Source organism: Strongylocentrotus purpuratus, unplaced genomic scaffold, assembly GCF_000002235.5.
Source record: "Strongylocentrotus purpuratus isolate Spur 01 unplaced genomic scaffold, Spur_5.0 spur5_scaffold_6, whole genome shotgun sequence".
Classification (NCBI taxonomy): Eukaryota; Metazoa; Echinodermata; class Echinoidea; order Camarodonta; family Strongylocentrotidae; genus Strongylocentrotus; species Strongylocentrotus purpuratus.
Genome location: NW_022145612.1, coordinates 6865898 through 7010076, shown reverse-complemented (window position 1 = coordinate 7010076; position 144179 = coordinate 6865898). Strand labels below are relative to the sequence as shown.

General features: G+C 37.5%; 7 protein-coding genes and 1 long non-coding RNA gene across 11 annotated transcripts in view; 2 read left to right on the top strand and 6 right to left on the bottom strand.

The window, feature by feature from the left end:
* The window catches only part of LOC100891882, an 8093-nt gene extending 6276 nt beyond the window's left edge, over positions 1–1817 (bottom strand). For all 3 annotated transcript variants that reach the window (XM_030973377.1, XM_030973376.1, XM_030973378.1), the window contains exon 1: positions 1637–1817. The gene's annotated coding sequence lies outside the window, so the exon portion shown is untranslated. The remainder of the gene's footprint in view (positions 1–1636) is intronic.
* A 12144-nt stretch (positions 1818–13961) lies between these two features.
* LOC100890449 lies at positions 13962–19099 on the top strand. Its single transcript, XM_030972800.1, has 5 exons — positions 13962–14252; positions 15715–15871; positions 16448–16589; positions 16866–17014; positions 17390–19099. Exons 1-5 carry the CDS (start codon positions 14079–14081, stop codon positions 17734–17736), a joined length of 969 nt encoding a protein of 322 aa, XP_030828660.1. The 5' UTR covers positions 13962–14078; the 3' UTR covers positions 17737–19099.
* Positions 19100–25801: 6702 nt separating this feature from the next.
* On the bottom strand, positions 25802–35528 carry LOC105444399. Its single transcript, XM_031000220.1, has 7 exons — positions 34596–35528; positions 30984–31123; positions 30135–30275; positions 28035–28191; positions 27007–27148; positions 26574–26722; positions 25802–26263 (listed from the first exon to the last, which is right to left on the bottom strand). The coding sequence occupies exons 1-7, from the start codon at positions 35356–35358 to the stop codon at positions 25929–25931; spliced, it is 1827 nt and encodes a 608-aa protein (XP_030856080.1). The 5' UTR covers positions 35359–35528; the 3' UTR covers positions 25802–25928.
* A 4468-nt stretch (positions 35529–39996) lies between these two features.
* On the bottom strand, positions 39997–41792 carry LOC115919316. Its single transcript, XM_030972797.1, has 3 exons — positions 41511–41792; positions 40994–41028; positions 39997–40009 (listed from the first exon to the last, which is right to left on the bottom strand). Exons 1-3 carry the CDS (start codon positions 41781–41783, stop codon positions 39997–39999), a joined length of 321 nt encoding a protein of 106 aa, XP_030828657.1. The 5' UTR covers positions 41784–41792.
* An 11890-nt stretch (positions 41793–53682) lies between these two features.
* On the bottom strand, positions 53683–63768 carry LOC105438425. Its single transcript, XM_030973490.1, has 6 exons — positions 63573–63768; positions 62709–62849; positions 61749–61905; positions 59121–59262; positions 55917–56065; positions 53683–55531 (listed from the first exon to the last, which is right to left on the bottom strand). The coding sequence occupies exons 1-6, from the start codon at positions 63747–63749 to the stop codon at positions 55182–55184; spliced, it is 1116 nt and encodes a 371-aa protein (XP_030829350.1). The 5' UTR covers positions 63750–63768; the 3' UTR covers positions 53683–55181.
* Positions 63769–75096: 11328 nt separating this feature from the next.
* Positions 75097–83529, bottom strand: LOC100894026. Of its 2 annotated transcripts, XM_003724930.3 has the most exons (7): positions 83177–83529; positions 80137–80435; positions 79347–79654; positions 78706–78851; positions 77318–77481; positions 76230–76320; positions 75097–75728 (listed from the first exon to the last, which is right to left on the bottom strand). In XM_003724930.3, exons 2-7 carry the CDS (start codon positions 80407–80409, stop codon positions 75355–75357), a joined length of 1356 nt encoding a protein of 451 aa, XP_003724978.2. In that variant the 5' UTR covers positions 80410–80435; positions 83177–83529; the 3' UTR covers positions 75097–75354. The 2 variants fall into 2 exon arrangements, with proteins under 2 accessions (XP_003724978.2, XP_030829314.1); XM_030973454.1 differs by lacking the exon at positions 83177–83529 and having other exon boundaries at positions 80137–80592.
* A 3770-nt stretch (positions 83530–87299) lies between these two features.
* On the bottom strand, positions 87300–97108 carry LOC591081 (TELO2-interacting protein 2). Its single transcript, XM_790661.5, has 11 exons — positions 96705–97108; positions 95576–95777; positions 94004–94597; positions 93141–93370; positions 90838–90906; positions 90258–90311; positions 89686–89853; positions 89085–89225; positions 88569–88681; positions 88051–88139; positions 87300–87621 (listed from the first exon to the last, which is right to left on the bottom strand). Exons 1-11 carry the CDS (start codon positions 96798–96800, stop codon positions 87467–87469), a joined length of 1911 nt encoding a protein of 636 aa, XP_795754.3. The 5' UTR covers positions 96801–97108; the 3' UTR covers positions 87300–87466.
* Positions 97109–138116: 41008 nt separating this feature from the next.
* On the top strand, positions 138117–139147 carry LOC105438419. The gene is made up of 2 exons (XR_970959.2): positions 138117–138412; positions 139039–139147. It is a non-coding gene; the product is annotated as an uncharacterized LOC105438419 (long non-coding RNA).
* Positions 139148–144179: the final 5032 nt, after the last annotated feature.

Below are 144179 nucleotides of genomic sequence, written 5' to 3'. Positions count from 1 at the left end.
AAACCATCCTGACTTGTTTTTTACCAAGGAACCCAAATAAAAAAAATTAAAATATAATCCAGGACCGGCGCGTACGCAGGGGGGGGGGGGGGTTAAACACCCCCCTCCATTTTTTTTTATGTGTGTTTTGAAGGAACCCCCCCCTTCCTTTTTTTTTTTTTTACTGAATAAAAGCTTATCGATGACCTAAACAAAATTTCCTCTTACCCCACCCCCCCCCTTATTCAGCGGCTGGTTGAGGCGTTGTGAAATTTTCAACTCGATTTGAAATTGTTAACCCCCCCCCCCCCCCCCCCCCCCCCTGCGTACGCACCTGATCCAGTTACCAATACTTCCCATTTCTACATTTCATTTTACAAATTTCAAGGCTAAGGGCCAATTATTATCATGGATGATAAAAAATGATATGAATAATCAATAACTATGGCCATGATAGCATTATACTATCTAAGTATGATTACAGACTAGGGTCTAGGCTTTATTTACTAGGCTCAGGACTTTAAATTTGTCAATGATGTTGAAACGACACAATTACAAGTTTAAATAGGGCAAACTAAAATATGCCTGCAAGATATAAGGTAATCAGTCAAGAAACAGAACTAGATCTAGATCTATTTAGACTCTACAGGAATATAACGTACATATAGATCATGTCTAATACATGAGTAATTGGAGCTGGAGTGAATGTACTAGATTGAACAGGCCTAGGCCTATAGAAAAAAGGTCTTCCCTATAATCTAGATCTAGATTCTAGACTAGATCTAGACTATAGCCTATTCACTTTATGAAAAGATATCTCATCAGACAGAGAATAAATACTTTACACTACTCTACAGCACGCTTCTCCTTGATAAAAGTATATGAGATGTAACTGTTGGCCTAATCCAATCATATTATACAAAAGTAGAACGAGGTGTGAACTAGTGCTGTAACATCACGGATATCTCCAATTCCGTTTAACCGCCAGTCAAAACCGGACGGTTTTCGGTTAAACGATTTAAAAAAAAAAAAAAAAAAAAAAAAAAAAAAAAAAAAAAAAAAAAAAAAAAAAAAAAAAAAAAAAAATCGTTTTTTTTTTTTTTTTTTTTTTTTTTTTTTTTTACCGACTCTGTCGGCAACTTTCATTTTACTGCGAGGTGCATTTAAAGGGGCCGATTTGTGCTTGTGAACTTGTCACAAATAATAGTAACAATGTTGTTTTTAGAAGAATGTGTAAGATCATTAATATAAATTAAAAACAGTAGAGGACCTAGGACAGAACCTTGTGTAAAAGTTGGATGAATTATTATTATAAACTACATATTGAGATGATGAGATCTATTACAAAGATTACTTTCAAACCAAGATGACAGACAAATTGGAGTGTTGTTCTAGTTTTAGAGTGGTGAGTCAACACACAGATTACTGAGCTAGGAGACATTGCCAGGCATAGTGCCAGGTGGAGGGGCATATTAAAATCAAAACTTTAAAAAAAAAAAAAAAAAAAAAAAATATTAAAAAAAAAAAAAAAAAAAAAAAAAAAATCGGGAAAACGAAACCGTCCAATTGAAAACGGAATCCGCCATGGGCGGTCGGATACCGGACGGTTAAACGTTTGACTACAGCACTAGTGTGAACAATTAGTTTTTTCTCTTACCTAAAACCGGGGAGGTGGGACTGTAGCTGCTAGCTGTACAAATGAGCTAGAGCAGAACCATACAAACCCACGTTTGCTCTCCACAGCGGCAAGATAGATGAGATGCAGACCATATAAATCAACATTCTTATCAGGAGGGCTGCTGAGTGCAGTGGTCATTCCAAGAGAGAGAGAGAGAGAGAGAGAGGGGGGGGGGGGGGGGGCCGGGGGAGGAGACAAGAGAGTGAGAGAGGGGAAAAGAGAGGAACAAGAATTTGTGTGTTATGCTATGGTCACATTACCCAAAAGTAGCCTGCTCGGCGGCCGAGCGGCGAGTTTTTAACCAATTCTGCCCGGCGGCTGCCCGGCCACCGAGCGGCGACCGGCCAGTCACCGCTCGTTGTTAGGGCATCGCTCGGTCGCCGCTGAAGTTTTAGCGCGGAGTTAAAATTTGGGCGGCGCCTGCCCACTTTTCATCCGCCGCCCAAAATACGCTCGGTGCCTGGGCGGTCGCCGCCCGGGCACCGAACTAATCGCTGGGCGATGCCTAATTCCAGCAGCGACCGAGCAGGCTACTGATCGGTCGGTCGCTGCTCTAATTTGTGACCATAGCTTAAGCAGGGGAAATCCGACGTAGACTACGTATAAGGAAAGTGCAAGATATAAACAGGAAGAGAGGAGAGAACTCTCAAGTAGAGTTTGAAACTACGGACCTACGAAAACACTCGAGGTGTGCTCTTATGTAACAGTAATACCTGTTAGAAACTTTGAAATTGTATCCTGTTCTGCATTGGATTCAGACAGATATATCATAACATGTCAATAGACTTATACATGGCACTCGGTCTCAACATCTATAATATGTTTTTTTAATAATTTTTAACAGCCTGTGTGAAAAATTGATTTGTCCCGATGTTTCTTGAGAACGTGACATAGACTCTATATGCTTCCATATAAAAGTATTCAACAAAGGCCTAATTTAACCAGTCCATCTTTTTTTCTTGAGTTACAAAAACACACTCTAAAAGTCATCAAATTCCCAAGGAGATGAAAAATTTAGTTGTTAAAAAGTTCCCAAAGAGGCCGTTTGTACCAAGTTCTATCTACATTTGAATCCAACCTGCAAAGTAGAAGAGACGAAAGCATACAATCCATCGACTGAGAGTCGGTAAGTGCCTTTTGAACGAAACTCTTTTCAAACTAGGCAAACATCCAAAATAATGGTCTTTGTTTATATTGTAACAAAATAGAACATTTACACCATTATATTATTGACTGTAGGCCTAAACAGTTCGACAGAGAAAGAATAAAATTTCGACATAGAATGAAGAATTAATACATCACTAAGCCTGGAAAATGTACTCTCTCCAAAGAACCAAGTATGATGTACGATAATTAAACAAAGAAAATATCCTCTAACACACCAATACCGGACTTAGGGGGGGGGGGGGTGCTTTCAAAGGGAGGGAACAGGGCGGGGCGTATTTTGACTGAATGCCATAAATACAAGCAACAACAACCTGTGAAACCCACAACATAAATGAACATTGTTATAACCGGCTCATGACAAAAAGATAATCTTTAACATGAATGTCAATTGCCCCTCCTATAGATTACCATCCTCTACATTTAGCAAATCAGTTCAATAATACCGAATAGAGTTAAAGATAAACTTGCACCCAATTGGTCTGTAGAAGATTTACTGGCATTCTCCGTTTTCTCCTTCTAGCTGCTGTTTTGAAAATCATTAGTAGAGCATTTCGCAAAAATTGTCCCCGTTACTGGCAAAAGAACGTGAACTCAGGTGTATTTTCATCGACACCTGTTTGTTCTTCTTGATAAGTTTGTTTCCTCCCTCGACTACTGCTTCACGTTCTCCAGGTTGAACCATTGGGCGACCTGATATGAGATCTTGATATACCATCTCTGCTCGGCAAAACACAGCCATCATCATCATTACTCTCGTATTCATCACTGTATTTTTGTTCATGTCCACTTCCTCGTTCAGCGACGGTTAATTTTATGGTGGCCCTGAAGGGACATCGCGAATAGACTAAACCGTGAAAAATATGCGATAAAATTCACGATAAGTCAATTTTATCGCATATTTTTCACGAAGAAATTCACGAAATTGACGATATCGTGAACTTTATCGTGAACTTTTCACGATGAAATTGACGATATCGTGAATTTTATCGTGAAAAGTTCACGATATAAAGTTCACGATATTGTCAATTTTATCGTGTACTCTATCGTGTACTCTATCATGTACTCTCCTGACGGGCGCTTCGTAAACAAAACCAGCCCTAGCTGGGGGAGACAGAGAGAAGGAAAAAAGGGAAAGGGAAAGAGAAGATAAAAGGAAAGAAAGAATAATAAGAAGAAAAGAGGGAAACGGGGGGGGGGGGGCGAAGGGCTCTTGCCTCCTCCTCACTCCCCCCCCCCCGCCAAAAAATAAATAAGGAGAGAGAGAAGGGAAAGGGAAAGGGAAAGAAAATATAAAAGGAAAGAAAGAAGAGGAAGAAGGAAAGAGGGAAACGGGGGAAGGGCGAAAGGCTCTTACCTCCCCCCCCCCCCCCCCCGCCAAAAAAATAAATAAGAGAGAGAGAGAGAGAGAGAGAAGGGAAAGGGAAAGAAAGAAGAGGAGTAAGAGGGAAACAGGGGAAGGGCGAAGGGCTCTTGCCTCCTCCCCCCCCCCCCCCCCGCCAAAAATAAATAAGAGAGAGAAGGGAAAGGGAAAGAAAATATAAAAGGAAAGAAAGAAGAGGAATAAGAAGGAAAGAGGGAAACGGGGGAAGGGCGAAGGGCTCTTGCCTCCTCCCTCCCCACCCCCCGCCAAAAAAATAAGTAAGAGAGAGAGAGAGAGAGAGAGAGAGAAGGGAAAGGGAAAGAAAGAAGAGGAGTAAGAGGGAAACAGGGGAAGGGCGAAGGGCTCTTGCCTCCTCCCCCCCCCCCCCGCCAAAAATAAATAAGAGAGAGAAGGGAAAGGGAAAGAAAATATAAAAGGAAAGAAAGAAGAGGAATAAGAAGGAAAGAGGGAAACGGGGGAAGGGCGAAGGGCTCTTGCCTCCTCCCTCCCCACCCCCCGCCAAAAAAATAAATAAGAGAGAGAAAGAGAGAAGGGAAAGGGAAAGAGAATAAAAAAGGAAAGGAAGAAGAAAAGAGGGGCTCTTGCCTCCTCCCCCCTCCCGCGCCAACAAATAAATAGGAGAGAGAGAGAGAGAGATAGAGAGAAGGGAAAGGGAAAGGGAAAGAAAATATAAAAGGAAAGAAAGAAGAAGAAGACGGAAAGAGGGAAACGGGGGAAGGGCGAAAGGCTCTTACCTCCCCCTCCCCCTCCCGCCATAAAGGGAAAGAGAAGGGAGAGGGAAAGAAAATATAAAAGGAAAGAAAGAAGAGGAAAAAGAATAAGAAAAGAGGGAAACAGGGGCGAAGGGCTCTTGCCTCCTTTCTTTTCTTTCTTTTCCTTTCTTTCCTATTCTCCCTCTTTTTCGTTTTTCTCTTTCTTTCTTCTCTTTCCCTTTCCTTCTCTCTCTCTCTCTTATTTATTTTTTGGCGGGGGGCGGGGGGACGAGGCAAAAGCCCTTTGCCCCCGTTTCCCTCTTTTCTTCTTCTTCCTCTTCTTTCTTTCCTTTTATCTTCTCTTTCCCTTTCCCTTTCCCTTCTCTCTCTCTCTCTGATTTATTTTTTGGCGGAGGGGGGGGGGGAGGGGGGGGGGCAAGAGTCCTTCGCCCTTCCCCCGTTTTCCTCTTTTCTTCTTCTTCCTCTTCTTTCTTTCCTTTTATCTTCTCTTTCCCTTTCCCTTTCCCTTCTCTCTCTCTCTCTGATTTATTTTTTGGCGGGGAGGGGGGGGGGAGTGAGGAGGAGGCAAGAGCCCTTCGCCCCCCCCCCGTTTCCCTCTTTTCTTCTTATTATTCTTTCTTTCCTTTTATCTTCTCTTTCCCTTTCCCTTTTTTCCTTCTCTCTGTCTCCCCCAGCTAGGGCTGGTTTTGTTTACGAAGCGCCCGTCAGGAGAGTACACGATAGAGTACACGATAGAGTACACGATAAAATTGACGATATCGTGAACTTTATATCGTGAACTTTTCACGATAAAATTCACGATATCGTCAATTTCATCGTGAAAAGTTCACGATAAAGTTCACGATATCGTCAATTTCGTGAATTTCTTCGTGAAAAATATGCGATAAAATTGACGATATCGTGAATTTTATCGCATATTTTTCACGATTTAGTCTATTCGCGATGTCCCTTCAGGGCCACCATATAATTTCCACCTCCACCCCACCAACCCAATTATTGGTCTGGAATTCCGTGCGCTAAGCTACAAAATTTTGAGAACGATCTCTGGTCGGCACACCCCAGCCACCACCACTGTCTTTCTTTCCCCGCCCAACACTTTCTCCTTGACGGTTTCCACCTTTTCCACCACTAAATCGTCCTCTTCGCCTTCGACTTCCCGCTTCTCCGTTTCCTACACCAATTCCAGAATCTTTTCTTTGGTAAAGATTGTCAGTATCATCCGAGTCAGAAATTTCCACAACCTGATTCAAAATTTGAACCGATTCTGCCCTGAATCCCTTTGGAGTTGTAAACAAATCATATCAAAGTTGTATGGATTTAAAAGCAAGACGTACACTCTGTTTTGCTCTTATTCAATGTTTATTTGACTATGCTAACCCTGCATGGTATAGTAACATAAACAAGTCAGATCAAAAGAAGTTGAAGATTATACAGAACAAAATGGTGAGATTTATCAACTGTTCTGGTCCAAGAACTCATGTTGGCTACAGCGAACTTTCTAAAGCTGGTTTTCTTGAAGTCGACCAAAGATCAAAACAACTCGTATTGCATCATGTGCATAAAATATATCATACTAGGTCGAATCATTATATTCGATCCAACTTCGATCTTGTTACTGACGTACATGATTATAATACAAGAAATAGACGATTCAACTTTAACTTACCAGAAAGAGTAGGTAGTATTGGAAATTCGTTTTATTACAATGCCATAAAACATTGGAATTCCCTTCCCAATGGTGTAAAAGAAATAGGAAACTATGATCATTTTAAGAGGAAATTAAAGGAATACCTAATACTTGACAGTCAGACAAGAGAAATGAATGACATGTTATATGATTGAAATTTTTATTCTTCTGTCGGTTCATACTTTTTCATGTTGTATATACCTATGTTTTCGTACGTTATAGAAATTCTACAAATTCATCATTATTTTCCTCTTCTTCCTTCTCCTCTTTTTCTTCTTCTCCTTCTTCTTTTTCTTCTTGTACTTAATATCATTTCTATCATCAGTTTAATGTTGTTATTATTATTATTATCTTTAATAAGTAGTTCTTTTAATTTTCTTATCTGTCTGTAAATATTACTATTTTAACTTATTAATTTTATACATGTCTGTAAGGGACCCCACTGGAAATAAGCTCTCGAGCTTTCGTGGGTTATCCTGTTCAAGCTGACTTTTTTTGATCTGTTATTATTGTATATTGTTGTATGTTGGAAGCTTGTCGAATAAAAATCAATCAATCAATCAGTCATCACCTCATCTCTAATTCATATTGGGTCACTCCGTCGCCACCTAGGCTTTGAAACGACAGACTTGTGGAAAAATACATCCCTATAAAAAATTATGTAACATTCTCCGTTATGAACCCATAACAGCCCGTGTCAATATACCGCTTTACTACGCCAGTGACATCCGATTTTATGATTCTTTTAGAATCACGATTACTCTTCTTTCGGCCTTGTGACATGGTGATGTTTCTGCTTCAAGATAAATCTATTCGATTACTGTTTTCCCCAACCTACATAATAATTATACTACACAGCTTAAAGGCCGGTCGTATTTTATTGAAATGATGAATGCAATGTAAAAGATATAGACAAACGAGTAGATGTCTTCCTTATCGTTGCAGAAGATAATATAGCTCTGAACAATCTTTGCAAAAAAGAAATATACAAACATGACTTAGTATAAATATATTATTGTCCACTGGGTAGGGACAGTGGGCAACAGTGGGTTTTCCCCCGAGTCGGTCCTTCACTAGTTTGCAGATACAGACCCTTGTTTAGGATTTTCCGGCCAAATTCGCGAGTTTGTCATTCAAATTAATTTGTCTTGCGTTCAAATTCGACGGTTTTAGTGCAGTCAGGTATATCTCGGGTTCATATTCCTTTTTCTAGTTTTTAAATCTATGGAATTTTCGTTAGAATCTAGTTTCATTCAAATTAATGAACAATGTGCTTCTTTCGCTATGTTGTCATTCGATTTTGCGCAACACGATTTTTTGACAACGCGACGATGTACTTCTAGCATTCAAATTAGCACTTTGTGCACTTAAATTGATGGTCAATATACATTTCTCGTTTATTACACACTTTTTATAGCTCATTCTTTTTCTTTCAAGATTGTTTTTTCATGTGTATTTCATCATATTTCATTTTCTTGCATTTATACACTTATACTTATTAGATTTATCTGATATTCATCAGCATTTAAGTTTGATTGTTAAGAAGAAAAAACGACTTGAATCTACGGACCTGATGGTCTCAATATATTTGTAAATGTTCATGTAAGGAAGTTGTTTGTTTTATGTTTCATCATAAAGTTATCATAATTTCATTATGGAAGGAGGGTACAATATTGTGACTAGTGTAGGGACTAGAGTCAACAATTTGAACATGAGTCATTATTTAGCCAAGTCTTTAGCCATCGATCTGCTGGCGGGCAAGTAAACTATGAAACTCTTTAAGAAAACAGAGGGGTGTGCTGGGTATAAGAGACGATGTGAATTATATACTTTTGTAAAATTCCGAGTCTGTAGTAAAAAGGGGCGATTGAGGGTACCCCCACACTCTTATTTCCACGGAGTCAAATTTCACTCTAAATGGCGTCAGCTGGGAGTCAACTCTATTCCTAGTTAAAGTGACACGGATTCCGAATCAATTTGACTCGGATTGTGTGGCATCAGCTGAGAATTGACTCAATTCAGAGTCAACATGACTCCTTTTCCGTGTCACTTTAACTAGGAATAGAGTTGACTCCCAGCTGACGCCATTCAGAGTGAAATTTGACTCCGTGGAAATAAGAGTGCACCTTTCCCTGAAATATGAACATGTCCGTGCAGAAATGCCATATCCCTTGATTTCGCCCCTTATTTACTTTAGGTCTGACTACACCGATCTGCATTGTCCTGAAAATGAATAAATGGAATAACAGCTTAGACCCCAATGGCAAATCATGCATTTTAACTGCATTATTTAAAAACTGTAAACGTTTGTTGCAATTCTTTCCCCTAACATTCCTAACTTGAATAAAAACTATTACGAATACGAATGACAGGTGTTAATTTGAATGATAAAAATTACGCTTCGACAAGTGAATATTAATTTGAATGCTAGTTGAGCAGTTTCTAAATTGAATGACAGATCTATGAAACCCTTCGACCAAAATCCTAAATTAAATACAAAAACTGGAAAATTGAATGATAATTGGCATGATGGCAAAGCCGATCTGCGCTAACTTAAATGCAAAGTAAATGAATTCGAATGACAAACACGCGAATTTGGCCTGGAAATCCTATATTAATGTCGTATAGGGTTTTAACTATTTGAGTTGTAGACTACTCACAGCAAGGGCGCCTATTAGTTCTTGATGACATGTGTGTACAGACAGATATCGAGATGTGATTGATCCAGAGCTCATCACGTGATATCGATTGCGAGGATCATAATTGTTATATTTTCCTGGCCGGTCACTTTCGATATATTATCCAGCTGGTGAAATGAATATATTTTTAATCAATGCATTTCGCCCTCTAGAGGACTGTTTGTCACCAATTACACCAATTACACCAATACCGAGTGTCATTTTTTTAGGCAATATTTTTTTTCTCAATTTTTTTCCTTGTTTCCTTGTAAATATTTTTTATAAGAATTTGTTTAAAGAATTTATTTTTCTTCTCGAATTATCTCAAAATTGTTATTTGTTATATTTTTTTCTTCACACTTTTTTCTATTTTTCGTTTGTCCTCGAGAAAAAAATGTCCCCCCCCCCCTTAATTTTTAAACCAAGGCTATCTAATATAATTACATACATTGACTGGCAGGGGGTCTATAACATTCTTCGGACGTGAAGGATGTTATATTTTCCCTTGGGAAGATATAGCCACTTGGGAAATATAACTCCCTTCAGCGGTCCAAAGAATGTTATATTACACCTCATGCCAGTCAATATCTGTATAGTGTTTGACTGTTTGTAATTAGGTTTTTACATAATATGCGTATCAATCAAAAATGATTATTTACGTCTGGGGATCGGGACCGACCTTTTAATGTTATAACGTTACCATGCGAAAACCGTTACTCAGTTTCGAATTGGGGTCCGCCGGATTTCTGTAGGCGAAGACAGAGAGCGGACCATTGACGTGACCATCAAGCTGGATTAGACTTCGCTCAAGACATCACGTATTTCACTGAAATTTCTCTTCCCCCCCCCTTTTTTTTTCCTTTCCCCCTTTTCTTTCTTTTCTCTCTTTTCCTTTATTTTCTTTTATTTTCCTTTTTTTCCCTCTCCTTTCTCTTTTTCTTTTTTCTCTTTCTTTTTTCTTTCCTTTCTTTTATTTCTTTTCCTTTCCTCACACGAAGAATCAAAAGTATTTTGAATTGATGCAAAACTCATATCATTGCGAAGGGGAAGCCTTACTGATCAAATACAACAACTCTCCTCTTCAAAATGTGTTTGGGGCCCGCAGTAATCAACTCTAAAAAATGTTAGTTTCGAGATCCAGATTTTATGCCTTCAGCGGTCCTTTGTAAAGCGTCAATATTTGTGACGTCACACACGGGACATGGCTGGCTAGCTGCAGACTCCGGTAGGCGGCCGGTACTGAGCTGTTTGTCCAGTGTGTGACGTCACTATTCAGAGCTCGCTACGCTCGTGTGTTTGACTTACGTTCAGGGGCGTTCGGGGGTCGCAGAAGGGTCTTGAAAAATTGCATTTTACGCCTTTCTATGATATCTAGCGCTTAGAGACTTCGGTGGTAAGCGCTTTATAAGCAACGTTTTCTTTTATTATTATTATTATTATTATCTATATGATTTCTCAGCAAATTATTCGTGTTTTTCTAATTGTCAGTTGTAGTGAATTTTTCTTTGTGTAGCTCCTTTAATTTTTCTTTCCCTCTCATTTTCCCCTCTCCCTTTTCTCATTTTGCCCGACGGCAGCGCAATTTTACCGACAAAATCTTGATAGGTGGGGGTGTCGCATATATATATTTAAACCGTCTTTGGTTGCACCCTCAACATACTCACACACACGCGAGCGCGCGCGCAAACACACACAACAGTCTACTAGGTTCCCTTGCTGGGAGTAGTCTACAACTCAAACAGTTCCGACTCTATGTACTTGCGACTTACAAGGGTCTGTAGCTGCAAACTAGTGAAGGACTTTGGGGAAAACCCGCTGTCCATATCAGAGCATAGTCTATTGATATGGACAATGGCGGGTTTTCCCAAAGTCCTTCTGCGCAATACGTGAAGCAAATGCTCTATAAAGTCATGTGTGCATATTCTTTTTTGGAAACACATTCAGATCTATTATATTCTGCTACGACAAGAAAGAGATCTATACTTTGTGTCGCTCTTTTAAATTGTATTCCTCATTTCGATTAAATACGACCGCCCTTCAAGTTTCATTTTATAGTGTAATTATTCTTGTACCTGTAAGTTGAGGAAAACAGTGATCGATTAGATTTATCACGAAGCAGAAGCATCACCATGTCACAAGGCAGAAAGAAGAATAATCGTAAAACTAAAAAATTCATAGAATCGGAAGTCACTGGAGTAGTAAAGCGGTACATTGACACAGGCGGCTATGGGTTCATAACGGAGGATAATAGATATAGGGATGTATTTTTTCACATCTCTGCTGTTTCAAAGAATATTCGACGACGGGGTGACCCAATACGAGTTGGAGATGAGGTGATATATGATTTGTATCAGGGTCCGAAGGGAAACAGGGCAGAATCGGTTCGCATCTTGAATCAGGATGTGGACTCGGATGATACTGACTCTCTTTACCGTAGAAAAGAATCTGGAATTGGTGTAGGAAACGGCGGAGGAAAAGCGGACAGTCGAAGGCAACGAGGACGAGGACGAGGACAACGTAGTGGTGGAAGAGGTGGCCACCGTCGAGGAGGAAGTGTTGGGCGTGGACATGAACGAAGAGACAGTGATGATTACGAGAGTGATGATTCATCAAGTTCGCATATCAGATCGTCCAATGGTGCACCCTGGAGAACGCGAAGCAGCAGTCGAGGGAGGAAGCAAACATATCAAGAAGGACAAACAGGTGTCAAAGAAAATAGTCCTGAGTTCAAATTCTTTTGCAAGTCATGTCATGATTACAGCAGCAAGAAGGAGAACGAACCAGCGAATGTAAACGTGAAAACAGAGAGTGCCAGTCAATCTTTTCCAGATTTTGACACTAAGCGGACGGCATTCCAGACCAATTGGAATGGATCTGAATTCACAGATCCGCAGTCTAGTTTCTCGTTTCAAAGGACACAGCGGGGTAGCACTGGTAAGGAGTCAAATCCACAAACAACTACAGGTGCAACCGGAAAACCTTATACTTTTTTCGATCACTCAAAAACTTCAAGTGATCCTAAGAAAGGAGCTGATATCAACAAGAATCCCCTTTACACTGGAGCTTCATTCCCGCGAAATGGTGCGTCGTCTCAGGGAGGTAGCAGGGGAACTGCTACCAACACCAATAAGTCGGATACTGAGGGAAAAAATCCTGACGCGATACCGAAACCAAAACCTGCTCCACGTACATATTTCCCTTTTGATACCAAGAAAGGAGATGATATCCGCAAGAATCCTTCCAACGGTGACTCCTCTTATCGCACAGGTGTCTCGTCGGAAGGAAGTAGCAAGGGGACACAGAACACCACCTACACCACCTATAATACCGGTGCGAACAAAACTGACACTGATCCAAACCTGCAGCGAGATCAACGCTCAACGACGTACAGCTATTCATACGCTGATGGATCGAACCGATTCGGTGTTCCGGTGAAGAACACAAGCAGGGAGTCTTTCGGCTCTGGGGCCAGTAAGCAGCAGGTGCCCACCAGAAGTGCTCCAGGTGATGGTTGGAGTGCCAAACCTGCTGGCGATTCGAAAGAGGAAACAAAAGGCGGCGGAACCGAGGATGACCACGTCAAATCAACGAAAGGAACCACTGCCGATGAGCTACTCAATAATTATGCCAAGCAACAGAGGAAAGGAACTACTGCGTCCAAGGAGAGCCAATCTACAGGTGAGCATTCGAAATACCAAGGAAGGAAATTCCGAATTCCTGACCCTTGATTTATAATGTTAGATGCTTTTGGTCGCATTCACATTTTACATACTTTCTTAACTAGAACTTTATCTCCACAAGTTATGTATCGAGTTTTAGGGACAGCCCTTGATATTCTTCACAGTGACATGAACAGAATGAGGTAACTCACATGTTATGTTCAGTTCTATCAGAACTCGACCTTCTCTTTAAATGCATCTCCTTTCCTGTAACTTTTATGGAATAAGATGACTTTTACTTTTCCCTTATTGTTGCTTGTTGCTAGGTTCTGGTAATATGTCTAAGGCAGACACTCAGAAGAACCCTTCAACAACTCTCTCACGTTTTAGCAGGGCGAGAGGCAACACGTTTTTCAGGTTGGCTCGAAATTCAAGATTTGACAGAGTTAAATCTATATGTTACAAGGTATTTGTTAACTTCTATATCATTTTGTCTCATCTTTTTTATAACAAACATGTTCGGGTGCATTAATGTAACATTTACAATTTTATACATTTACATTGATACACTCTTTCGATACAGTATATAAAAGAAAACGGAAAAAAGAAAACAAAACGAAAGTTAGATGTTTAAAGCATAATAAATGTGAATTAAATTAACATGATGTAGAAGGGCTACAGCATTAGCATATTACGTTCAATGTGCTTGCAGCCCTCAGATTAACTAAAATACAAATAGAAAGGGGAATGAGTAACTTGCTATTAAGGAAGATAGAAAAGGGGAAAGAACGCTGGTTTTTAGATACAAAAATTGTAACACCTGTCGATTTAATCATTTAGTTAATAATGTCACAGTATAAAACTAATTTAGTTAGCACATAAAAGCCCATTTTCATTGCAAACCATTTTGATAGTTTAAATGTCATAGATAATAAGATATAGTAGGACTTTCCTACGTTTTCTTAATGAAATAATTCATATTTTCAAAGATAAGGTGTTCAAAATGATCCTTACAGTGATACAGTTCGAAGGACCATAACACTTGACATCAATAACGAACGACTACCTCAGATCTATGACGGATATCTTGTATTAAAAATTCTGCAAGGGTTCATCAGTTCTTTCAATAATTCCATATGATTTTTTTTTTCTTGTTTTTTTTTCTCCAGAGTGCCCTTGGATGTTACAAGAAGGCCCACAACTGGGCGTCTAGGGACGAGGATTTGGTATCAGCGGCGAAAAACATGGCAACAACGTCTTCGAGACTAGCTACGCTTAAGATGGCAACCGGATGTGTTTCTGACCAAAAGGTAAATAAATTTGACTTTGTTACATAATCTGTAATATTGTACCCCTTTGATTTTTCATTTTTCATTTTACATACAACGTATTCATTCGTGGCCTCATGTTCTGCTATTCAATTAAAGACCTTCACCACTACTGGGCCAGAAGGGATTAGACCACACAGAGAGCCATCGAGGTCACTGTGACAGGTGGCTACTTCATTAACTCAGCTCTCATTTATCATAAGAAAAAGAGGATCATGGGGGACCAACAGGCACCGATTGGGGAAGTTTTCTATATAGAGGGAGCAAGTAGCTACAAGTATGGCACTGTGCCTTTAAACACCAGAAATTCAAAAATGTGTAATTCATTCAATCATAGGGGGTCATAAACCCACATGTCAGGGAAAATTTTAGTTTGAGGACATTGCGAAATTCATTTTTTTTTTCTTTATCAACAAGCAATGAAAAACGCCATTCCTTTATTCCGTGGTCTGCCAATGTATACTCCAAGCGGAATGAAAACTTGGCCATTTCAGACAAGACATTTGTTTTCTTTTTGATGTTGTTGTTGTCTAGGAGTCGGTCTCGTCAGTGAGACTGGGATATATATATATATATATATATATATATAAATTATATAGGCGTGAAGCTTTCGGCTTGTGAGGCCTTCTTTAGGTTCTGATAAAATTGTAAAGTACAGCTACGTCTCACGTTCCTAGACCGTTTTCTTCACGCCTAAATTTTCTGGAACACCCGTTGTCATGTCAGAGTTGAGAATTCTCGCACTTATATATATATATATATATATATATATATATATACGTGTATTATGTTTCTTACACATCAGTTACATGTATTGTTTCTAAATTCTATATCCATCTCACATTTGTGTAAAATCTTCTGTTTAGAGCCACAATGGCATTGATCCACAATGACTTTGACATACAGACGACGTACATTATGTAACCCTTATTCCGTCATAATCATTGGGACGTATTAACCCTGCAATGTTGATAAAAAAAACTTTTATATACCTTTTTTGAGTATTATCTACTATTTCCTTTGTTATTGATTACGATTGTTAATTAAGTGATATTGAAACAATAATGTATTTCTCCTCTATGAAACTCGTAAAAACTAGGGTTTTTACGTAAGTCCTAAGGATACCGCTGCAAAATACATGCATACGTGGGTCCAGACATTGAAAGGGGCAATGGCGTTCTTGGAAGGCACCAATATTTACTAGGTCGAAGAAATGATAAATGAGAATCAACATATAGGTGGAGAGTGTAGAAAGGGTTTCTTTCATCTTCTTTTCAAGTTACATCTCTCGCCTTCCATTTCTTTACCTCTCGCGTTTTCTTTTGTTCACCATTCGCTAGAGGAGGTTGGGAGAGGGGGGGGGGGTGGTTTCAATGCTCCATGTATCTCCAGCACAGACTAAAACCAATGCGTTCTCTTTACCCTCTTTCAATGTTTGAGACAGGTGATTCACGAATACTTCAAAGATGCTCTGCAGTACTTCGGCAAAGCTTTTCCCAAAAGAAACTGCAAAGGACAAGCCTGGGCCAAACATCTGGAGAAGTCAATTCAGGATTGCCTACATGAAATCAGAACTTGGATCGAACCTAAGGATGAAGCCGGTATTATATACATTATTGATATTTTTCAGTATACATATTGTATTGAATCAAAATTTACAATATCAACAGAAAGGAGGTAAATAAGGATAACGGAAAACAAAGATCAGTGGCGTGTTTAGGAATTAATAAGTAATGGCTCGTTCAGATATATATAAATCAATAAAAAGCCGAATCATTTCTGAACGAGGTCCAAGGGGTTCGGAAATTTACTCACTGCATACATGCGCTTAATGAGGGCCTAAGTTCCCGGGGCATATGCTCTCCCGGATAGTCATCTATAATTTGTTTTCCTTCTTCAGTACGAGGTGTGATTTGTGAAAAAGTATCTTTGAAACTGCCCCATAGGTTATCTATTCATCTCTTTTTTTAATTGCCATGGTTTTCGTTAATTATATTGTTCATACTTCGTGTTACTTCCCCTTCTTTGTTGTCATAATGTACTTTATGTGATGAATGTATGTAATATTAATATTTCTGATATACTCAGGTGTTTTAGACACCAGAATGAAGATGTGAGATAGTCTTACAACTAAATGTATGACTTGGTAAGAATGTTTTGTCCCGTTCTCCTCTCAGATCGGATAGTTGCTCTGACTGAATACTTGGAATACCTACCTTCATGTGGCGCCAAAGTTGAGGGGTATCTTTACATTGCAACCATCTATTTCAAGAAAGGCAAAGAAGTCTTGAAGTTTGACGAATATGAAAACTGCCAAGGGTAATTAGAAATAACGTCTTTTGTTTCCAATATTCCGCAAAATTTCTTTCTCTTACAGGGAATGTTTACTTGTAATTTCATTCTTTAACAAATGGTTGTTGTCAATTTAATGAAATGTTATTATAGAAACCTTGACTAATTGCCATAAGTTTATGCATTTTTTATTGAATGAAGTAATTTTTGATGTAATTTATTTTGATTCATCAGGATAACTAAGAAGAATAGATAGAATATTGCTTCAAAACTGTCTCTTAAAATTTCATCATGATCATTCAGGTACTTGAAGGATTGTCGCGTTCCTTTGGGGGAGGCAGAGAGGATGTGTGATAATGTAGACCCAATCATTCGTTTGGATGTCACTGCGTTGAAGAAGAATGTAGAGTACCACGAAGGCCTTGTCAGGAGGTCAATAGCCAGAGCAAGAGGTGATTATGACGGCGACGACGACGATGATGATGATGATGATAAAAATGATAATTATAACAATCACAACAATGTTATGAAGCGCATTTTCCTTGTACAGCTGCTCCTGTTATTACTACTATTTCTAGATAGTAGGCCGCATTTTAATTCGTGAGTATTAGGCCCATACTAAATAAAATAAGGCATGTATAATTAGAACATATTCAGAGCAACTGGAAACAGTTACGAAAGATAATAAAGCAAATAAATGAATTTAAAAAATGAAATTGAAACAACAAAAGCGGTGATAAAATAGTTTACATCAATGAATGTGTAGAGTAAAATCATATAATAATTATGTCTCTCTCTCTCTCTCTCTCGCATGTTTATGTTTGAAGATGCAGAAGCGCGTCAACAACGGGAACTAGCGGAGGCTAAGGAGAAGGAGATTGCGATAGACCAACTGAAGGCTGATATAAAAACACTAGACCTTCTCTTGAAGTTATCCATCGGAGACTTCGTCAAGCAAGTCTATCAATTGTGGCCTCCTAAGGGTACTAAGGAAACGAAGCCTTCCTTGACGTCATCAACATCGTCGTCGTCGTCGCAGAAGAAGCTACTGATCCGAGCCATCAGCGATTATCACCCGGACAAGGTTGATAAGAGCGTCCATGGTATCAAATGGCAGTTACTCTCATGTGAAATTACCAAATGCCTGAGCATGCGATTAGCCAAAATTAAGTAACAGAGCAACGGCGGCATGATCTTCGAGAAATCAACTATATATAGGCCTACAAGCTTTGCTTCTTAAATAGGTTCTCGATATTTCACATTATTTTTCTGTTATTGTCTATCATTGTTTTTTTTTTTATTATGCAGTCTCTTTTTAAATCTTATGTATGAACGACCAATAAAACAAAACAAACAAGTTCATTGCCTGTTTGTTTGTCCTATAGAAATCATGTTCAGATTATGTAAAACGTCATTATAATGTTCTTATATGTTAATAGGTGATGGACAAGGCTGGATTTGGGGGGGGGGGGGGCTGAGGTTAATTTTTCGAAATTCCTTGCTATCGTGTTTCATACATTATATCTTCCTTGACAGGGCAGAATATCAAATTAGACTCCACTATCAGATATATCCAAATTACACGAAACTTTGTTCCTGTCACCTACTTTTCGTTCCGTGTTCCTTTCAACATATTATTATTTCTTTTGTTTTGTTAGAATAGAATATTGACTGTGACATGTTATCGTTCGTTTTACGCCCATGCTTACATACGAGCATGGAACGCCCTCGACCAGCAGTCTGTATTAGCCCCATCTGTTAAGAACTTTGGAAACACGCTTTAGCATGTACCACCTGCCATACATGTTACCGACATGCGAAATACCGCCCTGCTGACTCCAATTTCAGAAGATTCAGAAGAATGATATATATTTATAAAACACCAACATTTGAGGTATAGAGGAATTAGATTTCCATGATTTATCGGGGCTTAACTTCAAGGAACCATATTAACGAAATTCTGTATTATTGTACTGATTTGCCAAAAGGATGTAGAGGATGGTGATCTAGGAGGAGCAATTGACATTCAGCTAAAAGATGATCTTTTTTTTTTTGTCATGGGCCGGTTATAACAATGTTCATTTTCTGTTGTGGGATGGACAGGGGCTGTCCTTATAGATCATATACTCTAATCTTAACAACTGAATCATTCATACTCCTTGTAAATTTGATCTCTTATACTCAAGAATGAAAGGTGGGCTGGTTGAATTAGGGCCTTTGTTAAATACTTATAGATTCAAGCTTTAAATATGTGACATTCTCAACAAACATAAATCGGGGCAAATCAATTTTTTACATACTGTTAAAAAATTGCAAAACTTAGTAAGGGTATGATGTATGACAGAAAAGTACTTGTGTGTAATTCTGTATACATGTACACTGTATGAGAATAATGCAATGTGTGAATAAAATTATTTTGTATTCACGTGGTGCACTTTCTAATAACTACTTTTTTTGCAATTGGCCTTAAAATAGAAGGTATACAAGATGATATAAACATTTAATGAAAATTGAAGTATCCAGTATTGTGATTTCAATATAACTATCCGAACTATTCTGTTGGAAAAGTGCAGGAGACCGCAATCATAAGCAAAGCTTGACAAGGATGGCGGCCTCAAAAAAAAAAAATCTTAAGGTAAAACTTAAAATGAAAAAGTGTTTAAACGATGTTTGTGTATGAGTTGGTGAGTGTGTTGTGCAAGTGTATATATATATTGATGATTAATCGCTTCTTGACTTGTAAAGGTAAAGGAATGAAATTAATTCATGATCATATGTGACATTGTAAACGGATTAGCACCAAACTATTTACAAAACCTTGTTATGCCTTATACACCAGCTCGTGGTCTAAGATCATCACACCAGCATCTTCTTAAGAGCCTTTGGTAAAAGGGTTTTTTCATCTGCGGCACCTTGTCTTGTAATAATTTACCATTTAATTTGAGAATCATAACTTCCTTGATCCTGTTTACAGTTAGCAAAAAGGCCGGGCCAGGCCGGGCCGAGCGGCCGCGGCCCGGTCTAGCACTGTAAACGCGCAAAAGGCCAAATGCGAGGCCAAACTGGCCGCGCATTTGGCCCTGCTCTGGAGGTAATCTCGGCCCATAGAGATATATAACTACTTTTATCTCTATGTCTCGGCCGCGGCTCGGCCCGGCCTTTTCTCATTGTAAACGCACGCAGGGCCAAATGCGCGGCCAACTGTTACCCCGGAAGTGAAAGTTCGCCGTGAATAGGAAATTGGGGGAAAGATTCACTGCAAATCGCGCGCGACCGGATCTGCACCACTGATTCTGCACTGTGACCCCCCGGCGCCCCCCCCAAATAATCGTTTGTTTACATGCAGAGCGCCACTCTGACAAAATATTGAAAGGTTACAATTTAGGCCGCGGCCGAGCCTGCCACTGTAAACGCACAAAATTGCGGGACCGAGTAGGCATGGCTCGTCCCTGGCCCTTTTCGCACTGTATAAAGGGGGTCTAAGAGACCTGAAACTTTCTTATTTTTTCTATTTTTCTTGTGCGCCTCGGAATAGCATTGTCTAGATAGACGGCGCTATACAAATGCCTATTATTATTATTTATCATGCCTGCTAGAGTCACTTCTGGAATATAAAACTCGTGCTGTTGCAATAAAAATTAACTTACAATGTGATATTGTAAAACAATAGCGGATCCAGAATCATCGGGAATTGAGGGTGAAGGGGCCAAAGATTTTCATGTTTTGCCCCGACGTACTTGTTTTTGATTGTTTGTTTTACTGGTTACTTTTTTTAAATTGTAAAATCCGGAACCTCTAACTACCTGACTCGCTTGGCCGGAAGGAAGAGGATGAGCGGCCTTTTCGACCCCTGGATCCCCAAGGATTCGACTATGTGGTCGAACATTACCAATATTGTAACAATGTTTACGGTAGTAGTGAGGGATATTACAATAACTACTCTTTCTTCGTTTGTGGATCTCTTTGGAAGATTGACATTGCATCTTGCATTCTTGCTAGTATAACAACAAAGGATTCCGTTAATTAAGAATGGCAGCTATAGATTGTCGGTCAATACCATCACGTGAAATCAGGCGCGCCGGAAGCAGTTTGTGATTGGGGGGGGGGGCAAACATGCCAGGGGGCTCACCTTCCAGGGGCAGTGGCGTAATGAGCAAAAACGTTTGGAAGGGGGAGAAGAGAAGAAAAATCTGCATCACCACCACTCTTACATGTTACATGTAGGCCCCGCGGAACGTTTTTCAAAGTGGAGTATTAACGATCAGGTAGAGCGTAGCGAGCGTAAATTGGCAGTGGGATCCAGGGCCTGAGCCCCGGCAGGGGATCAAGGGGCTGAGCCCCCGGAAGCTCAGGGTTTTTAGGCATTAAATTACGGTCAGATAAGCATATTTAGATACCTTATTTGTGACACTGGCAGGTCACTAATTGGCGGGGGGGGGGGGGGGAGGTCCAAGGTGCAGAGCCCCCGGAATCTCAGGGTTTTAGGTATTAAATTACGGTCAGATGAGCATCCAGGCCTCCCTCCCCCTTAGGGCCCTTGGTGGGGTCCTGGGGGTAGAGCCCCCGGAAGCTCAGGTATTTTAGGTATTTAATAACGGTCAGATAAGCATCCAGGGGACCGCCTTAGGGCCCTTGGTGGGGTCCAGGGGTGGAGCCCCATAAGCTCAGGGGTTTAAATTATTTAATTACGGTTAGATGAGCATATTTTGATACCTCATTAATTTTGTGGCATTAGCAGGTCACTTATTTTTTCTCTCTCTCTTTCTTTCTTTTTCTCTGTAACATACTTTTTTCAAAAAGTGAGGGGGGCTTGAGCCCCTGACAGGAAGGCTTCTAATTATGCATATTTTTCGCCTGACTGTAAATTTGGAAATTTCTACTTTTCCAACAATTATAAACGCATACAAATTTACAAAAAAATTGAGAAAAATATATCAGAAAATCATGTCATTTAAGCAACATTTGTTAATCACTGGTATCGAATTAGAAATACCCCTCCCCCATCAGTACGCCAGCATTCATGGATTCATGTCTTCTCACCCCCATAATAGAAAAAAAAACATACACGCTTTCTCACAATATTTTCACTACCCTAATAATATATGAAGACTAAGAATGTGGTAGGGTATTCTGCAAATAAGCCGAATTTGTTGCTTTGTAACAAAGTGAATTCGGTAAAAATCATTTTGTAACAAAATGAATTCGGTACAAATTTTGTAACAAAATGAGTTCGGCACAAATCATTTTGTTACACAAGTTTGTAACAAAATATAATTTTATTACAAAATAGTTGTTTTTAGTTCATTTTGTTACAAAATAATATAGTAATAATGACTGCTTTGACGCTCACGGGGAGGTTACAATCGAGCTATTGCCCGAGGATTGTCGAGGGCAATAGCTTGATTGTAACCTCCCCGAGAGCGTATAAAATGTCTCGAAAATTAAAGCAGTCATTATTACTTTTATAATACTGAAAAAGAGTCAACTTATGACACCACCTTGGCTTTTCTCTAGTTTATCTGCACGGTTTCTTTTTGTGAGTGTATCTTTGAGAGTTAGACTAGATCTAGATCTAGACTCTAAGTATGTAGCATTTCCGCCCCTAATTCCTCACAAGTTTCTTGTTTAAGCATTGCTGAAAAACACTTAAAAAGCTCTCGTCGAATTGGAAAATTTTTCATGCTTAATTTATGATGTCGACATTGTTAGAATTGGGGAAATGACGCTGAAGTCCGAATCTAATAGTAAACATTGGCCTAGATCTATGTTGTCCAGCTCCGAATTTGGAAGTTTGTTTACGCTATCGAGGTCTCTAGTTGCAGGTAGCCTACTTCTAGACCTAAATAATCTCCATATTTTTATGGAGAATTTCACGTACCCTTTTGGTGTTCTTGCTGTCAGCAGAATTAATAATGTCTTGCAATTGATCATCATCAAGACGTTGAAATCTAGAAAGAGTTTCTTCAGCTATTTTTGTCTTGTTTGGGAACTATAAGTAGAATCTAGGCCGGATTCGCAGGTACGGTCATCTTAGGCAAAAAAACCCACAAGTGAACGCAAAGCGTAGCATCCCCTAGCAAGGTACTAATGGCCTATATACATCAGAGCAAGTTACCTCCATTGGACTATACTATTATATCACTAGGCAAGGAAGTTAACCACATTTTCACATATATAATTGGGTGTTTTTGCATATTTAATGAGCTATGACCTTTCACCTTTGACCTACATACTCAGAAATCGAACTTAGGCTGTACATGTATTTTGATACCATTTACCTTCATATTAAATTACATTAAAATTCGTCAAAAAAAATTACGTAAGTTATCGAATGGAAACCAGGTTCGCATATTTAATGAGCTATGACCTTTGACCTATATACTCCGAAATTGAACTTAGGCTGTGTTTTGATACCATGAACCTTTATATTAAATTTCATTAAAATCTGTCAAACAATACTAAAGTTATCGATCGGAAACCAGATGTGTATTTTTCGCATATTTAATGAGCTATGACCTTTGACCTTTGACCTACATATTCCAAAATCGAACTTAGCCTGTTTTTTTATATCGTGTACCTTCATATTAAATTTCATTAAAATCCGTCAAACATTAATGAAGTCAGTATCGATCGGAACCAGAGTATTTTTCGCATATTTAATGAGCTATGACCTTTGACCTTTGACCTACATATTCCAAAATCGAACTTAGCCTGTTTTTTGATATCATGTACCTTCATATTAAATTTCATTAAAATCCGTCAAACATTACTGAAGTTATCGATCGGAAACCAAATTTGTTACGGACGCACGGACGGAAGGACGGAAGGAAGGACGGACGGCAGCGTTACTATATCCCCTCGCCGACGAAGTCGGCGAGGGGATACAAAATCATTTGGTTGTCTTCGACCGCCCGCTCGTCATTTTCGGGCCGCTCGTATGTTTTTTTTTTGGTTTTGTTTTTGTTTTTTTTCTTTTTTTTTCTTCATTTTTTGTTGTTGTAATAACGTTTTTGGGGCGAGCAATACCATTTTATGCATTTGCAAGGATAAAAATGTCAAAATGCCGTTCATTAAAATCAAATTGAGTGTGCCAATTGCTAAGATTTTGAGCCAATCTTTTATACAAGGAAAAGTTCCAACTCAATGGAAAACTGCAGATATATGTCCGATTCCAAAATCTCAACCTCCTCATATTAATAATCTACGCCCATTTGCCTTGACTTCATATTTTTCAAAAGTAGCCGAATCCTTCATAGCTAAATGGTTATTAGAAGATATTGATAAATATATTGACCCTCACCAATTTGGCAATAGACCTGGTCTGTCTACTACACATTATATTGTCAGTCTTTTACATAGTACATATACAAATGTAGAAAACAGAAAATCTGTGTCCATAGTTATTTGTACAGATTTAAGAAAGGTTTTTCTGATTAGAAAAATGATTCACATGGATATAAGACTTTGAATAATGCCAGTTTTTTTAGAATCTCGTAAACAAAATTAAAAATATAAGTGTTTTATCAAATGTTGAAATATACATGTCTTGGGCCAATTCTCTTTTTAATTATAGGTAACGATTTATGTGAGCAACTTCCTATACCGTAATTCAAATATGTCGACGACCTCTCGTTAGTACAATGTCGGAAATCAACAGATGTCTCGCATTTACAATCAGTACTTAATTCTGTGCAAGCTTGGTCTATTGTGAATACTATGTCACTAAGTCCTTCAAAGTATTTACTCTCCAAGTTAGTTTCATGAAAAATCCACCAGACTCATAAGTTCTCTTTATTAGCAACGACGAGGTTGATTTTATTTTTTTTTATTCTGAATTCATATAAGAACAAAGTTTTTTCGATAACAATAGTAATATATAATACAATTAGTATTTTTCTGACAAAGAATAATGAATAAGCAAATATATATAACAATAGTTACTTTCAAAAACGAAATGATGAAATGTCATAAATACTAAATTTCATCAAATATTATTAAAACATTTGCGGAAGAGGAACTGGCATTTTAAGCAGATTGCTTGAAATAAGACGGCCCAGACAAAACTCATGAAATAGATTAACATATTTATTAAGCAGAATGGATAGGTAATTGAAAAAACAAATTATATGGATGATGTTATTGACAACGCAGATGAGGATGATGGTGAGGATGATGATGAGGATGATGATGATGATGATGATGATGACGATGATGATGATGATGATGATGATGATGATTCGAAATAAACATAAACAGTATTAATCTACAAAGGTTATATACGACCCAAATTAGAATATTGCACCCCAGTTCATAGTGGTCTTACATCTGAACAAAAGGACAGTCTCGAACAAATACAACGGAGAGTTCGCAAAATTATTTTAGGTTCTAATTTTATGTCATATTCACATGCATGTCAATATGCAATTTAAGTACGCTTAAGGAAAAAAGACTAGTACTGTGTAGAAAATTTGCAAAATCTTTAGCAATTCACCCGGCATGCCAGAACTGGCGACCCTCCAAAAAAGAAATTAGAATATCATTACGTCAGGTTTTTACATATAATTTTAAATGCAAAAACAAACGCTTCAAGAACAGCCCTTAACCATATTTGATAAATCGAATGAACTATATAACTACACGTTAAATTCAACCACAGTACTGGTCTACTCCTCATTTAGCCGAGTTGTATTAGCGAGGCCATAACTCGCTAATACAACTCGACTAAGTGGGAGCCCTGCTCTACATTTTGCCACTCTTAATGTTTTTAATGTAATTTAAAATATGTATTATTAACAATCTTTTTTACGTGTCAATATTTTAAAATGCGATTTGTATATGCATTGACCACCATAACGTGTCAACATGTAAACATGAATAATGCAGCTTTGAAATTGCATAATAAACCATTTTTGAATTGAATTGAAGACAATGGCTGTTGACGATATCGATTTTGGCCGCTTTCAACTCGTAAATTCCGAGCTGAATAAAACATTGTCGCAGACTTTCTTGTACGATTTCACGATCATCCTCAGGAATCCCATAGAAGAGTAGGTTAGAACGCCTGTATAAATCTCGATGAGAGTTATCAAGTCATTGAGGTAAATGATCTGGGCTTGGAGATCGTGCTTGAGTTCCGGTATTTTTTTCTCTCTAGATCAGCCACCTTTTCGGAGTTAAATGTCACTGAAGCTTCTAGGTCATTAATCTTAAAAGGACGTGACACGTAGCAGTCCACTATGTCGAAGTGCTAATCTAAATGCTTGCGCCGGGCCAGGCCTGGCGTCAGTGTTTAGGGTCCAAGACCTATTAAGAATCACAGCTTGTATATTGAATTGATTTCATGAAAGTCTAGCCGCCATTGTCCTGTTACTTTATTATATCATGTCGTTTGTTCAGGCATTTGGTAATTTCACTTGAGAGTAACTGCCACTTGATATCATGGACGTTCTTGTCCGGGTGATAGTGCCTGATGGCTCGGACCAAAAGCTTCTTCAACGACGACGACGATGTTGACGACGACAATGAAGGCTGTGTTTCCTTAGTACCCTGAGGAGGCCATAATTGATAGACTTGCTTGACGAAATCTCCGATGGATAATTTCGAGAGAAGATCCAGTTGTTTTTTATCAGTCTTCAGTTGGTCCATCGCAATCTCCTTCTCCTTAGCCTCCGCTAGTTCCCGTTGTTGACGCGCTTGTGCATCTTTAAACATAAACATGAGAGAGAGGCATACATGTATGATAAGATTTTACTTCATATTCCTTGATGTAAACTTTTTCATCACCGTTTTTATTGTTTCAGTTTTAAGTTTTTTATTTGTTTTTATTTGCTGTACTTTCTTTCGTATGCATGCCTTATTTTATTTAGTATTCGATTAATACTCACCGACTACTCTTTAGAAATAGTAGTAATAACAGTAGCAGCAGCACATGAAAATGCGTTATAACATTGTTGTTATTGTTATTATTACTATTATTATTATTGTTATTATTGTCATCATCACCATTATCACCTCTTGCTCTGGCTATAGACTTCTTGACAAGGCCTCCATGGTACTCTACATTCTTCTTCAACGCAGTGACATCCAAACGAATGATTGAGTCTACATTATCACACATCTTCTCTGCCTCCCCCAAAGGAACGCGACAGTCCTTCAAGTACCTGAATGATCATGATGAAATTTTGATGGACATGTTTGGAGCAATATTCTATCTATTCTTCTTAGTTAACCTGATGAATCAAAATAATATTACATTCAACATTGCGTCATTCATTAAAAAATTAAATACACCCATGCCAATTAGTCAATGTTGCTATAATTACATTTTATTGAATTGAAAACAAACATTTGTTAAAGAATTAAATTTATCAGTAATCTTACAGTCTCTGCAGGAGAAAAAATATCCTGGAATATTATAAACAAAAGACATGATATTTTTAATTACTCTTGGCAGTTTTCATATTCGTCAAACTTCAAGGCTTCTTTGCCTTTCTTGAAATAGATGGTTGCAATATAAATATATCCCTCAACTTTGGCGCCACAGGAAGGTAGGTATCCCAAGTATTCAGTCAGAGCATCTATCCGATCTGAGAGGAGAACGGAAAAGAAATAATTCTTATCAAGTCATTTATTTATTTACTTATTTAGGTTAACCAGATCAGTTGTAAGACTGTCTTACATCTTGATTCTGGTGTCTAAAGTATACTAAAACACCTGAGTATATATCAGAAATGTTAATATTACATACATTCATCACATAAAGTACATTTTGATAACAAACAAGAGGAAGCGTGGTAAAACTTAGTATGACTATGAAAAATATAATGGATAACAATGATGGCAATTGAAGAAAAAAAAAGATGAATAAATTACCTATGGAGCAGTTCCAGTGAGACAGTAAGGACTTTTAGATTTGCACAACGACAACGTGGATTGCTACGATCGACGTCCTTTTAATGCACTGCCTTGAATGGACCTCGCACGTGTCAGTCCACTCAAATCTAAAAGTCCCTTTTATCACAAATCTATACCTCATACCTCATACTGAAACAAATGATTATCATTATTCTGGGAGAGCATATGCCCCGGGAACTCAGGCCCTAACGTGCTTGTATGGAGTGAGTACATTCCAATCGCCTTTGACCTCGTTCAGATATATGACTGACGCGTCAAAACCGGGGCAGCTTTTTATGATGACGTGGTGTATGTGCATCACAGTTCTGTATCTTATAACACAGAGCTCAACGAATACAAGAAAGTCCTTGCGCGCAGGTGCCATTTATTTTCGCATTAAAAATAAACTGCCGCATTTTTGTGCGTCATATCTGAACGAGCCATTACTTATCAATTCCTAACACGCCACTGATCTTTGTTTTCCCTTATCCTTATTTCCCTCCTTTCTGTTTATATTGTAAATTTTGATTTAATATTATATGTAATTTAATACAAAATATAAACAAATGTATATAATACCATCTTCATCCTTAAGTTCGATCCAAGTTCTGATTTCATGTAGGCACTCCTGAATTGACTTCTCCAGATGTTTGGCCCATTTTTCTCCTTTGCAGTTTCTTTTGGGGTAAGCTTTGCCGAAGTACTGCAGAGCATCTTTGAAGTATTCGTGAATCACCTGTTTCAAACATTGAAAGAGGGTAAAGAGAACGCATTGGTGTTAGTCTGTGCTGGAGCTACATGGAGCATGGGAACCATCCCCCATCCCACCCTCCTCTAGCGAATGGTGAACAAAGGAAAACGAGAGAGTGAAAGCAATGGAAGGGGAGAGATGTAACTTGAAAAGAAGATGAAAGAAATCCTTCCTATACACCCTCCACCTCATTATGACTGTTGATTATCATTTCTTCGATCTAGAAAATATTGGTGCTTTCTAAGAATGGCATTGCCCCTTCAATGTGCATGTATTTTGCAGCAGTATCGTTAAAGGTAATGCAAAGGTTGGGAAAATTTTGAATAATGGATGGATAGTGATATATTTGGATGCCCCCGTGGATGTATTAAAAAGCACTAGAAAATTAGCCCCTAAAACACTTCTGCTTTCGAGAAATTGACTAATCAAAATTTACCGGTGCACCCGGTAAATTTCAAATATTTCTAAACAAGGCCATTCCATGGTAGCTGCGACCATGAAAATCTCAGAATATGCAGTTCTGATATACAAATTCCAAACTGGAATAGCAAATCGGTCGATTGTAGTCAAGAAACATTGTTTTACAGCTAAAGTAATATCAGCTTCGAGAGGGAGCTATACAACATAAAGAGTTTATTATTTATAATTTCATCACTTTAGACTCGATTTCAACCGCGACAACGATCAATGAATATTGTAAAATCGCATATGCTTCCAATATGTTCATTTAAAGCAAATTCATGACCCCATACCAAAACTTTGTATTACGTATTTATACATAGGATTTTCACGAGTTTAATTTTTCACGAGTTTAATAGCGGAGAAATAAATTTATGTTGGTATATTATTTCAATATCAATTTATTAACACATGACTATTGACAAAGGAAGTAATAGTATAATCAAATGTAAGATACTACCAATAGAAATCATGTTCCATTACTAACAATGCAGGGCTGCAGGCGCGAATCTACGGGGGGGTTAGGGGGTTTAAACCCCCCCCCCCCCCCCCTGGGCGGCCCCACAAAAAAAACCAAAAAAAAAAAGAACGCACGCTGGAGAGAAACCCTTTCAAGTGCAAATATTGTGAGAAGATATTCAACTCATCTGGTAACTTAACCAAACACATGATAACTCTGGATATAACTGTGTATTAAACTGTTACTTGATTTAAAAAGACGTTATCATGCACTGCTTTTTATGGTCTCCATTGTGTTAATAGATGCCAGGAAAACATCAATTACGGGGTTCAAATAAACACCAAAAAAAAAATCGGGTCGCAGCTTCGCGGCTCGTGGACGATGCTCCGCATCGTCATTATTTTGGTCAACCCCCCCCCCCCCTTAGCAAAAAGCTAGATCTGCCCCTGGGGCTAATACGTCACATTATTTATGATGAAATACGTGATACACAATGTACAACGATTGTTAACGAACAAGTTTAACATATCGTCTGTTGAAGTCACAAGGGTGTTAACTCTATGTCAAAGTAATATGGATCAATGCCATTTTAGATCAAAACAGACGATGTGAAATCAATGGGAGATGGATCATGGATATATAGAATTTAGAACATAGTACATGTGACTGATGTGTAAGAAACATAATATATATATATTTATATTCCAGTCTCACTGACGAGACCGACTCATAGACAACAACAACATAAAAACCGAGGAATAAGGGACTGGCCCTTTTTTTTTTTTTGACAAAGAAAAGAGTGCATTTCGCAAAGACCTCTAACTGATATATTCCCTGACGTGTCGGTTTTTTGTCCCTCTATGATGAAATCAATCACACATTTTTTAATTGTGGTGATTAATTGAAAAGCTGAACAAGAGGACGGCATGAAAACGTTGTATGTAAAATGGAAAATAAAATCAGAGGGGTACATTATTATGGATTATGTAACAGAATCAGATTTATATACCTTTTGGTAAGAAGCACATTCAGTTGCCATCTTAAGCGTTGCTAGTCTCCAACACGTTGTTGCCGCGTTTTCTGCCGCTGATACCAAATCCTCGTCCCTAGACGCCCAGTTGTAGGCCTTCTTGTAACATGCAAGGGCACTCTGGAAGAAAAAAAAACACAAGGAAAAAAAAATAATGTAGAATTATTAAAAGAACTGATGAACTCGTTGCATATTTTCGACTTCAAAAACATCCGTCATAGATCTGAGGTAGTCGTTCGTTATTGATGTCGAGTGTTATGGTCCTTCAAACTTTACCAACGTAAGGATCATTTTGAATTCCGGGGTTTTTCCTTTGATAAATGCTGAGCAAAAGCATGATATACTGATTCGTAACTCAACACCTTATCTTTGAAAATATGAATTCATTGTAATAGGTCCTTCTATATCTTAGTATCTATCACATTTAAATTATCAAAATGGGTTGCAATGAGAATGAAATTAAAGAGCTTTTATGCTGTGACGTCATTAACTAAATGATTATATCGACAGGTTTTACTATTTTCATTTATTTTCCTCAATAGCAAATTACTCATTTCTATTCTATTTCTATTTTAGTTAATCTGAGGGCTGCAAGCACATTGAACGTTATGCTAATGATGTAGCCCTGCTACATTATGTTAATTTAATTCACATTGATTATGCTTAAAGCATCTAACTTTTTTTTTTTTTTTTTTAATTTTCTTTAATGTACTGTATATTGGAAAAGGGTATTCATGTAAATGTTTACAAATGTAAATGTCACATTAATGCACCTGAATATGTATGTTCGAAAAAAGATAGACAACTGATATAGATATCAATAAATACCTTGTAACTTATAGATTTGACCATGTCAAATCTTTGGCCTCGAGCCAACCTGAAAAACGCGTTGCCTCTCGCCCTGCTAAAACTTGAGAGAGTGGTTGAAGGGTTCTTCTCAGTGTCTGCTTTAAACATATTACCAGAACCTAGCAAATGAATGAAAAGGAAAACCATCTTATTCTTTAATAGTTACAGGAAAGGAGAAGCATTCAAAGAGAAGGTCGAGTTCTGAATAGAACTGAATAACATGTGAGTTATCTCAATCTATTCGTGTCACTGTGAAGAATATCAAGGACTGTTCCTAAAACTTGGTACAAAACTTATGGAGATAAGAGTTAATAAAGTTCTAGTCAAGAAAGTATGCACAATGTGAATGTAACCAAAAGCATCTAACATTAGAATCGCCAGCAGGTTTGGCATTCCCACCATCACCACGAACACTTCTGGTGGGCATCTGCTGCTTACGGACACCAGAGCCGAAAGCAGGCGCGGATCCAGGATTTCTTAGGGGAGGGGGCCCAACTTTTTTTTTTTTTTGCTCCCGAAAATTTGAAAATCGCGCCGGCCGAAAAGTCGCTCAGTGGGGGGGGGGGGGGGTACAGAGCCCATTTTTTTTTTTTTTTTTTTTTTTTTTTTTTTTTTTTTTTTTGCTCTCGAAAATTTGAAAAACGCGCCGGCCAAAAATTCGCTCAGTGGGGGGGGGGGGGGGGGGGGGGGGGGGGGGGGGGGGGGGGGGGGGGGGGGGGGGGGGACTTTTTTTTTTTTTTGGTCCTCAAAAAAATTTCAATTTGCACCCCCCCCTTGAGCGCCAGGGGGGGGGCCCAACCCCCAAAAATCGTAAAAATCACGTGATTTTACATGATTTTTTTCTCAAGGGGGGGGGCCCGGGCCCCCCGGGCCCCCCCCCTGGATCCGCCACTGGCCGAAAGACTCCCTGCTGGTGTTCTTCATCGGAACACCGAAACGGTTCGATCCATCAGCGTATGAATAGCTATACGTCGTTGATCGTCGATCTGACTGCAGGTTTGGATAAGTGTCAGAGTTGTTCGCACCGGTATTACATTTGGTGTAGGTGGTGTTCTGTGTCCCCTTGCTACTTCCTTCCGACAAAACACCTGTGCGATAAGGGGAGTCAACGTGGAAAGGATTCTTGCGGATATCATCTCCTTTCTTGGTATCAAAAGGGGAATATGTACGTGGAGCAGGTTTTGGTTTGGGTATCGCGTCAGGATTTTTTCCCTCAGTATCTGACTTATTGGTGTTGGTATCAGTTCCCCTACTACCTCCCTGAGACGACGCACCATTTCGCGGGAATGAAGCTCCAGTGCCAAAGGGATTCTTGTTGATATCAGCTCCTTTCTTAGGATCACTTGAAGTTTTTGATTGATCGAAAAAAGAATAAGGTTTTCCGGTTGCGCCTGTAGTTGTTTGTGGATTTGACTCCGTACCAGTGCTTCCCCGTTGTGTTCTTTGAACGAGAAACTAGACTGCGGATATGTGAATTCAGATCCATTCCGATTGGTCTGGAATGCCGTCCGCTTATTAGTGTTAAAAACTGGAACAAATTTACTGGCACTCTGCGTTTTCACGTTTACATTTGCTGTATCGTTCTCCTCCTTGCTGCTGTAATCATGACATGACTTGCAAAAGAATTTGAACTCAGGACTATTTTCTTTGACACCTGTTCAGTTGTCCTTGTTGATATGTTTGCTTCCTCCCTCGACTGCTGCTTCGTGTTCTCCAGGTTGAACCATTGGACGATCTGATATGCGATCTTGATAAATCATCACTCTCGTAATCATCACTGTCAGTATCATCCGAGTCAGAAATGTCCACATCCTGATTCAAAATGCGAACCGATTCTGCCCTGTATCCTTTCGGGGCTAGATACAAATTATATATCACCTCATCTCCAACTCGTATTGGGTCACTCCGTCGTCGACAGAGATGTGGAAAAATACATCCCTATATATCAAGCAACTATCATATAGCGTGAACACTCAGCAAGTGATACAGTAAAATGGGAAATGTATGTTGACAGCACAGTGCTTTAAAGGCCCGGTCACACATAGACGACGCACGGTGGACGCACGGCCCGCGCATTGGAAATTTGCAACTTTGGCCAGTGCGTTGTCGTTCGCTAGGCGTGCGTCATCATTCGTTACTTGTTCGTCGAGCGCGCTAGACCAACGCTATGCATCCGACGTCATTCGCTGTGTGCGTCGGGATTTTTTGAGCATGCTCAAAAATGTGCGCGGAGCTCGACGCATGCATGAAAACGCGAAAAGGACGCCAGACATACGCAGAGCACACGCTGTGTATTCATTGTGAGTTCGGCGGCCGACGTCTAGTTAACGCCTAGTGCACACCTAGCGCATACCTAGCGCTTTTCAAACGCATGTCTAGCGAACATGCAGCGAATACGAGCGTGCTGAACGCGTGCTGACCGTGTCTCTAGCGCACCCAACGTTCTTCTTGCGTGTCCCTAGCGTATACCTGGCGTGTACGTAGTGCAGTGGCGTTTGGGGATGTCGGGTTAATTTTCTTGGGGAGCCATCTTAAAGAACTTAGATGCACACTCGTCGTTGCGCTATTAAGGAAGATTTGCACGACGAGAACGTAAACTGCTATTTGTGTGACGTCCTTTCAAGGCAATGTTACGTCCTTTTCAGGCACTACCAGGCAGTGCCAGTGCCTTGAAAGGACGTCGCATTGCCTTAAAAGAATGTCACACGTGGTAGTCCACGTTCTCGTCGTGCAAATCTAAAAGTCCCTAGAGTTTGAGCTGATATTAAAGATAAACTTGAGTTCTGGTAAAAAAAAAGAAAATGAATTCTCACAGAATCTAACGAAACTTACACTGAATGTTCAAGATTACAAATAAAATCATGTGCCAAACAATTTTGGAAGAAAATGTATACTGGCTGAGTAATGAGCATAGAAAGATAAGGAAATCAGGGTAGTACTAGCCCGACACCATGTGTGTTGTCCCATGTACATCTTTCTGTGTAAGTGATTGTTACTTTACCAAGACTCTGCCAAATTTATGATGATTTTGATGACTCCAGAACCTTGATCAACTATGATCAACTTTTCTGATCCATTCTACACCTTTTCTTTCACAATGCAATCGCATTACCAGAACTCAAGTTTATCTTTAACATCTTTCTTTTTAACTGCTAAATAGCCAATGTAAATAGGTTAGCAATTGTTTTTTTTCGGGAATAAGATAACACACACATATTGGCTTTTGACTCACATTCATTATTTCAGCCAGAAATTGGTACAAGAGGATTTATACAATATCTTTAAAAAAAATCTGCTGCTCAGTTGTCGGGGGGGTGGGGTGGGTAAGCGGACACTTTTTTTTTTTTTTTTGTCTCGAAATTTGAAAATTTGACATTTTGTTCCGTTAGGGGGGGGGGTAAGGTAACCTTTTTTACGTCAGCCATTGGCATATATTTTTTTTTTTTTTTTTTAATTAAAAAAAATATATATATCAAAAGGGGGGGGTTTCACAAAAAACATACACATAACATACACATAAAAAAAACTCAAGTGGGGGGTTTAAACCCAACCCCCCCCCCCCCCCCCCCCCTGCGTACGCGCCTGACTCACCTGTAGATTGGCTCTCCTTGGACGCAGTAGTTCCTTTCCTCTGTTGCTTGGCATAATTGGGTAGCTCATCTGCAGTAGTTTCTTTCGTTGACTTGACGTGGTCATCATTGGTTCCGCCGCCTTTCGTTCGCTCTTTCGAATCGCCAGCAAGTTTGGCACCCCCGCCATCACCAGAAGAACTTCTGGTGGGCATCTGCTGCTTACGGACCCCAGAGCCGAAAGACTCCCTACTGGTGTTCTTCATCGGAGCACTGAAAATATTCGATCCTTTAGGATATGAATAGTTGTACATGGTTGAGCGTCGATCTGGTTGCAGGTTTGGATTAGTGTCAGAGTTGTTCGCACCGGTATTACTTTTGGTGTGGGTGGTGTTCGGATTTTTCCCCTCAGTATCTGACTTATTATTTTTCGCGTTTACATTAGTTGTAACGTTTTCCCTCTTGGGGCTGTTTTCATTTTCATTGGTATCATCCGAGTCAGAACCTTCCACATCCTGACTAAAAATCTGAACCGATTCTGCCCTGAATCCCTCCGTAGCTCGATACAAATCATATATCACCTCATCTCCAACTCGTATTGGGTCACCCCGTCGCAGACTATCTTTTGAAACGGCAGATATGAGGAATAATACATCTCTACGTGTAATATCCTCCGTTATAATCCCAAAGCCGCCTGTGTCATTATACAGGTTTACTACTCCAGAGACAGCCGATTCTATGAATTTTTCAGAATCGCGATTACTCTTCTTTCTGCCTTGTGACATGGTGATGTTTCTGCTTCAAGATAAATCTAATAAATCCCTGTTTTCCTCAACCTATGCAGATAAAGAATAATATCACTATACAGCTTGAAGACCGCCGGGCCGTATTTCATCAAAATGAGGAATACAATGTAAAAGATTGACAAACAAGTATAGATCTCTTTCTTGTCGTAGCAGAATTGATCTGAATGCGTTTCCAAAAAAGAAATATACAAAAATGACTTATAGAGCATTTGCTTCACATAGTGCGCAAAACCCGCTATTGTCCATATCAAATTACTGTAGACTATGTTATGTACTCTGATATATAAGGACAGCGGGTTTTCCCAAAGTCAACCACTAGTTTGCAGCTACAGACTCTTGTAAGTCGTAACTACATATTCGAGTTGTAGACTACTCAAAGCAAGGTCACCTAACTTTGGCACCTACCTACTAGAAGGCTGTTGTGCGTGCGCACACCTACTTAAGTTTGTTTTTAAATATAAGTGAATAACATGTACAATTGACTTATAAATTATGTTTATGTACTTAAAAGGTATAGACCAGTTTTGGAAACGCCCCCCTCTCGAAAAATGAAATGGAAGCTCTTATTACCAATCATGTGAAAGAATAGGTCTTGACTGATACGTGATGATACAAATTTTGCAGGGAATCTGCCTAACAATGGATATATTTGGTAAATTATCATATCGATCCGACCTGGACAGATATCGCGAATGTATTTCAACATCGAACAATTGGGCATATATTTCTGCTTTTTTGTTGTTGCGAATTTAGGTTGAAGTATTGCCATCTAAACCTCTGAAGTCAATATTTAAACAATATCGAATGGATATTTTGCACCCAAAACCCTTCAAACCGCAATTTTACCACTACCGGTCTATACCTTTAAGTTTGATTTTGTTGCTCAGTTATGTATACTGCAAATGAGGTTTTGTTTAATTATGTTTATGTAAAAGCAATTGATATTGAAAACGATTATTTATTTTTATGTTTTTGTTTGTATAACACATTTGGAGGAATAAAACAAAGTTACAAAAAAATATGTAAAAAGTGTATGTGAGTGCGTAATTGGGTTTTCTCGCTATTGAAATATTGGCAACAGTAGTGAGGAATGATGAGGTCATTAAAGGTGTTACTTGAGGAATTGAAGTCAAACGAGTTGTATATGCAGATGATATGACAATTTGTTGGAAAAAAGAATCTGTAGAAAGAGTAAAGGAGATTTTGATGTTGTTTAAGAAAATACGTGGTTTACGGGTTAATGCGGAAAAAAATAATATAAAATTGGGGAAAAACAGAAATCAATCAAAAAGACTTCCCTTTGGGAAATTGGTTAAAGAAATTAAGATTTTGGGAGTGTATTTTGCGTTAGAGGTCATAATAAGAGGATAGTTGAATTATAAGGAGGTTTTAAGCAAGATTAAAAGACTTCTCGGATGGTGGAAACAGAGGGACCACACGGTGTTTTCTTTTTTTAAATAAAAAATATATGCATTATGTAAATTGAATTACGTTTTTGCTTCACTAGTGGTTCCAAAGTGGGTCATATCGGAAATACAGAAAATATGTTTTGAATTTATTTGGAATGGGAAAGATCGATGTTGTATCAAGGTTATGATGACGGGGGGTTACGAATTACTAATTTTGACTCGTTTGTAAAAACTCAATGTGTAATGTGGGTAAAAAGACTATTTTACGGAGAAAAATCAATGTGATGGAAACTATACTTTGATTTCTGCTTCAAGATGGTAGGAGGTAAATTTATTTTCTTGTGTAACTATGATTCCAAGTTATTAAGTTTCAAAGTACCTAAGTTCTATTTAGAAACGATAAAAGCATGGGAAGAGTTAGAAGGTTGTAGGAATTTTGAAGAAAGGAGAATCCAATTGTTTTTAACAATGATTTTTGATGAGGATTTGTTTAAATGCAATATAATTTAAGTTCAAGATCTATCTATCTATCTAAGTTCTTTCTATAATACAAGTTAATTCATACGTTTACTCTGAAAGAGGAACGTATAGTAAGAAAATGATACGAGACGAAAATACAGTCCATTCCATTCCATTCTGACATTTATTTAAAGAAAATTTAGATATAGTTATATCTAATCAGATAATATCATGTTTATTCTCAATGTAGGGCATTTTCTCTCGGTTGAAAGTTTATGCGAGGGAAACAGTTACAAAACCCTAAGAATTTTATTCTACCAAAATAGAAACGACGTAAATTCATCAACATTTACCCGACAAAAAAAATGTGGATTCTTACAACGCAATATATACCACCAGGGTTTGTTTCACATGTTCGTTTAAAATGTGGACAATATGTGGTATATTAAGACTACCTAAATTGTTAAACAGATATATCATGAAATATATTGATAGTACGGCTAAAGTTGAAATGAACTCAGTTAAAATCATATGAACTTTTAAGTTGCCATTAATGTAGTTCATTCTTTTAAAAAGAGGATTTCTGCCATTCATCTCTGTCCATCCACTGCATTGCGAAATCTTCCTGACTCAATAGGTGGGCTGAGATTTGATATTGCGAAATGGGTCCAAACAAGGTTAACAGCTGTTTGGAGAACTTGGCAATCGGATGTGCATTAGCTGCTAGACAATGCAACATAGGAAGTGGTGTTAAAACCACAGGATATGAACATTGTAACTGAGAACACCGATTTTTTTTTATGTTTAAAAAATCCTCTTTAAAAAAAAATAATCAAGTTACCTACTCGGCGGGAAAAATCAGTTGCTAGACAACATTCATGACAAAAAGTTTGTTATAAACATTTCTACTATTGTTTCTAATTTGGCATGTACAATACTTAGCTGCAGATCGAGGCCATATTCATTTGGAATGCTTTCAACAAATTAGAATGGGTATATGGATCGGAAAGTATTTTCAGAGATACTTAAGCTGTCTTCTTCTCACAACATTTACTTTACCGGTAGTTCAAAATACAAGTAGTTTATTCATTGTTATCATAGTCATCTCAGCGTAAAAAACTACATTTCAATTCAGACAACAAAAAAAGATTAAAATATTAATCAGACTAGACGACCATTGGAACTCTACGAACAGAAAAGTTATTTATATAACTGTGGCATATAGACTTTTTGTTTCAAGAAATGAATGTATAAATTATTATATCTGATAATAAATTATATCTTATTTAAGGAAGAAAAAAACACTGTAAACGTTTTCTTGGTTTTAAACAAATCAAAGATAAACGTATGCCATTATAGCATCAGGCCAAAACGAAAAAAAGCCCAATGGAAATTTAAAAAATTATTTGACCTTTGACCTTTCAATTCATCAACCTACCTGTAGCTCTTGCTTTGCCTGCTTCAGCGAGACATGTATGCTGATGGACATCTTCCTGGAGAACTTCCACCTCAGACATTATGACTGGATCATTTTTACATGTTCTAGCTGCCTCTTGTATTGGGAAGTAGCACTCTTTCATGAACCTGCCAATTGACAATAGCCAAATGCTTTTATCAATTTGTTATTTTTTACTCTGAGGAATTCGAAATTCAATAACTGTCTAATTTTGAATAGTTTGAGGAACATCTATTTTAAGAGGACTGCATGTAGCCATTGTGCCAAGTGCTATTTCAGTACAAAATGTCAACCAAACAAATAGTTGAATATCCTGAAAACAGATGATATCGTCCATTTCATATGAACAGAATGTAACTTTGTTTAAATAATAGGGTGAACTATTCTACTCATCTCAAAGAAGGGTGACCATAGAAACCACTAACATGGTGAGCTCATAATCATGTTCATGTGTGAGGTTTTATTGCAAGAATGAACGATATTTAATAACAGCACTTTAAAACATAGTTATCCTTTATTTAGACTTTTAAAGACTCTATATTAATATATTTTACAACGTATTAAGTTCTTAATGATGCATCGATGTCTGTAAACATGTTATATCTTGGCTCGCACCTCAACCACATATACACTTACCTAAAACATTCTTTATACCGGAGCTCCCCGAGTGCTGTCATTCCTAGTCCAACGAGGTGGGTTGCCAATTCGACGTATTCTTCGGCCTTCCTTTTCTCATCAGGCAGCTGAGCTAAAGTCTCGGTAAGTAAACCCATCTTCTCTTGTTCATTTTCGAAAGACTTATTGATCCACGCAATGGCCTCCTCCCCGCATCTGCGCATGGATGACCGCAGGTGGTCGGTCCAGGCAGCATTCTTGCATGATCTACGCAGAAGTGCCTTGTTGAAGTTTTGGAGGGCATCATTGAAGCAGAGGCGGCGGAGCGACTTCCAAAGTGGGGGGGGGGGGCACCAACAAAAAAGGGCACTTTCTGGAGAAAAAAAGGGCACCTTTAAAGGGAAATCTCAAAGGGAAAATATACAATTTTTTAGACATTGGTATATACACCTATATTGTGATTACATTATCGGGGATGATTTCAATATTTATTTTTATTTATACATCATATAAGATTTTGCATATTATCTTTGCAGTTGAGTGTGATGGTCTACAAATTCATTTGCGAGTGAGCAAAGCGAGCGAGAATTTTTTTAAAGATTTAGAGGTCGCAGTGCAAAAAAATACATCTTATAAAGAGGAATGACCCAATCCTGATGGGGTTATATAAGCACATTCTCATAACGGAAGACTAAAAAGATCTTTGATAGGTTACATAATTATAACATATATAACTACGAGCGAGCGTAGCGAGCGAGCCTTGGGGGAAATTGCTTTTAGTCGCTTTAAATTAGGGGCACGTTTGATGATGAGAGGAAAAGGGGACACTCATCGAAAGGGTTAAGACAGTTATTAGAAAAGAAAAGGAGCACGTGTCAGAGTACAAAGGCTAATTATCAGAGGTGAAAATGGGGCACTTCTTACACCTAAAAAAAGAGGCATGCACCAGGGATGAAAAGGAAATGGGCATTTGTCGATGGAAAAGAGGCGCCCATTAGATTTTGATAGGGGGCATTTATAAGAAGTGAAAATGGGCATTTATGAAAAAGGGATAGGGTCTTTATTAGAAAAGAAATTGGGCACATATCATTGTTAAAAGGGTAATGAGAAGGGGAAGTGGCTCTTATTAAAAGGAAAAAGAGGCACATATTAGAGCATTTATTGGGAAGGAAAAGGGGGACGTGTCAAAATAAAAGGCATTTATAAGAGATGAAAAGAGCACTTATTAGGAGGGGAAGGGGTACTTGTCAAAGTAAAACGAGTATCTCTCAGAATTGAATAGGGTCATTTACAAGGGATGAAAAGGGGCACTTATGAGAATGAAAAGGAACTATTTTCATAGATGAAAAGGAAAAGGGGCATTTATGAGAAGGGAAAAGGGCTCTTCTTTAAATGGGGGCACTTATCATAAGCAAAATGGGCACTTATTAAAAGGGAAATGGGGCACATGTGAAAATATAAGGTGCGCTTATCCAAGTTAAGAAGGGGAAGGGGCACTTTTTACAAAGGAAAAGGGGCACTTTTCAAAATAAAAGGGACACTTTTCCTCTGTAAAAAGGGGCACTTGTCAAAGTAAAAGGGGCACTTTTCCTATGCAAAAAGGGGCACTTTTAGGGTACTTGAAAAAGTGGGAGGGCACTGTGCCCCCCCCCCCCTGCCCCCCCCCCCCGGGAGCGCCGCCTCTGCATTGAAGTAACGTCTGGCAATGACCTTTGAGAAAGTATAGATTGAGGGGGAAATGTGTACGTTTAGACAGTATGAATTAAGATCCCAGTGCCAAAGTGGAAGGATCTTGTCAAAGTAAAACGGTTGCTCCGGTGCAATATGCCCGACCATCTCATCTTTAACACACAAATCATCTAAACAACTTAATATAGAAATATCAGCATAAGAGTACAAGTAAATTTAAGACAGGGGGTGGGCTGAGGCATCTTAACTGAATTTCAACATTCTAAAATTCAAATTTTTCAAGTAAGCGAAGCGATCGAGCTAGAAAAAAAGACAATATATCAGGATTATTTTTTATTTTTTTAACCAGATAGGAAAAGAAAATTGAATATTCAGGTAGCTCGGTACCAAAAATGAAGTTATGGTTGCCAGAATATCGGTACTCTACAAATCCTGGGGAGGGGGGGGGGTGGGGTGGGCTTGCAACTAATCTTGGGCCTTCGTGATTAGGTCCATGATCTTACCTTCTGTAACTTCTGATTCCTGTCTATCGCTGACCCGTGCAGAGAAGCCAACTTCCAGGTTGTCATGGCAATATTCTTGATTGCCGAGACCGCATCATCTTCATTGAGGCTGCAGCTGGAAGCACACTGGTACCACTGTAGAGCAGACTCCAATCGTCCACACTGGACAACGAACCCGAAACCACCCTCCTGAGATGATTTGAAGAAACTATTGCCATATTGCCTCTGCTGTTGCGACAGAGATGTTGCGCTGGTTGCTCGAGTAGCCGGCATTATAGCGGACCGAGAATTGATGGGATCTATATGGACCATACGGACAAGTATTTATGATTTAAACTTTAACAATATAGAGTGACTTATACACTCCAAGATATCTCGTGATCTCACAGGGTCACAAGTCAGAAAATTCTATGTCAAAAAGGGCCCCTGGTGCTCCCCCCCCTCCCCCACTAATGATGATGGAAGTCGGTGCCTTTGTACTTTGCTACCCTTCCGTCTCTCCTGATATAGAAATTGGATCTCCTGAATTGTATAAGCAAATCATAAGAGCTTCTTAATATTTAAATTAATGATTAAACCAAATATATTACGTAAAAACAAGCTTCAAGGAATATATCACAAGGATATGTTATGGAAGGAAGGAAGGAAGGGAGGATGGGATGAATGTCTGGCCGACAGAGGAATATGTCGAGGAAGAGAGATGGGGTGAAGATTATATGGGAAATTAAAATGGGTGCATTATGGTGAAGGGATTGCAATTCAAAAGAATATTATAGCTTCATTATTTTTTATATTTATGACATAGGTCATAGAATATTTATACTTTTTTTTTACACCCCTTAGTTCTGTGTTTACCCCCCCCCCCTCCTCCCCTCCTCTCGCTCTTATATGCGTCATGCCCATCATGTAATCATGTTCCTGGTTAGCGTTATCTTCACTCTTACACTCGAGTATCTATGGTTCAATATAATTTTGAAATTTGTAATCTAATGTAGACAAAAAATGAGAATGATCTTCAATATTTGTTTGGATTTAAATCAATTAAATTTGAATTTGAATTTTTAGAAATTTGTATCGATCATGCGCTGATGCCTGACTGATACATAAAACATATTAAAAGCATATATTGCATGTAAATAGTATAGCTGTTGTATGTGTAGTGTAAAATGCAATCTTTACACTAGTCAGATAGGCAATTCCACACATTAATTTTTAATGGGCTATCTCACAATGGGTGTGTGAACAACAGCTTCACCCACAAAGAAGAGGCGCATGGGCTCGCACCTCGAGGTGATTTAATTCACACATATTACACAACAAAACATAGTTGTAAAATCCATGCACTAGGCCTACTTGAATTCCCACGGTGAAAAGGTCGTTGAATGCTCGAGTGATCAAAAGTGATCAACATAATGACTCACATAAAGTTTTAGAGGGGGCGCTTGGCTCGCACCTCTTCAAATAATTAAATTAATTAGTGAGAATTCAACATAATACGCTCGAACACTTCCCTGTGCTACACCCTCACTGATCTTACGAAGCCGTCCTTTCCTGCGAAGACTTCGCTTGCTCCACCCATCAGCCACTTATTTCTTTGTAGCTCGTCAACGATCAAGGCCATGGGTGTCGATCCCGGGGGGATGGGGGATATACTGTACCCCCCCCCCCCCTAAAAAAAAAAAAAAAAAAAAAAAATATTTCAGGTGGGGGGATGGCCTGTACAATCATCCCCCCCCCCCCCCCCCCAATAATTCACCATCAAAACAAAAACAAAACAAAAAATCAATGATGAGAGCCCGATAAGAGTAGTTAATTGTTATTACTCGCAAGATGACCATCAATATACACATTTTGCTATCTCATTTTCATAATACATAACTATATAAATGGAAAACGAAGTAAATGAGACGACCGTATATGAGACCAGAATAAATTGAATTCTCGCTCATACGGCTTCATCAGGAATTGATGAATTTAGTCAATTTATTTAATCAACAGCATCATGTAAATGCAGTGCGCCAAATGCAAAGCCGCAGCGTTAAAAAGCTACGAGCTTAGTACATGTTAAGCGCGAAGCGCAAAAGTGCAAAAAAATGAAGAGAGTGGGAGTAATGAGAGACAAGAGAGGATACAGGCGCGTAGCCAGGGGGTGGTGGGGGTAGTCGCCCCCCCCCCAAAAAAAAATAGAGAGAAAGAAGAAAGGAAGAGGACGTAGCTAGGAAGAAAAAGGATTTAGCGTCGAGAACGGTACACTGAATCGTCTTCCTTTCTCTAATAATCTAATAAAACGTCAAAGCTCCCGCGCGGGAAGGGGGGGGACTGAATTCAGACAAGGATTAAGAGTCGAGAATGATACAACGATCGTCTTCTTTCTCTAATAATTTAATGAAACGTCAAAGCTTCCACGCCTCGCGCGGGAGGGAACTGAATTCAGACAAGGATTAAGAGTCGAGAATGGTACAACGAACCGTCTTCTCTCTTTAATAATTTAATGAAACGTCAGAGCTTCGCGCGGGAGGGGGGGAACTCCCCCTCCCTGCACCCACCCCCTAGGAGGTGCTCACTACCGCCCCCTAAAATAAAATCCTGCCTATATCCTTGAGAGGATAATAACCCAGGTAGCAAGCGCATGTGGGACCCACGTGGGTCCCATATTCCCTCAAATGTTATCTTTATTGAGGGTGACTTGCAAAACTTGGAAGGGAGGAGGTGCAATCTGCCACACGCCTTTACCTTTTTGTTGCTTTGATGCTTTGATCCATTGCCGGAAATATGTTGGCACCTATCATCCCCCCCCAACCGAGGATACAAATCGACACCCTTGCCATGGTTGTCGATCCCAGGGGGATGGCGGGATATATCCCCCCCCCCCCAATATTTCAGGTGGGGGGGGGGATGGCCTGTACAATCATCCCCCCCCCCCATTAATTCACAATAAAAAAAAATAATAAAGAGAAAAAATAATGATAAGAGCCCGATGAGAGTAGTTATTGGTTATTACCCCTTTGAAAAACAGCTTATAGCTGACAAGGGCAATCCATCCCATGAGTGGAGAATAAATAAATAAATAAAAATTACTCGCAAGATTACCATCAATATACACATTTTGATATCTCATTTGCATAATATATACATATACGAAATAAATGAGACAAGCGTATATGGGGGGATTGCACTCAGACAAGGACACGATACAAAGAATCGTCTTATTTCTCTAATAATTTAATGAAACGTGAGAGCTTCCGCGCTTTAAGCGGGATGGGCGAAAATGAATTCAGACAAGGATTAAGAGTAATAATTTATTGAACCGTCAAGGCTTCCGCGCTTCGCGCGGATGGGGGGGACTGAGTTCAGACAAGTACACGATACAACAAATCGTCTTCTTTCTCTAATAATCTAATGAAACGTCAGAGCTTCCGCGCTATGAGCGGAGGAAGGGAAACTTGATTTAAACATTAAGGACTAAGAGTCGAGAATGGTACATTGCATCGTCTTCTTTCTTTGATAATCTAATGAAACGTCAGAGCTTCCGCGCTTTGCGCGAGAGGGGGGAACTGAATTCAGACAAGAGAATGGTACATCGAATCGTCTTTTTCTTTAATAATCTAATGCATTAATGGGGATTTACTGACGACATAGACACCAACTACGAGTGTGGAACATCCGTGCAATCTATGCCGCACCTATTAAGATGTCCACTCCTAATTGACCAATGCTGCCTGGAAGACCTAGTGGCAGCAAATGAGAAGGCTCTTCAGTGTGCCAAAGCCTGGCAGAGCATTTGGGGACACGAAAGAAGAAAGTGTATATATCCTTTTCTTGAACATGATTTTATTTATTTCTGTTGCTTGATAAATCTTTATAGATATTTATCACAACTATGAAATTTTAGACGGTTACCATTTCTTTCTTTTTTTTTCATTTTTTCATTTTTTAAACTCAGTTATGAGTTCTGAGTTTTTGATCGATCGGGTGGGTGGTACATGTACAACATTACTTATTATAGGCTCTGTATAAGCTTGGCTTGTTAGAACTCTTGTGAGCAGGGGCGTACGCAGGATTTTTTCAAGGGGGGGGGGTTTAAAATCTGGCCCAAAATATTTTGCTCCCGAAAATGTGAAAATCGCGCCGGCCGAAAAGTCGCTCAGTGGGGGGGGGGGGGGGGGGGGGGGGGGGGGGGTAAGCGGACACCTTTTTTTTTTTTTTGGTCTCGAAATTTGAAAATTTGACATTTTTTTTCGTTGGGGGGGGGGGTAAGGTCACTTTACGTTAGCCGTGGGGGGGGGGGTTTGAACCCCCAAAACCCTCCCCCTGCGTACGCCCCTGCTTGTGAGTAATGTGCCGTGGGATTCCATATCCTCAAACTGCTGGCGAACAGAGCAACAAGACCAATCTCTGTAATTATTAGGATCTCTGTCCAATAGTGCCGTGTTTGTGCCATCGAACTGGATCGACCAAATCAATTGATTCATAATATATATATAATATTGTTTCCCGTAACATGAGAGTAATTTGATGAGTTTCATACTATTAATTAAATGCAATGTTAACTGTTATTGTATAATTGTTTTAAACGGGGGCGCGCTACAAGAGTCCTATCTCGCACCCCGGGGCAACGTGTCTGACACGGCCGGTTGTAGCAACTACTCCGAAGATCAAGATACATTAATCTTGACCTAAGGAGACACGAACGAACGAAAAATAATCTAATGAAACGTCAGAGCTTCCGCGCTACGCGAGGAGGAAGGGGCACTTGATTCAAACAAGGATTAAGAGTCGAGAACGTTCCAACGAATCGTCTTCTTTCTCTAATAATTTAATGAAACGTAAAAGCTTCTGCGCTTCGCGGGGGAGGGGGAAACTCCTCCATCCCTGCACCCAACCCCCTAGGTAGCGTGCTTTGCGTTCTCACTACCCCCCCCCCCCCCCCCCAAAAAAAAAAAATGAAATCCTGGCTACGCGCTTGGGGATGGGGTGCAACCTGCCTCTTGGTTGCTTCGATCCATTGCCGAAAATATTTTGGCACCTATCATCCCCCCCCCCAACCACGGATACAAATCGACACCCTTGCTTCGGACCCCGATACAAATCATATATCACCTCATCTCCAACTCGTATTTAGTCACCCCGTCGTCGAATGTTTTTTGAAACAGCAGATATGTGGAAAAATACTTCCCTATATGTATCATCCTCCGTTATGAACCAAAGCCGCCTGTGTCAATGTACCGCTTTACTACTCCAGTGACTTCCGATTCTATGACTGTTTTAGTATTGCGAATACTCTTCTTTCGGCCTTGTGACATGGTGATGTACTTCTGCTTCCAGATAAATCTATTCGATCACTGTTTTCCTCAACTTACTGGTACAAGAATAATTACACTATACAATGCAACTTGATGGACGGTCGTATTTTATCGAAATGAGGAATACAATGATTGTAAAAGAACGACAAACGAGTAGATCTCTTCCTTGTCGTAGCTGTAGCAGAATATAATATAGATCTGAATGTTTTTCCAAAAAAGAAATATAAAAACATGACTTACAGAGCATTTGCTTCACGTATTACACAGTACATGATTATCCGTATCACTATTGCCCAATGCTCTGATAAGGACAGCTGGTTATAGAGCAATGCTCAGCTGATATAAGGACAGCGGGTTTTCCCCCAAGTCCTTCACTAGTTTGCAGATACAGACCCTTGTCATTCAATCATTAATATTTACGCCGAATTCAAATCGCATTAAACAAAATTAAATGGAAGCAGAAGAAAGAAGGGGAAAAAATCTACGCTGCTCAATTTTTCGCATTTTTCGGAGATTCCAGACAGGCTGCAACTTAAAATCGTTGACCGTTTTGTGTGTATTTTCTGGCAGCCCGGTTCTGTACGTTATTGAACAGGCTTCTCGGCTTGCATGCTCATAGGCAGCCTAGCCCCCTCCAATACCAGCCAAGACCAGGGGCATTAATTTCTTTTCATGACCGGGGGGACGAAATGCGAAGGACGAGGGAGCAGTGGCGTAATGAGCAAAAACGTTTGGGGGTGGGGGCAGAAGAAAAAAAAAATCTGCATTACCACCACTCTTACATGTTACGCAGGCCCTAGGAACGTTTCTCAAAGTGGGGCGGGGAGGGGCTAAAGTATTTACGATCTGGTAGAGCAAAGCAAAGCAAAGTGGAGCGTAAATTTGTGTGGGGTCCAGGAACAAAGCCCCGGCGAGTGTCAAGGGGCGGAGCCTCATGAAGCTCAGGGTTTTAGGCATTTAATTACGATCAGATGAGCATATTTGATGACACTGGCATGCAGGTCACTTATTGGAGTGGGGTCCAGGGGGCGGAGCCCCCAGAAGCTCAGGGATGGTAGGCATTTAATAACGATCAGATGAGCATCCAGGGGCCGCCTTAGGGCCCTTTGTAGGGTTCAGGGGGCAGAGCCCCCGAATCTCAGGGGAAAATTATGCCATTTCAACAACATTTGTAAATCACTGGTATCGAATTAGAAATAAACCACGTTTGAATTTCATTTGGGGGGGAACTGCCCCCAAAGCCCCCCCCCCCCCTAATCAGTACGCAAGTACGAGGGAGCATAGGTGATGGAAGTGACTACCCCTCACAGGTTTTGAAGTTTTTGAAGCAAAACTATAGTATTAAAACAAGGAATATACTCGTTCACACTTCAATTTTCTCGGTATTTACTTGTACATTTTGAAGGATATTATGCGAGGGAGCGTAGCTTCCGACTGAGAAGATTTTTGCATTTTTTATTTGTCTAAACGCTGCACTCTTGGGCCCTCCAGAGCCTAAAAGTGTGTTGCAGTATTTAGTCAATATTTGCTATACATTTTGGGGGCACTTTTTTCAAATTTTGAGGATGGGACTTGTCCCCCCCCCCCCCCCCCCCCCCCCCCCCCCCCCCCCCCCCCCCCCCCCCCCCCCCCGCCCCCCGGGATCGCCGCCCTGGCCAAGACTATATGATGCCTGTCGGTGGCCGGGAAAGACAAAAAAAAACCAAAATTTTCTAGGCTTTGTGGAAGGTGCAGTTAGTAATGGTACATACAATAAAGTACAATACGTTACTTATATGACCTAAGGCTAAATAGGCCTATAGCTGGGCTAGTATGATTTTATCTTTGTATACGTTTATACTCAAATGACCTACTTTAATGGGCAAGACCAGTTTTAATGTACATGACACAATAGAAAGTACAGACGGTATAAAATAATTTATTACGCTGAGACAATTTTAGGCTCGCATGTTGCAGGTCGTTCGGTCAACAAAATTACAAAACACACCATGTCCTTAGTTGCTGGGTAACTTGCCAACTGGAATAGGAGGCACCGACCAAAGACAAGTCAGACTGGGTTTCACCACAGTTGTTGACCACAAGGGGGTTGAGCCACCTCCGTTGGCACCAGTGCCCAATTTCCTGTGTACTTGTGAAGTTAGCTGCATTATAATTTCTCTCTGTTGGTTTATTTTATTCATTTATTTATTTAGGTTTTATTTATGAAAAGAAAAGAAAGTGGTATCATTACAGGACCTGCACAATAAAAACAGGGCATACGCATGTATAATATTTACAAAAACATATTTGATGAATACGAATTGCACACATAAAATAACATAAGAAAAACAGTTTGTGGATACCAAGGTAAATACCTAGAAACTAATTTTATGAATACGAATTTGTAACGTATATGACTGAATAGGCTATTAAATGATTTTAATAATCATGATGGAATATGATACAAAAAAATTAACTAGTTTGGTGTATTTTAATATTATGTCTTATATCATTCTGTCATAATTACGTACGTAAACTTCATGGACATGTAATCATTTTCTTTCTCTCGAACCTTTTAATGTTTCCGGGTGAACTATTATCTAAAATTGACTTACAAGAAAGGGAATCTTTGTGTCCTTCTTACGAAGGCCTTTAGCGCTTTTGGTGTAAATACTCTGATGAAGTCAGCAGTCGATGGAGACACTGTTTCGTCCCATCTTCTTTGCCATTTCTGCATGTAATATAATCTGAGGATACTATTTGATTCAGTAGTTTTTGTTAAATGTCAATTTTAGTATATGTTAAGGCATGTTTGATTGCCTTATTTACCATCTCATTGGCCCGGATCTCGCAGTGGCCTGAAATCCACTCAAAATATATTTGTATTCCGTGGATTTTGTATACAGCATCAATATTTCATGAATTAATTGTTTTTCCTTGTTTTCCAGCGCTTCTATAGCACCAAAAGAGTCGAAGAATATTACTGCTCTTGTATACAGACTTGGTAGTTGGTTTAACCGATATAATAATAATAATAATAGTGGCTGCTGTATAGCGCACAGGTCCATCTTTCGGTGCTCATGGCGCAAGGACAATAGCTGCTAAATCTGCCCTGTACGAAGAATTATTATTTTGTAGCCTTTTTTACTCTAAATAATCATAGTATAGTACGAAAAAGCCGCGGCTGCGTTTCCTGTGTCTGGAAACTTCGAACCATCATTGAATATATGTAATTTATAAGTAAGTACTTTGCCCATTTCTTATTTATTAGTTCTAAACTTCTCTGTCTTTGAAACAAAATACTGTCACATTTAGAAATGAATTGACCGAGTTCCATAGACGATGGAGTTGTTTCATAATGCCAAAAGGGGATGGGGTTGGTGGTAAACTTAATGCAGTAGTTTGTCATTGCTAATTTTTTGTTTGTGCTCAACGGGGGTGGGGGGGGGGTAGTGAGCATTTTATTTGTTACTCAAAACCCCTCCCCCCCCCCTCTTTTTTTCCAGGGGTGGGGCCCCGTCTTTTTTTTTCTTTGTTAATGGCGTTTTTACTACTTTTTCGGCCAGGGGTGTGGGTCCGCTCACGCCCCCCCCCCCTTTAACACAAACAAAACACATAAATGTTTAGTTTACTCATTCAGCAATGTACCATAGAACATCTTAAGGTTCCTTAAGCGGGCCCCACATCGTAAAAGGCTTCGCGCTCGAATTGCACCCCACCCCCCCCCCCCCACCCCTTTGGAAATCTTGGGTCCGTCCCTGACTCTTGGGAGTTACGCTGAGTAAGATTGGGTTGCTGGAAGGTCGTGTTAACTTAATCGTGGCAAGTTGGCCCGAGTAAGAGAGTATGGACAACTAGTGGTGTAAGTCAAATATTTATGGGATGTTTACTGCTGCAGGGATTAACTTACGCCGACTAGGAAGCCCCCATCTAAATATGGCTATTGTCTCCACCTTGGGGGTTTCCCCACTGTATTATAGTACCAGCAAAATAGATCCTGTGCAAAACTACTAGTCCTCGAAAACCAAGTGCAGACTTAAATTTAATAACAGCCCTTGGTTTTAATCCTGTGGGGTGTTTGATCTTAAAATTGATCGGATCACTTTTTAAGGACCCAAACTTTATTTTAAAGATCGAAATCTATCAAAGTTGATTAAACAATCCCCTGGTCTGAATATAGTTCGCATGTCTACAGAAATCAATACTTATTCAGATACAGCTAGGGGTCTTCATTTTAGACCCACATAGTGATTTCAAAGCGTTACTTGACTTACAATGGTTTGCAGTTGCAGAAGTGGGGGGCAGGGGGGGGGGTGACAAAACGCATTTTTGCCCCCTCCAAAAAAGAAGAAGAAAAGCAGTAAAGGAGTAAAGATGATTTTTTTTAACCCAAAATAACTAACAATAATAAAAACCTGAACTAAATCACATATACAATTCCATTCAAAGAAAAGGAAAGTTAACAGGAGTTTAATTTCCTTAACATTCCACATTTATCAATGGAGGTTTTTATAATAGCGATATGCGCATATCGTGGATATATTGTGAGAGGATGGGAAAGCGTGTGCGTTTTTTAGGGGTGAGAAGACATGAGCCCCTGAACGCTGGCGTACTGATGGGGGGGGGGGGTTATTTCTTATTCGATACCAGTGATTTACAAATGTTGCTGAAATGGCATGAATTTCCTGTATTTTTTCTCAATTTTTTTGTAAGTCAGACCTTTTTATGCGTTTGTTGGAAAATTAGAAATTCCCACATTTACAGTCGGGCGAAAAATAAGCTTATTTAGAAGCCTTCATGTCAGGGCCTGCAGAACGGCTGGGCTCAGGGGCTCGAGCCCCCTCACTTTGTGAAAAAGTATGTTACAGAGAAAAAGAAAGAAAGAGAAGGACATTTTAGACCCACATAGTGATTTCAAAGCGTTACTTGACTTACAATGGTTTGCAGTTGCAGAAGTGGGGGGCAGGGGGGGGGTGACAAAACGCATTTTGCCCCCTCCAAAAAAGAAGAAGAAAAGCAGTATTAAAGGAGTAAAGATGATTTTTTTTTTTTTAACCCAAAATAACTAACAATAATAAAAACCTGAACTAAATCACATATACAATTCCATTCAAAGAAAAGGAAAGTTAACAGGAGTTTAATTTCCTTAACATTCCACATTTATCAATGGAGGTTTTTATAATAGCGATATGCGCATATCGTGGATATATTGTGAGAGGATGGGAAAGCGTGTGCGTTTTTTAGGGGTGAGAAGACATGAGCCCCTGAACGCTGGAGTAAAGATGATTTTTTTTTTTTTTTTTTTTTAAAGAGTGACCTGCCAATGTCACAAATGAGGTATCAAAAAATGCTCATCTGACCGTAATTAAAAAATGACTAAAAACCCCGAGCTTCCGGGGCTCTGCCCTCTGAACCCCACCAAGGGCCATAAGGCGGGCCCCTAGATGCTCATCTGACCCCCGTCGGTGCTCAGGCCCTGGACCCCAAGTCAATTGACTCTCTACCTGATCGTTAATACTCCACTTTGAAAAACGTTCCGCGGGGCCTAGAGGTAACGTATAAGAGTGGTGGTGATACAGATTTTTCTTCTCCCCCCCCCCCCCCCACCTTCCAAGCGTTTTTGCAAATAACGCCGCTGTGCCTGGATGGTGAGCCCCTGGAACGTTCCACCCCCCCCCCCAAAAAAAAAATAAATAAAAAAAAATAAATAAAAAATTAAAAAAAATCTCAAACTGCTTCCGGCGCGCCTGTTGATAGCTATCAAGAATTCCTCCATAATTATAAAATTCAATATTCAAAAGGGCCACGGCCACATGGCATAGTATACCCGCTTATTCAAAACACACACACTTTCACCACTGTTGTCGATGTCTTTCATCAAACAATTTATTCAACGATGTCTTTGAGTGCTCTAGCACAGAGAACAACATCATTTTGTCAAAGATCTGAACAAATAAATTCTCTGCTTGATTGTCAAATTGTCACCAATTAATATTTATTTACTCTACATCTACTGAAAAAATAGCACATATTGTTGTTGCTGTTGTTTTTATTTCCGAAATCAGATAAAAATATTATACAAAGTAAAATATTTATACATGTGCATAGACAAAAATCGATGGATAGCCCAATTCAGCAGTGTTTATAGAACACTACTGTTCTTCCTTGGGGTCCTTAATTGAATGAACCGTTGGTGGTATGAACAATGTATGAATGAAACAATAAATTTGACGCAGATTATAGGAAAATAGTGATCTTACGCGACGGTATTGACCAATAATCTATCAATGCTATGCGTATTTATCAGTAATTTTTTTTTTTAACTAGCAAGATGCAATGTCAACCTTACTAAGAGATCCACAAATATATCTCTTTTCAAACTTACCTCACTAACACCGTATATATTGTTACAATATTAATAATGTTTAATCACATTAGGCGGATCTAGGAGTCGAAAAGGCCGCTCGTCCCCCTCTTTCCGACCAAGCGAGTCAGGTAGTAAGAGGTTTTTAACCACATTCCGGATTTTACAATTTAAAAGAAGTGACTAAAACAAACAATCAAAACAAAACAAGTACGTCGTGGCAAAACATGAAAATGTTTCTCCTCCTCTCCCTTAATTCAGATGATGCTGGATCCGCCATTATTTTACACTATCAAATCGTTGGTTAATCTTTACTGTAACAGTACGACTTTTATATTTGAGAAGCGCCTTTAGCAGGCATGATCATGGAATTAATTTCAGCACAAAACATAACAACACAATTATATGACTTATACATAGCAAGAATTTTGAATACAATTCTGAATCACATCATGAATTAATTCAGGTATGAATATAAATGTGAATATGAAAGTAGAATAGGAGCAGCATCAGAATCGAAATACGAGCAGAAAGAGAAAGAAAAAGAGAGCTCAAGCTCGAAGGACTGATAAAAGAGAGAAATATGGGGAGAGTTGGTAAGGGTCCAAAGGGAAAGGGGAGAGATAGAGAAGGAAAGATGGCATAATTTCCAATCAGATTATAATGCATGACAGAAAATACATGGCCATAATAATGTAGAAAAAAATCAGCAGCAGAGCTACACAACGGATGTTTTTGACCCACAAAGGTGATAAGGTGGAAAACTTTCCAACCCAATCCCTACAAATTTATTTTACTGGGTGGGTAGAGAAAAAGTTAACAAATAATCATAATCGCTATTATCGCTATTATTTCGCTTACAGCTGAAAACTTCGTGTTATTTGTGCATTATAGATGTGCATGGAATTTGGAATAAAAGAATTTCTGTATCTGGCTCTATGGGTAATTGGTACACGTAGGCGGATTCCTGAGCGGTTAAAAGTAAAACATGAAAATAGTGGATGTGGTGGGTCTTTCATAATAGAAGTTATTTTAGTCAATAAGCGATCTTCAAACAAAACTGATACGGGTGTTAATTCAATGCTGATAAGACGTTGAGCAATTTTCCTAGGACGTTCGAGTTTAGTTTTGTCTGCTGGTGTGAGATTTCCATAAAAAAACAAATGGGATTGAATAGAAGATCACTTTGAATGATAGACTGATAGAAAAGATGCAAGATCGTCCTGTCAACGTTAATTTGTTTAGCTTCCTAAGAAAAAACATCCGGTGATTAGCTTTACTGTATACAACATTGGTGTTCTTATTATAACGTAACTTATCAAATACATTCCATATAACTAGGTTTTTTAATCTGAATGTCAATATACTTTTGGCAAATCAGTACAATGGTACATAAGTTTCACCTATGGTTCGTTGAAGTTAAGCCCCGATAAATTATGGAAATCAAATTCCTCTATTCCTCAAAGTTTGGTGTTTGATATATATATATATATATATATATAAGCCTAGGCGTAAAACGGACGATAACATTTCAAATGTGCTTATTTATTCTAACAAAGCAAAAAAAAGAAATGTTGAAAAGTAAATGACAGAAGCAAGCTTTCGTGTTAATTGGATATATCGTAAATGGAGTCGAATTGGATATTCTGCCCTGTCAAGGAAGATAATGAATGAAACACTTTTGCAAGGATTTTGGGGGGAAAATCAACCTAAGGCCAAACAAAAATCCAACCTTGTCTATCACCTATGAACATATAGGAACATTACAGTGACGTATTATGTAATCTGAACATGATTTCTATAGGACAAACAATTGGGAAATGAACTTGTTTGTTTTGTTTTATTGTTCCACATTCCACCTAACAAGGTTGTTTCATACATAAGATTTAACAAGCTAATGAATGATAAAAAAAACAATGACAATAACTTAGAGAAATAAGGTGAAACATCGATAACCTGTTAAAGAAGCAAAGCTTGTAGGCCTATTATACTTGATATCTCGAAAGTCATGCCGCCGTTGCTCTGTTACTTTATTCTGGCTAATCGCATGCTCAGGCATTTGGTAATTTCACATGAGAGTAACTGCCATTTGATACCATGTACGCTCTTATCAACCTTGTCCGGGTGATAATGGCTGATGGCTCGGATCAGTAGCTTCTTCTGCGACGACGACGACGATGTTGATGATGAGGTCAAGGAAGGCTGTGTTTCCTTAGTACCCTTAGGAGGCCACGATTGATAGACTTGCTTGACGAAGAGTTCGATGGATAACTTCAAGAGAAGATCTAGTGCTTTGATATCAGTCTTCAGTTGGTCCATCGCAATCTCCTTCTCCTTAGCCTCCGCTAGTTCCCGTTGTTGACGCGCTTGTGCATCTTCAAACATAAACATGCGAGAGAGAGAGAGAGAGAGAGAGAGTGAGAAAGAGGGAGGGGAGAGAGAGAATAGGAATTTAATCCACACATTCATTGATGTAAACTATTTCATCACCGTTTTTATCGTTTCAGTTTCAGTTTGTTTAATTTGTTATTTGCTTTATTATCTTTCGTAACTGTTTCTAGTTGCTCTGAATATGTTCTAATTATATGTGCCTTATTTCATTTAGTATGGGCCTAATACTCACGAATTAATATGTAGCCTACTATCTAGAAATATTAGTAATAACAGCAGCCAACTGCTAATGGAAAATGCGCTATATAACATTGTTATTATTATTATTATTATTATCACCATCATCATCATCATCATCATTATATTTACCTTTTGCTCTGGCTATAGACCTCTTGACAAGGCCTTCATGGTACTCTACATTCTTCTTCAATGCAGTAACATCTAAACGAATGATTGGGTCTACATTATCACACATCTTCTCTGCTTCCCCCAAAGGAACACGACAGTCCTTCAAGTACCTGAATGGTCATGATGAAATATATCAAAGAAAGGTTTAAAGCAATATTATAGTATTAATGACTGCTTTGAGAGAAATAGTTGTTTTTATACGCTCAAGGGAAGGTTAGAATTGTGCTATTGCCCGAGGCGTGCCGAGGGCAATAGCCCAATTGTCATTAATACTTTTATATGCCGAAAACAAGGACACCACCTTGGCCTTTCTCTAGTTTATCTGCACAGTTGTTTTTTATGAGTGTATCTTTGAGAGTAGACTAGATCTAGATTCTAGTCTAAGCAAGATATTTTTACAATTTTGGGGGTGGGCCGGCCCTGTGGGTAATATGGAGAAGAACCTGCGCTTTCATATGACACCTCACTTATTGAGTATCACCTTCAGGATCAAAACAGATAAAGGTTTGAATCTCGAATTGGAAAAAAAAAACTTGACTTTTTTTGCATGGTCGCGCAATGCACGTAGACTGCATAGCGACTGCATTGCGTGCAAACTCTATGGGAAGAATTTTAACACACAACATCGGGTGCGTGATCAGACACCCTGACAACTAGATCTATTTTCGTCTAGAGTCTACGTCTATGCTTTTTCAGCAACTAAACGAACATGTTTATGGATAATTTGGCTATATCGTCATCCGAGTCACTGGGTCACTAAGACGTACCTTATTTTCCACCAATCTTTCTAAAGGATTCACGGTTGGGAGGTTGTCAAAAGAAATCTATTGTCCACGATGCGAAAAGTTGCGAAGTTCACACAGAACATTCTTACATGGGGGATTTCTTTGATTTGATTTGATTTGATTTGATTTATTTATTTCTGTTTGATTTTCTTTTTCTTTGCATTTTTACAAATATATAACAAACAAATATTGCAAATTTACACATGACAAAAGAATATATGTAGAATAAGGTAAGGCTGGGTGTAACTAATCGAGAACATCAAACAGGAGGGTTGACAAAATAAGCAAAGCTTGATAGTATGACTACCCTCAAAGGATACATAATAATACAAATATGGAAGAACAAAATATTGGTAAAAAAGGGGGAAAAGACAGAAAAAAGAAGAGAAAAGAAAGAGGGGATGCACATCAATATTCACAGACTTATGTGGTAGTTGGATTTCAAATTGATATATAAAGATTTTAAATAAGAAAAGAAATGCAAATTTGAATACTGAATACTTTCCACCACACATATTTGAATTGATGCGAAAAATACTGGCTAGGACACTATTTCAAACGACATAAAATTCTGTATTCTTAGTCTATTTTCTATCATTCAGTATGATAAATAATATGACTCAAAACACTATAAAACTGTCTATATATTCATTGTGGTGTAAGTCCCCCTCACGTGTTAAGATCATCAAATTTCTCATAGAGGGGGACTCGGATCACGAGGAGTATATTAGTCGTGGTGTAAGTCCCGTCCTATGGGAAATTTGATGATCTTAACACGTAAGGGGGACTTACACCACGAGGAATATATAGACAGTTTTATAATGTTTTTAGTCATATTCTTTTGATTTATTAATAAACTTTAACAGCGGATATTAATTTAACATCTCTAGGTAACTGTCTGAAAGTGGCAGTGTGGTCTTGAAGAGGAGGGAAATGAGGGGTAGATAATATCAACGGGTTAATTGCCGTCTCGTATTAATTTGGGAGGGGGGACTCGCACCACGAGGAATATATAGACAGTTTAATAGTGTTTTACTTCAATCTTAATATGCCTACTAGATAAATCGACTAAATAAGGCAATAATATCATTTAATAAAATTATAATGAAAGTCATATTTCGTCTTCAATAACCGTTAAAGGCATGATGAAATCAATCAATATAATATTTATTCATTCAGCCTAATTAATGCTTAACTAAATAAATGTGCATTATAGTTTGCTTTATTTAGTGAAGGACTTCTAATACTAGATAAATTGGCTTGATTAAATAAAGCAATAATATAATTTTAAAAATTATAATGAAAGTAAATATTTCTTCTTCAATAACCATTAAAGGCATGATGAAATAAATCAATATAATATTTATATGTTCAGCCTAATTAATGCTTGACTAAATAAATGTGCATTATAGTTTGCTTTATTTAGTGAAGGACTTTTTTTAGGTTTACTAGATAAATTGGCTTGACTAAATAAAGCAATAATATAATTTTAAAAATTATAATGAAAGTAATATTTCGTCTTCAATATCATACAGCCTAATCAGTGCTTGACTAAATAAATGTGAATTATAGTTTGCTTTATTCAGTGAAGGACTTCTAATAGGCCTACTAGATAAATTGGCTTGACTAAATAAAGCAATAATAATCATTACAAAAAATTATAATGAAAGTAATATTTCATCTTCAAAGGTACCATTAAACGCGCGCTTTGGTGGAAACAAATTTGGAAGGTAGGACATGTTTTTCAGATTAAAAAGTGTCTGTGGATCCGAGTCCCTGGGGACTTGGATCACGATAATGCCGATAATTTCACGTAACCTTTTTGTTGTTCTTGCTGTCAGCGAGTCTTGCATTTGATAAGTTGAAATCTTGGGAGAGTTTCTTAAGCCATTTTTGTCTTGTTTGGAATTGTCTTGTCTTGTATGAAAATACCGACCAATTCTTCGCACACGTACGGTATCCTCAATCGCTCAAACCATTTTTTAACATGTAAACCTATGGGGTAACCATGGAGACTGAACTATTTTCCCGGTAACCATGGTTACTGGGATTTTAGAACTGTTTTAACCATGGTTACTGGGAATTTTTACAGAAAAAGTTAAAGTTTATGAATGCAATTTCGACCAATCAGATGGCTGGATTTCTTAAGTGAGGTATATAATCTATTCTATTTTTCTTCGTTTTCCTGATGAATCAAAAGAATATTACATTCGAAATTGGCAATTAGTCAAGGTTTCTAATGATTACATTTTATTAAATTGAAAACATCCTTTTTTCTTAAGAATGAAATTACCAGTAACCTTACATTTCCTGTAAGAGAAAGAAAATATTGCGGTTTGGAAACAATTATTGGAATCAAAAGACGTATATTTTCAATTACCCTTGGCAGTTTTCATATTCGTCGAACTTCAATGCTTCTTTGCCTTTCTTGAAATAGATGGTTGCAATATAAAGATATCCTTCAACTTTGGCGCCACATGAAGGTAGGTATTCCAAGTATTCCGTCAGAGCAACTATCCGATCTGAGAAGAGAACGGTAAAGAAATAATTCTTATCAAGTCATTTATTTGTGTACGTCGTTAACACGATCAGTTGTAAGACTGGTGTCTAGAGTAGAATAAAAATATGAGTATATCAGAAGCGTTAATAATACATGTACATACATTCATTGCATAAAGTACATTATGACAACAAAGAAGGGGAAGCGAGGTAACACGAAGTATGAAAAATATAATGAACAAAAATCATGGCAATTAAAAAAAGAGATGAAAAGATAACCTATGGGGCAGTTCCAGAAAGACTTCATCACAAATCATACCTCGTACTGAAGAAGGAAAATAATTCTAGATGATTATCTAGGAGAGCATATCCCTTATGGAACAATTATGTTACCAGATAGTGAACCACACTGTGTACCACATATTCAAACACAGTGTGGTACACAGCGTGCTATCACATGTGGGCCACATATGATTTTGGGACATGTGGTAACGCTGTGGTATACTATGTGGTACGTAACACAGTGTGGTATACCACAGCGTTATCACACTATGGTACCCACCACATAGTACACCACAGCGTTACCACACGTCCCAAAATCACATGTGGCCCATACTGTGATATCAACCACATAGTCACACTGTGGTATGCGCCACATAGTACACCACAGCGTTACCACACGTCCCAAAATCACATGTGGCCCACATGTGGTAGCTCGCTCTGGGACCAAACACATAAAACCACATAGTCTAACACACTGTGGCATATACCACATAGTCTCATATTGTGGTATCCACCACAAAGTCCATCACACCTTTCAGATGAAAAAAAATAATTAGTAATTTACACTACAAGTAACAATTATACTCCTATTTTACTACTAAATTTTGCCAATGGCAGCAATTAACACAGTATCACTGATTCATCGGCCATTTCCAATGTAAAGGCATTGGTAATAAGTAGGTTTGTTTGTTTCAGCGGGTTTTATACTTTTTCATATACTTGTATTTTATTGAATATATTTTAGCTCATAGTTAAAATTTCCCTAATTCTTTTTAAATTAAATGTAATTTATACAAAGTAGTAACATTTCTTAATAACTGGCATTTTATATTTTGTAGTACTTTCGAAATGAATTGCATGTAACTAAATCATCAGTAATTAAGAAATATGCTTTAAATTCAGATAAATTGTATAAAAACGTAGATCGCACACGCACCCCATATTCATTATGCAAATTAACTGATGTCAACTGGTACAACTGGAGATAAGCCCACAAACTATGTGGATATTACTTTGTGGTAAACCACATGATCGAAAAATCTCCCACTGACAATATAATGTGAACACAGAGTTTACACATAGTGATTCATACCACATTGTGGTAAGTATGTACGACTATGCGAAAGACCACATGATCTGAAAAACCCCAAACTGTGACAATACTGTGATCACAGAGTTTGATCATAGTTAAATGCAAACCACACTGTGATAAATATGTGTCACCCTGTGTTAAATATGACCTATTATGTGGTAAACCAAACCCCACACTGTGACAATACTGTGAGCACAGAGTTTTCACATAATACATATCGCACTACGGTATATATGTGTCACTCTGTGTTAAATATGTACGACTATATGGTAAACCACATGATTTGAACCCCACACTCTGACAATACTGTGAACACATAGTTATTACATGGTTAAGTTCATACCACAATGTGGTAAATATGTGTCACTCTGTGTTAAATATGTACGAATATGTGGTAAACCATATGATTTGAAACCCACACTGTGACAATACTGTGAACACAGAGTTTACACATAGTTCAGTACCGTGACATACCACACTGAGGTATATATGTGTCACTCTGTGTTAAATATTTCACGAATATGTGGTGGACCACATGATCTGAACCCCACACTGTGACAATACTGTGATCACAGAGATAACACATAGTTCAATACATATACCACTGTGTTAATAATATGTGGTACTTTGTGTGTAGTATGTCAGTTTATGTGGATATCATGTGGTAAACCACATGGTTTGAAACTCCACTGTAACAACAATGTGAACACATAATGTCCACACAGTTTACACATAGTTGACTATGTGTGGCAACGCTGTTATTGTTCCATAAGCGATATACCCCGGGAACTCAGGCCCTCAAGCCCTTTCCGAACTCCTTGGACCTCGTTCAGCTATGACGCGGCTTTTTATGATGACGTAAATGTAATGCGTGTCACATTTCTGTAGCTCATAATACAGAGATCAACAAGAAAGTCCTTTGATGCGCGAAGGTGCCATTCATTTACGCATTAAACATAAACTGCGGCGGTTAACCGCGTCATATATTAAGTATATATCTGAACGAGCCATTACTTATCAATTCCTAAACAGGCCAGTGATCTTTTTTTTATTCCTTCCTTAATTCTGTTGATATTGTAAATTTTGATTTATTACAATATGTAATACTGAAAATATGAATGATGTGTATAATACCATCTTCATCCTTAGGTCTGATCCAAGTTCTGATATCATTCAGGCAATCCTGAATTGACTTTTCCAGATGTTTGGCCCATTTTTCTCCTTTGCAGTTTCTTTTGGGGTAAGCTTTGCCGAAGTACTGCAGAGCATCTTTGAAGTATTCGTGAATCACCTGTTTCAAACATTGAAAGAAGGTATTAAGATAACGCATTGGTGTTAGTCAGTGATGTAGCAACATGGAGCATGGGAACCCACCCTCCTCTGTCGAATGGCGAACAAAAGAAAACGCGAGAGGGAAAGAAATGGGAAGAAAATGGGAGAGATGTAACTTGAAAAGAATGCCATTGACCATTCAATATCTGGACCTACGTGTGCATGTATTATGCATTAGTAGGGTCTTTGTGAGTTTCATAGTGGAAATTACATAATGTATATTGTTTCAATTTCACTTTATTAACAATCATGATTATTAACAAATGAAGTAATAGTCATGTATACTAGCATACAGTTGTATAGATACTTCAAAAGAAAGTATATCAAAGTCATATTTTTTATCAACAATGCAGGACTAATACGTCCCATTATTTGTGAAAGAATACGGGTTACACAATGTACATCGATATTAAGAGACACATGACGAGACTAACTCCTATACATCAACAACAAAAACAAATACCTTATCTGAAATGGCCAAGTTTTCATTCGGATTGGAGTACGCTGGCAAACCACGGAATAAAGGACTGGCTTTTTCATTGTTTGTTGATAAAGAAAAAAATGCATTTCGCAATGTCCTCAAACTAAAATTTTCCCTGACATGTCGGTTTATGACCCTCTATGATGGAATGAATCACATATTGTCGGATTTGAGGTGTTTATTGAACAGCAGAACATGATGCCACGCATGAATACGTTGGAAAATCAAAAATCAGAGGGGAACATTATTATAGATTATGTAACAAAGTCTGATTTTAATACCTTTTGGTCAGAAGCACATCCGGTTGCCATTTTAAGCGTTGCTAGTCTCCAACACGTTGTTGCCGCGTTTTTTGCCGCTGATACCAAATCCTCGTCCCTAGACGCCCATTTGTAGGCCTTCTCGTAACAGGCAAGGGCACTCTGGAGAAGAAGAAAAACAAGGGGAAAATCGTATGGAATTATTAAGAACGGATGAACTCGTTGCATATTTTCGACTACAAAAACATCCGTCATAGCTCTGAGGTTGTCGTTCGTTATTGATGTCAAATGTTATGGTCCTTCGAAATTTACCACTGTAAGGATCATTTTGAATTCCGGGGTTTTGCCTTTGATAAATGCTGAGCAAAAGCGTGATATACTGATTCGTAACTCAACACCTTATCTTTGAAAATATGAATTCATTGTAATAAATTCTTCTATATCTTAGTATCTATGACATTTAAATTATCAAAACGGGTTGCAATGAGAATGAAATTAAAAGGCTTTTATGCTGTGACGTCATTAACTAAATGATTATATCGATAGGTGTTACTATTTTCATTTATTTTCCTCAAAAGCAAATTACTCATTCATATTCTATTTCTATTTTAGTTAATCTGAGGGCTGCAAGCACATTGAACTTTATGCTTATGCTGTAGCCCTGTTAGATTATGTTAATTTAATTCACATTGATTATGCTTAAAGCATGTAATTTTTTTTGTTTTATATTTTCTATAATTTTCTTTTTTTATATTTTCTTTAATGTACTGTATATTGGAAAAGGTTATTAATGTAAATGTTTACAAATGCAAATGTCACATTAATGCACCTGGACGTGTATGTTCGAAAAAAAGACAGACAACTGATATAGAAATCAATAAATACCTTGTAACTTATAGATTTGACCATGTCAAATCTTTGGTCTCGAGCCAACCTGAAAAACGTGTTGCCTCTCGCCCTGCTAAAACTTGAGAGAGTAGTTGAAGGGTTCTTCTCAGTGTCTGCCTTAGACGTATTGCCAGAACCTAGCAACAAGCAACAATAAGGGAAAAGTAAAATCATCTTATTCCATAAAAGTTACACTAAAGGAGAAGCATTTAAATCTCATACTTTTCATGTCACTGTGAAGAATATCAAGGACTGTCCCTAAAACTTAATACAAAACTTATGGAGATAAGAGAAAATAAAGTTCTAGTCAAGAAAGTCTGTAAAATGTAAATGCGACCAAAAGCATCTAAAATTATAATTAAAGGGTCAGGAACTCGGAATTTCCTTCATTGGTATTTCGTATGCTCACCTGTAGATTGGCTCTCCTTGGACGCAGTAGTTCCTTTCGTCTGTTGCTTGGCATTATTGAGTAACTCATCGGTAGTAGTTCCTTTCGTTGATTTGACGTGGTCAGCATTGGTTTCTTTCAAATCCCCAGCAGGTTTGGCACTCCTACCATCACCAGGAACACTTCTTGTGGGCATCTGCTGCTTACTGGCCCCAGAGCCGAAAGACTCCCTGCTGGTGTTCTTCAACGGAACACCGAATCGGTTCGATCCATCAGCGTATGAATAGCTGTATGTCGTTGAGCGTTGATCTTGCTGCAGGTTTGGATAAGTGTCAGTTTTGTTCGCACCGGTATTATAGGTAGTGTAGGTGGTGTTCTGTGTTCCCTTGCTACTTCCTTCCGACGAGACACCTGTGCGATAAGGGGAGTCAACGTGGAAAGGATTCTTGCGGATATCATCTTCTTTCTTGGTATCAAAAGAGAAATATGTACGTGGAGCAGGTTTTGGTTTCGGTATCGCGTCAGGATTTTTTCCCTCAGTATCTGACTTATTGGTGTTGGTATCAGTTCTCCTGCTGCCTCCCTGAGACGACGCACCATTTCGCGGGAATGAAGCTCCAGTGCCTAAGGGATTCTTGTTGATATCAGCTCCTTTCTTAGGATCACTTGAAGTTTTTGAGTGATCGAAAAAAGAATAAGGTTTTCCGGTTGTGCCTGTAGTTGGTTGTGGATTTGACTCCGTACCAGTGCTTCCCCGTTGTGTCCTTTGAAACGAGAAACTAGACTGCGGATATGTGAATTCAGATCCATTCCGATTGGTCTGGAATGCAGTCCGCTGCGAGTCAAAATCTGCAAAAGATTTACTGGCATTATCCGTTTTCATGTTTACATTTGCTGTATCGTTCTCCTCCTTGCTGCTGTTATGATAATCATTACATGACTTGCAAAAGAACTTGAACTCAGGGCTATTTTCTTTGACACCTGTTTGTCCTTGTTGATAAGTTTGCTTGCTCCCTCGACTGCTGCTTCGCGTTCTCCAGGTTGAACCATTGGACGATCTGATATGCGATCTTGATGAATCATCACTCTCGTAATCATCACTGTCTCTTCGTCGGTGACCACCTCTTTCACCACTACGTTGTCCTCGACCTCGTCCTCGTCCTCGTTGCCTTCGACTGTCCGTATTTCCTACGCCGTTTCCTACACCATTTCCAGATTCTTTTCTTTGGTAAAGATTGTCAGTATCGTCCGAGTCAGAAATGTCCACATCCTGATTCAAAATGCGAACCGATTCTGCCCTGTACCCTTTCGGAGCTAGAAACAAATTATATGTCACCTCATCTCCAACTCGTATTGGGTCACCCCGTCGTCGAATATTTTTTGAAACAGCAGAGATGTGGAAAAATACATCCCGATATGTAATATCCTCCGTTATGAACCCATAGCCACCTGTGTCATTATACCGCTTTACTACTCCAGTGACATCCGATTCTATGAATTTTTTAGAATTACGATTACTCTTCTTTCTGCCTTGTGACATGGTGATGTTTCTGCTTCAAGATAAATCTAATAGATCCCTGTTTTCCTCAAGTATGCAGATAAAGAATAATATCACTATACAGCATGAAGACCGCCGGGTCGTATTTCATCAAAAAGAGGAATACAATGTAAAAGATTGACAAGGAAGTATAGATCTCTTTCTTGTCGTAGCAGAATATAGTATTGATCTGAATGTGTTTCCAAAAATGAAATATACAAACATGACAAATAGAGCATTTGCTTCACGTATTGCGCAGGACAGTAGCGTACGCAGGATTTTTTCAGGAGGGGGGGGGGGGGGGTTTAAATTTTTTTTAATGGGGCTGAAATTTTCGCAACGACTGAGCCAGCCGCAGAATAAGCGGGGGGGGGGGGTAAAAGGACATATTTTTTTTTGTTTTTTGGTACCAAAAATTTCGCAACGACTCAGCCAGCCGCTGAACAATCGGGGGGGGGGGGGGAGGGGGTAAGAGGGTATATATATATATATATATATATTTATTTATTTTTGGTCCCAAAATTTGAAGAATTTGCCTGATCGACATTTCGTTCCGTACGGAGGGGGGGGGGGGGGAGGTCACCTATTTTAGGTCACCACTTAGCATAATTGTTATTTCATAGACTTTAATAAAAAAAAAAAATTTAAAAAAATTTAAAAAAAAAGGGGGGTTCCTAAAAAAAAACATTAAAAAAGAGGGGGGTTAACCCCCCCCCCCCCTCCCCCTGCGTACGCCCCTGGTGCAGGATATAAGGATTTTGGGAAAACCCGCTATTGTCCATATCAGATTACTATAGACTATAATGTACTCTAATAAAGGACAACGGGTTTTCCCAAAGTCAACCACTAGTTTGCAGCTACAGACCCTTGTAAGTCGTAACTACATAGAGTCGGAACTATTCGAGTTGTAGACTACTCAAAGAAAGGTCACCTAACTTTGGCACTTACCTACTTGTAGGCTGTTGTGCGTGCGCACACCTCCAGATTTGTTTAAGTTTTGTTATAATATATATGAATAACATGTACAATTGACTTATAAATTTTGTTTATGTACGTCTCGAAAAATGAAATGGAAGCTCTTATTACCGATCATGTAAAAGAATATTGTTTTGACTAATACGTGGTGATACAAATTTTGCCGGGAAACCGCCTACTAATGGATATAATTATTATTTGGTAAATTAACATATCGATCCGGCCTGGTTAGATATCGCGAATATACTTCAACATTGAACATTTGGGCATATATTTCTGTTTTGGGGGAATTTAGATTAAAGTATTGCCATCTAAGCCTCTGAAGGCAATATTTAAAGGCCGGCTGTACTAGTTCAGCCAGAAGGGATTAGACCACCTAGCTAGCCAGCGAGGTCTCTCTGACAGGTGGCTATCTGATTAACTCAGCTCTCAATTAACATAAGAAACAGAGGATCTTGGGGGACCAACAAGCACCGATTGGGGAAGTTTTCTATATATATAGAGGGAGCAAGTATAACTACAAGTAGGATAGTGTGGCTTTAAACAATATTGAATGGATATTTTGCACCCAAAACCCTTGAACCACAATTTACCACTACCGGTCTATACCTTTAAGTTTAATGTTGTTGCTCAGTTATATATACTGCAAATGAGTTTTTGTTTAAGTATGTTTATGTAAAAGCAATTAATATTGAAAACGTTTATTTATTTTATTCAATTGTAGGATTTTGCTTGAATTACACATTTGGAGGAATAAAACAAAGTTACAAAAAAAATATATAAAAAGTGTATGTGAGTGCGTAATTGGGTTTTTCTCACTATTAAAATATTGGCAACAGTAGTGAGGAATGAGGAGGTCATTAAAGGCGTTACTGGAGGAATTGAAGTCAAATACGTTTTATATGCAGATGATATAACAATATATTTGTTAGCAATAAAAAAAATCTGTAGAAAGAGTAAAGGAGATTTTGATGTTGTTTAAGAAAATACGTGGTTTACGCTTTAATGCGGAAAAAATAATATGAAATCGGGAAAAAACAGAAATCAATCAGAAAGACTTCCCTTTGGGAAATTGGTTAAAGAAATTAAGATTTTGGGAGTATATTTTGCGTTAGAGGTCATAATAAGATGATAGTTGAATTATAAGGAGGTTTTAAGCAAGATTAAAAGACTTCTCGAATGTTGGAAACAGAGGGACCTCACGGTGTTTTTTTTTTTTTAATTAAAAACATATGCATTATGTAAATTAAATTACGTTTTTGCTTCACTAGTGGTTCCATAGTGGGTCACATCGGAAATACAGAAAATATGCTTTGAATTTATTTGGAATGGGAAAGATCGAATTAAGAGATTAATGTTGTATCAAGGTTATGATGAAGGGGGTTACGAATTACTAATTTTGTAAAAACTCAATGTGTAATGTTGGTGAAAAGACTATTTTACGGAGAAAAATCAATGAGATTGAAGCTATACTTTGATTTATGCTTCAAGATGGTATAGGAGGTAGATTTATTTTCTTGTGTAACTATGATTCCGAATTATTAAGTTTCAAAGTACCTAAGTTCTATTAAGGTGAAATTCAAAGAAAATCACAAATATGTCAACTAATGTATCACTAGAAACTGGTAAGCTAACAGATGGCCATCGTACAAGTTTTAGGTCAACTACATATCGGGTGATTTATAAAAATACAAATACAACCACCTCCATAGCAGCTGGGATATACGAGAGATTCGCAGGAAAAATAACGATGTTTTAATGACGTCACTATATGGACCAATACTGCTCAAGCAGACGACATCCCATAAAGAATGAACATAACTCCAAAGCTATTATTTGTCAAATTATAATGAGTTTAGTGTATATAAATGTAATGGCATGTCAAACCATTCAAAAGGGGATATGACCCGATTCTGATAACTAAAATCTTTTGCTTGTTAATACACAGGATAGGGGTTAATTAACAATCAAAGAAACCAGACTTTCATATTGAACCCCCCCCCCCCCCCCCCGGAATGATATTAAGGACGGCATTTGTTCCCTCTTGAAACGCCGAACATACCGCGGTGTGTGCAGCTGAATATAGTTTTACAATGGCGTCTTATTTTGTTTACAAGCGACAGATTCCTTAATTTTTGTATCGCTGCATTTGTCATCAAAATAAAACCATGCGCGGGGTTTAGAGTGAGGCAATAAATTATACATTTAGCCTGACGGTAGTGAAGTAAGAGAAAGAACTCAAGAGAAGATGGTTGTAGAAAGAATAATCCAATTGTTTTTAACAATGATTTTTGATGAGGATTTGTTTGAATGCAATATAATTTAAGTTCAAGATTTTTTGCTGAAAATGGCATGCAGTCAATATCTCATTTTCAACATTTGGGGTTAAGAAAATATGTATGGAATATTGGGGAAGCTTTTTTGAGAAGCGGAAAAAGGATAGTTTAGTGGATGTAAAAGAGTATGGTATTTTAATGCAATTTAACGGTACTGTGGAGCTTGTCAGAGATTTATTATCGAGGAAGGTTTATGAATATTTTATAGAGAAGTTACACAATTTATTTGTTTAGAAGATTCACGATGGACAGGGATTTTCAGATTTTTGAAATGAGGTATATAGGAAGATATTTAGTTGACCTAGGAAAGTTATTCTTGTTAACAGACTAAGATAAATTCAATATAAACTGCTTCGTAGAGCAATATATACTAGAGAATTCGGCTTTGATAACTTGTGCTCATTTTGTAAGCAAAAGATTGAAACATATTTACACTTATTCTGGGAGTGTGTACATGTAAAAGGCTATGTAATAGGCAGAAAGGCAGAATGTAATAGCACAAGTTTGAGCTAAGGGAATTTAAAGTCTGACGATAGGGTGATATTCATTTAAGGTTGTCTGGTAATTCCCCACAAATAAAGTTTTTTTTTTGGGGGGGGGGGTAAATAAAAAGAGAATTGTTAAGACCGCTTATCCCTTTGGATTTATCTCTCTGTGTCTCCCTCTCTCTCTCTCTCTCTCTCTCTCTCTCTCTTTCTCTGTGTCTCCCTCTCTCTCTCTCTCTCTCTCTCTCGCTCTCTCTATTTCTCTCTCTCCCTCTTCCTCTCTCCTTCCCTTTCTCTCTCTCTCTCTCTCTCTGTCTTTCGCTATGCATTTGTGGTCATGACCTCCAAGTATCCCCAATTGTACATGGATCAGCGGATGAGAAATTTAAGAAATTCTATTAATTTTCTTCGTTGTGGTAGTTGTTGGTTAATTTAGAAAATAATTATTCGATTCTTCTATACCAAACTTGATACGTTACACACAGTGGCGTACCTGGGGTACTTCGTCAGGGGGGGGCAAGCGACCGAAACAAACAAAAAAGGCGATGCTAATTTTCACTTCTGGCGAGCGAGCGAGCAAAAAAAAAATCTTTAAGTAACGTTTGGTATATAAACTGGTATTGTTGCAAGTTGGGGGTGGGAACATTCACTTGTTAGCGACGTTAATTTCATTTTTTTGCAAACGAGTGTAGCGAGCAAGAAAAAAATCACTTCTTTTTTTAATAATTGCCACTTAAACTTGGTTCAATTGTCCCATGCAGGGCGCGGGAACAATATTGTGTTTAGGGTGATTTTATACCCATTTTAGCTAGCGAGCGAAAATACATCTTTCTCTCAATGAATTGCTATATACAATTTGTTTCATTGTTGCAGGTAGGGGGCGGGCACAATCGTGTTTAAGGCAATGTCAATCCCATTTTGGCGGGCAGGCAACCCCCTACATTTCTCTTTTTAATGATATTGTAGCAGGTTAGTGGTGGGCACATAATTCCACGAGCTAGCGAGCGTAGCGAGCGAAAAAATCACTTTTCTTTTATAGGGAAAATATGGTATATAAACTTTGGTTCATTGTTCCATGTCAGGGACATGATTATTAAAAGCGGTGTTATTTCTATTTTGGCGAGCGAGCGTAGCGAGCGAGCAAAATTTTTGTAATGATAATTGGTTCATAAATTTCAGATTTTTTTGTTGCAGGGCAGGGCTTACACAATTATGTCTAAGGTGATGTTAATTCCGTTTTGGCGAGCACGAGCACACCAAAACTTCTTTGAATAACGTTTGGTACATAATTATTAACTGGTTGTTGCAGGTTGGGGCGGGCACGTTAGCGGTGTCAATTCCATTTTGGCGAGCGAGCATAGCGAGCAAGCAAAAAAAAAAAATTATCTTTTAATAGAAATTAATTAATAAACTTGTTTTTATTGGTGCAGGTCAGTATGGACGCGTTTAACGCGATTCAATTCCTTTTTGGCGGGAGGGCGAAAAAATCTTCCATTTTTAATGATATTGTTGCAGGTCAAGGGTGGGCACAATTGTTTCCAAAGCAATGTCTATTCATTTTATTCACGAGCGAGTGTAGCGAGCGAGAAAAATGAATTAGTCTCTTTTAGTAACATTTGGTACATATATGGCCCGTCGGGGCAGGCACAGTTGTATTCTAGGCAATACTAATCCTTTTCTTTTTTCAGGGGGACGAGCAAGTGAAAATATTTAATACAAAATAGGCTAGCAAGCAGTTCGCGCCAGCGAAGAGTTTCAAATTTGTTATATCACTTATATTTTCCTATTTTCATTTGTTTTAATTTTTCAGGGCCGTATGCGGAATATTTTTCTGGTGGGGGAGGGGGAAAGATGCGTTAAAAGTTTTCGAAGAATCTCAAAAGCAAAAGGAGTGAAGGGAGTTCGAGCGACCGAACTGGTCATGAGGGTACTTTTGCATTTTCAAAAGTAGAATTGAAGGATTTGGTATAGGCCTACACTACATTTTCAGGAAAAAAATGTACGTTTTCAAAATATCTGGGGTCAACTGCCCCCTCCCCCCCCCCCCCGGTGCGTACGGCCATGGTCTTTTTTTAAAAAAAAATCCCCATTTTTATTCCTTTCCTTTTCCCTTTTTCTTCCTTTTCTCTTCTTCTTCCTTTTTTCTTTTCTTTTTTTTTTCCTTTTTTCTCTTTCTTTTCTTTTTTCTTCCCTTTTTTTCTTCCCTTTTCCTTTTTTCTTTTTCTTTCCTTTTCCTTTCTTTTCTTTTCTTTCCCCTTTTTCTTTTTTTTCCCCTGGAGCCCGTCAGGGGGGGCACTCTGCCCCCCCTGCCCCCCCCCATAGGTACGCCAGTGGTTACACACTTAATGACAACCTAGACAATAACCTTTCGATTCATGTCTTACATTAATACAATTTGATTCATAAGTTTACTCTGAAAGAGATACGATACGAAAATACAGTCCATTCCATTCCATTTCGACATTTATTTAAAGACAATTTAGATACAGTTATATCTAATCAGATAATATCATGTTTATTCCCATTGTAGGGCGTTTTTTCTCGGTTGAAAGTTTATGAGAGGGAAACAGTTACAAAACTCTAAGAATATTATTCTACCAAAATAGAAAAGACGTAAATTCATCAACATTTACCCGACAAAAAAATGTTGATTCTTACAACGCAATATATACAATAAATAATAAAGGAACCATACTTACATACGTAATATACAATTAATTGTCACCTCCTCGTGAATTGGATATGCCTCAAATAGATATCCCCTTCCATGCAAAATACATTCTTGCTAACAATTAAATACAATAATGCACATTTCATCAATCATGATAATCTTTTTAGTTCATTTCAGTACATATTATAAACATTTATAGCGATTTCTTTCTGGCACACTCATTTTAAATGTATATACTTACATTTATATACGTGTATACATGAATGAAGTTGTGAACTACAAAAATAAAGTAATGTTATGAACAAAGCATTGAAAATTTTAATGTCATATAAATATTTCAACATTTTTCAAAATAAATTTCCCTGTAATAACATTTATGGAGCATGTGGAATATCAATACCAAGGAGTGAAGTTTTGTATTTGGGCAATAAAAATTCATGCAAACCGTTAGGTAAATGTTGATGTGGAAAGGCCTTGTTAGATCTGTTTTAAATGAACTTGGGATTTTTCCATTAAAATGATAAATCTATTGAGAGTTACCATATGGTTGATGACATATAATACAATAAAGTAACCATTACCCGAACATAGCACTAGGACGAATGTCAAAACACACCCTTATTGAGCCTAGTTTCCAGCAATATCCATTACACAACGTTATCATAAACCCAATATAAAACCAGACTACCAGTACTTTTACTTGAGTGCAGGATAACTATCCCGACGAACGCGGGGTGGGGGGGGGGGCATTATTCCGCGCAAAGCTGCTTATCTCTAGTCAAACACATCTCCTGCCACCATCGCAACTTTCATTGCAAACTGCAGGCTATAAATATATACCCACAAAAAGTGAGGAAATTCATTAATAAAATCGCACTACAATGGATACAACCACTATTTTATGACAATTGCAGATACATGTTGTATTCGATCCGGAAAAAAGAAGAAGTTGTTATAACAAAGATAAAGAGAACATTTTGCTTCACAATTTTAGCATTACATGTTTTTTCTATTAAACCGCAACAATAGATTTGAAAGAAGTTCAACTTCATGTCATGATCATGAATGAGTATTTTCAATTTCCAGCCGTGAGTTTGCAAGCACAAGTCCTGTGTAATGTCTCAGTTGGGGATGTAAGCATAGAACAGGATGTAAACTATCCGAGCTGTAGATGAGACTCTTAAAGGGCCAGTAAATGATTCGATGAGGGAGGGAGGGGTACGGTAGTCTTTCGATACCATAAACGAAAGATTGCTCTATTATGATTTGATGTTTATGGCATTGTATGCATACCATAATGTATGATAATAGTGAAAACATTAATATGAACAAAGTTCTGGAGTAATGTGACATTCTTGTGTACATTCTTTTAATGATTTTGTATTTTGTACCGGTATGTTTTAATGATATTGAATTGTTGTTTACTTTTAAATTTGTATGATTTCAAATACTACTAAGTGTTCATACCATTGCTCTTGCCGCTATCCTTGATTATTTTACCACTATACCCACAAATGCAATATTGTAATATGAAGACCTGTTGTATAATTTGTTTTAGTCCATATGTTGGCATGTAATTATGTTTATACATTTTTTTTAAAATAATTATGTTCATTAACTAGCTGTTCTTTAATTGTTTATTGTATTTAGGCAGTACAAACATGACACGTTATCCTAAATGTTCTGTAAATTTTTACAATGTATATTATCCAATTCGTGTAATTCATGTACCATTAAGTTGTGAAACGGCCATTCATGAAAGATGCAATATAATACCGTTTATCTATCTATTTTCTCATGAGATGTTGATCAATCAAACAATCGATATCATCAACGGTCATGGTGGAATTTTTGAGTCGGCACTTTTTACCAAATCGTATTTCGTGTAGAATCAGAAGTGATATATGCATACTTAAGTTTTAGTACATCAGTATACATAAATAAAATTGTGAAATACAGAACTACAGTAATGGTATGAACGTAATATTAAAATGTTAATATTGCCACAATATTGCCATAGAGCGCATGGAATGAAGAATATGTCACCATCCTTTGAAATAAAGTTCATGTATAATCTTCGTTCGTGGTGATTGCTGATTCAAAGTCAACATCTAGTGGGGTTTAATTGGAAAGTTATACATGATTTTCCAATTACAATGCTATCTAATGAGAATGGCTATTATACATAATGTCATAAAACTTAGAAACCATTAATCTAAGATGCATTACATGATAATCGCTTTACAACCTCTTTAAGCCTGTTTCCAAAGATATCCATTGCACTAACTCATACACCCAATATTTGACAAGACTATAAGGTGAAAGAAAGAAAGAAAGAAATTAGGAAGTAAGAAATACTTTGATTAATACTCGTCAAAACATACCTTTAGTATAGGATTATGTTGGTGCATCATTAATCTGTACATCATAGGGTAGATTTAGTCAATTATAAAATATGGAGTGTTCCCCATCCAGTAAAAACTAGATGGAACTTTGACTTTGCGCAGTCGAAATTGATGCTTCCGCCGAAGAGCCTGTTTACAAACCAAAACAGAAACAATTTTTAACATTCAATTTTGATTGTAATCCATTGACAGGTTCTCAGAATATCGTAATTATTTTGCATAAACATGTATGACATGATCTTTGACCTCATGACCCTAAAATCTATTCAGTTCATTGGCTCAGCAAGATACATACATGTCCTGAGTTTGATGGTAATCCATCTATAGGTTGTAATGATGTGATCAGAAGCTATTTGTCCATACATTATGAGCCCCATGACCTTTGACCTCATGACCCCAAAATCTGACCAGTTCATTGGCTCAGCAAGATACATACATGTCTTGAGTTTGATGGTAATCCGTCAATTGGTTCTGATGATAATTTTGATGGTGAGCTATTTGTGCATACATTAAGAGCCCTGGGTCCTTTGACATTCGCCCTCATGACCCCAAAATCTAATCTGTACATTGGCTCTACAAGATACATACTTGACCCAAGTTTGGCGGTAATCCTGAAATCGGTTCTTGATATAATGCGATCACGAGCTATTTTTGCACACTTAATGAGCCCTGTGACCTCGTGACCCCGAAATCTGATCAGTTCATTGGCTCTACAAGATACATACATGACCCATCTATCAGTTCTTGTGATAACGCGATCACAAGAACGAGACATACGAACAGACTTTGTAGCGGAGGCATACAAATAATTGCAGAGCTAATGAGTACGATGTAATGTGAGGTGATATTGAGCAATCATCGGGAACAAAGTAACAATAAATCATTTTCAGGCGGGGTAGTCCCCGGTGGCCCCTCCCCAATCCATCACTGTAAATGGACTAAGTTAAACCATGTTTAATCAAGCCCTTTATCAATATGAGCCCTAGTCCACATCAGTGAATTTTTCTCTCATGTATCTATCATTGAGGCACTTGGTAATCTCCTCCGTGAAGTAGTACCACTTCTTGCCATGGACCTCTTTGTCCACCTTGTCCGGATGATAGTGACTAATGGCCTTCAGGAGTAGCTTCTTCTTGGACAGTTCCTCATCCAGCTTGGCCCCCGGAGCCTTGGGCGGCCACGTCTTGTAGAGAGTCGCTACATACTCCTCTGCCGGTAGACTCGAGAATCCTTTCAGCTTATCAAGATCGGCCTTCATCTCAGCCAGTACTGCATCCTTCTCCTTGTTCTCTTCTCCATCTTTGTTGAGTCGCCTTTGGAATTCCTCCACAAATTTCTTGCTCTCCTCAAACCAGTCTGGAAGGAATGGTGGAATTGAAAAGAAGAATGTCCAACATTTTCATCATTATACAACCATATTGAATTGAATGATTCACGACATCCTACGAGATTGCAGTTTGCTTCTATGACACAGACGACAACCCAAAGTCAATTTCCTGCAGTTACTGAATTCCAACCTAAATCCTGGATCAATCACTATAGGACTATCTAACTCGAACCCTACTCGTACATATAACCCAATAACCATATATTTGACGAATTAAAGCCCTGAGCTAATAATAATATCGTCTAAGCAAATGTCAAATCACTCCTCCCTCTACCGCACTTTTTAAGCCTTCATTAACTATTGAATTTTTTTTACTACTGTCTTATTACATGTAGTCTTCAGTGTTTTCGCGAAAGAATATTCGGCTGACATATCTGTTTCTTCCGAAACTTTTGAAAACTGGTAAAAGTAAATGATTTTTGTAAAATACTCTGTAATTGAAGGTTGATGAGATGGTCCTGTATACTCACCAACGTTATGGAAGTTTCTAGGGTACATACTCAGTGCAAGCTCAATGGCTTTTTTGTAGCAATCCTTTCCCTTCACTGTTAACTTCAGTACCTGGTAGCAATATAAATAAAACAGATTCTGTTAATAAAATAAAGAGGAGTTGTACAAGAAGATAAAAATTCGCTTATTTGTGTGTTTTTTTCCTTTTTTTTTTGTTTCATTTTTTTTTAACGGGGAGGGAGTTGGATTATGCCCAACAAAATTGAGCAGAAATTGTAATATGCCTAGAAACGGATGACTTAAATTCAAATGTGCTCACTAAATCTCCATCCTCGTCGTAATCATCATCTTCACCACCGTGATCATCATCATCATCATCATCATCATCAACATCACCATCATTATCATCATATGTCATTATCATCATCAACACCGTGATAATCATCATCATCATCATCACCATCGCCATCATAACTATCATCATCATCATCATCATCATCATCATCACATCATCACTATAATCCTCATCTTATTCACCACCACTACCATCAACATCTCCATCATCAACAACAACACCATCATCATCATCATCATCATCTGCTTCATTATCATCATCATTATTATCATCATCATACCATTATTATCACACTACCATCATCATACTACTTTCATCATCATACCATTATCATCATCATCACCACCATCATCATCATCATCATCTGCTTCATCATCATCATTATTATTATCATCATCATACCATTATTATCACACTACCATCATCATACTACTTTCATCACCATACCATTATTATTATCATTATCACCATCATCATCTAGATTGTCACCATCATACCAATCATCTTGGTCGTTATCACAGCCATACATAATCACCATCGCTATTTAATATGATATAATAATCACCGCAATCGAATATAGCACTTGAAAAAGCAATAATTCACCAGGGTATTGTATCACGACATTAAATTAAGTGCAAGTACACTGACATCTTATTGGAACGTGTGTTTAATAATTACAATACACACATTTCAATGGGATGTTGGCGAACTTCTACTTAAGATGATTTCGTGAAAAGATGACCAGTTTTTTACCTTGCCATAAACCCTGCCCAGCCTGCTGAAAGCGATAGCCTCTTGTTCTATATCACTCCCTTTACACAGGATGACAGACTGCCTATACCAATCCATGATGGACCAGATTAACTCCACGTTTAGCTCCTTCTTGTCCTTAGGTCCTGTCTCCAGGAGCGCATCGCCTAAGTAGTTACCATGGTTATAATGGAGAGATGAGAAATAAATTGTTTTATAAAATAATTTATTTTAAAAAAAAAATGTATTATTCTCAATCTCAATCTCCTCTGATTTTGAAAAAGTCATCAATTAAGAAGATACGTCTTGGAAAAGTATAGATGGACACCCATACTCAAAAAAATATATAAACGGGGTTTGTTTCACATGCTTGTATAAAAATGTGGTATATTAAGTTGTGAGACAGTTGTGATACTGAATTGTGAGACAGATAAATCATCAAATATATTGGTAGTAGCGCTAAAGTTGAAATGAACTCAGTTGAAATCAGACGAATTTTAGGTTGTCATTAATATAGTTCATTCTTTTGAAAAGAGAATTTTTGACAGTCATTTATATCCATTCACTGCATTGCGAAATCTTACAGACCCATTAGGTGGGCGGAGATTTGGTATTGCGAAATGGGTCCAAACAGGGTTAACAGCTGTTTAGAAAACTTGGCAATCGGATGTGCATTAGCTGTTAGACATTGCAACATAGGAAGAGGTGTTAAAGCCACAGGATATAAACATTGAAACATTAGAACAGAGACATTTTATGCTTAAAAATCATATTTAAAAAAAATAATCATCAAGTGCCCTATTCGGTTGGAAAAATCAGTTGCTAGAAAACATTTATGACAAAAAAGTTTCTTATAAACATTTCTACTATTGTTTCTAATTTGGCATGTACAATACTTAGCTGCAGATCGAGGCCATAATCATTTGGAATGCTTTCAACAAATTAAAATGGGTATGTGGATCGGAAAGTATTTTCAGAGATACTTAAGCTGTCTTCTTCTATCAATATTTACTTTACCGGTAGTTTAAAATACATCTAGTTTATTCATTGTTATCATAGTCATCTCAGCGTAGAAAACTACATTTCAATTCAGACAACAACAAAAAATTAAAATCTTAATCAGACTAGACAACCATTGGAACTCTATGAACAGAAAATTTATTTATTTAACTGTGGCATGTAGACTTTTTGTTTCAAACAATGAATGTATAAATTATTATATCTGATAATAAATTATATCTTTTTTAAGGAAGAAACAAAATAATAGTTTTCTTGGTTTTAAACAAATCAAAGATAAACGTATGACATTATAGCATCAGGCCATATCGAAAAAAGCCCGATGGAAATTTAATTTTTTATTTGACCTTTCACCATTGAATTTATCGACCTACCTGTAGCCCTTGCTTTGCCTGCTTCAGCGAGGCGTGTATGCTGATGTACATCTTCCTGGAGAACTTCCACCTCGGACATTATGACTGGATCATTTTTACATGTTCTAGCTGCCTCTTGTATTGGGAAGTAGCACTCTTTCATGAACCTGCCAATTGACAATAGCCAAATGCTTTTATCAAATTGTTATTTGTACTCTTAGGAATTTGATATTCAATAACAGTCTAATTTTGAATAGTTTGAGGAACATCTGTTTTAACAGGACTACATGTAGCCACTGTGCTATTTCGGTACACAATGTCAATCAAATAAATAGTTGAATATCATGAACATAGAGATGATATTGTCCATTTCATATGAACAGAACATAACTTTCTTTTAATAATAAGGAGGAAATATTTTACTCATCTCAAAGAAGGGTGAACATAGAAACCACTAACATGGTGAGCTCATAATCATGTTCCTATGTGAGGCTTTATTGCAAGAATGAACCGTATTTAATAACAGCACTTTAAAACATGGTTATCCTTTATTTAGACTTTTAAAGACTATATCAATAGATTTTATACCGTATTAAGTTCTCAATGATCGATATCTGTAAACATGTTGTATATTGGCTCGCACCTCATCCACATACACTTACCTAAAACATTCTTTGTACTGGAGCTCCCCGAGTGCTGTCATTCCTAGTCCAAAGAGGTGGGTTGCCAATTTGACGTATTCTTCGGCCTTCCTTTTCTCATCAGGCAGCTGAGCTAAAGTCTCGGTAAGCAAACCCATCTTCTCTTGTTCATTTTCGAAAGACTTATTGATCCACGCAATGGCCTCCTCCCCGCATCTGCGCATGGATGACCGCAGGTGGTCAGTCCAGGCAGCATTCTTGCAGGATCTAAGCAGAAGTGCCTTGTTGAAGTTTTGGAGGGCATCATTGAAGTAACGTCTGGCTATGACCTTTGATAAAGTATAGGTTGAGGAAAAAAATGTGTATGTTTAGACAGTATGAATTAAGATCCCGATGCCAAAATTGACAGATCTTGTCAAAGTAAAACGGTTACTGCGGTACAATATGCCCGACCATATCATCTTTAACACACAAATCATCTAAACAACTTAATATAGAAATATCAGCAAAAGAGTACAAGTAAATTAAAGACAGGGGGATGGGCTGAGGCATCTTAACAGAATTTCAACATTCTAATTTCCAATTGTTCAAGTAAGCAAAGTGATCGAGCTAGAAAAAAGACAATATATCAGGATAAAAATGTTATTTTTTCAACCAGATAGGAAAAGAAAATTGAATATTCAGGTAGCTCGGTACCCAAAGATGAAGTTATGGTTGCCAGAGTATCGGTAGTCTACAAATCCTGGGGAGGGGAAGGGGGGGTGGGCTTGCAAATAATCTTGGACCTTCGTGATTAGGTCCATGATCTTACCTTCTGTAACTTCTGATTCCTGTCTGTCGTTGACCCGTGCAGAGAAGCCAACTTCCAGGTTGTCATGGCGATATTTTTGATAGCCGAGACTGCATCATCTTCGTTGCAGCTGCAGCTAGAAGCACACTGATACCACTGAAGAGCAGACTCCAATCTTCCACACTGGACAACGAACCCGAAACCACCCTCCTGAGATGATTTGAAGAAACTATTGCCATATTGCCTCTGCTGTTGCGACAGAGATGTTGCGCTGGTTGCTCGAGTAGCCGGCATTATAGCTGACCAAGAATTGATGGTATCTATGGACCATACGGACAAATATTTATATATAATTTTTTACTTGAACAATATAGAGTGACTTATAAATTCCAAGATAGTTTATGATCTCACAGGGGTACAAGGCCGAAAATTCTGTGGCAATCAACAAAAAAGTTGGTGATGGAAGTCGGTGTGGTCGCTTTTGTACTTTGCTACCCTTCCGTCTCCCCTGATATAGGAATTTGATCTCCTGAATCATATGTGCTTCTTAATATTTAAATTAATGATCAATTTTTAAAATATTACATACAGACAAGCTTCAAGGAATATATCACAAGGATATGTAATGAGAATTATATCTATTTAGGTGAAGGAAGGATGGAATAAATGTCTGGCTGACAGAGGAATATGTCGAGGAAGAGAGATTGGGTGAAGATTACAAGGGAAATTAAAATGGGTGTATGCATATTAAAGGCCTAGTCCACTTCAAAAATAATTTGCTTTAATAGATGCAAAAAAACATGAAGAGAAATAGAGCCAAAAAGATTTGAGTAAAATCGGATAACTGATAAGGAAGTTATGATTTTTGGTTTAAAGTATGAAAAACTACTAAATCAGAAAATCACTACACAAATTGTTAATTTGGTTTCAGTTTGTGACGTCATTGCCTCACTATACATTTTTATCCCCAAAAACTTGATTTTCCCATGCCTTTGCCCAGGTTATATGATTTGTATCATATAGCGTGCATGACATTTTCACAAAATCTTTTTTGAACTTTGAAGAACCGATACTTTTTTAAAAAATATTGTATATTCATAATCATTGATTTTTAAATGAGTAGTTTATCGAAATTCACATTTGTCATGATTTTAACCAAAATAAATTACTCTATATTTATAGTGCATCCACACAAAAACATATTACTATGAATAAAACCTGGATGCTGGTGTGAGGAAATATGATTTTTAGGGGGGAAATTGGAAATTTATATTACCAAAATGAGAAAACAATTAGTGGATAGTGAGGCAATGATGTCAAAGACTCAGGATTAAGTATCCAATTTGTCTTGTGATTTTCAAAGTTTTTCACTGATGTCATTAACAATTCATAACTTTCTTATAAATTATCCGATTTTGCTCAAACTTTTTTTGATTGGTTTGTCTGATTTATCTGCTTCTATTTTAAGTAAGTTATTTTTGGAGTGGACTTGCCCTTTAAAGGGCTTATGACATCGAACTACAAGTGTATTCCTGTTGGTGTGCAACATACAAGCAACAAACAACATGTGAGACTAAACTAATATTCTAGAATAGACAATGGTATCTAATTTCCCCCAGCTTATTATTATTAGTTATTACTTATTAGTTCATAATAGAATTGCATGCTTCCATACATATGTACAATACATCATCATTGCCTTTGTCTTCCTGGTGATGCTACAGCATGTCTGGCATAGCAACTTGTATGTTGATATTGTATTACGTATTGTAACAGGTGGTCGACTTCGGCAAAGATACATACCACTTTCTCAAGTTAGCTCATTGATGAATGACAGATGATGTCACAAGGGGAATGAGATCTGGAGGTTTTTGGGGTGGAGCTTAGCAAGATTGAAAAACAAAAATTTCAAAAAAATATTTAAAAATCTATGAAACAAATTCAGAAAATTACATATCAAAATGTGAGATGTATGCAGGACTGCACAACAACAGGAATACACATGTATTTCGATGTCATGGGCTCTTTAAGAATGGCAAGTGGCCACTCAAAACAGCCCTCATGCAGGATCAAATATCATATAGCACGTACTTTTTTTTCCAAATTCAGATTTAAGACATATTTATTCTATTCTTGCATCACATGAATAAATAATTAACAGTAATAGACAAAGCAGGCGAGATTCATTGACTTAGGAAGGAAAGCTCTTTGATTGGGCCGCCACAACGTGCACTCTAAAAACTGAAATGTTAAATCACCATTTAAAAGGGCCGAGGAGTGACCACTCTTTCACAATGGTAGAATAACACTTTGAACATGCTGGATCCAACACTATAAAGGTTGAATCCAGCATGTTAAAAGTTACAATCTGCCATTTTGAAAGAGTGGTCACTCCTCGGCCCTTTTAAATTGAGATTTAAGATTTTAGTTTTTAGAGTGTGACAACTAACACAATGATGCAATGCACACATATAAATAGGCCTTTTCTTTAATAAAATCATCATCACCATTATACTTCTCCTACTACTACTACTCACTACTACTACTTCTACTACTACTACTACTACTACTACTACTACTACTACTACTACTACTACTACTACTACTAATACTACTATTACTTCTGCTGCTACTATACTCAGAATTTATCAATTTATTGGTTTTTATAAAAAGTGACCAGCAGCACATGGTGTAGGGGTCAGTTAACGACTAGAATAATACAACATAATATACAAAGAAATGTTGACAATAATATTATTTAAACATAGAGTCTACAAAAGAAGTACTGTATATTATAAATCAAATCAAATACAAAAATACGCATTCTATCAGTAAACCTACACACCTGATTTAAAAAAGATTTAAGGAGAGATAAAGGTACAGAGGGAGATAATGATGATAATAATAAGGATAAAATATATTACAAAAAAAAAATATCTGCAATATATCTGGCCAAATTGTAGAAGCTTAGACAACACAAACACACCTCTCAATTTGACCAATCTAGTCATTATGTTGTTACGAAATCATCATTCTAAAATAAAATGACTTTAATACTCACAAACAGACGTGAATTAATCACACAGCAACTGCTCAGGACAGGATTTCCTCCATGCAATATGTTTAGTAATGCACTGCTGTGAATAACACGGCAGACGATAGGGAGAGCGGGGAGTGGGGAATCCCCACCAACAACAATGTACATATGGTATGTGTTTTGTCTGGGTTAATAATTGTATCATGAATATGTTCCATCAGATTGCACCATAGACTCTATTTCGTGCAAGGTCAACAGTGTAGTTTTGTAATACAGACGAACCTTGCAAAGGTCAATCTAAATTTGCATTCATGGATCCAAGATGCCTATTTTTCACATGGGTTAATGATTGCTGTCTTTTATTTGCTCGGTCCAAATCACAAACTCACGTCACTGAACAGACCTGCAAGCGGGATGTGTATTCCCCCCCCCCCCTCTCTCTTTCTCTCCCTCTCTCTCTCTCTCTCCCTCTCTCTATATTTTTCTCTCTCTCACCTCTCTATCCCTCTCTCTCACCTCTCTATCCATGAGGCTACTATCCATCTCTTCCTATCTTTCCATCCCCTCTTTCCCTCTTACTCCTCCCTCCCCTCCTTCTTTTTGCCAATGCCCCCCCCCCCCCCCCTCCTCCCCGTCATCTCTCTCTCTCTCTCTCCTCTCTCTCTTGCTCGTTATCTCTCTTTTTCTCTTATTTTCCCTCTATACACCTCTCCCTTTGGTCCATAATCAATAAATCATACCACAGAAGACCTATATGCAGCAGGTGTATCCACTCTCACTCACTTCCCCTCTCTCTCTCTCCTACTCCTCCCCTCTCTCTCGCTCCTCTCTACTTGTCTCCCCCCCCCCCCTTCCTCTATTTCTCCCTCTCCCTCTCTTACTCATCTCTCCCCTCCCTCTTTCTGTTTTCCTCCCCCCCCCCTCCTTTGCTTCTTTTATTTTCCTATCTCTCCCCTCCCTTAACCTCCTTCTCTCTCTCTCTCTCTTTCTCTCTCTCTTGTTTCCCTTCTATACTGCTCTCCTCTTGGTTCATATTACCAGATCATACCGACAAAGACCATTATGCAGCAAGCGTACCCCCCCCCCCTTCTCTCTCTCTCTCTCTCTCTCTCTCTCATTTCCTTCTCCCTCTCTCTCTACCTTTTCTCCACTTTCCGTCTCCCTCTCTCTTTCTAGTACCCTGCCCCCCATCTTTCTCCATCCTATCCTCATCATATATCATATCTTTCTCTCCCCCTCGCCATCTTCTACTTTCTTTCTAAAGCATACACATAATCTTTTCTTTCATTTGTATATAACATACTTTGTAAAACAACATTTATCCTATTCATGTGTAATGTTACTTATCTTGTGTTATATTGTTATATCTTATGTAATGATGATTGATACTTTACGTTTTATTTGTTCTTATTGCTGTTGTTAATAAACTCAAACTCTTTGTTGAATCATCATGTTTACTTCCTCTTTTATCTACATGTTGTGCTCTAATGGAAATTGTGTACCAGTCAAAATATTATACCAAAAAAAACACTAAACAATCTACACATATAAAGACAAATCTGAAAATTTTCTAATACCTTTTATCTTTCTGCTTTTTAATTGCAAAGTATTTCTTGTTTACATAATGGTTTACTCACAATGACTTGAAATCCTATGTAAATATTTTGCACCATCTATACCATTACTAAAGAATTGTAGCATCAAATAATTTAATGTCCTGCAGAAGACATGCATGATATTCATAATCACATATCATTGTGTAGCTTCTACTCTGGACACTCATCATAATGAAAGGAATCCTTTTTAACTAGATGGAACTTCGACTGATGCCTTATCGACTGAAAATGATGCCTCCGTCAAAAAGCAATTTTACAAACCAAAACAGCAGAAATTTTTCAAATTCCATTTCAATTGTAATCCATTAACAGGTTCTCAGAATATCCTGATTACAAGCAATTTCTCATATACATATATGACCCTTTGATCTTTGACCCCATGACCCTAAAATCTACTCAGTTCTTTGGTTCTGCAAGATGTCCTGAGTTAAATAGTAATCCATCTGTCAATTCTAATGAGAATGCGTTCACAAGCTATTTTTGCATACATAATGAGCCCATGACCTTTGACCTCATGACCCAAGAATCTACTCAGTTCATTGGCTCTGAAAGATACATACATGATCTAAGTTTGGCAGGAATCCATCAATCTGTTCCAATGACCCAAAAATTTAATCAGTTCATCGGCTCTGCAAGTAACATACATGACCTAAGTTTGGCAGGAATCCATCAATCGGTTCTTGAGATAACACTATCACAGGCTGTTTTTGCATACATAATGAGCCCTGTGACCTTTGACCTCGTGACCCCAAAATCTAATCAGTTCATCGGCTCTGCAAGATACATATATGACTAAAGTTTGGCAGGAATCCATTAATTGGTTCTTCAGATAACGCGATCACGAGCTGTTTTTGCATACATAATGAGCCCTGTGACCTTGTGACCCCAAAATCGAATCAGTTCATCGGCTCTGCAAGATACATACATGACCAAAGTTTGGCAGGAATCCATCAATCGGTTCTTCAGATAACGCGATCACGAGAACGGGACGTACGGACGGACGGACAACCCGAAAACATAATGCCTCCGGCTACTTCGTAACAGAGGCATAAAAATCAACCATTCATTTTGATTTTTCGAGGCAATTATTGTTGACCTATTGAATACTACACCCGAGATAACTTGAGTCAGAGTCTTTATATTCATGCTATGTATGAAAATCATATAGTGTATCTGATGGGTTAACATTAACATTACAGTATTTCTGGTTATACTTCATGCTGTTAAGAAAATAATTCTGGGTAGCTTAGTGGAACACTGTTTCACTCACGATAATTGATTGATTTATTGGATTTTTTAACAGATGTACCAGGATAATGGAATTGTGTGGATACATAACATACATAACATACAAACTTGGGGTATCGTTTCTAACATGATACCTAATTTTATTCTTGGCTTTTATCATTTCTTGTGAGCCTGTAAATGTAAATTTATGTGTATGTGATTTCAAGCCTTTCTTAAGGTTAAAGATACTATGTTCCTTTTGCAGCCAACATAAAATTATGTAGAACTTTGCAGGAATTATGAATATGTCATGTATGTGTCCTAATATTCAAATTATGCAAGGAAACCTGTTTACTTGCTAAACTTCACTGTCAGACACTATTGAGTGACTGACTGGCTTTTGTTCTTCTTTGGTAATAACATACATAAAATGAACTGTAAACGGTAAATGAGCTCTTGTCTACATCAATACCCCACTTCTTGTAATAGCCAAAATTAAACTGAATGAATCTTTGCGCAGCACAAAACGTACGACCATTTGGTACAATGGTCTGAAAATCAGACTATTACTTACTGACTTGGTAGCACTTCAGTCGATTCAACAACTAATAATCATTATTTTTCCACTTAAAGACATTTTCAAGCCCTCCCCCCCCCCCTTTTTTTTAAGGGAAGTTCTAAATTAGCATTATCTTTCAAATGCTGTTGGAATTTAACCTGTTCATTTTTGGGGCCTGCAAATGGGACATAGTACCTTTAAGGTAGAGGTGTCATAGTCGAGTGGTTTAAGCAATTGACTGGAAATGCAACGGTCGTAGGTACGATCCCTAAAACAGAACTAATTTCTTTGGCAAGATATTTGCCACTCCATACCCAGGAGAGAAATGGTGACCTGGTAGGATGAAGGAAATAGCCATATGCCCTCACAATGACAATAATGGTAGGAATACTCCCCGGGAAGTGGAAATGGTGCACACTGTGTGCGTAAATGAATCGAATGACGGGGTAATAATATCTGTCAAGTATTTAGAAAAGGTATTTCATTTAAGGGCTTTAAAAAGTTTCGATTTATGCCCCTCCACCTGGCGCTATGCCTGGCAATGTCTCCCAGCTCAGTAATCGGTGTGTTGACTCACCACTCAGAAACTTGAACAACAATCAAATTTGTCTGTCATCTTGGTTAGAAAGTTATCTTTCTGATAGATTTCAATATGTAGTTGATAAAAATAATTCCTCCAATTTTTCTTCTATTACACGGCATACCACAATGTTCTATCCTAGGTCCTCTACTGTTTTTTAAGTTGTTTTTTTTTTAGGGCGAAAAAGAGGGGTGCGGTTAATACACAAGGGCGGTATATACAACGTTAATTACGGTAGTCATAAACAAAAAAGATTTTATTCCATTATAAGATCTTTCCCTCCCCTCCTTCTAACCTAGGAAGCATACAGGACGCATGCTTATACAGCTCATTCAGCCTTCAAGAACATTCTCCAGGCAGTCTTTCAAGAACCTGTCCTTGAGATTTGAACCTAGGAGCATGTTCACCGTGTCCTCCACAACTGTACCACAGCACCTCTTCAGCAACGTCATGCACTCAATGCACTCTTTGCGTACTGTATCTCTCACTGCAAAATAAAATAGATGGGACCAACATTTAAAGGTATTTTAGGGTATGATTACTTGTTTGAATTTAATTGCTAAACATTTAAGTATGAAATAGCATGACTTGTTTCCAGAAGAACATGATGACAATCACCTCACATCAAATATTTGGGCAAAGGGGTGTATTCATTGTCACATGTAAAAAAAAATTACACAGGAAACAAACTAGAATATTATTGCGTTTAATACTAGATTTCTAAAACCACACATGTCACCTAAAGAAACTGAACACCTGAGTATTCTGTCATTCCAACATCTTGGAAAGTTGATGCCATTCAGTGTTATCATTTCATATTCTAAGCTCAAAATCCTGTACCACTTTTGTTACATATCAAAATACCAATCACAGTATTCCTTAGCACATAAAGAGACAAGAATATCAAACGTCATACCTTGAGGTGAAATGTCAGTTGGTCCTCTGGAAATGTCCAGCACTAATTTCAGGAGAGATTTCATCAGGTCAGAACAGTGACTCATCATCCTGTCAAACATAAATATTAATCATTAATTATTGCTGTATCAAAGACATAACTGTGTATTAAAATAACCAAAACTACCAACTTAGATTACCAATAACTAGTACGTCTGCTTCTTCTGGTGCAATTTGCACACAAGAATTTTTTCTTTATCTTTTCCTCTCATCAAAAAGGGAATATTTCATCAGCAAACATACCATCTTTTTCTTATTTTGTTCAGCTTATATCAAATCTAGTATTAGGAATGATTTAGATTTGGTGCAATTTCTTTTTATGTTTGTAATTTAATAAATGTTCCTTGTCAATGATACATGTATGACAACCAGTCTGGATAAATTATCAGGAATAACATGAAATGTCCTTCTATTTAATCTTCCAGACAATTTCAGTACTGGGCAAGCTAATAAATGGTGACCCTTTCTCAGTATACATACCTAGGCCATGCTTGAACTATGACTGCTTGCAGTATTCTAAGAGTTAGGATTCTACCAGTCTCCTCTATGCCATCACTTGTTTCTAGGTAGGCAATGATGATACGAACCAATCTCTGTGTGAAAGAATATTTTCATAAAATTGATTTCAAATTCAATATCGTATACATGCAATTATATAAAATAAAAACAACAAACATGACAAAATTTCTAATTCATATTTCATAGGATGACGGACTATGCTGACATTTCGATACGTTTCATGTGGGGTGATTATTATTTGCTGAATGGCAGCTACCATTTACAAGAGTTCATCAAAAAATACTCCCGTAATCATTTAATACCCAGCTTCAGTTAGAAAAATCAATACATAATATTTCTCACATTAGTAGGGCTGAAAGTGTACATAAACTTAGGCTTCGTATGAAACAGGTTCTTGATCACATCACATATCAAGCATTTTTTTCGTTTTTTGTTATCTTTTGTAGTAAAACTAAAATGATGTATACTTGTAAATACCTTTATATGCCAGAGAATGGTGATCCCCATGGCAACGATGAAGGAAGGAAGATGCCTTGCATTGGCTTGGCGTACCGCTATCCTCTGTTCTCCCTCCATGTTGGAGAGTATTATCTGAAGAGCTTTGTCATACCTCCCAAGCTGATGATAAAATTGAAAGTTAAGAGGAATGAGGATGATGACAGGTCAAGAAAGGTCAAGAGGAATCCCACAATACATTAGGAAACAACATGTTCAGTGAATGATCCTTCGTATTAATAGGCCTAAATCTTGGTGTAAGGATATGATAGCATCATCATATTAGTGACTTATATTTGATAAGTCTTACATATTTCACTGTGTGATAGTGTCCTGGTGGATGATTGAACAAGCACATGGATGGTGGGATCCACAAGGGTTGGTCATCACTATTACTATTGGGAAATATGACTGAGGAACTACAAATTCTCCCATGTGGAAGAAAATGGAATTTATGAAAGTACCACCAAAATGGGCTATCCACCATATCTACATTAGGTTTATGGTTTACCATGTATATATAACCTATTCATACTTTAATGGAAAGAAAGAATATATCCCAAGAGATCACTTGATAACCTACCTTTCTAGGCTGATCTGTCTTCTTGGGGTCTTTCTCTACAACCTTGAGGGTCGCTAAGAAGCAAGGATAGAGGACATCAATGAGGTCTGGTTTGTGATTGTACATCAATGGATAAAGGGCTTCATAGATGACTTCTGCTCTACCATACCACCTCAACTCGGTCGGGTCCTAGAGTTAATCAGAGGGGTAAGATTAAAGACATCAAGGTTTATGATGATGAACAGATGAACACCATACCATACCAATATGTCACACCTACAAGCTGCTTAACATGCAATGATGATATCTTGAAGAACAATGACATCACTAACTGAGATCAAACATTACACCTTACCTCCCTGATACTTATATGACAAAATAACAGCATAAGAGTCTGGAATATGATAATAATATAGAGGATTTATGAAGCACCCATTACATCTACAATGTCTCTTTTAAAGTACCTTACAAATACATCATTCACTCTAACCTAGTATGTCATCTCGCATCTTATGCAAAGTGCTATCCCCTCCACCCTTCTACTTCAAACTATTCACATCTGAAACACTTTGTTTGAATATATCATTACTTACCACATTTTCTATAATATGCTTCAAGCACTGTATTCCAAGTACCTTGTTCTCCATCTAATAAAACACAACAAAACAAAACAAAAGTAAACTATTTAACCTATTTAAGCACATACTGTATAATAAAAGTATCTGTTTATTTTCCCTAGAACAGAACAAGAGGTGCAAGGAATCTCCTATACTGATGATTCGACTTGAACACTTAAAGCAAAATAATTAAGCCATATCAGAAAATTGCCTATGTTTATTAAAAATCTGGATATAACAGAAACATATCACAACATTTTAGCACATGTAACTGAATGTAGTCATATGTCAGTGTCGTCAATGAATTTAGAATGCTTTAAATGTTGGCAACATAATTTGGCAAGTTCATAGTATACCATGTTATGTAACCATCAAGACAATCTCATCAATTGTCATTGTAAACTAAATATTCAATCATATTTTTGTACAGGTAATTTCATTCCAATATTACCATACCTAGATAAAAAAAATCAAAATGAAAGGAAACGTATCATGTCACTTTCTACATTCCTAACTTCAATCACTCAAACAGTGATAGGAAAAAGTGATACCATACCTCAAAGTCATCGACAAAGAGAAGAGATGGCGGAAGACAGTGGTCTATCTGCTCTCCTACATATGGATGCTAAAAGAAAGGAGTTAATAAAATGAACAGTCAAAATGGAGTACTAACTGGAACAAGCTATCCTAACAGAATTATTGTAAATGTAAACAAAGGCACCTCTCCTTAACTTTATGAACCAGACAAACTACCAAATAAGACTGTACATCAATAATTTCATGGACTGATTCACACTTCAGAATTAATTCTAATGTTCTCGCAAAAAGAAAGCTCAAAATAAGTAGTCTACTATAGGAGGAATAAGTGTGGAAGCTGCAGTTTACATTTACCATTCCAAAATCATGTGTGGCACATACTGTCTGGTATGGTGCAAGTTATGTGTGATGTTATATTATAGTATTAATGACTGCTTTGAGAGAAATAGTTGTTTTATTACGCTCAAGGGAAGGTTAGAATTGTGCTATTCCCCGAGGCTTGCCGAGGGGAATAGCCCAATTGTAACCTTCCCGAGAGCGTATGAAAACAACTATTTCTCGAATATTAAAGCAGTCATTAATACTTTTATATGCCAAAAAAAAATAGACTAAAAAATGAAAAATTAAAAATATTTATCATTTTTGTCGAAGACGGGATTCGAACTCTTGCGTACAACAAGAGGTGTACCGAAAACCAACGCTTAGACCACTCGGCTATGGCCCGCCGTTAACATGCCTGTCAGTTTTCTCCAATATATACATTAAAATGGATTGAAACCGGCTTCGCGTGTGATGAATGCTTCGCAAAAGCTCCATATACGGACTCTTCTTTTACTTTTGCAATGCATATTGGCACGAACTTAGATCAAGATCTATCGGCAGATGTTGTTTTTAATACTAGCAGTCATTAATACTTTTATATGCCGAAAAAAAATAGACTAAAAAATGAAAAATTAAAAATATTTATCATTTTTGTCGAAGACGGGATTCGAACTCTTGCGTACAACACGAGGTGTACCGAAAACCAACGCTTAGACCACTCGGCTATGGCCCGCCGTTAACATGCCTGTCAGTTTTCTCCAATATATACATTAAAATGGATTGAAACCGGCTTCGCGTGTGATGAATGCTTCGCAAAAGCTCCATATACGGACTCTTCTTTTACTTTTGCAATGCATATTGGCACGAACTTAGATCAAGATCTATCGGCAGATGTTGTTTTTAATACTAGCAGTCATTAATACTTTTATATGCCGAAAAAAAATAGACTAAAAAATGAAAAATTAAAAATATTTATCATTTTTGTCGAAGACGGGATTCGAACTCTTGCGTACAACACGAGGTGTACCGAAAACCAACGCTTAGACCACTCGGCTATGGCCCGCCGTTAACATGCCTGTCAGTTTTTTCCAATATATACATTAAAATGGATTGAAACCGGCTTCGCGTGTGATGAATGCTTCGCAAAAGCTCCATATACGGACTCTTCTTTTACTTTTGCAATGCATATTGGCACGAACTTAGATCAAGATCTATCGGCAGATGTTGTTTTTAATACTAGCAGTCATTAATACTTTTATATGCCGAAAAAAAATAGACTAAAAAATGAAAAATTAAAAATATTTATCATTTTTGTCGAAGACGGGATTCGAACTCTTGCGTACAACACGAGGTGTACCGAAAACCAACGCTTAGACCACTCGGCTATGGCCCGCCGTTAACATGCTTGTCAGTTTTCTCCAATATATACATTAAAATGGATTGAAACCGGCTTCGCGTGTGATGAATGCTTCGCAAAAGCTCCATATACGGACTCTTCTTTTACTTTTGCAATGCATATTGGCACGAACTTAGATCAAGATCTATCGGCAGATGTTGTTTTTTTGTTTTTGGAAGTTTATTTTCGTCTTCATGTCAACAATGCAAGATAAAATTGTCGGTAAGATCGATCGAGATTCAATTGTATTGAAATTACCGACCAATCCTTCGCACACATACGGCATCCTCCATCGCTCAAACCATTTTTTAACATGTAAACCTATGGGGTAACCATGGAGGCTGACCAACTTTTTTTAATAACCATGGTTATTAAAAATATTGAAATGTTTTATGCATGGTTACCGAGAATTTTACAGGAACAGTTGAAGTTTATGAATGCAATTCGACCAATCAGATGGCTGGATTTCTTAAGTGAGGTATATAAATTCTTTTCTTGTTTCAAATGTGTTTTTTATCTTCCTTTTAAGTATGTGGATCCTTTACAAATAATAATACAAAATTATGTTAATTTGAGCAAACACGATATACTGCACCAAACCTTACTTTCATATGAGCTAACAGCCAGGTGAATGTATGTTTTGCTGCAGGATACTTTTTCCAGTCGCTCCTCGTGAGTTGTTGCTTCAATTCCACAATAGCAAGACCAAAGGCACCTTTGGGGATCAGTCTCCTCAGACTTACACCATCATGTTGCTGGGTCTCATTGTGGCAGCCAGAGAGCAGAGTAGATATTGAGTTGCAACCACATATCCTGGTGAGTTGAGTAAGTAATGCTGTAGTGGCAAGCAAGAGTTTGGACGAAAGAAGAAAGAATAACAATGCCTTTTCAATACTTCAAACAGAGAAAGCACAGCCACTGGTGTATAGAAATTGTAATTGATTGTTCTTATGAGCAGATCTTAGTAGTTTTCTACTAATTAATCTTATCATAATAGATTTCCATTAATTTCAAATGAAGACATTGTAGCTAAAATTTTTAGTGTGCTAGCAATATCAATTGATATATATTTCTACACATTCCACCATCAACGAATAAGGAGAAGGATTTTTGATGATTCTAAGTACAAAATGATTGGAGAGCAGCTTATAATGCAAATCACAGAGTCGCTGAATTAAATTTTAGTGATTACAATTCAAATAATTCATAATTTCTGATCCTTTATCATATTTTCCTCAAATTGTATTGATTGGAGATGTGATTAAAACAAAGTTGATAACAGGATGGTCTACCCTTCTTAAAGCGTAAGAAAGGTCTATCAGGGGAATTTACAATTTTATGAATGTTTATATCATATATAATATAATGAATGTGATACTAATAATATAACAATGCCAATGAAATGTAATTTCACTAAGCCCTTGCAATACAACAAGATCTAATCATTAATTAAATAACATTTTCTCACCATTTCCCGCCTGACGACTTGCCTTGCTTGTCCATGGATGTTTCTGAGCATGTAACGAACAGAGGACAATGCTTGGCCCTATTGTAGACTTCATCACACCTCGTAACAACCTGTCTGAGCATTCACCTTTTTCCTCTGACTCCCTGTCATCAAGTTGTCCCTCTAAACTCTCATCAAGAATATCAGGTGGAAGACATCCAAGAATATCGCTGTCCTTCGGTCTGATTGAAAAGTGGCCTTCATTTTCTCTGAATATCGTAGGAAAGGATCCTGAGGACTTGAGTCCATCCATTGATCTGTTTTGTTGACTATCTTGGAAGGCATCATCCAATCTTGGGAGTTTATGCTGTCCATCTTGGTGTCCAACTTGAGGTCCATCTGATAACGGTGAGCACCGCCCAATGTCACTGTCATTCTCCTCCTCTTGCTCACCATGTCCTTCATTGGACCTTACCGATTCAATCCGTCCTTGGTCTACTGATGAGTTATCCTTGGGGTTTGGCCTGAGCTTTGACAAGAGAAGACTGACAATGGCCATAGCTGCATGAGCCAGAGAGGCATGCTCCTTGTACTTTATGTCGTGGTCACCACCAGCTGTGAAAGAAAGATAGAGTGTAGAGCTAACAGAACAAAACAAATGACAGGAAAACCACTCAATCATTAAGAATACACATTGCTGGATTTTGCTTACAAAAAAAGAGTCCTATGCTTCAAAAGTAATCCATGTAATATTATGTTTTCTGGGCTCATGATAGTTCACACCAGAGAAATGTTATTGGCTGCCACACATAGGAGCATTACTATCCTGGCTGTGTATTAAAAGCTATGCTATTGATTCTCAATATTTCAAACACCACTGTACAAAACTGATTTCACTCATACATGTAGTCAGTACTTTAGTGACGATTAATGACACCTAAATAGCAGTAAAATACAATTTTTTCAACTTTCCGATGTTAGAAAGAATAATTAAAAAATTCAAATTGTGAGTCCACTGTCAAACTTGCCGATCAGCCACATCAGCATGATTGTGTGCGTCTGCATGTTATGAGTGTATTGACTATTCATGTATTCAAATGCTGCCTATTAAAACGTAGTGCAGTGCTAGAGGTCAATACGCATTAGCATTGACTCTCTATGCTTTGCTGGAGTGATTGGCGGCCAGTGATTCCCTTTCACTTAATTTACTGTGTGGGGGGATCCTAACTGCCTTCACATGTTACATACTCACTATTCATGTTTTAATTTATTCATCCACTGTGCATTCTTTGACAAGGATTTCAGTTTTGCTTGTGCACAATAGAAAGCCCATACACACTGTACTGGCAGCAGAACCATCTAAAACTCAAGTGGGATAGTGATAATTGGTTTTTTACTTTAGTAGTACTTGTCAGGTACATTTTTGTAAAGAATTATTTATCATTATATCATTTTTGTGATTGTCCATATGCAGTACATGGGTCATCATCTTCTTTATGTGCAAAAGGAAAACATGTATACAGAAAATATAATTACTTATGGCATGAAGTCCTATCCACAGGACTGACAGGACTAATAACTACCACAACTCACCATCAGCTTCGTGGCAGCTAGCTAGAGAGATCTTGGTCTGCTTGATCAACAACAGGACCACTTTGATGCAGAGTTCTCCAAGATCTTGGTACCTTCCTCTTTGAAGATCATGATTGGTCCCAAGATGAAACCACTTGGATGGAGTCTGTTGCAACAACATCTCCAGGTGTCCTCTCTTTTCAACAAGATTACCCTTTTCTACCTGTTTGAAGCATACATTCATGAATTAATATCAGAAAGTCATAACAGAAAACATAGACATTACAATGGACATGATTAGAGATTTTCAGCTCCTTTTGTTTGTAAACAGATCAAATAAATATTTTTGAAGGAAAACAAATTAAACATGAAAGCAATAGCAGAAAGCAATGAAAAAAAATTCTGGCCTTTATTTACAATTTTTTTTCTATAGAAATTGATGAAGTAATTACAGACAAATGTACAGTAATTGTTTGCATCCATGAGCCTAAGGTAAATTGAAGAAGAAAAAAAGGAGGTCTATTTTCCGAGGTGAAAGACAACAGCTTTTACTGTTACCCCTGGCCTAGCATAGACAACTGGAATTTGACCCAAATCTGTTATATAAAATGTACTAATTGCTCAAGGCCTCTCTAAAGTGTTGGGAGTAACTACCTGGGAGCCCATAAAATTTGATGGCAAAAATTGACTTCAATTGTATAATAAGTGAACATTGAAAAAAAGGGGATGTCACCTAACACAGACTTCTGCAAAGATTTTCAGAATAGATGTGTTTGAAGACAAATATTGATGAAAGAATACAAAATGTAGGTTTTCTGCGTACAACACAAAACCCAAGTTTTGTATTCTTTCATCAATATGTTTGTCTTCAAACACATTTGTTTTGAAAATCCTTGCAGAGTTTATGATGAGTCTTACGACATCCTCTAAAATTTTGCAATCAATTTTTCAAGCAAATTTGGGGCTCCCAACCCGCCTCTATACATAGATCTATGGGGAATATTCACAAATGTCAGTTTTATTAAAGAATGACCCATACCAGACTGTTATTTCTGTTTAACGCGTACCCTAAATAACATTGAGTGGGCTATAAACATAAACAACAACAACAACTAGTCTAGTCTAGACTAGTCTAGTATAAATAATTCACCTCTTCACAAATGCTATGCAGAATCTCCATTGCAGCAAGAGTGCCATTTGATGGTGTGGTAGTTGTTTGACTGTCATCAGTGGTTTCCAACGACATGTTAGCTAGTTTAATGAAGATGACAAGAACCTCGAACTCCGTGCTCTCTAGCTACACGTTACAGGTGGATCACCCCGAACTAGCGGCGCGACGTTCTGCTGGAGTGCTGCTGGTAGTCCCTGGCTCGAGGGCGAGCGCGAATGCTCTTCTTCGCAATGAATAATGTGCTTACAAATTTCTATGACAAGACAAGGTAATTATCCACAAAACTTGATACAGCCATATGAATAATTAGAGTTTAGTAATTATTCTTCAAATAGCTAAATTCATGAAAGAGAGATTTTTTAACACGATCTGCGCGTGGGAGATCTTCATCGATACGGTGTCTTCCAGTAAACAAACATGAATTTTCCCGGCAAAAATTTACCAATGAGTTTTGGTAAGACAAAGACAAAGTGTGAATCAACATTAACAAAGAAGAGAAAACTAATCATAACAACTAAATTATTTGTCATTCCCTGTGAGTAATAGACGGCAGGTACCATCTTGCACTCTCTATATTGTTTATTTAAAAAATTAAAATACAGCTTTGCCCACTGTCATCTCAACAAACACAAACATTTCGTTTATTTTTTATTTTTTATTTCATTTCTTTTAAAATAATTTTTAATAGCATTGTGTACACGGATTCTGAGCCCTGTGTCGTGAGTTGGGATTGATTTAAACAGGGAACTTACTAAAGCTTTAGTAACTCCATGATTTCAGATATACTATGTGCGCACAACCAAATTCGTCAACTACCCCATCTACGTCGTTCGTTCGTTCGTTCGTTCGTTTACAGCAGAATACTGGTGTAAGATCTACAGCTCTGTCATGGTTCCTGTCCTATCTCACAGGATGGTCCTCCAGAGTCAACATTGCTGGCGAACTATCTAAACCCACTAATCTTGATTTTGGATTTCTTCAGGGATCAATAGTAGGGCCCACGGGGTATTCTATAAGTATAAACTCTACCAGTTGGTAATATTATTAGATACCATTGTATCAATTACCATCTTTATGCAGATGACACCAAATTTCATTCAATCCCCAAATCCCAGGAGATTTAGTTACTGCTTTGTTTAAACTTCAAAATTGCATTTGAGATATTGGAAATTGGATATTGGGTAATAAATTGAAGTAGAATGACTCAAAGACAGAATTCTTTTTAGTAACCTCTAAGTAACCTCTCCTCACAGTTTACGCAATCTACCAGATCTTAAGTTAAAAGTTGGTGATATATTCATAAGCCCTTCAGTCATTGTTGAGAATCTAGGTGTGCTCGTGGATAGAGAAATGTCAATGTCAGATCGCGTCTCTCAAATATGTACCACTGCAACTTTTCATCTAAGGAACATTTCTCGAATAACGGAAGATACATTAATCAATCCAGGCGCGGATCCAGGATTTCTTAGGGGGGGCCCAAATTTGAAATTTTGCGAGCCAAATATTGGTACGTAATGGTGACCAACAGTGACATAATGCGGGGGGGGGTCGGTGCAGGGAGGGGCGAGTTTCCCCTCCCTCCTCCGCGAAACGCGGAAGCTTTGACGTTTTATTAAATTATTAGAGAAAGAAGACGATTCGTTGTACCGTTCTCGAAAAAAATTCTCGTCTGAATTAAGTTTTTCACCTCCCGCGCGAAGCGCGGAAAATTTTACGATTTATTTAACTATTAGAGAAAGAAGACGGTTCGTTGTAGAGTTCTCGACTCTTAATCCTCGTCTGAATTCAGTTTTCCTCCTTCCGCGCGAAGCGTGGAAGCTTTTACGATTCATTAAATCATTAGAGAAAGAAGACGATTCGTTGTACCGTTCTCGACTCTTAATCCTTGTCTAAATTCAGTCCCCCCCCCCCTCCCCCTCCTGCACGAAGCGCGGAAGCTTTGACGTTTCAATAAAATATTAAAGAAAGAAGACGATTCGTTGTACCGTTTTTGAAAATAATCCTCGTCTCAATTTAAATTTTTCCCCTCCCGTGCGAAGCGCGGAAGCTTTGACGTTTCATTGAAATATTAAAGAAAGAAGACGATTCGTTGTACCGTTTTTGAAAATAATCCTCGTCTAAATTTAGATTTTCCCCCTTCCGCGCGAAGCGTGGAAGCTTTTACGAATCCTTAAATCATTAGAGAAAGAAGACGATTCGTTGTACCGTTCTCGACTCTTAATCCTTGTCTAAATTCAGTCCCCCCCCCTCCCCCTCCTGCGCGAAGCGCGGAAGCTTTGACGTTTCATAAAAATATTAAAGAAAGAAGACGATTCGTTGTACCGTTCTCGACTCTTATTCCTTGTCTGAATTCAGGTCCCCCCTCCCGCGGAAGCTTTTAATTTTCATTAAATCATTAGAGAAAGAAGACGATTCGTTGTACCGTTCTCGACTCTTATTCCTTGTCTGAATTCAGGTCCCCCCCTCCCGCGGAAGCTTTTAATTTTCATTAAATCATTAGAGAAAGAAGACGATTCGTTGTACCGTTCTCGAAAAAAAAACGTCGGAATTTAGTTCCCCCTCTATCCCGCGCGAAGCGCGGAAGCTTTTATGTTTCATTAAATCATTAAAGATTCGTATTATAGTTCTCGCCTCTGGATCCTCGTTTGAATTCAGGTTCCCCCCCCCCTCCCGCGCGCAAAGCGCGGAAGCTTTGACGTTTCATAAGATTAAGAGAGAAAGAAGACGATTTAGGTGTACCGTTCTTGATTCTGAATTTCAAAGTTATCCTTTGTCTGCTCCTTTTTCTTCCTACGTCCCCGCCTGGCTACGTGCCTGCGGTCCGATAAACATATTTTGATACCTTGTCCGACCCCGCAAGCTCAGGGGTTTAAGGCAATAACTTACGGTCAGATAAGCATTCAGGGGCCCGCCTTAGGGCCCCTGGTGGGGTCGAGACGACGGAGCCGGCCCCGGAAGCTCAGGGTTTTTAGGCGTTTAACTAAGGTCCGATGAGCTTTTTTTTGTATACCTTATTTTTTTTTGTGACACTGGCAGGACACTATTGGCGTGGGGTACAGGGGCAGAGCCCCCCCCCCCCCCAAATCAGGGGTTTTAGGCATTAAATTACCGTCAGATAAGCATCTATGGGCCCCCGTAGGGCCCTATAGGTGGAGTCCATGGGGGCAGAGCCCCCGGAAGCTTAGGGGTTTTAGGCATTTAATCCAGTTCAGATGAGCATATTTTGATGCCTCATTATTTCTTAACACGGGCAGTTAACTATTTTCTCTTTCTTGCTCTCATTCTATTTTATTTCTCTTTATTACACTTTTTCAAAAAAAAGTGTAGGGGGGTGGAGGGAGCTCGAGGCTCCCGATTCCTGCCGTACCTCGGGCCCTGACATGTAGGAATCTCAAGAATCATATTTCTTGCCTGGCTGTAAATTTAGGAATTTGTCATTTTCCAACAAACACATACAAACGTATAATTTACTAAAAAGTGAGGAAAAATCTCGGAAATTAAGTAATTTCAGCATTATTTGTAATCCACGGTTGTGGAATTAGAAATAAACCACGTTTGAATTTGATTTCCCCCAAGCCCCCCCCCCCCCCATCCGTACGCAAGTATCTCCTCTTTTCCTTTTTTCTTTCCCTTTCCTTCCTTCTCTCTTATTTTTTGATTGGGGGGGGGGGGTCAACAGCCTGGGAGGAAGGCTCTTTCGCCCCCCCCCCCCGATCTCCTTCTTTCCCCTTTTCTTTTTTCTTCCACTTTTTTCTTTCCCTTTCTCTCTTCTTTCCCTTTCCCTTCTTTTCCTTTCTTCTCTCTCTTTTTTTTTTTTTTTTTTTTTTTTGCGGGGGGGGGGCAAGGCCCGCTCGGCCCCCCCCCCCTGGATCCGCGCCTGAATCAATCCGCCTGTAACAACGCAATTCGTTTTCTAGTTCTTTCCTTTTTAGATTAATGCAATGGCCTTCTTTCCACTATCCCTGTTACTAAATTAGATCGTATCCAATGGCTTCAAAATTGGGCAGCCCGGCTAATAATTTTTATCAGGTTACGAGATCTCACTCCTCTAAACCCCTCCTTGACTCGTTGCACTGGCTACCTGTAAGACTTCGTATAGTTTTTAAATTACTATATTTAGTCTATAAATCCCTTAAAGGTAATAGTTCAGTTCAGTTCAGTTCATTTTGTTCAAAACCACACAAAGCATGATATAATCTGTTACATAAAACAGACTGCAGTGGTAATAGTACATCAATCAACATATAACAAAGTTTTGGGAAATTTTGAAATTTGGATGGATAGTGATTATTTACAATTTTGATATATTTGGATGCCCCTGTGGGTTCATTATAAGCACTAGAATATTTAGCCCCTAAAATACTTCTGCTTTCGAGAAAAAGTGAATATTAAAATTTACCGGTGCTCCCGGTAAATTTTGATAAATTTCAAATAGCGCTTACGGCCGTAGAATGGTAGCTGCGACCATGAAAATCTCAGAATATGTAGTTGTGATATATATTTTCCAAACGGAAATAGCTAATCGGTCGATTTTAGTTAAGAAACATTATATCGTACCTTAATTAATATCTTGACCTTGAGAGGGAGCTATACAACATAAAGAGTTTATTTTTTTTTTACAATTTCATAACTTTAGACTCGATTTCAACCGCAACAACGATCACTGAATATTGTAGGATCGCATATGCTTCCAATATGTTCATTTAAACAAAATTCATGACTCCATACCAAAACTTTGTTTTACCTTTAATAAACAGGCACCTCAATACCTACGTGATTGTTTGACCCTATACACCCCATGCAGGAATATACGAGCCTCCAGTGACCCACTCCATCTTACATACAACATCACAATATGCAAGGCCTACTATAAATTGTTCAGTTCATCAATAAGTAATCATTTGCCTGTTCAATAACATTTTGTAAAACATAGTATTTCGATATCATAATCACAAGCATTGTCTACTACATTCTGTAATAAGTCATTGATTCTTATTTTTAACAAATTTAATCAATTTAATCACTGAATTCATTAAGGCAAACGTTATAATCGATCTATTATTAATCAATTAACACAATGGCTACCGATTTCTCATGTTTGTGTTGTGGTCTAGTGGATTAGTCACCAAACTTGTAGATCACAAGGTACGGGATTCAAATCCCAGCCCTGCACTCACGTCCTTTGGTAAGACGTTAATCTACCTTTGCCACTCTCCTCTCAGGTATTAAATGGGTACCCGGTAGGGGACCAGACTCCTTGTGTGTCTAGAAAATGGCGCCTGGATGGAATACTCCCCAGGGAGTGGAGTGCATACATTGTGTGCGGACAAGCCTAAATCCCATTACCAGAATCCCATAAACACAGAATACCATTATTGTTATTATTATTATCATTATTATTATCATTATCATTATTATGATGATTAATATTCCCCATTGGTATATAGGTGATGCGTTAATTCATTGATCGAGACTCGTTTAGTTAATCATGATCTTTCCAATATCAGTTACTTCACGGTTATAACATATCCTCAGTTGATCTCAAGGAAAGCTATTGGGTCAGTACATTGGTAGATCTAGGAATAAAGCTGGCAGCTCCGCCCCCGCTCTGGAAAATGTATAAGTATCAAATGACTACCTCATATATATATATATATATATATATATATATATAGCCATGCCCTGATAACATTTAAATTTTTTTTAATTTTATCGCTTGTCAGATAACTTGACATACGACTGTGACCCATTGGTACGATTTTGTTCATCTTTATTATTTGTATTCTGAGCTCCCCTACAGGGCAATAATTCTTGATGCGCAACATCCACGTCACAGCGAAGCTAGAGAGAAGTGTGTTATCTAATGGATGAAGACACCACAAACGATATCACAAAATGAATGGCTTGCAAACTTAGAAGATTTGTCATTCTGTCCAAACTGATAACACACGTTTTCTGTTCCTGTTTCAGTTGGACATAAATCAAGATTGCCAATGAATGCCTTTTGCAGAAACCCGAGCGAAGGACTCAGGAAAAAATGACTTAGATTTTATCATTTCAACAAAATGGCCCTTAATGACAAATTGCAGTTATTCAGATTTCAATCAACAATGCGACAGAGGTCAAAATCCTATTTAATCGCGCCACAATAACTCTGGATACGAAATCATCTCAGTACAATAAACTAGGACCCCAACTAACAATACTAATCAAAACCTTTCACATCAAGATTATGATCATGGCACATCTGAAAAGATTTTTCCATCTATAATGGACCCAGTGTCGACACAGAGAAATGATCTTCATTCAAAGAATGTTTGTTCGGACTTAAATCATAATAAATTACAGATTTATCAAGATTTTGTGATGAGAAAAAAGCGCATGTAATCTGACTATTATTTATACCTTAAAAAGGTTGTTCGAAATTTTTGGATTCGATTTAAAGGTATATCTCAGGTCAATTCAGGTCGAAAGTCAAGATAAAAGTAGATTTTGGTGTTCTCATTTTTATTTTGGGGTTCAACGTCTTCATGTTTGCTTTATGAACTTTGACTCAATGACGTCCTCATCATCTAAACTGAAGGCATTAGATAAATACATGGCTATAATATAAATTCGACATCTAAATGTAGAGATATTGCTCTATTGTCACGTATATACTCACAAAACATTTATCTCAAATTAAATCAAATGGGGGGGGGGTAAGAGGACACTTTTTTTTTTTTTTTTTGGTCTCGAAATTTGGAAATTTGACATTTTGCTCCGTTGGGGGGGGGGTAAGGTCACCTTTTTTAGGTCGGCCATGGAATAATTTTTTTTTTTTTTTTTTTTTTTTAATAATTAAAAAAAAAAAAAAAAAAAAAAAAAAAAAAATCCAAAAGGGGGGGGGGGGGGGGGGGGGGGGGGGGGGGGGGGGGGGGGGGGGGGGTTTACACACACAAAAATTCCAAAGGGGGGGGTTTTAAACCCCCCAAACCCCCCCCCCCCCCCCCCCCCCCCCCCCCCCCCCCCCCCCACCCCCCCCCCCCCCCCCCCCCCCCCCCCCCCCCCCTGCGTACGCGCCTGTACTACGGTATCTACATTGCGTATAAACAGAAACTAGCTCGGGTTATCTAAGTGGTTTGGGTGTGAGCGGAGAGTGTGTAAACCACTATCTCAAGAATTAGGGACATCTTCCCCCATCCCTCACGTACAACCACACCACCCCTGCCCCTCAGCCGCCAACACCACCCACCACCACCACCACCATCATTCTACCGAGCACAGTCATGACGCCAACGTCGAGAAGTGATTGATGGCCCTTGCCTCTCAATCTCTTTTCTTTTCTTTTTTTTCCTCGTTTCATCCATTCTTTCTTTTCTCCATCATTTTCCCTTTCCACGAGGGTTTAATCCGACACCCTTCTTCTCTTGGTTTCTGTGTAAAAGTTATTGACCTACTGAGACCCTGGGGGAGAACAAATGCTTTTCAAAGTTCATTGTCAAAAATGACGTAGGGACTTGGTCCTATAAAATGAGGGACTTGTGTCTACCGTAAACCGACTCCATGATTCGTATTTAAAGCGTTTGCATCAGGCTTCATGGCTAACGTGTGCTTCCATAGCACGAGAAAGAAGACTAAGTTGTTTCAAACTTTTCAGACCTCTTTTTATTTCGTTTAAATATGATCTCACGTGATGACCAGCACTTTGATTTGAAGCATGATGCAGGATAAAAGGTTAAAGGTGACCCAATTTACAAGCAGTGCTTCATGGATCACCTTGTCTAGTCTGACTCTATAACTTGTTAAAACCAACCATAAACCTAAAACCTTAAACAGAGTCAAATGAGTAAGATAAGAGAAATGGTGTAAAAGCTTTGAGATTATAAAAATGGGGCTCAAATGAACTTGTAAAACCACGCATTTTGTATCAGTCCCATTGAGTTTCGACCCCGTTTCGACTTGATATCAGTAATTTCATCGTTTCTATCGTCTTTCTATTTTACTAAATTGTATCGACATTTTGTGAATGTATTATTTGTATCAATAAGTTGTGTTAATCGAATTTTGAAAGTCAGAAAGGTACAGTGGAAGGGGAAAAGAGAGGAAACGGGAAGAGCAAAACGGCACAGATTTCGATGAAAACAGATGCATATTTGAACAACGCAAAATTTAAGTTTTGAGAAGAGTCATCTTTAAAGTTTTGTGTGTCTTTGTCTGGAATAGGTTTCTCCCTTTGGTAATTCTTGACAAAAAGGCGTATTCAACACAAACGAATCGTTTTCTGAAATACCACAGCCCTTATCTCGACGTACAACCATTCACGCACTTCTGACAAAGCTATGAGAGTGGATTGGAAAGAATTATGAATATCATAAAAATGAATAATAATAGCAGTACTTCCATCTTGGTTCCCAGAAAGCCTCTTAGAGATAATATCTTTCCCATAATCTATTATTTTCCTTTTATTACTATATGGCATCTGTCAACGATGAACGTGTATGGTTATGAGAAGCATACCAGTCTTTCTTTGTCCTACAAAATATCTTAGAATATACATGTATTAGGCAAATCCATTCAAAACTTTTTAAAAGAATATCCGCTGATCTCTTGTGTAAATATTGGCGTTTTCTTTGGATGACATCGAGATTACATTGAATAAGCTGGTTCATTTTGATACCCTATAACCGCTACCTAACTGTGGTTGGACCACCAAAGCGATAAGGTCTGATCGTCATTTTCTTAACACCGTGTGAATCCTGTATCCACCCCCTAAAGCTAAACACAATACTCCCTTCCTTGAATCATATTGGTGTGGTCCTGCATCGCTTCACGTTCAGATATTGCGCAAGTGGCGTAGTACGAGGGAGGGGACAGGGGGCATGTGCCTCCAATCGAATGGCGGGGGGGGGGGGTAAACAGAGAGAAAGAGAGAGGGAGGCAACACAACAAGATGATTACATGAACCCCCCCCCCCCCAACACACATTCACACAAACACACAAACACACAATTTCCAAATGTTTCATTCATTTAGTATTTCTGGTGCCCCGCCCCTCCCCCCCCCCCCCCCCTTCCCTCTATGGCTGTATCCATGGTACACTATTGACTTGCTCGGTGGGAAAAGTAGAAATGACACTTCTTCACTGGCCACAACCTTCTTCTTGTAACTTCCACTTTTAGTTTAAAAAAAGATAGATTTGACATTCAAGATTCACCAAAGTCGTTTAGCGAAACTTTGCGTGACCGCAAACATCCGTCTGTAACCGAGACGGGCTATCGCATGACCGCAAGCATAGCAGACAGACAAGAACTTGTTTCACGGTGGCATTGACCATGGCACACTGGTGGAGTAGGGTCCCATGGTCATGGCTTCTCGACTCCTTAGCCGCTCATGTATACCTGGTCATGTTGCAGACTTCCCAAGCACCTTTCGAGCTCCTTTGCCTAACAAAAATGATTGAAAAAAAATCAAAACTTAAAAAGATAGATGGCGCGCGTGTAAAAATATTGCCGGGTAGGTTGACTCGCTTTCTCGAATATTAATTGACCAATTTCTCAATTTTGTAAGCGAGTGATCGAGACGAGAGAGCACAATATTGACACTATTAGAGTTGCATCTACTGTTGGTTCGTTAAGTTTCAATAAACTTTCAATATCATTGTGCCATTATGATAAGATAAGAGTATACAAAGAGGTCACTTCGCTGCCCAAATGTGAGTTAACAGTAGTGTTGCCCGAGTATAGGAAGTATTATCGGGAAGGGTCAGCGCCCCCCCCCCCCCTCCCTCCGTGCTTTGATTAACTTGTGTTCAACATTTGTAGATTAAAATTGGACTCAATGATCAAGCGATAATAATTATGATACAAAGTAATTATTTAAAATGGATCAATGTGCTATTTAAATACTCTCGTAAAAACAGCGCATATCCCACTCGGGTGCGCCCCCACCACCAGACCAGTTTAATGAGAAACAAGTACAGTTATCAATATTTGTCAATAAAAAAAAAATATTTTAAAAAATTGTTTAAAAAAAAAAAAAAATTAAAAAAAATCATTTTTTGTAAATTTTCTTGATTTTGGCAGCAGTAATTTATATTTTATTTGCTCCCGCCCTCCCAGTGGGCACTGATTTTCTAAAACAAATATTTGCCCACTCTGGCAACATCTTGATTTACACATTTTTGAATAGTTACAAACATTTTGTTCTTACAGTGTAATATTCAGATGGCAGAATCTCATCGTATCCCGAATCTGATATCTTCTGAATATTAAACTTGGCCTAACCCTCGTTAATTACGGTTATAATTGTTACCATGTAAATAAAATACATGCCTCTATGGGCCAGGTGAAAACAAGTATAATTTGAATTTAATTGATGGACTCGATTAATCTCTTAAGAATAGATCTTAAATCCTCACCTACCCCATACCTCTGATAAAACGACCTTCCAATATCAATAAATAATTTATTGCATTTTTACAATCCGTCGTTTTTAATTCGTTTCATTCTCTAGCAATTCTTTACTACTCACTCTGACACTGAAAGCAGGTAAGAAAGCAGGGAGTCCAGTCGCCCACCCATTTCCCTTTCAATAAATTCTAGAGAACAAGTTGTTTGAAGCACTTTTTAATGGAACCAACATTTTTTTTTTTAAAACGGAGTCCAAGGGGGCAGTGGGGATTAAACGGTTTGAATACATCCATTTCAATAGAGCAACGATAATTCCTCTATTTGATGAAAATGTCACCCATACAATCAAAAGTTGTCTCTCTAGCAAACACGATTTTACGGCCAATCGCAGGATTTATTCGACATCTCTGCTGTGCCTTTGTTGAGGTGCGAGTTTGGAACAAGTTTATGTTTTCCCAGCAAACGCTCTACACCATCATGCTTAGAGTTGGTGCACCTGCACATCATTCTGAGATTGTTCCCACTGACAATTTCTTGTCGATGGATATTCCCCAACCTAACTATACATTTCGCGCCGTTCAATTTTCATGCCCTAACAAATACGATGGCTAAATATGGGGGGGGGGGGTGGCAATAGGGATAAATGAGCAAATGACACTTCATAAAAATAGATACATTTTTAATATTTGTGTATTGTACACGTCGGAGATTTTGAGACATACGCCCCTCCCCCTCCCACTTGCACAAAACATTCTGATGCTGCCCTGACTATTGTGTGAAGTTGGCTTAATCTCACCTAAACGGGTTGTGAATCACACACAAAAATGTAATTTTTGGAAAGGTGGGAATATACATCTTGTAAATTAAAGAAAACTAGATCCAGTCACGTTTCGTTTTATGAAACCTCATGTACTGTGATAGGAGTACGGGCAGATTTTCGCCAGAGGAGCGACTATATCTGCCCAAGTATCTTTTTCATTTTTGCGATCGAGCGAAGTGAGCAAGCAAAAAAAATGTTATTATTATGATAGAGCCAAGTGAACAAGTAATGTTCTTTCAAAATATACTGAATGAGATAAAAGATTATACATACATGTACATGTATAATTAGCTACCAGAACAAGAGGAGAATATACCAGTAACTACAGTGTATGTGTGTGGGGGTGGGGGCTACAGACCCTCTCTCTTACGCCTATGTATGCAGTATTTAGAGTCATTGGTAGTCTGCGAACGACTCACGAAATTCCGATAACACAAAATCGCCGGTAGAAATATTTGGACATGGAAACAGACCCCCAACTTTTTCCGTTTAACACCTCCTTTCGTTGTTAGATCAAGAGTTGTGTAAGGGACAAAACCCGCCAAAACTCCACATGGTGCCCCTTTTGTTAACTTCAAAATTAGTTAACGACCTGCCTTCACCTGCGTGTTGGTACCACGTGGTCTAGCCTTAACATATACCATACAGGTGAGACCATAAAAGTTCCTCTTATAATCTTAAAGAAGGGAGCAAAAGCGGTTCTTAAATATTAAAGGGGGTAGGGATCTTGGCGTTCCTACATTTATTTTCTGCATGTGCCTCGCTCAAATTCATTTCTAATAGTTCAATATATTTTGTTAGGGGGGAATGGGGGTGCTTAAGCCCCAAGCCATCCTCTAGTACCACTACTGTTTAAAGACAAAGTTTAGTACTATGGGTGAATCAATGTATAAACTAAAGGAAAAAAGGGATCAGTTTTGCTAAAATATCACATGCACTGCGCATACAATATGGTATGATAGTTCGGTCCAATATTTCCCCCAATTTATCTTCATAATTTTTCGAATATGGGGGCATTTGAAGAGCGACCCTTCTTAACCTTTTTCTGCCTTACTTCTTAAATCAAACTGTCTATATTATTACGTCAAATACTAGTAAGTAAAGACAATTATCTTTAAAATATTTCTTTAACATAATATTCATGCTATATTTCCTTAATGATGTCCTGGACAATGAAATGTATGTTATATCAGTCATTTAAGCCGGGGTAATATTACTGAATGGTCCTTAGGGAGGACATTATTAATACTGATGAGGATATCCTTGGTGAGCAAAACATATCATCGTTAAGTTATCAGTGTTATTATTTGTGTTCCGATACACCCCAAGAGACGGACAGCCCACGAAACGAACAGCCCCGAGACGGACAGCCCATCGTGAGATAACATCCCGATCCGGACAGCCAATGAGACGGACAACGCACGAAACGGACGGACACCCCCCGAGACCGGCAGCCCACGAGACCGACAAATTCATGGTGCATACACAGGCGTGAGAGGGAGGGTCTGCACCCCCCCCCCCCTCACACACATGGACTGACACGTGGGCCTTCTGACACTGTTTTTTTTTAATGAGTGATCCCCTTGGTGGGCTGTCGATCTACTGAGATGTCCCGTTTACGTTTACGTGTTCTTTTAAAAATAATCAGTACAAATATTCTATTCGAATCAACATCTGTGATCTATTTGTAATTTTTTGTATCTAATATAGTATATTTTGATAACGAAATTACATTTACTTTGTCGTAAATGCCATGTTTAGAACGGGAAAGTTGATATTCAAGCAAAAAAAAAGACCCGTACACATTACGATTCCCAACAAATAATTGGTGTTTATCATTTATCAACCTTAATAAGCTTGAGGTGAAAACAGATCAAATTGTTCACATTTTGTTCTCTGCCACCCTCATAATTCACGACTATCTGTCAGGTTTTTATCTTATACAATAATTCTAAGGACCATTAATAACCATTAGATGTAAGCTATAGTGCGGGAATGATAAATGATTTGGAATTTATATCAACTTCGGTATGACAGAGGGGGAACAGAAACGTTTTGAGAAGAAAAAAAAATCACTCTATTTATCATGCAGTTGCTCGAAATCATTGAAACCAGCATCCATTATGATTACTGGAGCAAAATGAGATAAATTACTTGATATCCATCATCGTTTCATAATGTGTGCACTATGAAACAAGTGGAGCTCAATTCCTTTACACACTCAGAAAACGCTTTTGATTTTTCAGGACAGAGAAGGATGAATTGTCAACTTGAAAAGAAATACAATATCGATGATATATTTAGATGCTTCCTAACAGGTGAATATTGAGGGCGTTTATGACAAAAGAAACAAAGATAAGAAAAGTAAAGAAGTCTACTAAAGTATTCACACGCAGGTGGGACTATGAACAATAGCATTTATCACCTTGGTTGATAAGGATTACGATCAAAAGGCTGTATTGGATATATTAATTTGTGGTATGGTATCGTAAAAGAAAGAATAGAGGAGGATTTGTGAATATCTGAAATCCATCAAAATTGCTCAGGTGGTGTAAAAGAGGAGATTTTACACATGATGATCATAATCAAAAACGCTCTTTTTATGAAAGGAAACGCGAAAGAAATCTTTGAAGTCATTCATAGATCCGGGATCTTTTATTCTGACTGAAGCTTATCATTTATTCAAGTGCAAACAGAACTACTTGTTGTGTGCACTGGGGCACGATCGAAACGTTTTATCGATCCCCCACAAGCCTGTTGATTTACCAAGAATAATCGACGTTTTACGCAACTTGGTTCCTATGTTGAATCGTGGTTAGAGCATTTTAATCGTCAATGAGTATGATTGGTATAGTTCATTCTCAAAGACGACTTCACTGCTTTTTTAGGTCGTCATTTGTGAGTAAATTTCACAAAACAAAATGATTGGGACAAAAATGATACTGGTTTTTATTTGAATCCAGGTTAATGTGCTTAAAAGTAATGTTTTGAGATCTAATGTTCGGTCGCTTTGGTCACTCTAGAATGGATTTATTTTATATTTTCGCGCCCTCAATCGAGAGTGAAATTTATAGAAAAAATTCACGTATAGATTCATCAGTTCTTTGTTACCGATTAGAAGAATAGCTGATTGAAGATTTTATAAGTGTCAAATTTTAGATAGGGGCACAATTATTTGCCGTGGGCACCTCGCAACTATGTACATAATAGATGGGAGACTACAAACTTGCGATTGATTGGAGGACTTGTGAGTGTTTTGGATCAATCGCAACTTACCTCCCTTCAATAACTTGTTTTCTTTCTCATCTCCCATCCCTTCCCACTCTCCTCAATCAGGCTCTCTATTCAATTAACACAGACGCTGAAGGGGATTTCCCTGTTCTATGTTCGTCTCAATGGTTAAACTCAAATTTAATTTGTAATAAATTGGATAAGTAATCCCAGTTTAACGTATATATTCAATGTTTGATGCAGATGCTCTATCAATCTCTGTCGCACTTGGTGTCTTTCTACCGTGGCGTTCATAATTTCACATTACAATGTTTTAGTATAAAGATAAGGAATCCATATTCTGCTATGGTGATTGTACATATTGGTATTGTCCCTACCTCTAAAGTAAGTTGATGGTTGCAATTAGCAGGGAAGTCATTTGCCCGCCAAAATCAGAACGAATTATTGGAGATGTACATTAACATCATTTTGTAAACACACTGAAAATGATTAAACATCCATTCATTGCGCCTAGATTCACTACAAAACAGGCTTATGTTGTATATTAGGTTCTCCGTTGTTCAAAAGGGGCTGGTAAATTAACATCTGACGAATAGATTTAAACAATTGTTCTTCTTTTTTTCGGATAGGAATTTCGAAATTACAAAGTATTTGAAAATAAAGCATCATACATCTCTAGTTTGTGTATAAGCTATGAGTTACATATATCAACATGTACAATACTAGGTCAATTTACTGCAAACTATACATTCATTCAAAAGGCATATTCTTAAATTGATCCAAGGTAATATTCAAAGTGAGACCAGTCCAAAAGAGTGAGTTATAGAGCAAAGATTGGTCCCTCTCTCTTTATTCTGACCTTTCTTTCATCGTCTTTTCTATTTCTGGTTCTTTTCTTCCATCCTTCCATTATTTGATCGAATCCAAGGTCAACCTCCAGGGTTTGGGGTAATATTGAATAAGAATCAAGTCCCTGGGAATGTACGTCATGGCTTTGCCAATGATTACCAACAAAAGAGGTTTTCTCTCGTCCCCGCGTCTATGCTATCCAGCCCCCCCCCCCCCCCTCTCCACCCTCCCTGATTTTAACCGTCGAGCAACTTCTCCAGCTCTTTACTGATCATCCCTCCACAATTGTTGCTTATTTCTCCCATTTTCTCAATTCTCTTATGTCTTAGGAACGAAAAAGGGTTTACCACCCATCGGTCTTTATCTAGCATGTTTTTCACCCCCCCCCCCCTATTTATCTCATCTAATATGTTTCTGTCCTATTATCTTATTTGCATATATGTCCTCCCCCATAACCGATCCTTATATTCTTGTCTTTTGTCTCACAAGATTTTTGCACTCCCCTCCCCTTCTCTCTCTCTCTCTCTCTCTCTCCCTCTCTCTCTCTCTATTATTTGTCTCTCTCTCTCCCGTTCTCTCTCTCCCTCTTCTCCTCCCTCCACGCCCCTCTCTCTATCTCCCTCCCTTCCTATTTTCCTTCCTCCTTTTTTACCTTCCTCGCTCGGACCCCTCCCCTACATCTTATCTCTCCCACCCTCTCTCTCCCTATCGCTGAATCTATTGTTGACTTTTTAACCATTTATCAATCGGAGTGCCCCTGAACCCTGGATCTTGAAGCGCAGGTGCATTCTCAAGTAGGTACTCCCAAACAAAAAAGGAGAACAAAAAATGACATTGCGCAGGTGACCGAGTTTACACTGCCCTCTTATCCCTTCTTATATTTTCTTCACAAGTTTTGTTAAAATTTATTTCTATGTGCAAGGTCATAGTGCAATATTTGGAAGGTTGTCATATGGAGTTTTCTCAACACTTGTTCCCCTTTCCATATATATATGGACCTATTATGTTATCAATCCTTAGGCAAGCTCACGCTATTTTGTGCCATACGTTACTAACCATCTAAGATTTCTTTTTAGTGGTTACCTGATGATCAATTCTAGAGCTCCGTCTATAGCGTTTAGATAAAATGGTCTATCAAGTGAAAAATTAATTTCGATGTCAACATATTCATAATTCTTAAATACTTTGCAACGTAATGGACACCTATGACCATATTACATTCGATTTGTCACCCCCTTCATATGCCTATATTGATATTTGTAATCAAATAAGAGTGATAATAATCAGTATAGGTATATTTGCTGCAGTCTTATTCTTCATGGTCATTTTCAAAGACAGTAAAACAAAATGCTGGAAATGCTTTCATGAGCGTAGTGAGCAGAGGTAAGGTTAGGATTACCAGCTGTAACAAGGAGGAAAATCGCAACTGACTGTATCTTAATCATCACATGATAGAAGTATGATTTTCACGAGATCAATCAAAGTAATTTCAGACCAAGTATGTTTCTACCTCTTCTTCTTCTTCTTCTTTCTCCTTCTCTGACGGGGAGGGGGGTGGGCAGTTGGGATTTTAAAGTATTTGTTGCCCTCTTGAAAGAAGAGAGGTTCTGATCTTTTAAGAGTATTATGTTTTAAATATATATATATAAACCTAAAGTAATCAGATTAATTGATGTTTCTTATTTTCCATGATCCTTAATGACGAAATGGTTGATTAACTTCGTATGAATGATTTCATCTTTTTAGCATTTAGTATAATAGCTCATGGTTGTATTATTAGGTAAATCTCCGATAAACTTTCAGAGCATCAAGATCAAATGAAAGGGTTAAGTTATAACGCTCGATCACGTCCTGAATTCAAATTAGTAACACTTTTGTACATTAATGTATTTGATGATTGTACGGATAGCTACGTAAGCAAATTTAAGAGTAATATCACCTATAGAAGGCTATTTCTGGTCAAAGCAAAATGAAGAAGAAAAAAAAAGGAGAGAGATTATGCCTTTAATTTCCTCCTACCTGTGAACAGAACTACGAAATGGTTTAAAAAAGGGAAGAAAAAAATATGTATGCGTCATTAGTCATGTTTGGATTCTTTCTTTAACCCTCATTTATTTCCTGTATACATAATTATTATCATCATCCTTATTGTTGGTGGGTGGGTATAAACTATCCACACATGTTTATTTATACTGTAGTATACCTGGGAATTGATCATGGTCCATTGGCGATCTGGAGTACAGTGGGTTTTATTTGAACAGCACTCAAAGGAAAAGACATTGAATTTGAAAGGATAAACTGGTTATAGGTACCATTTATCTAATAATTCGGAGGCTAACTAGCAATTTTCTCGCCAAGCAGACACACAAACAAACAGCGAGATCATAGACTCATAACCGTATCCAAACTTATTTGAATGTTTGGGATCATGAAACATGGAGGTTGTGAAGGACCACATTTTTCTCCGGTACGATTTTCCCTACTATGTAGATCTCAAAGGGGGGAGGGCTCCGCCCCTTCGCCATTTGGATCCATATGGAACGATACTACTTTGTTTGCTCAGTATCCATATTTTCATTTCTTGAACATGTCACCCTTCTGGCCTTTTCTTCTCTCCTTTCCCACTCCCTTCCCTCGCCTGTTAAGCTTACAATTTCTTAGAGAAAGAAACAATCAAACAACACTCAAACTTGGCTTAAATCTACTTTCTGAAAACTTCCTTTTAAAACATGGACAAACACAACTAGACTGAAGTCTGGTTATAGATGTAAATCTCATGGGGGAGGAGCCAGGAGATTCTGAGAGTATAGGGGTGCAATATCTGTTTGTACCAAAAATATAAAACCTTGATATTAATCATCCATTTCAAATTCGTTCGACAGAAAATGGAAGAGATGGATATGTACTTTCAATGAATTATAAGGTCCACCATATTTTAACAGTTATTGTAAGCTACAGTATAGCATTATGATATTTAAAAGAATAAAGAATAAAGATTTTAAACAGTCATATAATGAAAATACATCGGAATATTGACATACTAAAGAGCTCTGCTCGGGTGTCCCATAGAAATGATCACGTGTATGCTTTATCTTTCAGTCTGATATCAACACATGTTATATCAAATAACATAGCGGAATCTAATTCCTGTCAATTGATCATTTTCAATTCACACAGCTCGGAACCCTCCGAATCACCAATATTGAACGCATTGTTCCTACTTCCCCTTTCGTTGACTCTTCTTAGAAGAACCCAAAGCATACCTTTTCACTAATTGAATTTTTATTCATTTCTTGTTCGCATTTTGTTTGTTTGTCTGTTTATCATTAGTTTCTTGATTTAAAACGCATTGAGCAAGCTCTTTTATTGGATTTTGTGCTATTAAAAAAAACATTTGTATGTTCTTATGTACTGTTCGTTGGCCTCGGGCTTTGTTTATTAGTTTATCATTGTTCATTCGTACAAAGATCGAGGAGCGATTCTATCTACAAAATAAATTGTGTGGCCGGTTCCTTTTATTCTTTCATCGTAAATAGAGGGGGCTCAATTAATGAATAAGATAGGGTGCCCCATGTGGCCTACCCATTTCCTGTCGCTGTATTCTTTGGTCCGCTATTTTCAAACCCTCTAATAATAACATGTTGTACATAATCAATGACGGCGAAAGCGGAAGGATTTTGAAAGTGTTATGAAAAGGTGACAACAACACCGCCAATCACTGCTTTCTTTCAAAGAGGGCCCTCGAGAAAAAGGGCTCAGTGATCGTCAACCAAGACAGAACAAAGGCGCCCCTCTTAGCTTCTCCTTTTACCACCCTGCAAATCCGTATTGTTCTGCTTATTGACTCAAAATGACTTGGTACTTTCGGGCGCAGTTAAGTACGCCTGAATGCTGGCTACCTGCTTCGATTGACAACACGTCATCAAAAGTTCTCCAGATTCGTTCAGATTTTTATGAATTTTCAATGAAAAATGACGTTTTTCTATAATTTTCAAAATTACAAAATAGACACAGACTACATTTTTAAAGCTCATGTGAGTCCAGTAGCCCGAGCGAATTTCAAACCAATACTCGATTCTCTTTATGATTCGTTCAGATTTGTATGAATTTTCAATGAAAAGTCACGTGTTTCTATAATTTTTAAAATTACAAAATAGACCAGACTACATTTTTTAAAGCTTATGTGAGTCAAGTAGCATCAGGTATCACGAGTTTCATTCGTATTCGAACCAATACTCGATTCACTTTATGAATTTATGAGGATATAGGCTCTCTAAAAGACGACTCGATTTGTAATATATCTGGCTTTACATTTACAACTAATATATTTTGTAAATGGGCTCAATTCGATTTTGGTTTTGCTGCCAATGGATTTACACATTAGTCTACATCCATAAGACCAACACCACACCAACAATAGTCTGGTTATAAACCGTAACGTTTATTTTCTGTATCTATATATTATTATCTATCATTATGCTTCGTACTTATGAGTTCGAAATTACGCACACTATTTAGAATGTATAATCATCACTAGTGTGACTTGTTGTCTCCCTCAATCTTCCACTGCACCTTGCATTTATTTTAAAAATTTACTAATTTTGTTCCAAACCATCTATTACTTAATTACTTTGTCCTTCTTTTATGCCATCGGTTTAACCACAGTTAACACGTGTCCCACCAAACAATATGTCAACATTTAGAAGTAGGGGGAAATATATACGAAAGCAGTGTGAAAGGAAATTATACAAGGGAGGGAAACTAATACAACCACTACATTATCATTTTCTGCCTTGTCGCTTTGTTCCCTCGCGTGCATGGCATCTGCGTTGTAAGACCCGTGCCCTGTTTATCAGCCCATCCCATCCCATGTCGCCAATGTTATCTTAGTGATTGGACTCACATTGCATTGTCGCTTAAGAGCATAATGACTACAGATTTAAATGTGAATACATCACATTCTCACATAATAATACTATAATACTAGCGCCTTTTAACTAGATACAAAGTACATAACACATAAGACATTATTATACACATTTTTCATCAATTACAAACAGATAGGAATATTACAACAAATTAGAAAAGATGTGTTTTCAGATACCTCCTGAAAGCTGTGACTATGTTAATTCTTTAGTACCGGGGGTATGGAGTTCCAGGATTGGGGCAATAACGGGGATTATACATGTGTGCGAATGGAGTATAGATCCCGAGTATGTCACCTAGGTACGCTAGGGCCTGATTATTGAGACACTTGTAAGTATGTATGATACACGGATGATATAATTATTAACGCAAGCCATTGAAGATCAGTGATGAGAGAAGAGACATGGACAAATGTATAACTATATATATAATCATAACTATACCTTGTGTAGTTCAATCATTATTATCATACCAAGTCTACTATACACTTTGCGACAAATTTATATTTACGCCATGTCTCCGATTGATATAGATTTCGAGTGAAAAATATATTTATATTTTTGTTTTTATTCACATTTCTTTTATATATCTTCCTTTCACCATACATTTTTTATTTACTCTATCTGTAGTCGCGCTCGTTTTCAGACCTTCGTTACTATATCGACATGATTGATTCGTCTACATACGCTGTGTTAAGAGATCTTTGTACTCCATGATTGATAACTTTTTAACCATGAATTATTTTCAAACCCAGCACATTAATTTTCGTTACTATAAAAACATTCCACCATGCAAGTCAATACGATATGATCAATCCCTCATACTAGTAGTGTGTGGCGGCAACGAGTTTTACCTTTGACTCGTCAATACCGTCCTACTAAATAAAGGGATAATTACAGCCCCTAGAGCGTCCACTCCTTGTACAATTACCCCAAATCCATCACTCCTCTCTGCTTTTCTCTCTATCGTTTCATCCAGCATCATCACACGTGATGAGCTATAACGTGTGATGATTTATTCCATTATCTTCCTTAATCCCCTCATATGAAAGGAGATGAATATCTTTCATTCGTCATTATCAACACCACATAATACAGAAACCACACTTTGAATCCAAAAGATAGAATAGCACTGACCTTGCCTTTATGATCTTTATGCTCGTAGCTCGAGCCAAAATTTGAATAGAAATTTTCATAAAGAAAATCATCGACCTTTGTATGGTATCCCTGAAAAAGATTTATGTAAGCAAATAATAAGGTTGGAGAAGTACGGAATAGAAAGAAACTGGATAGGAGCGTGCCCGAGTGGTGGTGCTATTGTGGTGTTATGTGGAATATTGATGATTTATTGATATAGAAGGGTGAGAAGGAGTTTACTTGAACTTTGTGATTTAAATGTTTGACACCATCGAAAGGTCACAATATCCTCGCCATAACTCCCCCGCCCCCTCCCCATCATCTATATATATCTAATACAACGGAATCAGGTGGGTGGAGTTTCAACTCCCACCTTCACAGTAGACCAACATCCGTTGCACACAAGGCCTCCTTCATTGACGTAGGTTTGTGTCAGCGACTTGCGCGGTCTTTGACGCACCGTATTGATGTAATATCGTACAGAAAGGGAATGTAATATAAATAGTACAAAATTACGTTGGATTACTGGCACGTTCACAATTTTCGTTCACAATATACTACCGGCGTAAGGATTAGCGCCATCGGAATGACTCTTCGGATGAAACGGCATTAATTTGTGTTACATAGGGTCATGGTGTCACCATTATCCCAAACGGTTTTATACAAGTAAATAATATTTGTTTGTAAATTAAACAACAGGCCAAAAGTTAAAGATCACGGGTCTAACTTGAGAAACAAATGTTTTGCTAAAACAGTGCACTTCTTAGTAAAGTTCACTTCAAGTATTTGTTTAATTAATTTAGACACAAATGACAGTGACTTCATTAATGGGAGTCATACTGACTTGAATATCTTTTAGGAATCAAACAACTAACCCGACACTCCACGGGACCGACATTGACAAAAGGTCCACTAGTCTAACAGCCGTCTAGACCAACAGTCCACGAGATCGATAAAACAAAGAAATGCATAAAGAAGATAGAAATATATCGGTCTCGTGGGTTGTCTGTGCAGTGAACCCCTTGATAAGTGGCTAGAAGGCACACGAGACCGCTATCAGGGGCGGATCTATGGGGGTGTTTCGGCGGTTTAAACCCCCCTTGGGCGGCCAAGTGAAGAAAAAAAAAGTAAAAGAGTATAACGGAGCGATTTTTGTAAAAAAAAAAATGGTAAAACCACCCCCTTGGCAAAGAGCTAGATTCGCCCCTGGCTATTGTCGGTTTAGTTCACTGTCAGTTTTCTTGAACCCTCCAAAAAGTTGTCAGAAAACCAGCGAGAATGCGTTGTCATTATAGCAGGTTGTAGCTGGTATTGAAAACTGTGAATGAACTCAAATTCAACTCGTTTTTTCTTCGGGCGGGGGGGGGGGGGGAGGAGACGCTAGCCGTTAAAGTAACGTGTTGTACAATGTGCAATGCGGAGGAGCGGGTCGTACAAACATCTTCTTTTTATTCCTTCTCCCTTTCCCTTTCTTTCTCTTTCTCTCACTTTGCCATTCGTTTGGAAGAGCACTTACCCTGTGACCCCATCACCATTTAAACAAATATAATAGTGATAGTGATAAAACTGCTTTTCGAGAGATACTGGTTTAATAATATTCTTGCTTTTTTACTATTTTGGGTTGAAAAGTTGTTTGGATCAGCAAATTGAACACAAAAACAAAATAAAATGTTAGAAATCACACTCACCGAAACCGCCTGTTCAATTTCTAGACCCGCAGTCCAAACGAATATCTCAATTTTCTCAAATAGTTTGCTCATTTTACATTTTCTAACGAACTCATTCATCAAAATGATTTATCCATCAAACTAACAGTCAAGAGTAAGTTTGGTTTGATTATTTGAATTGTGATTCACTTCATTGTAAGTACTCGAGATTACATTTTAATATAATTATAATGTTGATATATTAGACACCTAACATTTCCAGATGAGTAAGGACGGGAAGTTTATGTATTACTTAGGAAAATTGGTCCAAAATTATTGGCAGAACCTTATCTCGGAATTTCGGATGCGGAACCAGTCACATAAATTACAACTATTCTAAATCATGATGGACTCATGAAGTTTTATTCTACAATAGTCAGTGATCATCTTGAAGCAAATGTATGTCAACCATGTCAACTATGAGTATCAAAGGTATAACAAAACCCTTTGTTACGTCGAACAAGGTTCTTTCTTGGCCCTGCGACAAGAATGATTGTCTTCGTTTTCATGACCCATGCCAACACGGCAAAGTCTTCCAGTGGAGCGAGTCCGTCCTATCATACATCCAATGTCGATCATAAAAAGCAGGAAAGTGCAATAACCCTCTATTAATAGCTGACATGTTTCCAGTTGCCTGGCTTTTAAACCCTTTTCCCTTTTTATACAAGCTATATAGAGTAAAAATGCTAAATCACAGGAAAAAAGGAAAAGAAATTGGGACAAAAAGTCTTCTGTAGCGTTAATAAAGGCAATGGGCGGCACGTTTTTCTGTTCAAAGTCTTTGTATTTGGAGGACAAAACGAGTAATTGTTGGTACTTCAACTTCGCGTGCTATGATCATGATGATCTCAAAGGGGAAGATAAAAAAAGACAAGCCCAAGTGGTTGTAACGAGACCGCTAATTCCCCGTGATAATTGTAATGGTATAGTATAAAAAACTGTGGGAAGAGAGAGGTGAAGAGGGTGACAGAAAAGGAGAGTGAGAGAGAGAGAATGAGCGAGAGAGAGAGAGAGAGAGAAAGAGAGAGAAAGAGAGAGAGAGGGGGGAGAGAGAGAGAGAGAGAGAGAGAGAGAGACGCCTGTGCCCCGTGCTTCATTTTTGTCAATTATAAAGGGTTAGGGTTACGATAGGGTTTTAAATTATAGGTTTAAGGTAAGGATTGGGCATAGTGTTGGGTCAAGAGATAAAGTTTTAAGTTGAATTTGGTTGCTGTGGGATACTATACCCAGAAAATCTTGTCACCTGAGCATGTGTCGCCAAATTAATGAGTTACACGGATGGTTATCAGTATGCAAAGCTTATTTGAAACTGGAAGAAAGACAAATATCGAACATTAATGTGTTGCCTTGTCATTATCCAGCTACTTGAGCAATATCCCGAACAATGAACATTAATGTGTTGCCTTGCATTATCCAGCTACTGAGCAATATCCCGAACTGAACATGCTGCACGCTCCAATCTCTCTCTCTCTCTCTCTCTCTCTCTCTCTCTCTCTCTCTCTCTCTCTCTATCTTCTCTCTCTCTCACACACATACACACGCACACACACACACACACATCCCCTCCCCCTCTCTCCTCTCTCTCTCTCTCTCTCTCTCTGTCCCAAACTCAACTACAATCCTTCTCGACAGTATGCCGTTAAATATCTTACTATATTATCTGAAACTGATGCGTAGATATGTCTTGCACATATTATCAAAAGAAAGTAGGTTCTATTTATTAGCACCTAACATAATCCTCATTTTTCATATTACCACACTGGAATTAACATCTGAAGCATTCAAAACAAATCTTGTACTTTGTCTACACTGCCCTGTTTTCAGTTGAAATCTATGCTACACTGTTGGAAATCTCTGAATAAGTTGATGATCAATATCATGAATTTCTCGAGTGATTTTTTACATATGCGTCTCAAATTTAACGTTTCCACCTAGAACTTGAGTTTCGCTTTACATTTCTACTCTCAGTTTACCCTTTAGAAAATGATAGTAGGCTGAAACGGAGGGGTGACGAAGACCTAAATTTCGCGGGCTTTTCAAACGGTATGCACAGTTTCGGAGTTCAGAACGTCGTATAGGAGAAACAGATTTCAAGCGCTACGCATATCATTCTTGGTATCATTTTTTGTATTTAGTTATACTTACACCCAAAATCCAACTCTGTCTCTACGATTATATCTCCAATTTGCACTTCATTGGGGACAATATTCGCTATGATCGTTTTTATTTTCAGATATTCATATCTGACCTTCCCCACCGATTTTTTAGCGATATTATTTCAATTATTTATACTGTTTTCATCCCTTTTCAGTTTCTTCCTCATTTATGTTCCACACCTTTCGTTCTTTCTTATCGTATCACCTCTACCCATCTACTCTCTATGCATGTGTCCATCTATTCCTCTTTCGTAGGGGTCTGAGTTTCTCTGCCCCTCCATTTCTCTCCCCCTCTCTCTCTCTCACACACCCTCTCCTCTTCGCCCCTCTCCCCATCCATCTCTCTATCTCACTTTACCACTCGCTCACTTATATGGCTGTCATACTAACCCTTTTTCAACGCTCCCTTACTTCATTTCTTTCACACTTCTCTTCTATTCTTCACTTCATTGTTCACCTTACCACCGTGCAGAACGAAATAAACAGAGTTCCTCTTTTCAGAGAACCTATTAGAGGCTCCAAAAACTGTGACGGAGAAATACACGCTAGCTTGCTGACACCTCTAATTATCATCTTATCAACCACAATAATGAACGAACGTACAATTATGACATCGCCATCATAACCCCTTGATTGTACTTTCTTTCAGAAATCTCTTCTTCTTTTTTGGCGCGAATAATCCGTAAGGAAAATTCAAATACAAAATTCGATGTTGTTTCAAATCGTGAAAGGAGATTAATAGTTCAACCAAGATGTACAACATTATTTCATTTGCAGTATTGTGGTTCACAGTAATTTGAGACGAGATTCGAGACAAAATCTATGTCAGTAAAGAGCTCCGAAATTAATATTTTTTAACGGAAAAAACTAATGTTGTCGATTATGAAAACAAGGTGACCATGATTACATAATCAACCCCTTGTGTGTTCTATCTGGAGAAAAAAATCTCTAATTCTTGGGGCGTAAAACCTGTAGGAAGTTTTCAAAATCAGATATGCAACTAGCTGTTGTTTTAGACGCGAACAAAGATTAACTGTATACAACTACGGTTAACGAAACAGTCTCCTTTTGCAGTGTATACATAGTGATTTGGATAGGATCTACGTGAGTATAAACCTCAAAGCTCCCACAAAAACATGTTGAAATGAAAATCAAAATTTTGGCCTTTGAAAACTTGTGTATAAGCCATAGATAGATTTACTATCTAACTTTGCCACAAAGGAGAAATATTTTCTTGTATAAAATATGCGATTTAATTCGAAAGTTTTTTATGCTTAACACAACTTTAAATTCGTATCAATTTTGTACAAGTTAAGATCGATACCTTTAATTATTTTATCGCTACTAAACAAAATTAGTAAGGATTCTGATCGGCTACGGTACTTTCTGATTTTTTTAAAATGTAGGTCACCACGTCTTGACACACATGTTTAACTTATCTATTTATCTTTATTCCACATGACGTATGACGTACAATTGGAAACATGATACACATTTAATTCCTTATTTGACGTATTGATGACGTACATTATTACACAGTAGTGATACGTTTTCTATATTTCCCCTTCTATTTATATACCGGGAATAAAGTCGATTATTCTCATTAAAATATACACCCCCAAAACAGGCAATGACGTGCATATCCCTTATTTTAGAAGCACCCAGTGTGGGACTTTCACTGAAACTTTGCAATGCATTCCAGAGAAACGTAATGAACAATGGTTAGATATAAAGGCAGAAACTAAATATCTATAGGAAATTCCTGCCCCCAAAAGAAGAGAAAAGATGGGGAAACCCTAGTAAGGAAGCATTCCTTTTCTTGATGCTAGGCATGAAGAAAAAACGTCACGGGCTTCAACTCATGTTCACGATGAGCTCTTAGCCTTCCTATCATGCGGTTGGGATATTTTCAGTTTCATGTGGTACTTTTTTCAACTCTTTCCTTCTAGTCTCGCTCATGTCGTTGAAGAAATAATAATTGATGTCGTTCTTTTGGTGGCATGGGAATTTCGAAGGGAGGGGTGGTTATCTCTTTTCCTCATTATTTGTTATGATTTGTAGCTGTTAATATCAGACAATAATCATGAAAAGAATTGACCTTGTGCCTTAGACTATGAAAGTTCAAGACAGCGTGCAATGTGGAATGGAGAAATGGAGCATAGTAGAGTAAATATTAGAACAAATGGAATCGGAAGAGGAAATAATACAAGACGATATTGTTAACGTAAAATTGGCCTTTGAATGATGAAGACGGTAACATATTATTGCAAGAGACATTGGTAATAAAAACACGTTTGTATAGCATAGTTTAGCCTCTTAAATTCATACCCTACTGCACATATAAATTCAAAGCATAATATTTTCTAAGCTTCCACGATAAGGCGCTCTAGCATTCAAGTTTCTTCTTCCTACTATAGGTACCCTTTAACTTCATTGGTCTCCTGTGTCGATAGTTACAAAAACATATTAATACATTGCTAAATAGAGACTTTAGTGCCGTGGCAGGGGTTTGAACCACGTACCTTCTAATGTATAGTCACGAGACGTATACAGACAGACGGACAAAACAAAGACAAAGGGGGAGATGGAGAGAGGAATGATATAGGGGAAATAAGATTGGTAATTTTGATGTTAAAACTAAAGAAGGCAAACGACGGCGCAAGAATCTTATGCTACTGCATGCAATTGTTATAGTAAAGGTGATAACCCATGCCCTAAAGTACTGCAGGCCTATCACGTTGATCTAAGAATAATGCATTCAAATATTGGGAACGAAAATGGCGCGCAATCCCTCGAGAGAGAAAAAAAAATATAATAGGGAAAAGAGAGAGAGAGAGAGAGAGAGAAAGAGAGAGAGGGAGGGAGAAAGAAAGAAAGCGCAAAAACTTATTCCATAATTATCCATGTATTGGGAACTGAGCAGATTTTTAGTTGGCTTATCTACAAAATGAATTCATAGGCACTAGATTGTAGCTATGCTGGCGGCCATTAGCTACGGCTCTTTGGGTCGATGCAGCCGATTTAGCACGTACGGGGTCCTGCGAACCGACCCAGACTCAATCGGCGTGCCCCGCATTTTAAAGAGAAGGTTTAGGTCTAGTAGAGATGAAAAGTAATTTGTGAGCTTCTCATATTTTTTACGTCAGTTGGGATTCAGAAGATCATGGTAGATTTATCTCCTGAAAAGGTCGCTCTTTAGATGCCCTCATATACGACATTTTGCAAGTAATTCTTATTCTTTGAAAGTTTCTAAGTTTCATGCCACATGACTGTGTATATGTAGACCAGTATACATTTCTGTCGCTCTCCAGCAAGAGTGAGTCACTTTCCTATCATTGCGCTGATTCCAAAAAAAACCTTCCACTCTATACACCAATTCTTATGCACTACATAATCAACCTTCCTAAATTACTGCCAGACACTTTCTTCCACGAATATATATATATAATTAATGATATGATAACCCCACGACCAATTTAATGGATGGTGTAACACACACGACTGTTTCACGATTTTAAAATTACCCCATATTTTGCTGAAATTAATTAGATCTTACGCAGCTACCCCCCCCCCCCCCCCCACCACCACCACCACCACCACCACCATTTAACTTGGTCAAGAGGAAAATGTAGATTATAAAACACCATTCCAGGGAGCCCGGTTAGATAGCCCTATCTATAACATTTCAAAGAGGATTGCGGAACGAACTTTAAAATGTGTACTTTTGCCACATCACGTATTTTTTTACTCAAAGAACCCCTGCTAATGCTATTTGATTTCTTGGATGATTTAGTTCAAACCCCTCTTTTTAACTAACTTAACTCCATCATCCGCTGATGAAAACACAGATTTAAAAGCAAAAGAAAGGCTCCCTATCTCCGCGTAATTTGTTATAATTTCGCATTTTCAAATGTTGACATCTCTTGTGGAAATCTCTTGGAAGACCAAAATATTCAAACGAAATGCCGCTTTAAAGATTAAGAAAATGACTAAAAGACAGAACTTCCGTACAGTCTAGCCATTACCTCAGTTATAGCTCTTGAAATTCAGTGTGTGGGGTTAAAGTTCTAAACTCATCTATTTCGTTAATTACTGTGTAACGTCATAGCGTTATAAGAATAACAAATAACCTTGATGCGAACGATATCTGGGCTTTCTCTTTTATCATTGAAGTAACTAACACCTCCAGAAGGCTTGACCAACATGTTAAATTTCATGTTAAGATTACAACGTTAAACGTAAACGCAGAGTCCTCACTTAAGCAACCATTTAATAGTTGGTTATCAACGCCAGGTATACCCTTGTCATGCCTTGAAAATACATGTAGATGAATCATGTACCCTAGCATGATTCCGTAAAATAGATGTTTATTGAAGAACCCAATTCCCCACAGATATGGAAATAATATCATAGTTGCTATGTTGAGCTGAATTTATACGTATCGTGTTTTAAATCTCTCCCCACATATAATTCCTATGAGACCATTGTACCGGTAGGGGGTACGATATGCCGGGATTAAGAACCATTGGTAACCCTTTTGATCTCCTCACGTATGCTCCTGATCCGATCAGCCTAAACCCTTCTTTTCTTCCCTAGGCAAGGACCAACATGAATAGGGGAAAAAGGGGAAACTTGGTCAGATTATAAGTTATCAACTTGAACAGAGAGATACGAAGCGTATTAGGACCTTTCTTAATCACCCACTCCTGAATATTAACATAGTCATTTAGTATCGAGAAAGATCTTACACGGATCCTAACAAAAAATAGCCCTGTGATTTAATCTATTTACCCTTATAAAAGAGGAAACTTTGTCGCTTACAAGCTATCAATTTGAGCAGAGGCCGAGGAGTCGGAATTACGAAGCATATTAATACTTTGTACTACACCCCTCCTGAATATTAACGTAGTCTATTTGGGTCTCGAGTATTAGATCTTTCACGGATCTATGATCTAGAAGAGGATACTTGGTCAGATATTTTGCTCTAGTGTACGTTTTGGAGCTAAACACCACAATGATCGTCTCTTACAAATAGCAAAACGCGTAGAGATATGATTATATTCACTTACTGATTTTGCAACCAGATCTAATTAAACATTATGAAACTATCGTCAACCATACACTGATCAGCATCATTATTATCACCATCGTCATTATCATCCTCAACATCAATATCAATTACCAATATCATCATCATTATCAACACCATCATTATCATCATCATGTTTATCAGCATCACCATCATTATTAACATCATCGTCGTCATTATCACCTTCATTTTCATCATCGTCATCATCACCTTCATTTTCATCATCGTCATCAACTTTATCACCATCATCATTATCACTTACATCATCATCACCATCACTACGACCATCATAAATTCACTTTCATTACATTTGCTTCTTCATCAAAACAACAAGCCACCATCACATTTGTCCTAACTATGTGGAATAAAATGATTATTCAAACATTAAATGTAGTTGGTTTCTCTGTGCTATGTGAATTTTCAACAACAAAAGAAATAGATGGAATTGCTCCAAACATCTATAACATAATGAACACGTACACATGTGTTGTTATATTTGCGTAACATACAAGTCCCAGTAAGAGGCCGATATGTTTTTATTTTTCTTCCAGATTGGTAAGAAAAACAAGTTATTTTACAACTAGACAAATGGAATATAAACCTTAAAAAGATATAGAACAATAAAAACGGTACTTTATGCCAACATGTATAAAAACCTGATAATAAAACATGAATATGATATCAGACTGTCATTTCTCTTTGTAGCATCAATAAAATAAATTGAGCTATGCTTATAAAAGTAAACATTAATAAATTAGACAGTCTTAATAGATGCTAAAAATGAATCACAATATTTTGATTTCTTTTAAAAGGTATAAAACATTATTTTGTCACTTGCAAAAAAAAAATGCTTTCTGGATTTTTTCAGAATGCAACTTGTATCTCTCGTTATGAACAGACATGAATGTTTAATGAAGTAATACATGGTTTGAATATATAACTGATTTCTTGACTCCTATATCTTGAACGGTACTTTCTCTGAATATTCCTGGTCACTGCTATGAAAGGAAAACAAATCAAACAATTTTATACTGGCAAAAAACAACTTAAAATGTTTTTGTAATGTAAATGTCTTCAACGGAACAAAAAAACTCCTTTAACTGAGGGTCTATAATATTTGCATTATATTTGCAACAACAAAAAGTTTCACAAATGTAAATTATCAGGCAGTGACTTAAATCAAATATAGCTCTATATTTATGTAAATGAAGTTCATAACCAGCAATACAACAATAATTTGAATTCTATCAATATGATATCAACCACATGTTGCTTACATATGTTACATGACAGAAAAGTAAAACATGAACTATTCTTATCTCTCTGCATATAATTTACCAATGATGTCCTGGATATAATCAAATACTCTTAGTTTCTGGCAGTGGTTATATTGTTTGGAATCAAATAGAAAAAGAAAACAATTTGAACTAATGCAAACTTTTAAAATTTGCTCTTCTACAAATCTGTCTATAAATTCAGAATAAAAAGGCCTAACAACAAGCTTCAACATCTGTTATAAGAATTTCAACTCCGAAAGTAACATTTGTGGCAGTGACTTATATATATATATGTCCTCTTGTACATGTAGTATAATACACATGGCAAAGTTTCATGTAGAAGTAGAGCGATTAATGCAGTACATTAAAACTCGCAATTACATCAAGATATTAACATACATTAAATAATGTCAAGATGATACCAACAACAAATCTTGTTTAAATTTCAGGGTAAAAAAGAAGGAGTCATTGGGACTATAAACAGACAGAAAACTCCTTCAAAAACAAAAAACAACAACTTACTGATATTTTTCTGTTCTATTTTACAGCCACAACCAAGAAAAACACTATACAGCTACAAACATGATCAGACACATATATTCTACTGGAATAAAATAAAATAATGATAACTTACAAAAAACAAAATAACAAAAAACAACCATGCCCTTTATGTTTGAAATTGCGGCATTGATAAAAATAACATCTCTTTGTTCACTGCCAGACAAATACAACTTTAAGATGAGTTTGCAGGTTAGCAAGAATGGAGAAGAAATGGATTTTCATGGCGAATGAACATTCTTTTCTTATATATTTCATTCTTTCTACAGTGTATATACATGAGTATGTGCATAAGCATGTTTCTAGTTATCATGTAGTGACCTTTTATCTTGCAAAATACATATTTTAGTTTTTTTCTTCCTCTTAATCTAAAGATACAATACAGTGATGCTGTGAGTATAATACAGTAGTAGTTCAGCCTTTATAATGAAAAAATATAGGTGGCAATACCGATCATGATCATAAAATTGTCTAGTCTTGTTGCAAGAAAATATAGTTATGGGTCATTATGCTTTAATGACAACCATATTTCAGATTCAATGATTCTCTTTTGAAAAAAATTCTTCGCTCTTTTGTTCTTCCTTTCAAAAACAATTTTCTGATTTGTATGATGAAAAGCAATGTTTAGTACGAGTTGGATTGTATATCAAATCTGAAACAATTTTAGCTTGCATGATTATTTGTTCAACTTATGAAATAAAATATTGACTTTACATGTCCTTTCATATTTTCTTAGAAGAAAGAGATACTTTTTGTTATAGGTAGGCATGATATGACATCAGAACTGTATGCATTACTTTGTCTCAAAGAGTTCAACTTTCTTATTTTTGTGTATTCTTTGATTTCATGATTGTTGATTTTTCTGAGAAAATAAAATAAATCAAAGGAGTAAGATGTTAAATATAATATTTAAAACATCTGTTCATACTACAGATACTCGCAAGTTATTAACTATATGTCATTATTTAGTTTACTTTTTTATGCATCCTATCATTTTTTTACCTCCAAAGATTAATTCTCTGAGGAATCACAATATAAAGAGATACCAGTACCCATAATAAGTTATTTAAAAAATTCAGCAGTAACGTTCAATTTTACTTTGTTCCAAAAAGAAAAATAAGTGGAAAAGAAAACACATTTTTTAAATGCTGAATTTGATATAAAGCATGTCCTCTCATGTGGGACAGCATGTTATAATCAAATCTATTGTCAAACAAAAAAAAAAATCCTGCTTTCCAGATATTGACAAATTAAAAGTTTTCTCATCGTTTCTGAATTAGAAGTTGTTTTTAGTAATTTTGTGGACATGAAACTTCTCAGACAAGACTGTAATAACAGAAAGAAACCTTCATCAGATGAAGATAATGGGGTCCACATATGGATGACAAGCTTAATTCTAATAAAGAAATAATTGCTAGAGAGAAATAGGTTAAAAAGCAATATACCTTCAGTGTATCTGAAAATGAATTATTTCTGATATTGCTATGACACAATATTGCATTTTCAGAACCAAACCCTACTGTATTTACAAAGTCCCTAGGTGGTTTACATTTCTAGAATCATTTGGAAGACTATGATGAAGATTCTTGGGTATTAAAGATGCAGAAATATTCCAGAATACTGGTTGATTTAACTCAAATCAGCCAGAAAGGGCATCTCATCTTGGAGCCCTGTACATTCTCTACACTATGAAGTTTGAAAGAGAGAAGTAAAACAGCCTGAAAACTGACAAATCTCATCATTAGGAATACCATAATTCTGCATGCTAAATGAATAAACAAAAATAACATCCTTATGAGATCAATTTCTCTGTCTCATTTCATAAGTTGATTGATTTTGCCACAAAATGTCAGTAATTTGTACGTGATTACGAGGAAGCCCCCCCCCCCCCCCCCCCCATACAAACAGCTAAACCAGGTTCAACTTGGTCCCCCTTTATGATTTGTGATTATCTGGAAGTGTACCCGAAAGCTTTAACTAACCCATTTAAAGACTATGAAAATCACAAATGCTGAAGAACTAAACATCGCAAATCATCTAACTACACTAAACAGGGTGATACCATAGCAAAAATACTGAATAATCTATAAAAAAAAATATGGCTAGGAAGACTTTTAGAGTAATGGAGGAAGAATAAGAATATCTAAAATGGAAGGAAACGATGACTTATGTACGATATAAAAAACTATCATCTCCATAACAAACAAATTTCAGAATTTGGTGCAAGCATATAATATTAAAAGAACAAAATCTATACATAGACCAATCTGGAACGATACTATATACAAGTTAATTACTTCAATTTTTCTTCTCCTCTTTTGGAAGGAAACCTAATACATGTATGAATGCATGGGTCAATTTATACAAACTGAAAAATAAATATTTTTGCTTGAAAAATGTACATTGTCATTAGTTTACACCAATCTGCTCGAAACTCCTATCATATACAGATACTGCTAGCAATATAAAGATTGTCATGTACAAGAATTTTACACCAAAAATGAACAAAATGCAAAATATATAAAAACAAAGTAAGTGATTAATCATTAATGGTATGTAATGTTATGATTAGCTCCTGACTTTATAAACCAAATATAACTGCCTATCTTGCAGTTTCACTTGGAGTTGAAAAAAAGGTTTAAAAGAAAATTGTTTCCTTCACTAAGGAAACACTTGAAAGATAAAGTGACCCCTGAATGTTAGTAATCTCTTACATGTTGTCTCCTTAATTCGACCACATCTTTCAAAATCTGTTTTTGTTAATACTCTTCAAAGAGAGTACTAAAGTCACAGTCCCTCAAATCTGTCAGAGGTAGGCCTAACATGTCATTCATTGCTATACTATCCTTCAAATAACTACCAAACTGTCAATAATGTATCATAGAGGGCAGTGTTAATAGCATTAACATGGAATTTATAAACAACAGCGAAAGTATATTTCAATTTTATAAAAAAAACTATCACATGATGTGATTGCGTTACAAAATTGCAGCATGGAACGATGCAAATAGTTCACACAAAAAAATAAGAATAGTTGATGATACTGTCCCAGATTTAGATGAAGAAGGTAAAAACACTTGGTGAGAGTCTTAATGAAGATAAATCTTCAACGCTGCGTTATAAATACAAAGTTCCCCAACATAAAAACAACAACAACAACATGTAATGATGTGCATTATTCCTAATAAATGCTTGATCTTGGGTAGTTTTCAATTTGCCTTTGTATAATTGCTCCTGATGTTCATTTGGATCTTTCATCTCTTGACTGCCCGGGCAAAATGATTGTCTCGTTGTTTGGAGCAGGAAACAAAATAAAGTCATCATGCATCATTCCAAGCTGAACTCGACTCTCTTTGCCGATGACTGATGTTCATTGATACATGAGAGGTCATGGAGAATTCAAATGATACTTCTGCTATAACATGCGAAATAATGTCAAACTTTCAGGTAGTATTGATGCTGTTTAGTTATACTTGATGTCTGTACAACATTTGTTAGCATAGCTGTTAATATACAGGTGCACCGCAATCCATGTTCCCAGGGGGGTCATGCAGTCCGTCCGCTCACTGCACCAAATCGTACGCAACAACAAACTTTACCTAAGGTTCTTCCTTATTTATCATCTGGAGCCATGAACATAGCATCCGTAATGTTTGACATACGGCATCCACTCTCGGTATGCCTCTATTAGTACTGGGCTAAAGTGAGCTGTGCAAGGTCTCCTCATGGTAGACAATTTCTACCGTCCGTGGTCAGAAAGTCCTCTTGAAATCGCACCGTCCGAGAAGTTCGGCAATTTCCTGCCTTCCATTCAGCCATCCATGCGAGAGGTGTATCCATCTCTATGTCCTCTTACAGCAGCTCACTGCCGATTGTTCTTCTTGTTTCTCTTGTTCCGATTTGACGACTGCCGCCTCTCGACATTTTCGTTTGGCCTCTCTGACTCGTTGTGCTGCTGCAATAACCGCTTGCATTTGCAGCTCCGCACCGTCTTGATACGGTAAGTTCTTGTTTGGTTATTGTCACACAGTAACGTGACCTTTTTTTGACGCACACTGTCGTTGACACAACGCCACTCTTTTCTCTTCTTGTTCCCCCAGACTTTTATGTGTTCGAAATACCACCCGGTGTAGTCTTCGGGAATGCACGACCCTGCGCAAACTACCTCTGTGATTGGTCGCGTACTCGTGCAAAATCCATCAGAAATGTAGCGCTTGGATCGTAGCTCCACACAATGGACCTGCAGTCTCTCTGCAAAGACAGATATAGACAGAAAATCATGAATATTCAAGAAAACAGTAATTTTTTAGAATCAAATACCACATATTATACTGAGTATGGCATTATTTAAAGATCACACATAGCAGATCAATCCTACTGTGAACATTTCTAGACAATTTGTCATGAAATAAAATATGCAAAAGTCGTTTTCTTGGATTCAGTCAACTTCAGGCTTGAGATATCAATATGAGAACTTGTATTTTCATTTACTCCACATGTGACGTTGAATTCAAATCAACTAAATCGATTTAGGTCAATATGGTTGCACAATATTCAGTTAGGAAGTAACCAACCTATCTTGTCATCATCACAATGATGGATAGTTCAGTCATTTCTTTTTTTCTCTCATCACCTTAATGTTGATATATATCTTTACCATGTCAACCCGATTCATTCCTCTCTTTCCAATTTATATCATAGGTTTTCTATTTCACTGATAACAGAAAAGAACATATACTCCATTTGAATAAAAGCTGTAAAGCTATTAAATCTCTGTTCCATCAAATGGAAGATGAAATGGTAATTTTTATCCCCTCTCTTTCAAATTCTAAATCAACTTGCTCCATATACTCCCTTCTTTTGATTTAAACCCTAATTCTCTTGAACAAACAGAGGACAAAAAAAAAATCTTGCCACTGAATGGGGGTAAAAACGGGGCTAGAATCGCTCTTCAAAATCTTTCAGGGCCCAGCGATTTTAAGAGAGCAGACGGCTAATCAGGCTTGCACTCGCGCATGGGCTCCTCTTTTCCAATACATTATTCTCCTTTCAAAATCGGGAGTCTATAACCCACATTTTATATGTCCCAATACTCATTAATATAAAATCTCTGTGAGAACACACAATGAAAACACATCAGCGAATTCAAGGTTATAAATGGTGTCTACCTCCATTATACTCTTGAAGCTTTGGGCTAAGAAGAACAAAACGTGGAAGGGAAAGAAATTTGACAGGGAGAATGGGTGCTGAAACTGAATCAAGAAAAATGAAGCCAGAAAGCAGATTTAATTATATCTTCTTTTAATACAGGTGCATCATCTTGTACCACTGCAATTCAGATAGGGGTTTAACGGAAAGGAATATAGAGTGACAGAGGTGAATGATTTTCGCTCTGTATAGGGCCAAAGAAAGATTTGGTTGAGGGGGGTGGGGGGGGGGGGGGTAAAGACGAGTTGAGATTTGTAGGTGCACTATTCATGGCGCTCTAGTTGACTTGGTCTACCGTTCTCTCTTTCTTCTCATCACAAGCAATAGCAATTCATGTGTAGCCAGGGGTGACCAAGCAAACTGACTTTTCTATTTTCCTTGCTTTTTCTCTTATTCTTACTCGTTCTTTCTTCCCCTTTATTCCAAACTTTAAGCTGCTCGGTAAGAGAAAGACACCTGTACAAGGCCAGTCTGATATGGACAGAGCACAGATAAATGGGAGGGAAATGGAGAGAAAAGAAGCAGAGAGTATATAGAGCAAAAATCTTTTAAGTGCAGCAGTGTTTAGATTTGAACATAATATAGCACAGGACTATTCAATTCTTGTCCGTGTTCATAATGAATACTGCATTTATCTAAATTCTACATAGGATGGTTAATACATCTTTTCTCTATTTTTCAACAGGATACAACTGGACAAAATCTTAGTTTATAATCAAGTATTTTGCTTGCATAAAAATGTATCGTCTACTTTCTTTCCACAAGTCAATTGATACTTTGTTGTATTCATGATCTGTAAGTCAATTTTGACACAATATTACAATAAAAATACAACAATTCTCTATTTAAAGGGATTGGATGGTTAGAGGTATGAATTTCCAAAAGCTATTTGTATCACATTCACCTGAAAAATTGCCCTAATTAGACTTTTCATAAAAATTGTAGCGGAAGACAAAGTGGTAACCTTTAACATACATATAACATGCACTCCTAGGAATAACCCAATATACTCACAATACTAATAATGGGGCAATTGATTCAGCTATGAAATGTTTACAAGTTACGTAAAACATCTTAATGAAATAACTTCTACGAAAAAAAACATTGCCACCATTGCAAACGCAAGCTTACTTCATGAATACATATATCTTACTTATTCTTTCAATTTTTTTCATTAATTCAGACTTGTTTCTTTGTGAAAAGATATAACACAGTTGAGAGGATATGGATATAAATCAGTATATAGAAGAAAACAAAAGCAGATAAAGTTAAATTTAATATAAAAGCACAATATGACAGACAGTAGTAGTTAAAGAAAATGTACCTCTGAAGTTCCATGAAGGAAATTACAACATGGTATAAGAGTGCTAGTGTAATAAGAGTGTAAATGTAACAAGAGTGTAAATGTAATAAGAGTGTAAATGTAACAAGAGTGTAAATGTAATAAGAGTGTAAATGTAATAAGAGTGTAAATGTAACAAGAGTGTAAATGTAATAAGAGTGTAAATGCAATAAGAGTGTAAATGTAATAAGAGTGTAAATGTAATAAGAGTGTAAATGTAATAAGAGTGTAAATGTAATAAGAGTGTAAATGCAATAAGAGTGTAAATGTAATAAGAGTGTAAATGTAATAAGAGTGTAAATGTAATAAGAGTGTAAATGTAATAAGAGTGTAAATGTAATAAGAGTGTAAATGTAATAAGAGTGTAAATGTAATAAGAGTGTAAATGCAATAAGAGTGTAAATGTAATAAAGAGTGTAAATGTATTGAGACTGTAAACATGATGAGAGTGTAAATGGAATAAGAGCATTTAACATGTAAATGTGATAAATATTGATAATGAAAGGACAGGAATATACTAATGAATACCGAAGACAAAAATGGGCAAAACCCCAATTTTTTTGACAAATGGAAGGATTGATACAGATCGAGAGATAGATAAATTAAATGGATAGATGGACAAATGGGTTGATTCCTGCTGTGCAAATCCTTGACTAATCTACCTGGCTATTGAGTAAATCAGGGTTGTAGCCTACAAATTTGATTAGTACACGGTGTGTCCACTTACCCAGAAAGGTCATTGCTTTCACCAAAAGTGCAACTGCATTCTTGCGGTACTGGACATGACAAGTAGATTTTACAAAAGTTTTTGATAGCATTGGGAATTTCTATCCAGGATCTATTGTGGGTGATTAACAAGTTACTAAGAAAAGTTGCATCATCGAACAGGGATAGTTCAACAAAAATTGGAAGGAACACCTCTGAAGTACTAGTAGCAGAAACTTCTGATCAAGACAATAATTTTGGAAGGCCGAAATGATCTATGTTCCTATCCTTCATTCATCTGGTACAAATCCAATTATTTCATGTTTTAGGATGAAAATTTCTAAAACAGCCCCAAAAGCAGCTTTAAAAAAAAAAATCAGCATTCTCCATTTAAAATGTGATTACAGTAACTTAGTATGACACTTTACATGTCTTCATAAGACAAAGCTACAATGAACTACTTGATTGAAAGAAAGAAAAAAATCATCCAAGATTTTGATTGATAAAAAATTGCTGAAAGCCAATTTCATATTTTGTGGGAGTAACTTTCTCATTATTTCATTACAGAATTATATAATTGCTGGGCAACTTGAGATTATTAAGGATATCAATTCAAACTTTTTGAAAACTTTTCATTCTAGAATCTTCATATTACTCTTGCAGACTTGGACTTTTCCCTACACATGATGTCTCATTTGTAACACATTGGTTGTTGATAAATAGTTGAACTACCTCGGTGAGAAGTGCGTAAGTGAATTACAACCAAACAATATCTGCCATCTAAACAAGATTCCAGGAATACTTTGGACAAAGGTGTGACTCACGAGCACGGCCTATCGAATATTGGGTGTCTTTTTACTTTCGCCAGTCACAAACATTTTTTCGTTTTGTGGGAACGCAAATTCCCCTGAGCACTCACGAGATAAGCTTACAGCATGGAGCGTAAATCAACAGAGGGCCGCATCAGAACTAACAATCTTGTTTTGGGAGGAAAGGTATCCTTAGTTGCACAAGAGAAAGAAAAGTATTTTAATGGATTCCACAAGGAGTGCACAGACTTGTGACAAAGTTGCAGTACGGTTTTTAAGAGTATTTAAATGGTGGGCTATGAATTCACAGGACCCAACAGCTTTATTTTTCTATAATTCTACACTGGAGAACTGAACCTTACATGGTTCCACAGTGCACGCTGTTGCATAGCTGCAAACAGTATGTGTGTATTAATATCTGACTACAGTTGTAGTTTTATAAACAAATATATCCTGTAACAAGTGATAAAAGAGGTCTTCTACACAGCCTCATGCCACATTATAATTTTATATACCAAGATGAATTTTAAGTTAAGTTCTTGGAAATCAACTCAATCAAAGATCTTGCTCTATAATTGCTAGCCCTTCCGACTTGCCTACATACAACTGTAGTTTCTTCTTTAAATGCATTTTTAGTAAATAATCTTTAATACCTTGTAGAAAAATACATTTTGTAAGTTTTTCTAAGGACACTTTTCTAAGGACACTAATTCCCAAATGTTGAAAAACCTCTGGATACAGAAAAACATCTACCCCATGAAAACACCCCGACCAAATAAACCTCTGTGGTTAAACCTACTCTATTCATAAACCCATAAATCTGGTTCTGTAAAAGAGCTACATCAAAACAACCACTACTATACTGTCTTCTTACTCTAAAGGATTATCTTGTGATTATTGTGAAGGTATACTTTGATTGAAATTTAAAGTTTTGCAAGTAAACAAGTACAATTTAAAGAAAAATAGAGGAGAATGTAACAGATTTGAAACAACATACCAAACACTAAACCCCAGTCACACAGATGAAACTGATACCAGACCAATAATTCAAGATTCAAGATTGAATTAAAGATGAAATATTCCAGATTTAAATAATACAGAAATTTAGTTCCTCCTTGGTGTTACATACGATATAATCATAGACAAAACACAATATCATATGGTGAAAAACAGAACAGACTGAATGTCACTACATCAGGATGTAGTGAAGAAATGTGCATTTCTTATATAGTTTGAAGAGTCTTATTATGAGACTACCAGTGTCTTAATATGCCTACCAGCATATCTTGGGGGCTATTGTTTACTTTAAGATTATACTACTAGTCACAGAGACAGGAAGTTCTTTGTTCTCCTCCACCTATGTTCTGGGAGAAGCAAACCCCAGTCATTCTGAATGTCGAAGTGATGCAGTAAGGTCCGAGTTACATAACATTGCAGCAGAAAGTTTTTAGTTATTTTGTGGAACAAACTACAGGCCCAATTCGGTAAGAATACGATATCTATTTCTATATATGTTATTTGATATATACTAGAATGCTAGGATGTATCTTAATATAATCTCAGTTGAGTTTGGTAGAACTTTATAGGAGTTTCGTAAAGATGATGTTAGATGTTGTACCAAGCTTTTAGGAGTAGACAAAGAGATGAGTGTGTATAATGTATAGTGTAGAAAGCCGAGTTCTTTGTCTTCGTCAGCAGAAGTTACAGTACATTTAAGTGTTTCAAAGTAGCAAAGATTCTGCTACTATGTAGATGATAACTTGTTTATTATATATATAGTTCATGTCGAATTTAGAGCAAAACTAAGTGTTTAGGAAAGAAACAATTTTCTTTGTTAGTTATTTAGCACAGGAACTTAAGTGACGAACCGCATCTGAATGCGGCCCTGTTCACACTCATGTACGTTTGCTTGTGTGTACTGTTTAATAGTTTACTGCATAGTTTCAATGCAGGGTGTGTTCACATAGATATTTAATCCAGTTTAACTTTAATCTTGTGTCATATATTAATGTGTTGTAATCAGTATCTTTAATTTAGCTATAGGGTTTTTATATGCTTACATGCTGAAACATTTATTCATTATTTGTTTGTTTGTTTATTATCATTACAGATTGTTATCTGAAGGTTTACCGGAGATAGTAATTAACCTGAAGGTTTTACCGAAGATATGAAAGTGAAGTTACGAGTTGCTGAATAAAACAGAAGTTGGTTGGACTTTAGCAAATTGTTTCCAGTGTTACTTTTCATCGGTGTGCCTTGTGAATAACAACAGTTGGATTTATTGTTAGACGAAACTCCTTCATATAAAGATTTATGAAGGCAGCCACACTGAATAAAAATGTACGTTACCCCCTATGAGCCGACATTTTATTGGCTATTGGTTTGTTTGTAATGGGTGGTGTAACCAGAGTATTACTTATAGCAATGATATCTGTAAATAACTGGTATTAAAAAATAAAACCAAGAATGTATCAGTGACAACTTATTTTTAGAATTTCAACTTAGATGCTGAAAACCAATTTGCTTGTGTGTGTTTGACATCTTTCAGGCTTTTCCAGAACAACCAAGTGAACGTATTCAAATATTGTAAATTTGCCATTGTTGATTTTTTAATTTTTTATAGAGGTGATTAGAGCATACATTTAGCAGCTCCCTGAGCATGCTTGTAGTCCATAACATTAGGCCTTAAAAAAGAGGGATTTTTTAAAAACATTGCGTTTGTCAAAATTCCACAAAGTTCAGAAAGATTCCTTACTATAACACAAGCCCATGAATATAGAAATACACATCGTTGAATCATATGCAGCCTTGTAAAATGTCTGCTCACAATTAATTCTGAAAAAAATCATATCACAACTGACTAACTTCTTTAAATGAAGACACAACTAAAACATTCCTGTCTCGAAGCATGAACATTCAAGTTTTCCAGAAAATAGCCCAACTTATAAAATCATTGCATAAATGGTGCATGTAATAATGTAATGCAAATTTCTTAATGGTTCTAGCATGCCAATGAAAGGGCAGATCCGTGAGATCGAATGCATAAAGAATGGTCTAAGTTGACAATCTGACCACATTCTGAAGGCATGCTCTCTTAGCAAATTGACTTTTCTTCTCTCTAATGATCATACACTAAGGGTCAAGTTAAGTGTATAGACAGCCAAAGCAAGAACGACATCGGGTCCAGTTTACACCGGTATCTCTCCCGTTGCTCCAAAAGAAGAACAAATTATGCAACTCCAGCTAAATTCCTTAACAAAAAAGTCTATATCTACTTTTTTTTAAAATCATGATATAGTAGAGGGCTTATATTATTTGAGAATAGATGAACAAATACAGACAGAGTAATTAAATAATGCCTTCTTTATTCTCCTGTCTTGTACAAGACATACTCACAATGTATATCTTATGAAAAGATATGTTTGATTGTTCGTACCTCGTGAAAACAGGGCCAGTGCTGGCTGCAATGAGCAAAGTACAAAGGTGAAAGGTAGCCTCCTGCAGCTAGCTGTATGGCTCTACATACAGCAGCACCTCGTGGTGTGTTCGTGTGCGCTGGCACGTGCTTTATTCATATTTCTAACAATATCAAAAGCAATATCAGAAGATGTCCTACATTGTGAGAAGAGACAGTTCCATAGAACTGTAGATATAAAACAAATGTAATCTATCATAAATTCATAATTGCACATATGAATAAATGAAGCACTCAATTTAGAAAGTGATAGTTTTTCTATTGGCTACCCCAAATATGATCCATAACTACTAGCAAAATTGTATTGCATAAGTCCTGTTATACAACAAGTTCAATGGCAAAATGGGCACTAAATTTAGAACATATTTCAAACTAAGTACTTAATCAAATATACAAACAGCTACGTGCTTTTTCACATGTATGTACACATAGTATGTCACCTTAAGCATCATCGTGGGCAGAACATACACGTGTCTTCTCCTTTGTATGGCAAAGACCAAAAATGTTTAAAGCCAAAAGTTTCTCTCAAGTCTAAGACAAAATGCTGAACGCCCAAATTCACACACATAGAGAGTCAAGAATAGGGCCACTTTACACACCTCCGTCCCCCACCCCCATTAGGTAAATAAGGGAGATTTGCTCAAGTTTACAAAGTTGCAAACGTACTTTGATCATTTTTTTACACATCATTTGATGTCACAACAGAGTCAATAGCGTAGTAGGAATCATGGGGCTTGAAATCACCATGTTGACATATGGGGGCACATCACCCACATGAAATCAAATCTTCTCACCTCCGACAAATGTGGCCAATTTGAAGAGTGTTGGAAACTAGATCAGGGCCTTGTAAGATTTGAATGGTTTGAATACCCCTGGGTTGATCAACCAATTTACTTGCTCTATAATTTGAAATGACGAACAAGAGAGCTTCTTTTTTGGTGAAGTCATTGGGTGGTTTTTGTGGGGCATCTTTTCTTAGATGAGTGACGCTGTCAATTCTCCATGGACATTGAGAATAATGGCCTAGGTATTTATCATCTTCTATTTAAAATGATCTATTTGACAGACTTTCAACTTTTCTCATAATATGCACTTTTCCAATACCATTGGGACTATGCACCTGTAGAAACACAGGAATGTGCAAAGACATAGAAGGGCCTATGGCTCCCCTGGGTAAGGGAGGCAATGCAGTTACACATAAAAGTGAATTTGGTATATTTGCAACATGAACATCTACATTGTATATATCAATCTAATGGTAATATAATATTGAGAGAAAGAGATCTTTTTTTTTAATTCCCCATAAACAGCACCTTATCAAAACGAGAAATGTGATCATAGCCAGATTACTCTTAATTCAAATAACATCAAGAAAAGTCTATTTCCCTAAAATTGAGAAATGAAATGAATAATTCATCCAGTGAAAGTCTTTCACAGTATTTTAAACATCACTAAACAAATTCAGAGAGAAATAATTCCATAGCAAACTTTTCTTCCAACATACATAGACTATGAAACAGAGCAAGCTCTATATTAAACAAAGGTTAGACTAAATACTCTATACCCCCCTCCCCCCCCCCCCCCCCCCCCCCAACAAAAACAAAACTAGAACTCATCCAATCATACATGATGTAGCATATTTTCTGCTGAGAGCCAGGAGGGCATTAAGCTCCATGTCAAAGTATAATTAGTTAAAGGCCATTATGTTTCTCAGCAAATGATATTCAGGTTGCTAGCTCACATGTAGGTCCAGGACTTCATGTTTTATTTATCAACACACAAAATCTTATCATGAAAATATTGACTCTGCCCTCCTCCTCCCAGGCTAAGCTGTTGATATTGATTATTTATAGGACCTTAATATCACCCTGTGTTCACACTATCAGGATTCCTTGTATAGCTACATGTACATGTATATGCTAAAGTAACCCCAGTCATCGTATAAAGAAACGTAGTATAAAAAACGTCATATAACAAAAACACCTGTTTGACATCGTTTTGAACAAAAACTTTATCTAGTCTGAATGTTGTATCATTAAAAAAAAATTGTATAACTGGCAGAGCTTAACATCAGTGTGCACTAATGATCGGCCACCTGTCACATCAATTGACCTCTTTGAAAATGATTTATTTTTAGTTTTTTATACTATGCTTTTAATTAGTCTGAACGCTCCTTTTGCTATACAACGTTTCCTTGTACAAATTTTGTATAAAGTCTGAACAGTCTGATCAGTTTGGTTATTGCATCGCTGTAAAGTAAGGTCATGCACGTGGCATACACATCAATATAATATCACAGACTAGTGCTGACTTGTAGTGCATCTGACGAGAGCTAAAAGGGCGTTTACTCATATCATTTTGCAACGAGTCAAAACCCTTCTGCCTCTCAACAGAATAACAGGTATCGTCTCTGCCTCTGCGCACACATTAACTTCACAAAAGATTATATCAATCATTGAATATTTGTCAAAATGTATCGATTGAACAATATTCAAAATGATATAGATTGAATACTCAGTAAAACAATCGTTTGATGTTGTATTAAAGTTCACAGTATAATTTCAGTGGGAACAGAGTGCGAAATTCCACATACATACACGTACTGTGCAATCAAATATGCTTTGATTTCAGGTTTATATATATCTCTTTAATCCTTTGCACTTCATTCTGTGGCAGTCTTCAGAAATACAAAAACAGACTTTCCAGCTTTAATTGTTATCTTTAAAAGTATGCTTTTCTAATCATTATGCATCTGACATAATTTGTTGTCATGGTTTACCATGTAAATCAAAGGAATGCTGGGAATTTTAGATTTTTAAAACATTGGCTGAGTTTCCCTTTAAGCGAAGTACAAATGTACGCTGAGGTACTTAAAGCTATAGATTTGTTGATTCAATTGTTGATTACTTGTTGACATAATGATTTATGACTAATGAATTTCCTTGCTTAGTTGAGAGAGAGCAAAGTGCAGTATCTATTCAAATTTATATCTTAGTGGGAGCACCATGAAGGTTCTGGCAACCCGTACGATAGATCCGGAGTTCAATCCTTGTGGCAATCAAGGGTTTGATCTGGACTTCCACAATAAAGAGCTCACAACTGTATGTTAGTAGTCCCATGTGGTAGTACTCTATTTAAAATATGAGCTTCAGATTCACTTCTAAAAAGATAACTTGGAAGTTTAAATACACTCTAAGATATGGTCTGCACAGAACCCAAGTCTGACTCGGGGTCTGTGTGCGCCATTTTATGTTATGAGTCATTTTTCTTCATACTCCTATGCTAGCCCATAGAATGCAGGGTGCATTTTTTTTTTTTTGGGGGGGGGGGGGGGAGTAGGCTAATATCCAAGCTGCACATAGGCGATACGCTTTAACTCACAACTTTGCAAATGTCAACCTTTACCAAAGAGAAACAAAGTTGATAATTGACTGGACTTCTGGGAGCCAGAGGGATGTTAAGTCCTACACAAACCCAATGCCCTTCTGGGTCTCTACAGTCAAAATGATGCCAGCAATGAGAAAATGCAGAACAGGGACATTCCAATTAACTTTAGTGATACAGTAATGATTAAAGACTGACAGCTTCCCATTTCATGCTGACATATGACAATGAGTGATTGTCGTTTGGTTAATTCATTTACCGCTCTCGTAACATGATCAATGTTTGCTCTCAAACTTTATTAATGATGAAAAACCACTGTTCAAACAATTTACAGATCACATTCAGGTCATGTAATTAAACAGAAAAATGACACCAGCTGTGTTTACATACAC

What these genes read in the sequence shown, in the direction of transcription:
- LOC100890449 (XM_030972800.1), top strand. Translation starts at nt 14,079, where the DNA reads ATGATTTTTTTTTTCTTGTTTTTTTTTCTCCAGAGTGCCCTTGGATGT. An exon ending in GATGTGTTTCTGACCAAAAG is followed by an intron (nt 14,253 to 15,714) that starts GTAAATAAATTT and finishes TGTTTGAGACAG; the next exon opens with GTGATTCACGAATACTTCAA. An exon ending in CGAACCTAAGGATGAAGCCG is followed by an intron (nt 15,872 to 16,447) that starts GTATTATATACA and finishes TTCTCCTCTCAG; the next exon opens with ATCGGATAGTTGCTCTGACT.
- LOC105444399 (XM_031000220.1), bottom strand. Translation starts at nt 35,358, where the DNA reads ATGTCACAAGGCAGAAAGAAGAGTAATCGCGATTCTGAAAAATTCATA. An exon ending in AATGTGCTTCTTACCAAAAG is followed by an intron (nt 28,192 to 30,134) that starts GTATATAAATCT and finishes TGTTTGAAACAG; the next exon opens with GTGATTCACGAATACTTCAA. An exon ending in GTCTATAGCCAGAGCAAGAG is followed by an intron (nt 26,264 to 26,573) that starts GTGATAATGGTG and finishes TTATGTTTAAAG; the next exon opens with ATGCACAAGCGCGTCAACAA.
- LOC115919316 (XM_030972797.1), bottom strand. Translation starts at nt 41,783, where the DNA reads ATGCCGGCTACTCGAGCAACCAGCGCAACATCTCTGTCGCAACAGCAG. An exon ending in GGAATCAGAAGTTACAGAAG is followed by an intron (nt 41,029 to 41,510) that starts GTAAGATCATGG and finishes ACTTTCTCAAAG; the next exon opens with GTCATTGCCAGACGTTACTT.
- LOC105438425 (XM_030973490.1), bottom strand. Translation starts at nt 63,749, where the DNA reads ATGATTTTACTTTTCCCTTATTGTTGCTTGTTGCTAGGTTCTGGCAAT. An exon ending in TCAAATCTATAAGTTACAAG is followed by an intron (nt 62,850 to 63,572) that starts GTATTTATTGAT and finishes CTTCTTCTCCAG; the next exon opens with AGTGCCCTTGCCTGTTACGA. An exon ending in GAATATGAAAACTGCCAAGG is followed by an intron (nt 56,066 to 59,120) that starts GTAATTGAAAAT and finishes ATGACCATTCAG; the next exon opens with GTACTTGAAGGACTGTCGTG.
- LOC100894026 (XM_003724930.3), bottom strand. Translation starts at nt 80,409, where the DNA reads ATGCCGGCTACTCGAGCAACCAGCGCAACATCTCTGTCGCAACAGCAG. An exon ending in AGGCAAAGCAAGGGCTACAG is followed by an intron (nt 77,482 to 78,705) that starts GTAGGTCGATAA and finishes GTAACTACTTAG; the next exon opens with GCGATGCGCTCCTGGAGACA. An exon ending in TAGAAACTTCCATAACGTTG is followed by an intron (nt 75,729 to 76,229) that starts GTGAGTATACAG and finishes CATTCCTTCCAG; the next exon opens with ACTGGTTTGAGGAGAGCAAG.
- LOC591081 (XM_790661.5), bottom strand. Translation starts at nt 96,800, where the DNA reads ATGTCGTTGGAAACCACTGATGACAGTCAAACAACTACCACACCATCA. An exon ending in TAGCTGCCACGAAGCTGATG is followed by an intron (nt 94,598 to 95,575) that starts GTGAGTTGTGGT and finishes TTTCTTTCACAG; the next exon opens with CTGGTGGTGACCACGACATA. An exon ending in ATAGTTCAAGCATGGCCTAG is followed by an intron (nt 88,140 to 88,568) that starts GTATGTATACTG and finishes TATGTTTGACAG; the next exon opens with GATGATGAGTCACTGTTCTG.